At 46.8% G+C, this 144,179-nt stretch overlaps 2 protein-coding genes and 4 pseudogenes across 2 annotated transcripts; 5 read left to right on the top strand and 1 right to left on the bottom strand.

Moving 5' to 3' along the window:
- The first annotated feature begins 3,524 nt into the window (after positions 1 to 3,524).
- Positions 3,525 to 4,456, top strand: LOC125629479 (olfactory receptor 5V1-like; annotated as a pseudogene).
- Positions 4,457 to 58,268: 53,812 nt separating this feature from the next.
- LOC125622520 (olfactory receptor 6F1-like) lies at positions 58,269 to 75,807 on the top strand (annotated as a pseudogene).
- A 3,482-nt stretch (positions 75,808 to 79,289) lies between these two features.
- Positions 79,290 to 91,701, top strand: LOC125622519 (olfactory receptor 6F1-like; annotated as a pseudogene).
- A 36-nt stretch (positions 91,702 to 91,737) lies between these two features.
- Positions 91,738 to 98,188, top strand: LOC125622518 (olfactory receptor 6F1-like). The gene is made up of 2 exons (XM_048820606.2): positions 91,738 to 92,502; positions 98,099 to 98,188. Exons 1-2 carry the CDS (start codon positions 91,738 to 91,740, stop codon positions 98,186 to 98,188), a joined length of 855 nt encoding a protein of 284 aa, XP_048676563.2.
- Positions 98,189 to 114,686: 16,498 nt separating this feature from the next.
- Positions 114,687 to 115,682, top strand: LOC125622517 (olfactory receptor 10A7-like). Its single transcript, XM_048820604.1, has one exon. The coding sequence runs from the start codon at positions 114,687 to 114,689 to the stop codon at positions 115,680 to 115,682; it is 996 nt and encodes a 331-aa protein (XP_048676561.1).
- Positions 115,683 to 133,418: 17,736 nt separating this feature from the next.
- On the bottom strand, positions 133,419 to 134,363 carry LOC125622199 (olfactory receptor 10A3-like; annotated as a pseudogene).
- Positions 134,364 to 144,179: the final 9,816 nt, after the last annotated feature.

Here is a 144,179-nt window from a genome sequence, read left to right as displayed (position 1 = left end):
TCTTACCCAGTATGGCCGTTCTTATGTTCTTATGATGTAATACACAGAAAAAATGGCCACCTAGTATAACAAAAACCATCAGAGCCAGGCAAGGCAGCAGCCTGCAGATTCTTGGACAGATATCCTTGGATTTATTGGCAAAGGGCTTCTGATTCTGAGACAGACCTCTTCCTACTAGGGAAGGTTTGTCTTGTCCTGTAATTGCCTTCTTTATGTATCAGAGTTTCATGTCTGTAAAACTGGGTAATAACCTTTTCTTTCTCTGGTTATTTGGGCAGGAAATGACAAGCTTTCTTGAAAAGGAATGCAGAAAAATTAAAGGCCAAAGATTAGAAACCATAAAATATAAGCAAATTTTCTTTTATAATGAAGAGATTATCTCAGAGGGGTAGTACAGCAAAGAAAGACAGAACAAACTTATATAGAACGCTTTGGATCAGGTCCTAAATTAGATGCTTTCACTGTCCTTCTATTTGCTTCAGAAAATGTAGCCAAAACACAAACCCTTGGCTGATTATTATCACATTGTAGGCAAGTTATCTTTCTACTTACCAATTCACTCATGCTTTATAGTACTAGTCCCCACAGTTAGGACACAGGGATTGTGTCATAGAAGTTTGATAACAAGTTGAGAGAAATCATCAAGACAGGATTTACTTTTTTGGTGAGCAGACATTTATGCACACCAAGTATTTCAGTAAATATATTGGGCAGATTCCTCCGCTGGTGTAAATTGGTGCAGTTCCATTGACCTGAGAATATGAATCATTGTGTCTGTCCTGCCTTCAAGCTTCTACCACAGAATTTATTCCTGTGCATACTCAGAACAAAATGGGTGGAAAATGATAACATTCAGATTTGATTGTGCTTTGTATAGAATCATAGACCCATAGGCTTAAAAGGGACCACAAGGGTCATCTAGGCTAATCCCTGGTAAGATGCAGGATTTGGTGTGTCTAAACCATCCAAGACAGGTGGCTATGCAGCCTCCTTTTGAAAACCTCCAGTGAAGGAGCTTCCACAACCTCCTTAGCCAGCCTGTTCTATTGTTCTTACAGTTAGGAAGTTTTTCCTGATATTTAATCTACATCTGCTATGCTGTAGTTTGAGCCCATTGCCTCTTGTCCTGCCCTCTGTGGAAAAAGAGAACAGCCTTTCAAGTATTTGAAGATCGCTATCTTGCCCACCTTAATCTTTTTTCTAAACTAAACATACCCAGTTCCTTTAGCCTTTGCTCACATGGCTTGCATTCTATCCCTTTGATCATTTTCACTCGCCTCTGGATCCAGTTTATGTAGCTGTGAGTCACTACACAAGGTACAAGACAGTATAGAATCCAGAAGTAATTAGATCTTGTCTAGCACTCTCTGTTAGCAGATCCAAAAGCGCTTTACAAGAAGGCTGCTTTGTCTGAGCACACAGGGTCAAATCTTATTTCTGTCAATGGGAATTTTTATCATTGAAGTGAATGGCACAAGGATTTAGAACTTGCTCCTAAAATGTTTCTAATCTAGGGCAACTCAAAAAGCATGTTGGAAACAGCCAGTTTCCAAATTGCCACCATCAACACAAGTAATAATACTCAGGGCTGGTCAAAAATGGACAGCTGTTTTTTCAAGGAAATTTTGTAAAAAAAAAAAAAAAAAAAAAAACTAATCTGTTGAGGGTTTGCCTGTTTTCTTTGTTTTCTGTTTGTTTTTGGTTTTTTTTGTTGTTGCCTAAATGCAGGTTTCAATGCCTAGCTGTGGGCACCCAAGTTTAAAAGTTAGTCAATCATTTATAAGACATGACTACTATTTGTGCAGTGTCATCAGTATGGCTTTAGGGACTATTCAAAAGGCAAATGCTCTATCCTGAAGAGTTTACAGTCCAAGTTAGGACATGATGAGAAATGGTATTCTCTGCTGTGAATGGAAGGGAAGACAATGACTGTAATAGGATGAATGCATGGTTGCTTTTGTTAGTAAGTGTGCTGAGGATTTTCATAATCAATTTTCTAAACAGAGCGCTTTGAGAGGCATTCATACCTGGTCACAGAACAACGGGTTTTGGCCCTGGTGCTGCAATCAGATCTGTATGAATGGACTCCTGTATCTGTGAGGAACCCCATTTACCTCATTGGGACTCCGCATGGGTGCAGGGGTCTATCCATGCAGATCCTGTTCAGTGAAATGGGCTGTGAAGTGCTGTTCTATTCTGCAATTTGCTTATGTAACAATGACACTTACTCTTCAACTAATCCTGTCCTTCAGCTCACTTCATCTCCAATCTCTTAGCATCTGCTGAGGTTACCGACCAAAAATGAGACCGAGAGACAGTGATGCTAAGGGAGTTCGAGATAAATTCTTCTCCCTCTTGTAAAAAGAAAAGGAGTACTTGTGGCACCTTAGAGACTAACCAATTTATCTGAGCATAAGCTTTCGTGAGCTACAGCTCACTTCATCGGATGTGAGCTGTAGCTCACGAAAGCTTATGCTCAAATAAATTGGTTAGTCTCTAAGGTGCCACAAGTACTCCTTTTCTTTTTGCGAATACAGACTAACATGGCTGCTACTCTGAAATCTCCCTCTTGTGTGTCATCAATCAAAATCTACTAATTTGCATTGAGATTGATTTTTAGAAGTCAATAGGGTTACACAGGTTTGATTGAGGGCAAAAAGTGGGTAGAGAATGGGGTCAAATAGGTGTCAGAATTTGGCCTGATGAACCTGTATTGCTGATGGGGAAGGTGTTGGGTGCCTTAGGTTTTAGATACTTTAATAACGTGTGATTTTCAGACCAGGGTGCTGAAGTTTCTCAAGTTAACAATCCAAAAATTGAAAAAATCAAAATCACCACCTACTTTACAAATCTTGGCCTAGAACATTATGCTAGAATGAGAAAACGCTTCCTGATTTTGGAAAAAAACATCTTTGACTTGCAAACCTGTCACATATGGGACTCAATTCACCATTGCCCACTCCACTTTTCTGATGGGATAATTCTACTTAAATCATTGTAGTCATTCTGGGGTAAAGCTAGAGTAACACAAGAGTTATGAGATCTATTTATACCAATCACTGACAGACAATTGAAACAAATATTCACTATGCCACTTTTACAAATTTATCTGGACGAACACAGCACTGACTGGAAAGTATTTTTCAATTTTGCTTCTTAATACTTTAATATTTTTCAACCTGTACCCTAACACAGTGCACAGGATGGATGAGATAGGATATGTTTAGAAGAAACGGTTATGCAGGAGGTTATACATGAGAAATGTTTGAGACAAGATGGATGAGGTGTTGATCTCTGTGTAATGAAAGAAAATACCTGTGTAAAACTACATGGAATAGGACCCATTTAATTTTTATCCAACTTAGAGTGCTGAATTAGAAATGTGAATTTGTGCATCTAAGTCCAGTTGGCTTTCAAAATATCACCTGGGTATTTTCTCTCTCTCTCTCTCTCTCGGCATTTCCATAAACCTGTTATTGGTTAATTTATTTTCTTTTTCTCTTCTTACAGGTCACTAAATGTGAATGGAAAACCAAACCAGTGTGACTGAGTTCATTCTTGTGGGACTTTCGAATGACCCACAACTCCAAATTTTCCTCTTCCTGGTGTTTTTAATTATTTACCTAATCACCCTGGTGGGGAACATGATGATCATGCTGGTGATAAGGGTAGATCCTCTCCTCAACACTCCAATGTACTTCTTCCTGTCTCATTTGGCCTTTGTTGATATTTGTTATTCCTCAGCCATTGTCCCTGAGATGTTGGTAAATTTCCAGACAAAGCATACAACCATTTCCGTCAGTGGCTAAATTGCCCAGATGTTCATCATCTTCTTCTCATCTGGTACTGAAGTTTTCATACTCTCAGCGATGGCTTATGACCGATATGCTGCCATAAGTCACCCATTGCATTATGCGGAGACCATGAACAAACGAGTCAGCAGCCAATTGGTGCATGGTTCATGGACAGTGGGGCTCTTATATTCACTGGTAAATACTGTCCCAGTGTCAAAGTTGCACTTCTGTGGGCCCAGTAAAATCAGACATTTCAGGTGTGAGCTTCCTCCGCAACGACAACTATCTTGCACTGTGACCTTCACCAATAAAACAGTTCTTCTTTCTTCTGCAGTGATATTTGGTTTCAGCTCCTTACTCTGGTCTCCTATATTTACATCATCTCCACTATCTTCCAGATGCATTCCATAGAGGGACAACGTAAAGCCTTCTCTACCTGCAGCTCCCAACTCATTGTGGTGGGTTTATTGTTTCTGACAGCTCTTTCCCAGTACATGAAACCCAGCTCAGTCTCTTCCCTGGTTCTAGATGAACTCTTCTCCATTCAGTACAGCATTTTGACCCCCATGTTAAACCCAATCATCTACAGTTTGAAAAATAAAGATATGAAAACAGCTATGGCAAGAATATTAGGGAAAATTCAAGTATCTCATGTAATGTAACCAGTGATGAGCTGCCAAAATCTTAACAACCAGTTCCCTCCTCACCCCACGAAGGGGTCGTTGCCCACCCCCGCTCCCCGGGACTCCTGCCCCATCCATCCCCCCGTCCCCTGACTGCCCCCAGAACTAGGCAGGAGGGTCTCGTGGGCCACCGTAGTGGGTGCCCACCCCACCCCTAAGAGCCACAGGGGCCTGCTGGGGGGCAAAATGGGGAGTCCCGGCAGAGCTTACCTGGGGCAGCTCCCAGGAAGCATCCGGCAGGTCCCTCTGGCTCCTAGGGGTGAGGGAGCATAGCTAGGGGTGGTGTGGGGGGAGCAGGGGGAGCGGCCACTCCCCCCACTGATCACATCAAAAGTGGCACCTTAGGCACCGACTCTGTGGGTGCTCCAGCCCTGGAGCACCCATGGGGAAAATTTGGTGGGTGCAAAGCACCCACTGGCAGCTCCCTGCCCCACCCCATGCCCGGACCCAGCTCACCTCCGCTCCGCCTCCACCGCTGAATGCACCGCCCCGCTCTGCTTCGCCACGCCCCCTCCCTCGGCTTCCCACAAATCAGCTATTTGGTGGGAAGCCGGGGACGGCTGAGAAGCAGGCAGCAGCTTCCCGCTCAGGCCGAGGTTGGCGGAGGTGAGTTGCGCCACCCCCCGCCCCCCAGTTACCTGCTGCAGCATGGGTGGCCTTCCTCGCCCCCCCCCGCCCCAGCTCACCTCTGCCTCCCTGGGCCTGACTGCAAAGCCGCCACCTGCTTCTCAGCCTGCCCCGGCTTCCCGCGCCAACAGCTGATTTGCAGGAAACCTGGGGTGGGGGCGGGGAAGCAGAGCGAGGCGGCGTGTTCAGGGGAGGAGGTGGAGCGGAGGTGAGCTGCAGCTGGGGGTGGGGCAGGGAGCTGGCGGTGGTGCTCCAGGGCTGGAGCACCCACGGAGTCGGCACCTAAGGTGCCACTTTTGGCCGGTTAAATTTAGAAGACTTTTTAAAACTGGTTGTCCCTTGCGGAACAACCAGTTCTAAAAGGGCTTCTAAATTTAACAACCGGTTCTAGCGAACCGGTGCGAACTGGCTCCAGCTCACCTCTGAATGTAACCATATCAAGATTTTATCATTTTAAATAAAATTATAATATATATCAAAAGTTGCAAGGACTGGACTATCTATTCTGTTCATGCAACTGGTTGACACGGGTACACAACTGGCAATCGATTTAGTCTAAATAAAAGCACTAGTGTAAACAGCTTCTAAGGCCAAAATTTCTGTGACGTAAATAGATATAGCTCAGTTGTCTTTCAAGGAACTATCTCAGTTTACACCAGCTGAGGATCTGGCTCATGAAATTGATATCCATACTTGATTTATTTCTACTTAAATCAATATAAGCTTTGGGGTTTGAGTGGTGTTGAACTGGAAAATCATCACATGAAAAGACCCAATGCTTGGGACTTGGACTGGCTTCAGAAAGGGGCTGAGTTTAGTTTGAATGAAGGCATGTTTGGTAAACCCAAACTTTAGCCTGATTCTTAGCCTAGTTTAAGTCAACCAGATAAATCAAGTGACATGATTTTACCCTGCATCTACACAAGGAAAAAGGTCAAGGTTAGATTGGGTTTAGCAAGCATGTATTACTCCAGGGCCTTAACCACAAACACATACTTCCTAAAGGTGTTAGGTGCTGAAATAGGGGACTGGATATTACAATGAAGGAAGCAGGTGCCAGACAAATGCGTAGACTTGTCTAGGTGGAAACCATCAACCAACTGAAGGGAAGAAATGGAGCTCAAATTCTGTTCATTCTGTAAATACCATATGTTGTATCTTAGCACCTCTCCTTTGAAGGGAAGAAAGGAGCATCTTGATGAATGCTGCAGAAATCTTAAGCAGAGGCTAAGTAGCTCTGGGTCAGAATCTAGCTTCTCAGTGTATTCCAGTCTAAATCCAGAGTAACTGAATTGAAGTGAATGGAGAGTTTAGTGGAGTTAGAGTGATGTAGGGTGGGGTTTTCAAAAGTTCTTCCGTGAGTCAGGAGGAGGACTGCCATTGACAGGTGATGGGACTTGTGCTCCTAACAATGTAGATGCTTTTGAAACTTCCACTCATTCCCTGAGGTCAGCCAGTGGGAGGAAGGAGAGTCCACCTAGCAACAACCAGAGCAGCGGTTCCTCTCAAGCCTAACCATTGGAGTAAGGAATTAAGGCTCTGTAGACCAGTCCTAGCTGGGACATCCACCACTGCCCACCTGGGGTAGGAAGCACCTCCACTTCCTGAGGAGGAGGGGCTAGACACCAGGAAAGGGATTGTGGCCTGGGGATCCACCCACCATGAGGCCAGAGATTTTCAGCTCATTTCCAGTGACTGACAGAAACATTGACAGCCCTATCGCTGAGCATGGGATTGATTATGTTAGTGGGCACTGAGAGTTTTGTTTGCAAGTTTTGGTCAGGCTTACGCATAAGAGAGCAAATAAATGTCATTCGTTAACCAATGGGTAATTATGAAGTAGGTCTTAGGCTGTGGCTTAATGTAAGAGAGATGCTAAAAGTGAAAGTTGTAATAGAGGAGAGCTAATATATGGATACGTGGGCAACTGAGGATAGTATCATTATATTTAAAGGAACTAATGACTAAGCTAGGGTGACCAGACAGCAAGTGTGAAAAATCAGGACAGAGTGTGGGGGGTAATAGGAGCTTATATAAGAAAAAGACCCAAAAATCAGGACTGTCCCTATAAAATTGGGACATCTAGAATAACTATACAATTTGGTCATGGATGTCATGGAATCCATGACTTTAACAGATCTCTGTGATTTGTTCAGCTTCAGACGCAAAATAATTCCTAGAGCAGATCTTTTTAGAAAGTCATCCAATCTAGATTCAAAAATTCCATAACCCTTGGTATATTGTCCCAGTGGTTAATTACTTTCTGTATTAAGTCTTACATGTTACTTCTAGTATGAATTTGTCTAGCTTCAAGTTCCAGCCATTGGATCATGTTGCACCCTTCTCTGATAGATAGACTATCCCATTATTAAATATGTGTGCCCTGTGTAGATACACAGAGACTGTAATCAAGTCACCTCTTAATCTTTTCTTTGTTAAACTAAATAGACAGAGCTCCTTGAGTCTATCACTATACACCACATATTCCAATCCTTTAATCGCTCTCGTGACTCTTCTCTGAACCTGCTCTCATTTATCAACATCCTTCTTGAATTGTGGGCACCAGAAATGGGTACAGTATTCCAGAAGCATACCTAGATACATTTTAATTCTTTGTCTACTTAGGGCCTGATCCAATTCTTACAGTCTTTCGTCTGTGCTACAAATGGCCTATTGTGTGACTTGCTTGAAGCAACATTTATTAAGATACAGTGTGGTCTAGTAAATAGAACACAGAAGACCTAGCTTCTACTCCTGGGTTCTGCTACTGACCAGCTCTGTGGCCTAGAGACAGTGACTTTCTCTCTGTGCCAGTTTCCCCCTCAACCTTTGTCTTGGCTATTTAGATTATTAACAGCTTGGGGTAGAAAGTGTTTCTTCCTATGTGTTTGTCCAGCACAACAGGGTCCTGTTCTGAATTGGGGCAACTAGGCACTAGTGTAATACGTGTAATAATGGACTATGTCCTGTTATATATTTGTATAGTGGCCAGAACAATGGGCCCCTGATGCTGATGGGGATTTTTTGTCACTGTCACAATGCAAAGAATCATAATTGAATGAGGACAAAGATGTTGCTGCTGTTGTGTAAAATCTTGCCCCTAGATATTAATAAGGGAAGAATTGCTCAGGGCAGTACACAGCAATTTGGAAGATAATTGTAAGGATAGAATGTTCAATAGGGCCTAAGTGTTAGCCTCCTTTGAGAATCACAGGCTAAATGTCCCTTCAGGCCATTAATGGCAGCCATGTTTTCTAGCAATTATCTTCGAGACACATGCATCCAGATCCACAAAGGGAAGTAGGTGCCCAAGGATTTTAGGCACTGGTGTGATCCATATCCCCCCCCCACACACACACATACACACACTTGGCTGCCACCCAACTCTGTAGGTGCCTAAACACATGCAGCACCTACATTTTTGCTGTGAAAGTCCTCTAGGTAGTTACACTTCCGAGCATGCACACTGCTGCGTCAAGCAGACACCTGGACTCTTGTCTCATGCCTAAGCCCCAGCATGCTGCTTCCACCGGGTGGTGATAGGCATTGCCATTCCTATCTGGCCTGCAGGGCCCGATCTGATACCACACCTAACTCCACACAGAATAGCTAGGGTGGGGAGAAGGGAAGGGAAGGCAACTTCCTTCATAAACTTTATGCCAGTGGTTAGGGAACTCATCCAAGATGTTGGCTATTCCAGCTGAATTCCTCACTCTGCCCGAGGAGGAGAAGCCATTTGAATAAGCGTCCTAACCACTGGGCTCTGGAATACTCTGGTGGGGATATCTTGCAATTTCTCTGGTTGAAACAAAAGTTCCCACTTTGGATATATTATTAAATATGCGTTGAGCTAGAAGGATGCTGGGAATGATTCTATAGTCCAGTGCAGTATAGCCAACATTTATGTCATTGCCCTGCTGACCTTGAGTATATAGCTTAGGCTAGGATTTTCAGAAGAGCCTAATGGAGTTAGACTCCCAAATTCTATTGACTTTCAATCAGAATTGAGCACTTGGTGTCATTATCTATCTAACCACAGCCTAAATAATGAATGTAAATAACAAGCAGCAAAGTACAGAACTTAATTTAGGATCTTCCTCAGTTAACTTTGTAGATTAATAGATTTAAAGCCAGAAAGAAACATTATGATCATCTTTTCTGATCTCCAGCATAACACGGCCCATTTTATTTTACCCAGTCATTCCTGCCCAAGCTTAACTTCCGCGTGATAAAAGTGAGTTCTTAAACTTCTCTTTAGTAAGATAAATAGATTGGGTTCCTTTAGTCTCTCATTATAAGGCATGTTTTCCAGGCCTCTGTTCATTCTTGTAGCTCTTTTCTGAAGCTGGTGGGTACCAAAGGAGGATCTGTGTCTTACTGTAGACAAACATATATGGTATTAAGTGTTGATTAATTAGTGACACAGATTGTTAGGCGGGCTAAACTTCAGGGATCAAGTCCCAAAGGAGACAGGATATTATATCAACAATTATCCTGGTATAAGTGAGTCCTGTTTGACTAAAATAAATGAAGAATCTTATTCATCTCAATAAATATCAAGTCTTCCGGTCAGATCTACAGCCATTCCTATCCCTTCATATTAATCAGGATTTGCCTATTTAGGGTTAGACTTATTCGTCGTGCTTTTTTCGGGCTAGAAGATCTTGTTATTTGCATGTATCCAAAAGCTGAACCTCAGTTTGAAATCCTCACATGATCTGCACTTGGCAAAAGGACTTCAGGTGAGTTTAGTATTCTTTCACAACTGATTAATCTATTGTTTCATTTCTTTTCTTTTTTTTTTAAAGCCGTGATTGTTCCTGCCTTGTGTTTTCTTGTCATGCCTGTGCAAGGTGAATGCAAACTGTGTGAGAGATGCTTCCATTTGGATCCAGCAGCATCATGCACCCACTATGCACTCATCCTTTGCTGATATTGGGCACCTTAGGTTCTGAGTACCAAACTTCATACACAGCTCCCACTGGCTTCAGCTAGATGCACTGGTGCTCAGCAACCCTGAAAATCAGACTCACAGCTGGGTACCATAAATTTATGGATAATTGTAAATCTGGGGCAATGCCATTGGGTTAATAAATCCCTAATAGATCTCCTTCCATGGAATTCCACTGGAAATACATTTTGACCATTCATTTTAAATCTCTGGATTATTGTGTGGTTTCCCACACTTCCTGTACTCACTCTGCCACTTGGTTGTATATATCCTACCACAGAAGCCACCAGATCGATGGTAGTTGTGGTCATCAGAGACACCCACACTGCTTCCCCCTCATTCTAAAAGAGAGAGGGGGTGTTGGCAGGGGGTTCTCTGTGAGAACTCCAAGACTTTAGCACTTGTTCCCGACCTTGTCCAAAAGAACCCAAATTGGGTGATCTTCCGGGCATACTCCAAAAGACACTAGTTTGATGGGTGATGAAGAGATGGACAGGCAGAGAGGTTGCTGGCTGACTTCCTGTTGAAAGGATCACTTGATGCTGCTAGGATTTTACTGTAGTATTCAATGGGTGTGGGTTGCATAGATGCTTTTGAAAATCCCACTAGTGCCTAAATGTGTTGAAAAATCTGGCCCTTAGGCACTTGGATAGGTGTCTTTCTTGTTTAAATCTGAATCAATTAATTAATCAATAGCTCAGTTCAACCATAACACACCATAATCTAGCCCTCCCTGGGAAAGTATTTTATACTGCCAGGCAAAGAGCTCTGTCAGCACCCCCAACTTCAATAGGATTTGGAGTCACTTGCAGTGTCTACTAACTTGTAAGAAAGGCTGGAGGTCAAAACAGCCGGAATCTTTGCTTTCTCCTACATGAGAGGTCACCTACATTCAACCATGACACTATCTTGGCAGCCAATTGGGACTACTGATCCCCTGAAGGCTTCTGCCTGGAGTCATGCCCACAGAGAGCTGGCAAGAAGGAAGCCGAGCAGTGGAACATGAGCTAGGACAAAGATATTTAATAGTGCTATTTCCTTCCTTTGGCCTGGATCAATTGACTATCAAGGGCAAAGATCTGGTGTCATGCTTCAAGATGGGATTTAGGCACTCAGGCTCTGGTGTCATGCTTCAAGATGGGATTTTCAAAGGGTCCTAAAGGCCTTAGGCACACAACTTCATTTGAAATTCAATGGGAGTTGTGTACGTATAGCCTTTCCGCTTTTAAAAAATCTCAGCTTCATTGCCTGCTTCCCTGAACTCCTTCAGTTTTTAGACATACATTAATTTCAGCCATTGTACTCAAAGCACTTGGAGCAGTAGCCAATAGCAGAATAATAGGGATTCAAGGCTGTTTCACTGAGGATTCTGCATTCTGATCTGCCAGCAAAAATATATAAGGATTTTTTAAAATATAGGGAACAATACTGTTTTTCCTACTAGTTGTAGCTTCTCAGCTTTGGAGAAAAGCCACAAGGTGATATAAAGAGATTTTTAGGCAGTATCTTGGTGGGGATCTGCATCCTTGTTTGTTGCTAGAACCCTTAGGAAGAGCACTGGTCAAATGTGAGTTGTTGGGGTTCCTCTCCCTCCCCCCAGGAACTCAGAACCATAGAAATATAGGACCTTGACAGATCATTTAGTCCAGTCTCCTGCACTGAGGCAGCACTAAGTATTATCTAGACCATCCCTGATAGGTGTTTGTTTAACCTGTTCTTAAAAACCTCCAATGACAGAGATCCCACAGCCTCCCTTGGAAATTTGTTCCAGTGCTTAACCACACTGACAGTTACAAAGCTTTTTTTTTAAAATCTAAATCTAACCTAAATCCCCCTTGCTGAAATTTAAGCTCATTGTTTCTTGTCCTAGCCTGATTGGATAAGAAGAACTATGTATCATACTCATCTTTATAACCATCTTTTACATACTTGAAGACTGTTATCATGTCCTCACTCTATCTTCATAGAATCATAGAATAGCAGGATTGAAACGGACCTCTGGAGGTCATCTAGTCCAACCCCCTGCTCAAAGCAGGACCAATCCCCAACTAAATCATCCCAGCCAGGGCTTTGTCAAGCCTGACCTTAAAAATATCTAAGGAAGGAGATTCCACCACCTCCCTAGGTAATGCATTCCAGTGTTTCACCACCTTCCTAGTGAAAAAGTTTTTCCTAATATCCAACCTAAACCTCCCCCACTGCAACTTGACACCATTACTTCTTGTTCTTTCGTCAGCTACCACTGAGAATAGAATAGAGCCATCCTCTTTGGAACCCCCTTTCAGGTAGTTGAAAGCAGCTATCAAATCCCCCCTCATTCTTCTCTTCCGCAAACTAAACAATCCCAGTTCCCTCAGCCTCTCCTCATAAGTCCTGTGTTCCAGTCCCCTAATCATTTTTGCTGCCCCACTGCACTCTTTCCACTTTTTCCACATCCTTCTTGTAGTGTGGGGCCCAAAACTGGACACAGTACTCCAGATGAGGCCTCACCAATGTCAAATAGAGAGGAATGATCATGTCCCTCGATCTGCTGGCAATGCCCCAACTTATACATCCCAAAATGCCATTGGCCTTCTTGGCAACAAGGGCACACTGTTGACTCATATCCAGCTTCTCGTCCACTGTAACCCCTAGGTCCTCTTCTGCAGAACTGCTGCTGAGCCATTCAGTCTCTAGTCTGTAGCAGTGCATGGGATTCTTCTGTCCTAAGTGCAGGACTCTGCACTTGTCCTTGTTGAACCTCATCAGATTTCTTTTGGCCCAATCCTCCAATTTGTCTAGGTCCCTCTGTATCCTATCCGTACCCTCCAGTGTATCTACCTCTCCTCCCAGTTTAGTGTCATCTGCAAACTTGCTGAGGGTGCAATCCACACCATCCTCCAGATCATTTATGAAGATATTGAACAAAACCAGCCCCAGGACCGACCCTTGGGGCACTCCACTTGATACCGGCTGCCAACTAGACATGGAGCCATTGATCACTACCCGTTGAGCCCGACAATCTAGCCAACTTTATATCCACCTTATAGTCCATTCATCCAGCCCATACTTCTTTAACCTGCTGGCAAGAATACTGTGGGAGACCATGTCAAAAGCTTTGCTAAAGTCAAGGAACAACACGTCCACCGCTTTCCCTTCATCCACAGAGCCAGTTATCTCCTCATAGAAGGCAATTAGATTCGTCAGGCATGACTTGCCCTTGATGAATCCATGCTGACTGTTCCTGATCACTTCTCTTCTCCATAGAATCATAGAATCATAGAATATCAGGGTTGGAAGGGACCTTAGGAGGTCATCTAGTCCAACCCCCTGCTCAAAAGCAGGACCAATCCCCAACTAAATCATCCCAGCCAGGGCTTTGTCAAGCCTGACCTTAAAAACTTCTAAGGAAGGAGATTCCACCACCTCCCTAGGCAACGCATTCCAGTGTTTCACCACCCTCCTAGTGAAGAAGTTTTTCCTAATATCCAACCTAAACCTCCCCCACTGTAACTTGAGACCATTACTCCTTGTCCTATCCTCTTCCACCACTGAGAATAGTCTAGAACCATCCTCTCTGGAACCACCTCTCAGGTAGTTGAAAGCAGCTATCAAATCCCCCCTCATTCTTCTCTTCTGCAGACTAAACAATCCCAGTTCCCTCAGCCTCTCCTCATAAGTCATGTGTTCCAGACCCCTAATCATTTTTGTTGCCCTTCGCTGGACTCTCTCCAATTTATCCACATCCTTCTCGTAGTGTGGGGCCCAAAACTGGACACAGTACTCCAGATGAGGCCTCACCAATGTCGAATAGAGGGGGACGATCACGTCCCTCGATCTGCTCGCTATGCCCCTACTTATACATCCCAAAATGCCATTGGCCTTCTTGGCAACAAGGGCACACTGCTGACTCATATCCAGCTTCTCGTCCACTGTCACCCCTAGGTCCTTTTCCGCAGAACTGCTGCCTAGCCATTCGGTCCCTAGTCTGTAGCTGTGCATTGGGTTCTTCCGTCCTAAGTGCAGGACCCTGCACTTATCCTTATTGAACCTCATCAGATTTCTTTTGGCCCAATCCTCCAATTTGTCTAGGTCCCTCTGTATTCTATCCCTGCCCTCCAGCGTATCTACCACTCCTCCCAATTTAGTATCATCCGCAAATTTGCTGAGAGTGCAATCCACACCATCCTCCAGATCATTTATGAAGATATTGAACAAAACCAGCCCCAGGACCGACCCCTGGGGCACTCCGCTTGACACCGGATGCCAACTAGATATGGAGCCATTGATCACTACCCGTTGAGCCCAACAATCTAGCCAACTTTCTACCCACCTTATAGTGCTAAACAAACCCAGGCTAAACAAACCCAATTTTTCTTTTTTTCCTTGTAGGTCTCATTGTCTAAACCTTTAACGTAACAATTTAAAGACTAGATCAGACCAATAATCTATCTTCTCCTCTCTGATATAGGTCAGTAGCTGATGCTGCAGACGAAGATGTGAGAAAGTCTGAAGGGGTTAATTAGAAACAACCTGCACACTGGGGGAATCTGATGCTAGCCTCCATCAGTCAGAGGCTTATGTATCCTCTGAAGCAGAAAGGTTTCTTTACCTTCCAGGCTAGGTTCACTTATGATCTGAACTATCAAGATTTTTATATATAGTGTGACAGGGTCGGGCCAGATGGCTATAGGAGAGTAATCCTATTGGGATCTGGGAAGTAGGCGGGTGAAGCCCATCCACTGCTAAAGGATCCCCCCACAGCCTAAGAGGGAGATCCACAGGACGTGGATACCAAATAAATCCAGGGGACAACTAATGAAATAACAGGGACAGGAGTGTGGTCAAAGGGTCAAACAAAGGGAACTGGATGGGGACCCGAGCAGAGAACCCCGGACAGCACCCACTGCTCCTCAAAGGCGTCAAGGGAGTCAGTAGACACCGCCCAGAGGAACTCTGCCAGGATATGTGAACGGACCGAGGATCAGAAATAGGCCCCACAGTCACAGGAGACTCCATCGGCCAACCTCCTCACTCTGGTTTTATAAATGGCCATTTTAGCTAGGGCCAGGAGGAGGTTGACCAGGAGATCCTGTGACTTTGTGGGGCCGCAGATAGGGAGTGCGTAAATAAGTAGGTGAGGGGAAAAGTGCAATCAAAAATGTAATAAAATATTGATGAGGTACCGGAATAGGGGCTGCTGCCTGGCACACTCCAGATATACATGTGCCAGGGTTTCCCTCATGCCGCAAAAGGGGCAGGTGTCTGGGATAGAGGTGAACCGCGCCAAGAACACGCCCGTGCTCACAGCTCCATGAAGGAGCTGCCAACCGATATCCCCGGCAGGTCTCGGGACCAAGATGGAATAGAGGCTGGCCCACCGGGGCTCCTCACCCTCCAAAGGTGGCAGGATGTCCTGCCATTTTGTATCGGGGTGGGACACAAGGGTGATGGCATGAAGGGTGTGGAGCACGAGCGTGTATAGATGTTTCCTTGGCGCGGTTTGGAAACAGACCGGCTGCATCTCGTGCAGCTGGCTCACGGTGAAGGGGTGAGGGGGTCGGTTGGGTCCACAGGGCAGAGGCCCAACTAAAAGGTCTGGCGGGCCTGGGGTAGAGGGTGGGCGGGGGGGCGCCCTCGTGCAGGCCGCGGTCGAGGTAAACCAGAGCAGCGGGTGGCAAAGCAGCCTTCACCTCCTGAAGTACACGCCGGGGAGTATGAGGTCTGGAGAGCCCCATGCACTGAGCGAGCGTCAGGGAATCCAGCCAGTCTCCCCAGTCGTAGTCCAGGAGGTCTCCGACTCTTGTGACTTCTGGCGCACCGAGGGGTGACTCTGCCACCTGCACATGAAGCTGGGGGTTGTGCAGCAGGGGCTCTGCGAGGAGATCTGCCCCCTCAGTGGCCGCCACGGACCTGGTCATTGAAAACAGTTCTGGCAGCCCGGAGAGGTCTTGCAGAAGACCTCTTGGATGGAGATAAAGGAACTGCCAGTCGTAACAGAGCCCTCGGAAGCGGCGCAGGAAGGTGTGTGCCAGGATGCTCCATGCCGGACTACCTGCACCATAAAGGAGCCTCTGTAGGGCCTGGAGGTGGAAGACATGGACCTGAGTGTGCAGACATTTCAGGCCCTGCCCTCCCTCCTCCAGGGATAGATGGAGAGCCCCTGCAGGGACCCAGTGCAGTCCTGACCAAAAGAACTCCAGAATCGATGTCCAGAGGGTGGCCAGGAAACCCGGGGCCGGGACCAGGGTGTTGAGCCGGTACCAGAGCATGGACAGGACTAGTTGATTAAGCACCAGTGCTCTCCCTCGAAGGGAGAGACACTGGAGTAGTCCTGTCCATCTCCGGAGCCACTCTACCACCCTGCCCTCTAAACTGTGCCAGTTCTCCGGTGGAGAGGGATGCGTGGCAGAAAGGTAAATGCCGAGATAGAGCAGCGGGCCCGTGCTCCACTGGATGGCCTGAAGAGCGGGTGGGAGAGAGCTCGCCTGCCAGCCGTCCCCGACCAGCAGGCCAGAGCTCTTGACCCAGCTGACCCGGGCGGAGGAGACTGCCAAATAGATGGCCTGGCAAGCCTCCACCTGCGCCAAGTTGCCAGGGTCCTGGACCACGAGGAGCACGTCATCGGCGTCCGCCGACAGGACCAGCCGCAGCTCTGGCTCCCGCAGCACCAACTCTGTCAACCTCCTGCGGAGGAGACAGAGGAAGGGCTCAATCGCCAGAGCGTACAGCTGGCCCTGCTGTACTCCTCGCCTGAAGCTGACCGGTTCGGTCAGGGTCCAGTTGAATCATAGAATCATAGAATATCAGGGTTGGAAGGGACCCCAGAAGGTCATCTAGTCCAACCCCCTGCTCGAAGCAGGACCAATTCCCAGTTAAATCATCCCAGCCAGGGCTTTGTCAAGCCTGACCTTAAAAACCTCTAAGGAAGGAGATTCTACCACCTCCCTAGGTAACGCATTCCAGTGTTTCACCACCCTCTTAGTGAAAAAGTTTTTCCTAATATCCAATCTAAACCTCCCCCACTGCAACTTGAGACCATTACTCCTCGTTCTGTCATCTGATACCATTGAGAACAGTCTAGAGCCATCCTCTTTGGAACCCCCTTTCAGGTAGTTGAAAGCAGCTATCAAATCCCCCCTCATTCTTCTCTTCTGCAGGCTAAACAATCCCAGCTCCCTCAGCCTCTCCTCATAAGTCATGTGTTCCAGACCCCTAATCATTTTTGTTGCCCTTCGCTGGACTCTCTCCAATTTATCCACATCCTTCTTGTAGTGTGGGGCCCAAAACTGGACATAGTACTCCAGATGAGGCCTCACCAATGTCGAATAGTTAAGCCTGACCAGACACTCTGCGGAGGCGTACAGTGCCCGGAGAAAACCCACAAACTGGGGTCCGAAGCCAAACGCCTGCAGAGTGCTCAGGAGGTACCCGTGGTCCACCCTGTTGAACGCCTTCTCCTGATCCAAGGACAGGAGGACGAACGACAGACCATCCCTACACCCGAGTTCCAAAAGGTTTCATACCAGATATAGGTTGTCAAAGACGCTGAGGCCCGGGACGGTGTAGGTCTGGTCTGGGTGGACCATGTCCGCCATCATGGACCCTAGCCGCAGAGAGATTGCTTTTGCCACGATTTTGTAGTCTGGGCTGAGGAGCGAGACGGGACGCCAATTTCGTAAATCGCGGAGGTCCCCCTTCTTCGGCAATAAGGCGAGCATGGCTCGCCTGCATGAAAGAGGGAGAACCCCGCTCTGCAGAGACTCAGCCCAGACAGTGACTAGGTCTGGGCCGAGGACGTCCCAGAACACGCGGTAGAACTCCACGGTCAGCCCGTCCATGCCCGGAGATTTATTGGTGGGCATGCGACGGAGGGCTTCCAAGAACCTGGCCAGAGTGAGAGGCAGCTCCAGCCGGTCTCGGTCGCTCGCGCTGACTGTAGGGAGCTCCTCCCAGAGCACTCTGCAAGCGTTAGGATCAGTTGGATCCGGGGAGAAAAGGCTTGCATAGACAGCTCGGGCCCTCCCGTACATCTCTGCTGGTTCTGTGAGGGGGGTGCGTCTTCTACCAGGAGGCAGGTAACGTGTTTCTTGGCCCCCCTCCTTTTTTCCAGGGCGTAGTAGAAGCGGGAGCCGTGATCCATCTCCCGAAGGAGGCGGATGTGGGATCGAACAAAGGCACCCCGGGCCCGATGGTCCTCGAGGGCCTGGAGCTCCTCCCGCTTCTCCCGGCATGCTCCGCAGAGAGGTGGATTCTCAGGGCTGGCGGCCAGATGCCTCTCCACCTCTAAGACCTCCCGTTCCAACTGCTCTATCGCCGCATCCCTCCGTCAGCTGGTGCCCCGGGTGTAGTCACGGCAGAAGAGCCGGGCGCGCACCTTCTTCCCCAGGTCCCACCACCGCCGCACTGAGGGAAAGACATGCCTCTGCCCTCGCCAGGCCAGCCAGAACTCCCGGAAGGACGTCACGAAGCTCACGTCCTCCAACAAGCTGTTGTTAAAATGCCAATAGGCTGCCCCCGGCCTCTCCGCGCAGAGGGAGGTGGTCACGGTGGCTAAATGATGGTCAGAAAATGGGCAGGCCAGATGCTGGAGGAGTGGGCTCGTGAAAGGTGGAAACATGATAAATAAATGCTGTCTAACTGGGAGTGGCATGACCGATGGGCCTCCACCCGGACAAAGGTGAACGTTGAAATGTCACCCGGGTGGTGGTCGCACCAGACGTCAACCAGGGAGTGATGTTCCACTATCTCCCGGAGGACGTCCGCGGCAGCCGGGCACTGCTCGGTCCCCAAGCAGTCTTTCTCTTCGAGGGTGGTATTAAAATCCCCTCCCAGGACTAGGCACTCGTGAGAATCTAAGGTGCCAAGGAAGGCGGACGCCTGCTAATAGAATTGCAGCCGCTCCGGGCCCGATGTCGGGGCATAGATGTTAACGAGGTTAACCACAAGCCTCTCTATAGGGACCCAGAGTTGCAGCAGGCGACCCTGCACGTCCTCGGCGAGCCCTAGCACCTCGGGCCATAGGTTGGGGGAGAACAGGGTCACCACTCCAGCCTGCCGAATCGTGGAATGGCTAAAGTAGATTCTGTCCCCCCACTCCAGCCGCCAACTATCTTCGGTGGTCTGATCTGTATGGGTCTCCTGCAGGAAAATCACAGAGTACCCTCCCTCCCGAAGGAAGAAGAGCACCTGGGACCTGCGGAGAGCCATCCTACAGCCCCGGGTGTTCAACGTTGCAATGGTGAGAGGTGTCATGGGGAGGGCCGGGGGGGATCCTCACTGGCAGGGACGTTCGCATCCCCCAGCGGGCCGCGCGACAGTCCCTGACCCATCCCGTAGGTGAGTAATTGGTCACGGAAGACGCAGACCCACCAGTAGGCCGCGGCATCCTGCTTCCCCGTCCCTTTACCTTCCCCCATGAGGGCCCTTGTGGCCCGGAGGATTTGAAAAAAATCCCCCCATCGCTGGAGAGCAAGCTGTACATTGTTGCAGGAGCCACGGGCATCCTCTAAAAACTTCCACAGCTCTCCTCGTTGCTCATTGGGAGGGTGGGGTTACGGTTTCCCGGTTGTTCCCCGGCGGGGCCCTTGGTGCAGCCCCGTGGCCCACTAAAACAGGCAAGCAGGGTGCGGACCCCCAACGGGGTGCCTGTTGGGCTGGAGCTTCTAGGCCCGCCTCAAACCCTGGGGTGATAGGGGGCGGTGGAGGGAAAATAGCAGCTCCTAATGGGTCGGGGCAGGAGAATGCAAAGGCCACTCCCTGGGGGTCATCAGTTGGAAAAGGGAAGGAGACAACCCCGGGGGTGGCGATAACATCGCAGGAGGTAGACTGGATAGGGGTAGAGGCAGGGGCAGGGGCAGGGGCAGAGGCAAGGTTCTGGGTTTCGGGAGGCAAGCAGCTGGATGGTGGCGCCTCCCAATCAGGCTCGAGGGTTAAGGGGGTAGGGAGGGAGCTCTCAGTAATACCGGGCATGGGCTCTATGGTGGATTTAGTGGCTACAGCACCAGGAGGTGGATTATCTTCTGTTGGGCCCCCGCCCAGGAAGGAAATCGATTGCTCCGCACCAATGGGGGGTGCCCCTGGCGGCTCGTGTCCCGGCCGTGTGGCGCCGGCTGTCACCTAAGCAGGCTCAGTGGTCATCAGCGGGGTGCCATCAGCAGCTGGGTTGATGGAGGAGTCCAGGGCTCCTCGGAGGTGGGAGCAGAATCAGCAATTAGGGGGAGGGAGCATGGGGAAAAGAGGGGTGGAGTGAGGTCACCCAAATCGAGGTTTGCTGGCAAAAGGTTGTCCTCCCTCTGGGCAACCGGGGTCAGATCTAGGGCCTCGATCTCCTCGAACATGGAGGAGAGGACACTTTCTGTCTCCCCGGGGTTCTCCCTGCTGGCATCCGCCACGATGGTTGCCTCGGGGTTCACGGGGGCTTCGGGTAGTGTCAGGACAGAAGGGACTTCCTCGAGGGTCTCGGAGGGGAGGGTCTCCTGTGGAGGGGAGACACTACCTTCCAGTGCTACCACGTCTTTCCCGGCTGACACCAGTGGATGGGACGCACTTGTGGGCAAAGCGGAAGGTTCGGCATCGGTGCCCCCCTTCCCGGTCTTTTGGAGAGCCTCCGCCTCGGGTAGATGAGGCGGAGCTCGAGCCTTTCGCTTGCCTCGCTTCCCCTGGACTAGGGCCCAGCCCTCCATGGCATCATCTGGGGGCTGGTTAGCAGGGGTCATATCAGGGGTAAAGGCGATGGCTCAGGGGCTTGCGGGGGGATGGTGGGGCAGCATAAGGGAGGGAGGATGCAACCTGGGGCAGGCTCTCTCCAATGCCTGGTGGTATCTCTGCCACACCCTCCTCCATAGGCCCCACCAGATTGTCAGCAGCGACGGCGGGGCTCTCCCGCTCGTCTGGGCGTTGTAGGGGGGGTGCCCTTTGGGCCTGAGCGGGAGTAGCGGTGGTCTGAAGAGGAGGGGGGCGGGTTCGGGTATCGGGTATCGGGCATCGGGCATCGGGCATCGGGCGGCCGAGGCGTCGGCAATGACGGGGCCGATGTCCTGCCGGGTCTCGGGGATCCCAGGTGCCCCTCCTTGCCGGGCTAAGGGGCAGTCCCTCTGGACATTGTCCTTGTCATGGTGGGGAAGGGGCCCCGGCCACTGTTGATGGTGGCAGAGGCGGTGGGCGGGAGAGATGACAAGGTGGCAGGTGGGGGAGCTGCCGCCGCCCGGGCATACATCCTGGGGGGGGAGGGACACCCGCAGAGCCGGTGGAGGGGGCAGCGGGGAGGGACTCCGTGGTCGGTGGCGGGGCCGCAGCAGTGGGGGTGGCCCCTGCCACAGAGGGCCCGGTGGTTTTAGCGGGGCCCTTCCCCTTCTTCTTGCCCTGGCCTTTCCCGCCGGCTGGGGGGGGGGTCCCCTAGAGTCTGGGGAGGCGGTGGGCATAGCAGCGGCGGAGGTCACCCCGGTGCCCTCCATTGCCGATGCCCCAGCGGGGGCAGTGGCAGGTGGTTAACTGGAGTTGGGGTCAGGTAAAAAGGGACAGACTGTGGGGTGGGCAGTTCGGGGCGGGGGGCACATAAACCACTGTACACTTGTCCAGAGAGTCCTGTTTGGTTGGCTGGTGCTTCTGGCCCACACGGTGGAAACAAGGTGAGCAGCTAAGTCCAGAGGCAGATGTTAAACACCCAGCAATGACGATGGAGGGGGCAGTGATGAGGATAGTAGTTTGGGGGGGGGACACAGATGGATCGGGGAGCAGCTCCATGCCACACCCCCTGTGTCCCTACAAACACAGTCACGACACAGTCAAGGCCTCCCCCCACACGAGAGCACAGTTCGAAAGTTACTCAGTCTTGGGCCCCCCCCTCCACGGCAATTTGTAGATTCCCCGGGTGGTGTTCTTCCAGTAGATGGCTGTTTCTCTTCCTTGTCCGGGCTTTCTTTTTCGCAGCTCCAACATTCCAGGGATGCCGGAGCACGTGATAACAAATTCTCTCAGCTGGAGACAGGTCCACAAACAAACAGCAAGCGGCTGGGTCTGGGGGCTAGGTCCTTCCACTCCCCCCCTCCGGGGAGCGGGTCAGCAGGCCCCCCCTCTCTCGGGGGGTGGCTTCAGCTGGAGCGGCAGCAGCGTCCAAGGGCGGTGGGGGCTAACAGCCGGCCGGCAGCTGGCCAGCACTCTAGCAACAGCAGAGAAAGAAAAAAAAACAACAAAAAGAAAAGAAAGAGGGAGAGTGTCTGGCCCGGTCAGGGGGAAGCTGAAAGCAGGGGCAAAAAGCAAGAAAAGTCCAGACCAGAGGGCAGCAGTAGGAGAGCAGGCTAAGTAGGTCCCTTTTCCCTGGTTAAGGTAACAGGGAAGGCTTTTTTTTTATTATTAAAACAGAAAGAAAGTTTATTGGTAACGCTTACAGAATTACCAAAGGAAACAAAACAACTATGCAACAAAACAACGCAATCAGAAGGCATAACACAGCAGCTTTCAGGAGGGAGAAGTGTTCAGGCTAGCCTGGGCCCAGAGCGGGGGGGCTTCCTCGACACTCGTGGTCTTCCACCCTCCTGAGTTACCTGGTGGCCTAGAGCGGGGGGGCTTCCTCGACACTCGTGGTCTTCCACCCCCTTGAGTTACCCAGTGCCGCGCCCAGTGTCACCGATCCTCCCTCTCCTGAGAGTGCCCGGTAAGATGGGCACGGCTGCGGGGTGGGCGGTTTAGGGGGGGGGGGTAGACACCCATGTATTATAGGACCCCTCCTAGATGACAGGAATGATGGTATCCACAGCGGCAATGGCTGGGGCTGGCGTCTCTTGCTCTTCCCCTTAATCAAAGGGTCAGACGGAGGGAACCGGACTGGGTCACCGAGCAGAGAACCCCAGACAGCGCCCACCGCTCCTCGAAGGCTTCAAGGGGGTCGGTGGACGCCGCCCAGAGGAACTCCGCCCGGATACGTGAATGTACTGAGGATCGGAAAACGGCCCCACAATAGCAGGACGTTTCATGGGCCAACCTCCTCTCTCTGGTTTTATAAATGGCTGTTTTAGCCAAAGCTAGGAGGAGGTTGACCAGAAGATCCCGCGACTTTGTGGGGCCACGGATGGGAAGTGTATAGATAAAAAGGTGGGGGGAAAAATGAAGCCAGAAGCGTAATAGAATATTTGTGAGGAGCCGGAAAAGGGGCTGCAATCTGGCACACTCTAAATACACGTGCGCCAGGGTTTCCCTCACATTACAAAAAGGACAAGTGTCCAGAATGGGGGTAAACCGTGTCAAAAACACGCCCGTGCTCACAGCTCCGTGAAGGAGCCGCCAACTGATGTCCCCGACGGGCCTTGGGACCAAGGTGGAATACAGGCTGGCCCACCGAGGTTGCTCACCCTCCAAAGGTGGCAGGAGATCCCGCCACTTTGTATCGGGGCGGGACACCAGGGTGTGGGCGTGAAGGGTGTGAAGCGTAAGTGTATATAAATATTTCCGTGAAGCAATTTGAAAGCTAACCGGCTGCAGTTCGTGCAGCCGGCTTGCAGTGAAAGGGTGAGGGGTTTGTTGGGATCTACGGGGTGGGGGCCCAATGAATAGGTCCAGCGGGCCTGGGGTAAGGGATGGGCGGGGTGCGCCCTCGCACAAGGCTCGGCTAACATAAGCCCGAGCAGCGGGGGTCAAGGCGGCCTTCACCTCCTGAAGTACGCGCCAGGGGGTACGGAGGCTGGAGAGCCCCATGCACCGAGCGAGCGTCAGGGGATCCAGCCAGTCTCTCCGGTCGTAGTCCAGGAGGTCTCCGACCCTCGTGACTTCCGCCAGGACCAACCTCTGGCGCACCGAGCGGGACTCCGCCGCCTGCACACGGAGCTGGGGGTTGTGTCTCAGGGGCTCCGTGAGGAGATCTGCTCCCACGGTGGCCGCCGCGGACCTGGTTGTTAGAAACAGTTTCCAGGTCCGGAGGAGGTCCTGGTAGAAGACCGGCAGCCCGGAGAGGTCTCGCGGAAAACCCCTCGGAGAAAGATAAAAGAGCTGCCGGTCATATCGAAGCCCTTGGAAACGGCGCAGGAAGGCGTGCGCTAGTATGCTCCACGCCGAACTACGTGCACTATAAAAGAGCCTCTGCAGGGCCTGGAGGCGGAAAACGCGGACCTGAGTGTACAGACACTTCAGGCCCTGCCCTCCTTCCTTCAGGGGTAGATGAAGAACTCCAACAGGGGCCCAGTGCATTCCTGACCAGAAGAACTCTAGAATCAATCTCTGGAGGTGGGTCAGGAAACCCGGGGCCGGGGCCAGGGTGTTGAGCCGGTACCAGAGCGTGGACAGGACTAGTTGGTTAAGCACCAGTGCTCTCGCTCGGAGGGAGAGACATCGGAGTAGCCTCGTCCATCTCCGGATCCGCTTCATCACCCCGCCCTCTAAATTTTGCCAGTTCTCCGGCGGGGAAGGATGCGTGGCGGAAAGATAAACGCCGAGATAGAGTAGTGGACTCGCACTCCACCGGATGGTCTGAAGTGCGGGTGGGAGGGAGCTTACCTGCCGCCAGTCCCCCACCGCCAAGCCAGAGCTCTTGACCCAGTTGACTCGGGCGGAGGAGGCTGCCGAATAGATGGCTTGGCATGCCTCCACTCGCGCCAAGTCGCCCGGGTCCTGGACCACGAGGAGTACGTCATCGGCGTACGCTGACAGGACCAGCCGCAGCTCCGGCTCCCGCCGCACCAACCCTGTCATCCTCCTGCGGAGGAGACAGAGGAAAGGCTCGATCGCCAGAGCATACAACTGGCCCGAGAGGGGGCACCCCTGCCGCATTCCTCGCCCAAAGCTGACCGGTTCAGTCAGGGTCCAGTTGAGCCTAACCAAACACTCCGCGGAGGCATACAGCACCCGGAGAAAACTCACAAACTGAGGTCCAAATCCAAACGCCTGCAGAGTGCTCAGGAGGTACCCATGGTCTACTCTATCGAACGCCTTCTCCTGATCAAGAGACAGGAGGGCGAACGATAGACCATCTCTCCGCCCGAGTTCCAAAAGGTCGCGGACTAGAAAGAGGTTGTCGAAAATGCTGCGACCCGGGACAGTATAGGTCTGGTCTGGGTGGACCACGTCCGCCATCACGGACCCTAGCCGCAGCGAGATTGCTTTCGCTACGATTTTGTAATCCGTGCTAAGGAGTGAGACGGGACGCCAGTTTCGTAGATCACGGAGGTCCCCCTTCTTCGGCAGCAAAGCGAGCACCGCTCGCCTGCATGACAGAGGGAGGACCCCGCTCTGCAAGGACTCAGCCCAGACGGTGACTAGGTCTGGGCCGAGAATGTCCCAGAACGCGCGGTAAAACTCCACGGTCAGCCCGTCCATGCCCGGAGATTTATTGGTGGGCATGCGACGGAGAGCTTCCGAGAACTCGGCCAGGGTGAGAGGCAGCTCTAGTCGGTCTCGGTCGCCCACGCTGACCGTGGGGAGTTCCTCCCAGAGCACCTCGCAAGCGTCAGGATCGGTCGGGTCCGGGGAGAAAAGGCTTGTGTAGAAGTCACGGGCCCTCCCACACATCTCCTCCGGATCCGTGAGGGGGGTGCCGTCTTCCGCAAGAAGGCAGGTGACGTGTTTCTTGGCCCCCCTCGTTTTCTCCAGGGCATAGAAGAAGCGGGAGCCGCGGTCCATCTCCCGAAGGAGGCGGATGCGGGATCGAACGAAGGCACCTCGGGCCCGGTGGTCCTCAAGGGCCCGGAGCTCCTCCTGCTTCTCCCGGCACGCTCCGCAGAGGGACAGGTCCTTGGGATCGGCGGCCAGGCACCTCTCCATCTCTAAGACCTCCCGTTCCAACTGCTCTATCGCCGCATTTCGCCGTCGGCTGGTGCCCCGAATGTAGTCACGGCAGAAGAGCTTGGCGCGCACCTTCCCGAGATCCCACCATCGCCACACCAAGGGAAAGGCACGCCACTGCTCTCGCCAGGCCAGCCAAAACTCCCGGAAGGACATCACAAAGCTCTTGTCCTCCAACAGGCTGTTATTAAAGTGCCAATAGGCTGGCCCCAGTCTCTCTGCACGGAGGGAGACCCTTACAGTGACTAAATGATGATCGGAGAATGGGGCCGGCCGAATGGCGGAGGAGTGGGCCTGTGAAAGATGGAAACGGGATAAGTAAATACGGTCCAACCAAGAGTGGTGTGACCGATGGGCCTCCACCCGGACAAAGGTGAACGTGGAGGTGTCATCTGGGTGATGGTCACGCCAGACGTCCACTAGGGAGTGATGGTCGACTATCCCTTGGAGAATATTCGCAGCGGCCGGACTCGGTTTGGCCCCTGAGCGGTCCCGTTCCTCGAGGGTGGTGTTAAAGTCCCCTCCCAGGACCAGGCACTCGTGCGAATCCAGGGTGCCGAGAAAGTCGGACACCTGCTGATAAAATTGTGGCCGCCTGGAGCTCATTTGCGGGGCATAGATGTTAACAAGATTAACCACGAGCCCCTCCATACGGACTCGAAGGTGCAGCACGTGGCCCGGCACGGCCTCATTGACCCCTAGCACCTCAGGCCATAGGTTGGGGGAGAATAGGGTTGCCACTCCAGCCTGCCAGGTCGCAAAGTGGCTAAAGTATACCCCGTCCCCCCACTCCAGCCGCCACCTGTCCTCGGCGGCCGGGTCCATATGGGTCTCCTGCAGGAAAACTACAGAGTACCTCCCTTCCCGAAGGTAAGAGAGCACCTGGGACCTGCGGAGAGCCATCCTACAGCCCCTGGTATTCAGGGTCGCAATAATAAGAGGCGTCATGCGGAGGGCTGGGGGGGTGGGGGCCTCGTATTGGCGGGGGGGTTCAGGGCCCCCGGCGGGTTGCACAGCAACCCATGACCCATCCCGTGGGTGAGTAGATCGCGTCGGAAGCTGCGGGCTCGCTCGTAGGCCGCAGCACCGCGCTTTCCTTGCCCCCTGCCCTCCTTTATAAGGGCCCTTGTGGCCTGGAGGAGTTGATCAAAGTCCCCCCATAGCCGAAGAGCCAGCTGTGCCCTATCGCGGGCGCCACGGGTGTGCTCTAGGAACTTCCGTAGCGCATGCCGCAGCTCATGGGGGGGTGGGGTTTCAATTCCCGAGGTATTCCCTGATGGGCCTCTTAATACAGCCTCGTGGTCCGCTAAGGCAGGTAGACAGGGTGCGGACCACCGACGGGGCATCTGACAGGCTGGGGTTATTAAATTCATTTCACGCCTTGGGGTGGAGGGGGATGGCAGGGGAAAAATTGCCACTCCTAATGGGTCGCGGCTAGAAAGTGCAAAGACTGCTCCCTGGGGGGAGTCTGCAAAAGGCGGAAAGGAAATAACCCCAGGGGCGGCATTAACATTGCAGGAGGAGGGACCTTGGGCAGGGGCAGGGGCAGGGGTGGGGGCAGGGGCAGGGGTAAGGCTCTGGGGTGCAGGAGGCAAGCAGCTAAAGGAAAGTGCCTCCTGAGCAGAGTCAAGGGTTAAAGAGTAAGGGGGGGGGCTCCCAATAATGCTAGGTGCTGGCTCCATGGTGGTCTTAGCGGCCATGGCATCAGGTGGTGGACCGCCTTCTGCAGGGTGCTCACCCAGGAAGGCAAATAGGGGGAGGGAGCATGGGGAAAGGGAGGCTGGGGTAAGGCTGCCCAGCTCAAGGCCAGCCGGCAGCAGATCATCCCCTCCCTGGGTGACCGGGGTCAAATCTAGGGCCTCAATCTCCGCATACATGGGGGAGAGGCCAACTCCTGCCACCCCGGGGGCCTCTCCTCTAGGGCCCGCCTCAATGGCCGCCTCGGGGTCCGCGGGGGGTTCGGGTAGCGTCCAGGCAGAAGGGGCGTCCTCAGAAGTCTCGGAGGGGAGGGTCTCCCGTGGAGGGGGGATTCTGCCCTCCAATGCCAGTCCGTCTTCCCCTCCCGACACCAGTGGATGGATCTCACTCGCGGCCGTGGCGGGAGGCTCGATAGCAGTGCCTCCTTTCCTGGTCTTCCGGGGGGCTTCCGCGTCGGGTGGATGCAGCAGAGCTCGAGCCTTCCGCTTGCCTCGCTTCCCCTGGACTAGGGTCCAGCCCTCCATAGCATCATCTGGGGGCTGGTTAGCAGGGGTCGTGTCGGGGGGCGGAGGCGATGGTTTAGGAGTTCGGGGAGGTAGCGGTGGGGCAACATGAGGGGCGGGGCCTTCTCCTTGGGGAGGGCCCTCTCCTATACCTGATAATATCCTTGCCACACCCTCCTCCATGGGCTCTGTTGGGTTGGTACTAGCAAGGGTGAAAACCCCTTGCTCGCCCGGGCATTGTAGGGAAGGTATCTCTTGGGCCCGGACGGGTGCAGCAATGGGTCGAGTAGGAGGAGGGTTGATTTCAGGTGCTGGGCAGCCAGGGGCGTCGGCAGCTACGGGGCCGATGTCCTGCCGGGTCTCGGGGGTTTCGGGTGCCCCTCCCCCCCGGGCCAAAGGGCAGTCTCTGCGGACATGCCCCGCTGAACGGCAGAGGTAGCACCGGGCCTCTCCGGTAGAATAAAAGACCCGATAGCGGGCTCCCTCGTAGGGGACTAGAAAGGACCCCTCGAGCGCCTCTCCGTCACGCGCCCCTGCCGGTGGTAGAAGCTGCACTTGCCGGCGGAACGAAAAAATGTGACGGAGGATGGGGTCCTTGCAGCCCAACGGGAGAGGGCTGATGACAGAGACAAGTTTCCCCAGGGTGGAAAGAGCGGGTAACAGGGCAGCATTGGGTAAGAAGGGAGGTACGGAGGTAAGGACGAGGCGAACGCCCAGGTCTTCTAACGGTTCTAGGGGGACAAACACCCCCCCCACCGTCAGGCCCCTCTCCACCGCCTCCTGGGCGGCATCCTCCGAGGCTAAGAAGAAAACGACCTTCCCATACATCTTGGAGGCCGCCACAATAGCCGTGGGTCCTACCACCTTCGCCAACGCCTGCACGTATGTCTCCACGTGGGGCGAGGCGGGCACCAGGAGGCAACGGACGCCGTGCTTCCTGGTCAAGGCGGGGAAAGAGCCTCGGCCGCTGGTGATGGTGGCGGAGGCGGGGGGGGGCGAGATGACGAGGCGGCAGGCAGGGGGGAGCCCGCTGCCGCCCGGGCATACGTCCTGGGGGCCGGGGGAGGGACAATCGCAGAGCTGGTGGAGGGAAACGCTGGGAGGGGCGCCACGGTTGATGACGAGGCCGCAGCAGTGGGGGCAGCCCCTGCCATGGAGGGCTCAGTGGTTTTAGCGGTGCCCTTTCCTTTCCACCCGCCCTGGCCCTTCCGGCGAACCGGGGGGGGTTTCCTAGAATCTGGGGGGGTGGTGGGTGCAGCAGCAGCAGCAATCACCCTGGTGCCTCCTGCTACCGGTGCCCCAGCAGGGGGGGTGGCAAGTATCTTAACAATAGTGGTAGGGGGGGGACCTTGGGGGTCGGGCAGGGGTGGTGGTGGGGAAGGGACAACTAATTTTATTAAAGCAGTCTCGCCCCTCTCGTTCCCCGCCATTGTGAGCAGGGAGAGACAGGGAGACACCGGAAGGAGGAGGGGGGAGGGGAAAAAACGGAATAGCCCCTCCTTCTGCTGGCTGCGGACGGGAAGGGGAAAAATGCTGGGGGGGGGACTGGGAGGAGGGGGGGGAAACAAAATTGGGGTCCAGTAATAGGGGCAAATTGCGGGATAAGCAATCCGGGGGGGGGGGGGTGCAGACCCACACACGTTTGTCCAAAGAGTCTCAGTTGGTCGGCTGTTAGGTCCGGTCCGGAAGGCAAAGTTCAAAGCGAACAGCTGGATCCGAAGGGAGATGGCAGGTTGCCAGCAGGGACAGACGGCGGGGGGGCCGTGACAGTTGTAATAACGATGGGGGGGTAGGGGCACCGATGGATCGGGGGTGGGGGTCTCCACGCCACACCCCGTGTGCCGCCACAAACGCAAGTAATCACAGTCAAACTCCCCCCCACGAGAGTATAATTCAGAAAGTTACTCAATCTTACGGCCCTCGTCACGATGATTTATATTATTTCTTCTGTCTGCTGAAATCTTCTTCTCCGGCTGTGTTGGCTGTGTTCCAAGGCCTCCGGCATGTTAAGAATGTTGTAAGGTCCGAGCTGCTGGCAAAACGGCTGGGTCTGGGGGTTTCCACTCCCCCCTCCGGACAGCAAAATCGGCAATCTTCCCCCCCCTCCTCCGGGGGCTCAGCTGAGGCAAATAGCTGCGCCCGAAAGCAGGCGTGGGGGGGGGTGGCTGGCGAAGGACATAGACGGAAAAAAAACAAAAAAAATGAAAACAAAAAAAAAAGCGTCTGGCCCGGTCGGGGGGGGGACTAAAGCAGGTGCAAAAAGTAAGAAAAATCCAGGCCAGGGGGCTTTAGGAAAGAATAGAAAGCAGATAGCTGAGGAGCAAGCAAAAGACGTTCCGTTTCCTAACAGGGAAGGCTCCAGAACAATCAGGAACCTTCTGGAGACAATTAAGACAGACAGGCTGATTAGAACACCTGCAGCCAATCAAGAAGCTGCTAGAATCAATTAAGGCAGGCTAATCAGGGCATCTGGGTTTAAAAAGGAGGTCACTTCAGTTTGTGATGTGCGTGTGAGGAGCTGGGAGCAAGAGGCGCGAGGAGCTGAGAGTGAGAATGCGGACTGTTGGAGGACTGAGGAGTACAAGCATTATCAGACACCAGGAGGAAGGTCCTATGGTGAGGATAAAGAAGATGTTGGGAGGAGGCCATGGGGAAGTAGCCCAGAGAGTTGTAGCTGTCGCCCAGCTGTTCCAGGAGGCACTCTAGACAGCTGCATTCCACAGGGCCCTGGGCTGGAACCCGGAGTAGAGGGTGGACCCGGGTTCCCCCAAAATCCTCCCAACTCCTGATCAGACACAGGAGGAGTCAACCTGGACTGTGAATTCAGAAAAACATCCAAGCTGAGGGCTGCCGTGAAGCTCCAAGGCGAGCAAATCCGCCAATAAACGCAAGACCCACCAGAGCAGGAACTCTCACTATATATATATATACATGACAAATTTTGTTGGCTTTTATTGTCAGTTTCTTTTTCAGTCCTTACTGGCCCCTTATTCATATGGCTGTCCAGTACCTTTCTGAATCCCTCTAAACTCATTGGTATCTTGTTGCAAGTAGTTCCAGTGACTAATCTGAATTACTGATATTAATGTTAACTCTCTCTCTCTGTCCCAATGACTATTTTAGTATTTACCCACAGTGGAATAGTCAGTGGGCCAGAGAGTTAGAGAGTGAGAATAACTCTGTATCCCATGGTTAGGGTGCACATCTCTGTCCAGTGCCTCTGTTCTAATTATGTATCCAGAGGGCAACAGCTTCCACAAGAGAGACTGGAGAAGACCCACATCAGAATATTCCATAATCTGGTGGTTAGAGAATTTTTCCTAAAAAGAAGGAGACAGCTATTGGAATCCTTTCTCCCCTGTGCCCAAGAGCAGACCTGAACCTAAGTCTCCCACATCCCAGGTCAATGCTCTGACCACTGGGCTAAAAGTTATAAAACGGTTTGGCAGGTTTAGATTTTTATTGGTAAATGTCGGAAAACATCAATTTCACTACACACACACAAACTAATGAACACCTTTTTCCATCCATGGTCATCAAAATGTGCAGGGAGGCAAAGTAAGAAAAATGCAGCTTGAGAACTTATTAGAGTTTCATTTGAGGATATTTACTTTGGATATTTTGACATGATGTCGACAATTTGTGTGTTATCAGTTATAAAGCTTCAACTTTTTTGAATCTCAATATCTACTCTCATTTAGTAATTATTGTCTGACCCCCTGACCATTGCCTGACCCCATAATTACCTGTGAAAATTTAAATAAAAATGGTAAAAAATGCTTAAAAGTAAACACTGGCATTGGCAGTCAAAATTATAGAATATAAAAAGTGTATTCTGTCAAGCCTAGCTATAAGGTGAGTGGGGCATATCCCCTACCCCCAGACCTGGATTTTGAATGGGACCCAATCCAGTTAGCAGCCACTGAGCCCACCTTCCAGATCAGCTCCCACATGCAACTGAGTCAGCAGAATGCCTGACTGTCCCTGGGTCACGAATAGCTCTGAGGCTTAGGTGGGAGATGTGGATGCCAGCATGAGGCAGCAGCGCCCATGCCCAGAGGTAGGAGCACAGGTGCCTACAGAAGTTTTACTCTGAAAAACATAGGAGCCAACTGCCTTTCAGAGCCTACAAGGTTTGGCAGGAGTTTGGGTCCGAGAATGGGACCCACAAAAGCCAGTGTGCTTATTCATTTGTTGGCCTCTCTTAATTTCACCTGTTGGAGCTGGTCCACTTTGGATAAAGGCAATAAAAAGTCATTGGCTCAGAAACAGAAAAAAGAACAGTGACACATAGGAGGGCACTCAGGGATGAAAATCCCAAATCTGGCATTTAGGTGCTTAAGTACTTTTGTGGAACTGGACCAAGATGCCCAGTTGGTGGCAATTGCTCGAGCTCCACTGAGGTCAATGAGGCCAGATCCCCAGCTTCTGTAAGTAAAGTATAACTCCATTTAAGTCAATAGAGGTTTACTGATTTAAGACAGCTGAATCTCTATTCCAGTCATCCCACTAATATATCCTATCTGAGAATTTCCTCCCTCCCCCTGATTTTCTACTCATTTAAACCACTTCTAGCATCTTATACTTGCTTTGCATGGGTGTGAATGACAAGCTATAGAGTAAAAAGAAAAGGAGTACTTGTGGCACCTTAGAGACTAACCAATTTATTTGAGCATGAGCTTTCGTGAGCTACAGCTCACTTCATCGGATGCATACCGTGGAAACTGCACCAGACTTTATATACACACAGAGATCATGAAACAATACCTCCTCCCACCCCACTGTCCTGCTGGTAATAGCTTATCTAAAGTGATCATCAAGTTGGGCCATTTCCAGCACAAATCCAGGTTTTCTCACCCTCCAACCCCCCACATACAAACTCACTCTCCTGCTGGTAATAGCCCATCCAAAGTGACAACTCTCTACACAATGTGCATGATAATCAAGGTGGGCCATTTCCTGCACAAATCCAGGTTCTCTCACCCCCTCACCCTCCTCCAAAAACCACACACACAAACTCACTATCCTGCTGGTAATAGCTCATCCAAAGTGACCACTCTCCCTACAATGTGCATGATAATCAAGGTGGGCCATTTCCAGCACAAATCTAGGTTTTCTCACCCCCCCACCCCCATACACACACAAACTCATGACATCTTCATCATCTGGACCCATGGAAAAGAAGCCCTTGAGGAATTCCACCATGATTTCAACAACTTCCATCCCACCATCAACCTCAGCCTGGTCCAGTCCACACAAGAGATCCACTTCCTGGACACTACAGTGCTAATAAACAATGGTCACATAAACACCACCCTATACCGGAAACCTACTGACCGCTACTCCTACCTACATGCCTCCAGCTTTCACCCTGACCACACCACACGATCCATCGTCTACAGCCAAGCTCTGCGATACAACCGCATTTACTCCAACCCCTCAGACAGAGACAAACACCTACAAGATCTCTGTCAAGCTTTCTTACAACTACAATACCCACCTGCGGAAGTGAAGAAACAGATTGATAGAGCCAGAAGAGTTCCCAGAAGTTACCTAATACAGGACAGGCCTAACAAAGAAAATAACAGAAGACCACTAGCGGTCACCTTCAGCCCCCAACTAAAACCCCTCCAATGCATTATTAAGGATCTACAACCTATCCTAAAGGTTACTCACGAATCTTGGGAGACAGGCCAGTCCTTGCCTACAGACAGCCCCGCAACCTGAAGCAAATATTCACCAACAACCACATACCACACAACAGAACCACTAACCCAGGAACTTATCCTTGCAACAAAGCCCGTTACCAACTGTGCCCACATATCTATTCAGGGGACACCATCACAGGGCCTAATAACATCAGCCACACTATCAGAGGCTCGTTCACCTGCACATCCACCAATGTGATATATGCCATCATGTGCCAGCAATGCCCCTCTGCCATTTACATTGGTCAAACTGGACAGTCTCTACGTAAAAGAATAAATGGACACAAATCAGATGTCAAGAATTATAACATTCATAAACCAGTCAGAGAACACTTCAATCTCTCTGGTCACGAAATCACAGACATGAAGGTCGCTATCTTAAAACAAAAAAACTTCAAATCCAGACTCCAGCGAGAAACTGCTGAATTGGAATTCATTTGCAAATTGGATACTATTAATTTAGGCTTAAAGAGAGACTGGGAGTGGCTAAGTCATTATGCAAGGTAGCCTATTTCCCCTTGTTTTTTCCTACCCCCCCCCCGACGTTCTGGTTAAACTTGGATTTAAACTTGGAGAGTGGTCAGTTTGGATGAGCTATTGCCAGCAGGAGAGTGAGTTTGTGTGTGTGTGTGTGTCCCCGGGAAAAAAAAAAAGTGGGGGGGGGTGAGAGAGCCTGGATTTGTGCTGGACATGGCCCACCTTGAATATCATGCACATTGTGTAGAGAGTTGTCACTTTGGATGGATTGGTATTGTTTCATGATCTCTGTGTGTATATAAAGTCTGCTGCAGTTTCCACGGTATGCATCCGATGAAGTGAGCTGTAGCTCACGAAAGCTCATGCTCAAATAAATTGGTTAGTCTCTAAGGTGCCACAAGTACTCCTTTTCTTTTTGCGAATACAGACTAACACGGCTGTTACTCTGAAAGCTATAGAGTATCAGATTCATACTATTTAATGAACTGCAGAGAAGTTAGCTACTGAGATAGAGTCTCAGAAGAGCCTAAAGTATTTAGGCATCCATCTCCATTGAAACTGTATGGGAGCTTTGCACCTAACTCTCTCAGGCTCCTTTGAAAATCCACACCCGACCATTTAAATACTTTGAGCCAGATTTTCAGATTACTAATACCATACAAAAATAATACTTATGCCTGTTGACTCCTTCAGTATTAGTATTATACTAATAAGGGACAAGGGTTTGTTTGTTGAACTACTGAAAGAATTCTAATAAATGGATGAGGCATGATTTCCCTCGACAAAAGCCATGTTGACTGTTCCCCAATGTATCATGTTCATCTATGTGTGTGATAAGTCTGTTCTTTACTATACTGTTCTTTACTTGTATGAGAGGAAAGTGATCAGGAACAGCCAGCATGGATTCACCAAGGGAAGGTCATGCCTGACTAATCTAATCGCCTTCTATGATGAGATTACTGGTTCTGTGGATGAAGGGAAAGCAGTGGATGTATTGTTTCTTGACTTTAGCAAAGCTTTTGACACGGTCTCCCACAGTATTCTTGTCAGCAAGTTAAGGAAGTATGGGCTGGATGAATGCACTACAAGGTGGGTAGAAAGCTGGCTAGATTGTCGGGCTCAACGGGTAGTTATCAATGGCTCCATGTCTAGTTGGCAGCCGGTATCAAGTGGAGTGCCCCAAGGGTCGGTCCTGGGGCCGGTTTTGTTCAATATCTTCATAAATGATCTGGAGGATGGTGTGGATTGCACTCTCAGCAAATTTGCGGATGATACTAAACTGGGAGGAGTGGTAGATACACTGGAGGGGAGGGATAGGATACAGAAGGACCTAGACAAATTGGAGGATTGGGCCAAAAGAAATCTGATGAGGTTCAATAAGGATAAGTGCAGGGTCCTGCACTTAGGACGGAAGAACCCAATGCACAGCTACAGACTAGGGACCGAATGGCTAGGCAGCAGTTCTGCGGAAAAGGACCTAGGGGTGACAGTGGACGAGAAGCTGGATATGAGTCAGCAGTGTGCCCTTGTTGCCAAGAAGGCCAATGGCATTTTGGGATGTATAAGTAGGGGCATAGCGAGCAGATCGAGGGACGTGATCGTTCCCCTCTATTCGACATTGGTGAGGCCTCATCTGGAGTACTGTGTCCAGTTTTGGGCCCCACACTTCAAGAAGGATGTGGATAAATTGGAGAGAGTCCAGCGAAGGGCAACAAAAATGATTAGGGGTCTGGAACACATGACTTATGAGGAGAGGCTGAGGGAGCTGGGATTGTTTAGCCTGCAGAAGAGAAGAATGAGGGGGGATTTGATAGCTGCTTTCAACTACCTGAAAGGGGGTTCCAAAGAGGATGGCTCTAGACTGTTCTCAATGGTATCAGATGACAGAACGAGGAGTAATGGTCTCAAGCTGCAGTGGGGGAGGTTTAGATTGGATATTAGGAAAAACTTTTTCACTAAGAGGGTGGTGAAACACTGGAATGCGTTACCTAGGGAGGTGGTAGAATCTCCTTCCTTAGAGGTTTTTAAGGTCAGGCTTGACAAAGCCCTGGCTGGGATGATTTAACTGGGAATTGGTCCTGCTTCGAGCAGGGGGTTGGACTAGATGACCTTCTGGGGTCCCTTCCAACCCTTATATTCTATGATTCTATGATATTCTATGATTCTATAGTTTCAAACAATTTGCCTGGTGCTGAAGTTAGGCTTATCAGCCATTAATTGCCAGGTTAGCCTGTAGAGCCTTTTTTAAAAATCGGCATTACTTTAGCTACTCTCCAGTCATCTGGTCCAGAGGCTGATTTAAGCAATAGTTTACATACCACCATTAGTAGTTCTGCAATTTCATATTTGAGTTCCTTCAGAACTCTTGGGTGAAACCCATCTGGTCCTGGTGACACATTATGTTTAATTTAACAATTTGCTCCAGAGCCTCCTCAAAAGAATGCCTCAGGTCTGGGAACCTCCTTCACATCCTCTACCATAAAATCCAATACAAAGAATTCCTTTAGCTTCTCCACAATGGTCCTGTCTTCCTTGAGTGCTCCATTAATACTTCAATCATCCAGTGACACCAGTGACTGTTTGGCAGGCTTCCTGCTTCTGATGTACTGATAAAAAAATTGCTGTTAGTTTGTGTGTCTTTTTCTAGCTGCTCTTCACATTCTTTTTTGGCCTGCCTAATTATCCTTTTACACTTGACTTGCCATAAGTTATGTTCCTTTCAACTTTCCTCAGTCAGATTTGACCTCCAATTTTTAAAGAATGTCTTCTTGCCTCAAACCACCTCTTTTTCTCTGTTTTTTAGCCATGGTGGCATTTTTGTACTCTTGGTGTTATTATTTATTTGGTGTATACATTTAGTTTGAATCTCTACTACAGTGTTTTTAAAAGTTTCCACACAGCTTGCAGGCATTTCACTTTTGTGACAGTTCCTTTCAATTTCTGTTTAACTAGCTTCCTCATTTTTGTGCAGTTCCCTTTTTGGAAGTTAAATGCTTCTTTGATTGGTTTCTTTAGTATTTCCCTCCCTGCAAGGATGCTATATTTAATTATACTATGGTCATCATTACAAGAATACTGTGGGAGACAGGGTCAAAAGTTTTGCTAAAGTCGAGGAATAACACGTCCACTGCTTTCCCTTCATCCACAGAACCAGTTATCTTGTCATAGAAGGCAATTAGATTAGTCAGGCATGACTTTCCCTTGGTGAATCCATGCTGACTGTTCCTGATCACTTTCCTCTCCTCTAAGTGCTTCAGAATTGATTCCTTGAGGACATGCTCCATGATTTTTCCGGGGACTGAGGTGAGGCTGACCGGCCTGTAGTTCCCAGGATCCTCCTTCTTCCCTTTTTTAAAGATGGGCACTACATTAGCCTTTTTCCAATCTTCCGGGACTTCCCCCGATCGCCATGAGTTTTCAAAGATAATGGCCAACGGCTCTGCAATCACATCCGCCAATTCCTTTAGCACTCTCGGAATTAACACATCCGGCCCCATGGACTTGTGCACGTCCAGTTTTTCTACATGGTCCTCTTGCTGGCACCCAGTGCCGAGAGGCTAAACAACAGCTGAGGTTGGTTCGCTACCCGGTGTGCTACACCCAATAATCACAACGGCGTGGAGAAGCAGAAAAGTTTATTTGCAGCTGCAAAAAGGTACAGGGAGAATAGAATCTCAAATCCTGCACACAGAGCAGGAAGTTACACAGGCTTTTATACATCCTTTTTCCCAGCATACTTATCCAATAGCAAGCTGCCCTAAGTATCCATATAGCCAGCCAATCCAGTTCCCAGCTAGTGCCCTTGTTCTCTGTATCATTTGTTAAACCATACATAAAGCTGCTTTATTCAGCATTGTTCTTCCATATCTGCCCTGTTCGGCCTTGCTTAGTTTCAGGCAGTCTGACTCTGCAACATATTGTTGCAGATCCTCAGCATAACTGCTGTGAGTGCCTCCAGGGTGGGGGCGGGGCAGGCAAAGACACTTGGGCCTAGTACGCAGAGCTGCTGCGAGTGCCTCCAGGCGGGAGGGGGGCCAAGGACACCTGGGCCTAGTGCGAGGGGGCTTCATCGACACTCGTGGTCTTCCATCCCCTCGAGTTGCCTAGTGGCCATGCCCCAGTGTCCCCAACAGTCCCGAACCACTTCTTCCTTCACAGAGGGCTGGCCACCTCCTCCCCATGCTGTGCTGCCCAGTGCAGTAGTCTGGGAGCTGACCTTGTTCGTGAAGACAGAGGCAAAAAAAGCATTGAGTACGTTAGCTTTTTCCACATCCTCTGTCACTAGGTTGCCTCCCTCATTTAGTAAGGGGCCCACACTTTCCTTGGCTTTCTTCTTATTGCCAACATACCTGAAGAAACTCTTCTTGTTACTCTTAACATCCCTCGCTAGCTGCAACTCCAGGTGTAATTTAGCCTTCCTGGTTCCATTCCTACGTGCCCGAGCAATATTTATATACTCATCCCTGGTCATTTGTCCAATCTTCCACTTCTTGTAAGCCTCTTTTTTTACCTAGGGAGGTGGTGGAATCTCCTTCCTTATAAGTTTTTAGGGTCAGGCTTGACAAAGCCCTGGCTGGGATGATTTAGTTGGGGATTGATCCTGCTTTGAGCAGGGGGTTGGACTAGAATGACCTCCTGAGGCCCCTTCCAACCCTGAAATTCTATGATTCTATGCAACATAGAACATGGAACACAGAACACTGAACACAGACTTTGTCGCAACACTATAACCATGGTATTTTATAACTCTTCAGCTGGTACCAGCTCTCCTGATGTTCTGGTTCAGAGGCTGAAAGATAGAAACTTAGAAACAAATTAGCACAGTGCTCACACAGCAGCAGACCCTGCTTCTTTGAGTTGTCTGTGGTGTACTCATTTTCCCTCCGGGGTTTTATCTATGCCAAGGACCTACTCGTCTTTGGTGCATAAGGGTGCATAAGGGAGCATAATGTGGTGGCCAGGCTGTATCCTGAGCACACCGAATGCAATTTTTAACATCATTTTCCATACCTTTCTACTGTGCTACCTCTCTTAGTCTCCTTAATGTCCCTTCCACTCCCTCATGCATGAATTGATGTGCAACATTAACCAGTTCCTGCTTTTCTATCTTTCCTGGGGTTCTGTTTGGGGAGTCTGAACAGTTGTTATCATTAATAAGTTCATCAATTGACTGTGGATCCCCCATTACCTTCTGTGTCTGGCTTCTAGTTGCTATTGCAGCTATATCATACTGCCATGCTATACCATCTACTTTATTATTCCCAAAAGCCTCCAGAGTGTCCTGTCTGTTATGTGCCTTTACATGCCTGACCTTTAAACAGCCAGGATGTTGTATTACCCATTGGTAAATCCATTTCCATTCCTCTACATACGCAATGCCTTTTCCGTCTGGTGCCTTCCACCCATTCCTTTCCCAATCATGCATCCAGTATTGTATTCCCTTGACACAGAAATCGCTATCTGCATAGATAAACACGGGTCTGGGGTTGTTCTTATATTGCTGTAGTGCCTGATATATGGCATGGAGTTCAGCATGCTGGGTTTACCCATGATCCAAATATACCTGTAGTACTTCCTCTTCTAAGTGAATTACTGCATATTTAATTTTTCTTATACCTTTTATTACCACTGAGCTCCTGTCTGTGAACCACAAGTGTCCCTCTATCCTGATTGTATCTAGTTCCTCAAAGGGAGGTGCCTGTATCAGGGCTATTCTTTGCTCTAACGTAACCCCAGGGCAGTCATGTTTATTCCGTTTTTGAATTAAAGCATGGGTCAGCATGTCGGGTCTAGACACAGTCTCCCTGGTGACTTCTCTGTTTATCAATGTGAGGGTCCACTGAGCCATGCAAGTGTTTGAGACCTTGCCCCCAACCAGTTTCTCTGACAGAATGTTCTTTAAAGGTGTGTGGGTACTTTGTATTGTCAGGAGTTCAAAAGATTGGACTGCCCACTCCGCTGCCAAACATTCATAGAATCATAGAATATCAGGGTTGGAAGGGACCTTAGGAGGTCATCTAGTCCAACCCCCTGCTCAAAGCAGGACCAATCCCCAATTAAATCATCCCAGCCAGGGCTTTGTCAAGCCTGACCTTAAAAACCTCTAAGGAAGGAGATTCTACCACCTCCCTAGGTAACGCATTCCAGTGTTTCACCACCCTCCTAGTGAAAAAGTTTTTCCTAATATCCAACCTAAACCTCCCCCACTGCAACTTGAGACCATTACTCCTTGTCCTGTCCTCTTCTACCACTGAGAATAGTCTAGAACCATCCTCTCTGGAACCACCTCTCAGGTAGCTGAAAGCAGCTATCAAATCCCCCCTCATTCTTCTCTTCTGCAGACTAAACAATCCCAGTTCCCTCAGCTTCTCCTCATAAGTCATGTGTTCCAGACCCCTAATCATTTTTGTTGCCCTTCGCTGGACTCTTTCCAATTTATCCACATCCTTCTTGTAGTGTGGGGCCCAAAACTGGACACAGTACTCCAGATGAGGCCTCACCAATGTCGAATAGAGGGGGATGATCACGTCCCTCGATCTGCTGGCTATGCCCCTACTTATACATCCCAAAATGCCATTGGCCTTCTTGGCAACAAGGGCACACTGCTGACTCACATGGATCCTTCTCACATGGATCAAAATTTATTTCTGGTCCCTGTAATTTCCTAGATTCGTAACCTACCAGCACCATTTCAGAGTAGCAGCCGTGTTAGTCTGTATCCGCAAAAAGAAAAGGAGAACTTGTGGCACCTTAGAGACTAACCAATTTATTTGAGCATAAGCTTTCGTGAGCTACAGCTCACTTCATCGGATGCGATGTAGTAATTCTGTTAGTTGCCAGAAAGCCTCGTCCACCTTATCACCCTGATCCGGTGGTCTATGGGAGACTCCCACCAAGACATCACCATTGTTGCTCATGTTTCTAAACTTAATCCAGAGACTCTCAGGTTTTTCTGCAGTTTCATACCGGAGCTCTGACCAGTCACACTGCTCTCTTACATACAATGCAACTCCTCCACCTTTTCTGCCCTGCCTGTCCTTCCTGAACAGTTTATATCCATCCATGACAGTACTCCAGTCATGTGAGTTATCCCACCAAGTCTCTGTTATTCCAACCACATCATAATTCCTTGACTATGCCAGGACTTCCAGTTCTCCCTGCTTGTTTCCCAAGCTTCTTGCATTTGTGTATAGGCACTTGAGATAACCCGCTGATCGCCCCTCATTCTCAGTATGAGGCAGGAGCCCTCCCCTCTCACACGCTCCTGCTCGTGCTTCCTCCCGGTATCCCGCTTCCCCACCTACCTCAGGGCTTTGGTCTCCTTCCCCCGGTGAACATAGTTTAAAGCCCTCCTTACTAGGTTAGCCAGCCTGCTTGCGAAGATGCCCTTCCCTCTCATCGTTAGGTGGAGCCCGTCTCTGCCTAGCACTCCTCCTTCTTGGAACACCATCCCATGGTCAAAGAATCCAAAGCCTTCTGTCTGACACCACCTGCGTAGCCATTCGTTCACTTCCACTATTCCATGGTCTCTACCCAGGCCTTTTCCTTCTACAGGGAGGATGGACGAGAACACCACTTGCGCCTCAAACTCCTTTATCCTTCTTCCCAGAGCCACGCAATCCGCAGTGATCCGCTCAAGGTCATTCTTGGCAGTATCATTGGTGCCCATGTGGAGAAGCAGGAAGGGGTAGCGATCCAGGGGCTTGATGAGTCTCGGCAGTCTCTCCATCACATCGTGAATCCTAGCTCCTGGCAAGCAGCAGACCGGTTTTCCCGGTCGGGGCGGAAGATAGATGACTCAGTCCCCCAGAGGAGAGAGTCCCTGACCACCACCACCTGGCTCCTCCTCTTCGGAGAGGTATTTCTTTCTGAACATAGTGCTACCAAGGTATTTCTTTCTGAACATAGTGCTACCAGTAGAGATAGATTCTGTATTCATCAGTCATGCTGAGTAGATAAATTCTCAGGGGAAAGTCCTGGTCCCATTCATGGGAGTCATCAGGAAGGTTGACCTTGGCTTCAATGGGGCCTGGATGTCACCCTTAGACTTCTTCTACTATCAATGATCCTTAGTCCACATAGAATGATCAGAGCTGATTCTCCAAGGTAAAGGCCTCCAACATCTTCACTAATACAGTGGATAGGCCAAGTTCTGATACCAATGAGTATTGTTTTATGCCATAAATATAAAGGGAAGGGTAAACCCCTTTAAAATCCCTCCTGGCCAGAGGAAAAATCCTCTCCTGTAAAGGGTTAAGAAGCTAAAGGTAACCTCGCAGGCACCTGACCAAAATGACCAATGAGGAGACAAGATACTTGCAAAAGCTGGGAGGAGGGAGAGAAACAAAGGGTCTGTGTCTGTCTGTTTGCTGCTTTTGCCGGAGACAGAACAAGAATGGAGTCTTAGAACTTTTAGTAAGTAATCTAGCTAGGTATGTGTTAGATTATGATTTCTTTAAATGGCTGAGAAAAGAACTGTGCTGAATAGAATGACTATTCCTGTCTGTGTGTCTTTTTTGTAACTTAAGGTTTTACCTAGATGGATTCTCTATGTTTCAAATCTAATTACCTTGTAAGGTATCTACCATCCTGATTTTACAGAGGTGATTCCTTTACTTCTATTAAAAGTCTTCTTGTAAGAAAACTGAATGCTTTTTCATTGTTCTCAGATCCAAGGGTTTGGCTCTGTGGTCACCTATGCAGATTGGTGAGGATTTTTACCAAACCTTCCTCAGAAAGTGGGGTGCAAGGGTTGGGAGGATTTTGGGGGGAAAGACGTGTCCAAACTACGTTTCCCAGTAAACCCAGTGAAAGTTTCGTGGTGGCAGTGGAAATTCCATGGGCAAAGGGTAAAATTAATTTGTACCTTAGGGAAGTTTTAACCTAAACTGGTAAAAGTAAACTTAAGAGGTTTTCATGCAGGTCCCCACATCTGTACCCTAGAGTTCAGAGTGGGGAAGGAACCTTGACATGGTGGCAGCGTGGTGGGATTAACCTGAAATCCTTTTGAGATCAATTTGAGATTTTTTGAACCAGAAAAACAGATTTTAAAAAGGAATTTTTTTTCCTTTGGGGCTGCTGGAAAGGAGGTCCAACTGAAAGCAGCTAGTTTTTTCTCTGCTTTGGGGCCAGAGCAGAGACAAAAGGGGATTATCTTTGTGAATTGCAGGTTTTCTTTGCCTGGAGGCAGAGTAATTAACTCCTGCAGGGAAATTCACAGTCTTTGCAAACCAGAGGTTTTTTTCCCCTAAAAGTAAATAGGGGGGTGTTCTACCCATTTGCCTGGAGACAAAAGTGGCAGGGGTTTTTTGTTCTTAGGATTTTGATTTTTTTTTACAAGGAGCACAGGTTTGAAAAGGAATTTTTTTTCCTTTGGGCTGCCGGTAAGCAGGTTTCCAAGTAGTTGGAGGTTTTTTGCTTTGATTTGGGGCCAGAGCAGAGACAAAGGGAATTGTCTTTTTCTGTAGGCTGACAATCACTATCAGAGAATAGGTATCCTATTCCAGCACAGCAAAATTTTACAGCCAAGTTTTGTTTGTTTATTTCTAAACCTCGGGTGTAAAGTTAGTTAAAAACAGAGAGGTTAGGATGACAGAATCCACGGCTCAACAAAAGATGGAATTAGCCAGATTTCAGGCTGAGGACAAACAAAAGGAACATGAAAGACAGATAGAACTCATGCGGCTGGAGAAGGAGGTACAGGAGGCTGCCCACAGGAGGGAAATGGAGGCAAGGAACCATGTGGAGGAGGAGAAGGAAAAAGAGAGGAAGCATGTGGAGGAGGAGAAGGAAAAAGAGAGGAAGCATGAACTGGAGATGGAGAAGGTAAAGGCTCAGCAGAATATACCAACAAACCCTAGCAATCCTTCTCCAGGTACCACTCCCCATCCCAGAAAGTTCCCCACCCCAAGGCAGGCAATGATACTGAGGCCTTCTTAGAAAACTTCGAAAGGGCTTGCCTTGGGTACAGCATCTCTACCGACCAATACATGGTAGAGCTGAGGCCGCAGCTCAGTGGACCCTTAGCTGAGGTGGAGGCTGAAATGCCTAAAGAACACATGAACAAGTATGAACTGTTTAAATCCAAGGTGAGAGTCAGAATGGGGATAACACCCGAGCATTCTCGTCAGAGGTTCAGAGCCCTAAGGTGGAAACCAGACGTGTCATTTACCCGACATGCCTACCACATTATGAAACATTGGGATGCCTGGATATTAGGAGCAAGTGTTGAATCTCCAGTAAATTTGCCCTTCCTAATGCAAATGGAACAATTCTTAGAGGGTGTTCCTGAGGATACATCCTAGATGGGAAGCCCAAAACTGTAATCGAGGCAGGAGAGATTGGAGCCAGATGGTGGAGGTGGCAGAGAAGAAGAAAACTGGTCGCAGTTGGAGCAGAGACCAGAAGGGACAACCCCAGACCACACCCTATTACCGGGGGCTGCCCAAGGCCCCACCTACCTCCCAAAGAACCCTCCAGAGACCTTATCGTCCCACCACCCCGTTCTCCAGCAACCCACCTCACCCCAGTGACCCGTCAACTGGACGATGTTTTAAATGTAACAAGCTGGGGCATGCAAAGGCCAACTGCCCCAAGAACCCCAACAGATTAGTTCATTGCACCAGAATCACACCAGAGGTCTGCAGGCCCAGATACCTCCGAGATACACTTGGAGCGGAGGGAAACTGTGAGTGTGGGCGGGAAGAAGGTCACCGCGTGGAGGGACACTGAAGCACAAGTGTCAGCTATCCATGCTTCCTTAGTGGACCCCAATTGAATCAACCCAGAGATCCAAGTGACGATTCAACCCTTCAAGTCCAACCATTTCAATTTGCCTACAGCCAAGATGCCTGTCCAGTACCAGGGCTGGTCAGGAACGTGGACTTTTGCAGTCTATGATGATTATCCCATCCCCATGCTGTTGAGGGAAGACTTGGCCAATCATGTGAAGCGGGCCAAGAGGGTGAGAATGGTCACCCGCAGCCAGGCTAAACAAGCCGTGAGGCCTAGCTCTGTTCCGGAAACTTCTATCAGGACCCGGTCAGAGGTGATGGACCCAGATCCGAGGCCAATGTCTGCAACAGCAGTAGTGGATCCAGTCCCAGAGACCCAGACGGAACCAGTCCCAGAACCAGAACCAGCGGAACAACCAGCACCAGACCCATTGCCAGCACTGAATCCAGTACTTGCAACCTCAACACCAGAGGGCCCCACCGAACCTGAACCAGCAGCAGCCCATAACCCTACACAAGAGGCTCAGCCGGAGCATGAAACCCAACATAGTGTCCCAGTGGAGAGTGGTTCACAGTCAACAGAAACAGCCCCATCCCCTACATCGCTTCCAGAGGGACCAAGCATAGGTCCACAATCCAATGAGGAACTGACGTCTCCAGCATCAAGGGAACAGTTCCAGATCAAACAGGAAGCAGATGAAAGCCTCCAAAGAGCTTGGACGGCGGCACGGAGCAACCCACCGCCTCTCAGCTCTTCTAATTGAGCCAGGTTTGTTGTAGAAAAAGGATTTTTATACAAGGAAACTCTTTCTGGTGGACACCAGGAAGACTGGCATCCTCAGAGACAGTTGGTAATTCCAACTAAATACCAGGCCAAGTTCTTGAGCTTAGCCCACGATCATCCTAGTGGCCATGCTGGGGTGAACAGGACCAAAGACCATTTGGGGAGGTCATTCCACTGGGAGGGAATGGGCAAGGATGTTTCTACATATGTCCGGTCTTGTGAAGTATGCCAAAGAGTGGGAAAACCCCAAGACCAGGTCAAAGCCACTCTCCAGCCACTCCCCATCATTGAAGTTCCATTTCAGCGAGTAGCTGTGGATATTCTGCGTCCTTTTCCAAAAAAGACACCCAGAGGAAAGCAGTACATACTGACTTTCATGGATTTTTCTGCCCGATGGCCAGAAGCAGTAGCTCTAAGCAACACCAGGGCTAAAAGTGTGTGCCAGGCACTAGCAGACATTTTGCCGGGGTAGGTTGGCCCTCCAACATCCTCACAGATGCAGGGACTAATGTCCTGCCAGGAGAATATGGAAAACCTTTGGGAAGCTCAAGGAGTAAATCTCTTGGTTGCCACTCCTTACCACCATCAAACAAATGGCATGGTGGAGAAGTTTAATGGAACTTTGGGGGCCATGATATGTAAATTCGTAAATGAGCACTCCAATGATTGGGACCTAGTATTGCAGCAGTTGCTCTTTGCCTACAGAGCTGTACCATATCCCAGTTTAGGGTTTTCCCCATTTGAACTTGTATATGGCCGTGAGGTTAAGGGGCCATTACAGTTGGTGAAGCAGCAATGGGAGGGATTTACACCTTCTCCAGGAACTAACATTCTGGACTTTGTAACCAACCTACAAAACACCCTCCAAACCTCTTTAGCCCTTGCTAAAGAAAACTTACAGGATGCTCAAAAAGAGCAAAAAGCCTGGTATGATAAACACCCCAGAGAGCGTTCCTTCAAGTAGGGGACCAGGTCATGGTCTTAAAGGCGCTCCAGGCCCATAAAATGGAAGCCTCGTGGGAAGGGCCATTCACGGTCCAGGAGCGCCTGGGAGCTGTTAATTATCTCATAGCATTCCCCACCTCCAACCGAAAGCCTAAGGTGTACCATATTAATTCTCTAAAGCCCTTTTATTCCAGAGAATTCAAGGTTTGTCAGTTTACAGCCCAGGGAGGAGATGACGCTGAGTGGCCTGAAGGTGTCTACTACGAAGGGAAAAGTGCTGGTGGTGTGGAAGAGGTGAACCTCTCCATGACCCTTGGGCGTATGCAGTGAAAGCAGATCAAGGAGCTGTGCACTAGCTACGCGCCAGCGTTCTCAGCCACCCCAGGACTGTCTGAACGGGCATACCACTCCATTGACACAGGTAATGCTCACCCAATTAAAGTCCAACCTTACTGGGTGTCTCCTCAAGCTAAAACTGCTATAGAACAGGAGATCCAGGATATGTTACAGATGGGTGTAATCCACCCCTCTGGAAGTGCATGGGCATCTCCAGTGGTTCTAGTTCCCAAATCAGATGGGGAGATACGTTTTTGCGTGGACTACCATAAGCTAAATGCTGTAACTCGCCCAGACAACTATCCAATGCCACACACAGATGAACTATTAGAGAAACTGGGACAGGCCCAGTTCATCTCTACCTTGGACTTAACCAAGGGGTACTGGCAGGTACCGCTAGATGAATCCACCAAGGAAAGGTCAGCCTTCACCACACATCTCGGGCTGTATGAATTTAATGTCCTCCCTTTCAGGCTGCGAAATGCACCCGCCACCTTCCAAAGACTTGTAGATGGTCTCCTAGAGGGATTAGGAGAATATGCAGTCGCTTACCTTGACGATGTGGCCATATTTTCGGATTTCTGGGCAGACCACCTGGAACTTCTACAAAAAGTCCTTGAGCGCATAAGGGAGGCAGGACTAACTGTTAAGGCTAAGAAGTGTCAAATAGGCCTCAACAGAGTTACTTACCTTGGACACCAGGTGGGTCAAGGAACTATCAGCCCCCTACAGGCCAAAGTGGATGCTATCCAAAAGTGGCCTGTCCCAAAGTCAAAGCAACAGGTTCAATTCTTCTTAGGCTTGGCCGGTTATTACAGGCGATTTGTACCACAATACAGCCAAATCGCCACCCCACTGACAGACCTAACCAAAAAGAAACAGCCAAATGCCGTTCAGTGGACCGAAAAGTGTCAGAAGGCCTTTAGAGGAACAGCCGTGTTAGTCTGTATTCGCAAAAAGAAAAGGAGTACTTGTGGCACCTTAGAGACTAACCAATTTATTTGAGCATGAGCTTTCGTGAGCTACAGCTCACTTCATCAGATGACATCTGATGAAGTGAGCTGTAGCTCACGAAAGCTCATGCTCAAATAAATTGGTTAGTCTCTAAGGTGCCACAAGTACTCCTTTTCTTTTTGAGAAGGCCTTTAACAAACTCTAAAAGCGACACTCATGTCTGACCCTGTACTTAGGGCCCCAGACTTTGACAAACCGTTCCTAGTAACCACAGATGCGTCCGAGCGTGGTGTGGGAGGAGTTTTAATGCAGAAAGGACCTGATCAAGAATTCCACCCTGTAGTGTTTCTCAGCAAAAAACTGTCTGAGAGGGAAAGCAACTGCTCAGTCAGTGAAAAAGAATGTTACGCCATTGTCTACGCCCTGGAAAGCTATGCCCATATGTTTGGGGATGGCGTTTCCACCTGCAAACCGACCATGCTGCGCTACAGTGGCTTCATACCACCATGGGAAATAAAAAAAAACTTCTTCGGTGGAGTTTAGCTCTCAAGATTTTGATTTCGACATCCAACACATCTCAGGAGCTTCTAACAAAGTGGCTGATGCACTCTCCTGTGAAAGTTTCCCAGAATCAACTGGTTAAAATCGTCCTTGAGATGTGGAAAATATTGTTAGTCTTTTTGTACTTGGTAGTATATTTAGAGGTGCATGTGTCTTATTAACTCTGTTTTTCCTAGAGCTCCAGGAAGAAATCCCAGCCAGCATTTCACCCTAGCTGAGATTTGGGGGGGCGTGTCATAAATATAAAGGGAAGGCTAAACACCTTTAAAATCCCTCCTGGCCAGAGGAAAAATCCTCTCATCTGTAAAGGGTTAAGAAGCTAAAGGTAACCTCGCAGGCACCTGACCAAAATGATCAATGAGGAGACAAGATACTTGCAAAAGCTGGGAGGAGGGAGAGAAACGAAGGGTCTGTATCTGTCTGTTTGCTGCTTTTGCCGGAGACAGAACAAGAATGGAGTCTTAGAATTTAGTAAGTAATCTAGCTAGGTATGTGTTAGATTATGATTTCTTTAAATGGCTGAGAAAAGAACTGTGCTGAATAGAATGACTATTCCTGTCTGTGTGTCTTTTTTGTAACTTAAGGTTTTGCCTAGAGGGATTCTCTACGTTCTGAATCTAATTACCCTGTAAGGTATCTACCATCCTGATTTTACAGAGGTGATTCCTTTACTTCTATTAAAAGTCTTCTTGTAAGAAAACTGAATGCTTTTTCATTGTTCTCAGATCCAAGGGTTTGGGTCTGTGGTCACCTATGCAAATTGGTGAGGATTTTTACCAAACCTTCCTCAGAAAGTGGGGTGCAAGGGTTGGGAGGATTTTGGGGGGAACGACGTGTCCAAACTACATTTCCCAGTAAACCCAGTTAAAGTTTGGTGGTAGCAGTGGAAATTCCAAGGGCAAAGGGTAAAATTAATTTGTACCTTGGGGAAGTTTTAACCTAAGCTGGTAAAAGTAAGCTTAGGAGGTTTTCATGCAGGTCCCTACATCTGTACCCTAGAGTTCAGAGTGGGGACGGAACCTTGACATCTTACTTCTCCGTTAGTCCTGTGAAGTCTGTAGGATAGATGTTAAACTGATGTCAATCTGCTTCATTCCCTCAAAGCCAACAGGCCAGATTGCCAACTTGTGTAAATCCACACAACACCTTCAAAATCAATGGAGCAACCCACCAAAGCTTGATCGAGGGACATGATCGTTCCCCTGTATTCGACATTGGTGAGTACCATGTCCAGTTTTCTGCCCCACACTACAAGAAGGATGTGGAAAAACTGGAAAGAGTCCAGCGGAGGGCAACAAAAATGATTAGGGGACTGGAACACATGACTTATGAGGAGAGGCTGAGGGAACTGGGATTGTTTAGTCTATGGAAGAGAAGAATGAGGGGGGATTTGATAGCTGCTTTCAACTACCTGAAAGGGGGTTTCAAAGAGGATGGATCTAAACTGTTCTCAGTAGTAGCAGATGACAGGACAAGGAGTAATGGTCTCAAGTTGCACTGGGGGAGGTTTAAGTTGGATATTAGGAAAAACTCTTTCACTAGGAGGGTGGTGAAACACTGGAATGCGTTACCTAGGGAGGTGGTGGAATCTCCTTCCTTAGATATTTTTAAGGTCGGGCTTGACAAAGCCCTGACTGGGATGATTTAGTTGGGGATTGGCCCTGCTTTGAGCAGGGGGTTGGAGTAGATGACCTCCTGAGGTCCCTTCCAACCCTGATATTCTATGATTCTATGAAAGCTCCACTGATTTGGCTCTGTTGCATAACAGTTAAGGATTCAATGGAGCTACACTGGTGTTACTGTATGCAAAGCCTGAAGTGCAGCTGTTGAGATGTTCATGAGAGCCAAATTTGGTTTACAGAATAATCCTATGTAGGAAAGAAAACCCATACTGAGTTTCAGATCAGAGTTTTTTCAGGGGTGGCGGTGACAAAGGAGAAAATCTTTTAACTTGTATCAACCCCATTACATCCAAGCACTTAAGGACATGCTTGACTCAGTGTATAAGTCATCTCCTGGACTTCCATGGACCACTCACGTGCTTAAAGCAAAGCAGATAAATTCTTACATTGGGCCATACATGTCATCCATAGTTACAGTGTCATCATACTTATGGAAACCCACTGTGTCTGTAGTCAGTTGTTGGCTGCATGTGCTGCACCATACAGCAGACTTTGATCGAACTGCCCAAAAGAATGCAGACTCGGTTCCATAGGAAAGCACTCAGCCAGGTTTATTGTCAAGGAAGCAAGGTAATAGCACCTGGCAGATGCTGCGGGGATACTAAGACATGTGTTAGGATATAGATATTCCCCAAAGTGGGAACTATAATGACAAAACAATACAGAAGTGAGGATTTCACATCCCAGCTATTGATAAGTGAGTTCTTGCCAGACAGGATGCTATCAAACTAAGTTTCCTTTTACATTTTCTAGGCACTTCCCTTTCTCTGGAGGTGATAGGAATACAATCCTGTCCTGATAGCGCCTAACAGCCCAATAGCACCTTATTTCAATGTGACTAGTTTGGAATGTGAGGATGTGACCGTTCGCTTCCCAGCTTATGGCTGCCTCTGCTGCTTAGCCAAAGGCCTGAGCCTAAGCACAGGGCCACAAACTGTCACAGTAAGAGAAGGCCCTTACACTGGCAGACAGTGGTTTTGATTCTTTCTTTTACACCTCTATCACTAGCCAAGTGATAAGAATACACCTAAATTCTTAGAGTATAGGCCTTTACAGACAGGCCTGAATATCTATATCCTAACACTCCACCCCTTTTTTTTTCTTTTTCTTTTGGGATCCTCCTGCCCAGGTATCCCTGGAAAAGCATAGGACATATGGCGACACATTTCCTGATAGGGCCAGGCATCAAGGTGGAAGGTGTCGATATTCCATTTGTCCCACTGCCCCTTGTGTAGTATTGTGCCCTGCACCTTCTCTCATACGGGCATACCACACCTATTCCAATTAGTGTTCCAGACTTCCCATTAGAGTGGGCCTGAGAAGGTTGGGTCCGGGTTGTCTAGTACACTGCAGGGTTTGGAGGGCTTATTACATTCCTAATAGGTTATCTCCCTATGCAACGTAACACAAGTACAGTTAACAATACAAAATCCACAGCAACACCGAGTCCTGACCACTGCAGTATGGTCCAACATCCGAGACACCCCCAAAATACTGCCTCTCCTCCTTCGATGGGGTCACGATCTTGTGTCCAGTTGCTGGCAGTTGCAACAAGCTGCTCCTGCAAGTTTTGTATGCTTTTGTCCATATCACAAGTCCATTGAATGTTCACAGAGAAATGGGATATTGTCCAAACCAGCTTGACCACTTGGTATGGAATCAGGCAGTAAGCCCTGGCTTATTCACAGCAATAAGATTCACAGATCCATTTGTGCACCAAAGTCCATATAGCAGCATATAGATGGGTGTAGTTTGGTTATGGGCTGGTGTAATTGTGCCCCCAGTAAGATGTACATTCCTAGCAAAACACCTTATACACAGTACACCCAATTGTCCACCCCTTGCATAGGCCATTGATCCTGCTCCTCTATAGTCATAGGAGAGGGGCACATCCAAACATCTTCTATTGATTTACACTATTTTACACACCCCTCCATTAATTCCCAGTGAGCTCCTCCCCTTTTCATTATTTCCATAGGGCTTGTGGGGGCCACCTTAGTTGCCATTCCATTTCCAGGTACCACGGTAGCTATTACACAGGTGCTGGCCTCCTAGTTGAGAATTTGCATTCCCATACACATCTTCCCCCCCAAGGCCAGCCTTTGGAAGCCATCCCCCACCCACATCATGAGGTTTTCTGTTCATTAAAACACAACAATGCTAGCAACAAGACAAACACCACAGACAAACAACACAAAACATAGATCCATGGTATTCTGGGTTATTTTTCCCGCTGGCGCCAGCTTGCTTGTAGAGTGTCTGAAAAACAAAAGAAACAATTTCCTTCCCCATGGTGGGGACAGATTATTGCTTAATAATAATACCACTTTCTTTTACAAATGTCCTTGCTACTTGCAGGAAAAACAGAAGAATTACCTTCAGGCTGTCCTTATTTTGTTCTATAGTCAGGCTAGTGAATTACCTCATTCACTGGTCATTTATGAAATTCATGAGATGGTGTACCTCAGTTTCCCCTCTTGTACAACAGACCAAGTTTGCAATAGTTTCTCTGCTGTACCAAGCTTTAAGTTTATTCTCAGGTAATAGCTGAGACACAGCTTCAGATTTTAGCACTGTACACACACACCCCTTAAGGTTAACCTGTCCCCCTTATTTTCAGGCTTGACTTGTTTTTTTCACCTCCCTTTCCTGAAGGGCCATAATCTGAGTCTTCTAGTAGCTTGTTTGCTGACCAGATGTATTCAGTTATTTGCAGCTCCTTTGTGCCCATCAGCTAGGTAATTTGCATTTATACACAGAGGCTTACTAGCTTGCTTTTGGATCCAAAGCTGTTAGCAGCTCAGACACTGTCTTAAAAGGGAAGCATTTTACTTCCACCAGAGTTCTGATTACTTTCCACTTTCATCTCCTGCTCCAAAACACAGCGATCTGAAAAAGAAAGCACAACCTATTGTGGCTCCTTTTGGAGCCCTATTAGGATTTTAATGAAGTACCATGTTTTATTTGCATTTCTTTTACTCCTTTTCCAATATACACTGCACATGTCCTGGGAAAATGCAAATTTCTTCCATATAGTTTAACCTCCATAAAATCATATTAGCCAAATTAATTTTACACAAGGTATAACTGCCTCCCCCATGCCTACAGAGTTTTCATGCAGAACCCACCAAAGCAACAATCTAATCCCCCAGAGCCATCCCAAGGCTCAGTGTTCCCATCATTCCTCCCCTTTTCCTTTTCTTTTACCTGTGCGCACACACACAAAATTCTGTTTTGCCTAACATCCCTTGCACTGTGATTACTCTCTTTTACACAACTGTACCCCGATTACACTTCCATCTTGTACAACTAGACACAACTAGGGGCAGCCAAGTTAAGTTCCAAAAGAAACCTCTTCCATCCTTTAGTGATTTTGATTACATTACCCAATAGTCAAATAATTTTGCTCAGATTCTCTCTCTGCCTGCTGCCTGCAGCAGTCCCTTATAGACCATTTCTGTGGGAAAAGGGCCCATTTTCCCTCAGAATAGCTATAAAGGCTTCTGGGGACAGAAGCGTAGTGGTGATAGTAGCCACTCTACCTGACCCCCTTGGAAAATTTAATGACCAAGCTTCCATCCAATGTGACTGCACAGAGTTGCACATACAGTTACATTTATATAACTGGGTTTTATCATTAAACAAAAACTTCCTTCTTGACATCTCACATAAATATCCAAAGTACCCTCCATTAAAACTTCAGAAAAACAAGAGTGTGGAAAGGCAGGTTGCACTTTGAAACTTTTATTTTTTTTCCCTCTACTTCCCCAGGACCAAGTCTCAGATCCAGTCTCTAAAGGTGGTCTGTTAACTCTGCTTTTGACTATAACCCTTTTGTGCCAAATCATCTTTCACTACCCCTAACTAATTTACAACCCTTCAGCAGCCCTTGCTGAAGCAGCACCAAACTTGAAAGATTACTGGCAGCTTCCCATAATGCTGCCCTTACTTCAAACCTCTCAAGCAGACTGAAGTGCCTCTTTTCCCTGGAAGGCATTCAGTCCCCATGGGCAGGGACCTTCTTCCCCTACCCATATATCAAGGAGGGTGGGCTCCTCAGCCACCCCCCATACCTCTGGGTCCCCTAACACTTCCTCCATTTCCTTTTTAATCTTATCCCAGGTTGACCCCTGTACCTGGTATGGGCCCTGGTCCTCCCTTATCCATTTATCCAAAAAATCCTTTACCCTGGCTTGCCAGAACCCGCAACTACCATCACGAGAGTTCGCGATACCCCCTCCAAGCAGCTGCGCGGACTGTTGGGGAGGGGGACTTACAGGCTGCCACTCACCTATCCAATGCGATGCATCCGAGTCACCGGCACCAAGATGTTAGGGGGCTTATTCCTTCACCCACTTACTTCCCTGGTCCTTCTCGCATGAACAGAGAGCAACAATACCCGAAGTCCAAAGGTGCAAACAATTCAATGTTTATTGGGGTGAACTTCCAGCAAGCATGATTCCAGTTTCCTTCCTTAGTATCCTCCTTCCCAGCTCTGACACCAGAGCCTTACACCTGTGTCCCTGTTCCCATTCCTACCCTTAGCCAAACATGATTCCAACGTCCTTACTCCCATTCCCTGTTCCCATTTCCCCCTTTAGCAAAACATGATTCCAATTTTCTTACCCCCATTCCCTGTTCCCATCACACACACCCACATGTCCATGCCCACCCACACCCAGTCACTTCCTCATTGACTACAGATTATATAGTAAAACTTGAGTTCTGCTTAGCTATACCTTAACCAATCATTTTCCTGAAATTTAACTAACCAATCCTAACATATTGTAACATGATTATGTAACCAATTATATCCCACCACCTCAATTAGTTTACACCCAGCAAAATTAATTATACAGCAGACAGGAACAATCACAGAACCAGACAGAGATTATACAGACAAACAACAGCAAAGTGGGAACTATAATGACAAAACAATACAGAAGTGAGGATTTCACATCCCAGCTATTGATAAGTGAGTTCTTGCCAGACAGGATGCTATCAAACTAAGTTTCCTTTTACATTTTCTAGGCACTTCCCTTTCTCTGGAGGTGATAGGAATACAATCCTGTCCTGATAGTGCCTAACAGCCCAATAGCACCTTATTTCAATGTGACTAGATTGGAATGTGAGGATGTGACCGTTCGCTTCCTAGCTTATGGCTGCCTCTGCTGCTTAGCCAAAGGCCTGAGCCTAAGCACAGGGCCTCAGACTGTCACAGTAAGAGAAGGCCCTTACACTGGCAGACAGTGGTTTTGATTCTTTCTTTTATACCTCTATCACTAGCCAAGTGATAAGAATACACCTAAATTCTTAGAGTATAGGCCTTTACAGACAGGCCTGAATATCTATATCCTAACAACATGTATGACTGTTACAGTGGACTCAGCTCAGTGAATGGCAGGACCTTCCTTTCCCCCCTCAGCTGGACAGAGACATACCTTCTGTGACCCTCCTTTTATACACTGATAGTATTGCCCCTCTGAGGTAGGTAGTTAACCACCCTTTGCCTTTAACATGTTCGTTCAATCAAAACTTCTCTTTCCATCATGCTGTCATCTTGACCATATCTTTAGGAGGGGTCAGTGTGTCCCTGTTTTCTTTGGGGAGTGTGCGTAAACTATCCTTGATATCAGGGTGTTCTGGTACCAACCTTCTGCAATGTGTTTGTGTGAGTGTCCTGTGCTTAGCACTTCTTGGGAATGTGTGTGTTTTTGCAATACCAGCCCTGTTCTTGCTAGGTTCTATGAACTTGCAAGCAGGCATGTTTTATATCAGGGCCTGACTTCTCCTCACAGCCTCACTTTTGCTAATTTTGCTTTATATCATCAGGGACTGACTGCTACGTTAGTTCAGGCCTCAGGCCTTGTACCAGGCTTCTTATAATAGGCCTCATGTTTCTCCTAAGCAAAATGGATCTTTAGTAAAAAAAAAATGACAGGCTTTCTTTACTATTTTCTTTGAAACCTAAGTCTCCCGACTGTCCCCTGGATCATACTGTCTGTTTGACTTATTGATGTCACAGCTGATCACTCTTAAAAGGTCATCGCTAATGAGGGCTACAATAAATTGGGGTACCATTCAGAATCATTTTGAATTAGTACAGAAATTTTTTCTTTATCCCTACTTTACAAAGAGTCCATGCTTGGCTCACACATTGCTGTCAATCATGGTCACAGGTTGTAATTATGCTTCTAATAATAGATTCATAGATAGATTAATAGATTTGAAGGCCAGAAGGGACCATTGTGATCATGTAGTCTGACCTCCTGTATAGCATAGGTCAGATAACTTCCCCTAAATTTACAGCACAGCACTTTCAGAAAAAAATATAAAATCTCAAGTTAAAAATAGTCCATATGGAGAATCCCCCACAACCCTTGGTAAGTAGCTGGGAGCAGCTTACATGCCAGAGGTTGTGCGTGAACAGCCCAGGAGTGGGGGTTCTCACAGCAGAGCTGGGTAAAGCTGGCTCCCAGAGTCAAGGTGACCTAGCAGATCACCAGTCTAGATAACACCAGAGGGGAACATCACAATGTCTAATATTTTCTTTCAAACCCAAGTCCTCTGGATCATACTGGCTGTTTGGTTTATTGATTGGACTAGCAGATGTCACAGTTGATCAATGGGATCAGATAGGATATCATCTGATCCAGGGGAATTGTCAGTGTTGTGTGTTTGGGGCAAGACAGCCAGGACAGAGCAGGTTGTAACTCATTATTGTCATGCACTGGCGGAGCGGGGAAGTATTTGGGGTCAGGAATAGTAGGGGTATTGTGGGTCAGGACTGAGGTACATCAGCAGACCTGTGAAGGGAGCCAGGGCTGGAATAGCAGGGGGCTGCAGGTTGGGATTGAGGGTCACTGGCATAGCTGTGAGAGGAACAGGGCTGGGACACCAGAGGCCGTGGATCTGGATTGCAGTGCATCTGCAGAACTGTGTATGTGAATGTCCAGAGGTGAAGTAACAGGTGGCTGCAGGTTAGAATTAACAGGCATTGGCAGAGGTGAGGGTTGGGGGGAGCCCAGGGCTGGGGTAGCAGCAGGTCTGTGTTTTGGCATTGAGGTTATCAGCAGAACTGTGTGAATGAGAGAGTGAGCAAGCCTAGAAATGGAACAGCAGGGGGCTGCAGGTTAGGACTCAGGGTCATTGGCAGAGCTGTGGGGAGGGGGGAGCCCAGGACTGAGATAGAAGGGGACTGCAACTCAGGATTGAGGGGCACTGGCAGAGCTCTGTGTGTGTGTGTGCGCTCACACGTGTGTGTGATGGAGCAGGAATTTTTCATATTTTAGATTAATAGTGTGTTGCCTCAGTTTCCTGTATGTGGTGTATAGTTAACTATGTGGTGGGAAATGGTTGTTTACACTTTGCAGAGACACAGGTGTGTGGCCTGGGCCCCTATGCCCATGGAGAAGTCAATGGCCAGTCCAATTGCCCGAACATTTGGCACCTAGCAACAAGTGACATAGATGTCCCACCCTCCTTAGGAGGCCAGGCGGGTGTAATCAGTGGAGAACAAAGAATTGAGGAGGAGCCGGGGGGAGGGAGGTGTTGTTAACTGTGGGCTGATGGAGACATGGAGATGCTTCTGGACTGAGACTAAAGGAGGGCGAGAGGGGTCTGGGCTCTGGGGCTGACCATCTTTTTGTACTCCATATTAAGTAAGGACTTTCTACGCTGTGTTCCAGACATTTTACACGGCTGTCTGAGAGTCACTGCAGACTAAGGGAGGTGAGGGTTCATGGCTCCTTTTGGGTGTGCAAGTCTCCCTTAGGTGTCCAACTCAGGTGGACTCACTGCAGGGAGCTCACAGCGTGACGTAGGGGTGCTGAAGGCTCTGAGATTCAGTCCCAGGGGATGCTGAAGTCAAGTGGCTTATCCTAGTGAGCATGTGACCCTAAGGGGGCTGACACACTGAAGGAATCCTCCCACAAATTGTTACATAGCTGTTCAAGACAGACATGCCATTTCTCATGAATTTACTGTTGATAGACACGATTTCTAAGTCAAATTAAGCCTCACTCAGGATCTCATGGTAGAACTCTCAAATCTCAGGATTTTTTTCCTGCAGGTGTGATTTGCATGAAGTTTCTCATTTTGCCCAAGTACAGCAGCCCCACCGGAGAAAGCTCCATCTCCTCCCTCCAGTACAGTGCCCGGAACCAGTCCAGCAGCTTGGTGAACAGTACCAGCATCCTGCCCGCTGCTGCCATTCAGCTTGCTCTGGGTGGGTCCGCGCCACCTCCCCCAGCCCAGCCCAGCCCAGCCCAGCCCAGGGAGGAGACTCTGGACCCCGCCGCCACCACCACTGTTCCCTGCTGACCAGGAGGCTCCACTGAGCCTAGTTGGCCAGTCTGTCCTCCAGCTTCCTCCATGGGCCAGGCCTGCTTCTGACCACATCTCAGACTGGGCCTGGCCCTGGCCTTGGCCTTCCCACCCCAAGGCCTAACCCCCCCGTACCCCCCATCCAGACTGGGACTGCCTTCTACACCCCCGTCTGTGGGGCCTAACACCCCCCACCCTGGGTCTGCACTCGGCCCCCCCACATCCCAGGCCTGCCCCCTTCACCCCCTCTGTGGGGCAAAACTCCCACAACCCAAGGCCTGGCCTGACCCCTGCACCCTCAAACCAGGGCCTTGCCCCCGCCTTGCCTCCAGGGCCAGGACTACCCCTCCACACACACACACACTCAGGGGCCTAACCTCACCCCTCCAACTCAGACTGGGTTTGCCCCCCGCCACCTCAGGGTCTTCCCCTCTTCCTCCTCCCCCCCCCCCCCCCACCCTTTTCAGGTAACCAAGGTTTGCTTGCACAAGATATCACTGTATCACCTTCAATTAAGATGTCCAGTGACCTCCAGCATTTGGACTCTGACTAATTAGAATGTAGCATCATTGTTAATTGAGAATCTGTCATCGTCACCTTAAACTGAGCCGCACCTTAAACTGAGCAACATGGTGCTAACAGGGAGGAGTTTTTAAAAGTCTGCTATAAAGTGTTTTCAGGTGCAGCAATAGAGTTTTTGTAAAGAGCTCTGACCTGTCAAAAATTAAATAGGCCTCTAATGAGGTTTGTAAGTGGTCACTATATCTATACTGATCTATGTTTGAAAAAATAGCAACTCTTGATTTGTATACCAAATCTCTTGATTTTTAAGTTTTTCTCTTGATTTATGAAACAGTGGGGTTGACAACACTGTCAAGAGCACCAGACCCGTGTGTTTGTGACTGGGTGTGAATCCAGAGATGGAGCAGCATTGTGGGTAGGGGTCTGTGGATAAGACACTGAGGACACTGGCAGAACTGGGGGTCAAGGGCAGGACAGCAAAGCTTGTCACAATCCACATATGTTGGCTGATCTCTGTCACTGAGGCCTAGAATCCTGGAATTGCCTTTCACTCACTGCACCTGGACCCTGCTGCCTCTGCTAACCCAGTGGGAATCTCCCATTTGTTTCTCAGTTTCCTTGCAATCCACACATCCCATTACATCCCCTCACTAGATGGGACTCTCATGGAATGTATGAAAGAAGGGATCACCTTTCACAGGAATTGGCATAACTGGCTTGACCCCTTTCACTTTACACATCAGGGAGCTACTTGACATAGGAACGAACCCTCCCCTTCCTTTGTCTAACATTAATCAATGCCTCTGACTTTCCTTGCTAATCAGCCCTGATGGGACTGCTGCTGGGACCTGCATTTCCCAACAATGTTTCCATTCTAATGGCCCTCGATGGGACCCATTAAAACGAAAAGTAACTTTGTTTCTTCCACTGGCTCTTAGTTCCTTGAGAGGTTCTTTAAATCTCCAGGCAGTGCTCAGGTCTCAGCTGGGTTTAACATTCCTCAGAGTGCTGGTTAAGACATGTGAAATTATAACAACCTGTGTGTCCTCCTATAAATCCCTATAGAGCCACAGGCACTGCATGGCTAATTGGAGAGTTTTCTTTTTAGTAACGCTGTTGCTAGCGGGGATGATTTTAATGAGCATGCAATGAAGCAGGGTGTTTTAACTGATTATTACTTTTATCTTAGGCAAGAGTCAATGAAATTAACATGTTTCAAATGAAATTGATCAGGGTTCCTTCACACTGGGGATCTGTCACAGCAAATCTGTGATCAGACCTATAGAAAGAGCAGCAGCCTGAAGGTCAAGCACTTTACAGTCTGTGGACAAACTGTTCATTGCCTCTTCTCTGATCAGCCACCAGAGACTGAGATAGCTCTTGTCTATCCCTTTGTCGCTGCTGCCCTTAGCAGAGTGTTACAGCAAGCCACTTGTCAGCGCCAATTCCCACCTGCTTTGCCTGTGAAATTAGTTGCACTCAGAGTTAGAAGGAATATCCTTTAATTACCAAAAATCATGATGTATTTTTAAAGCTATTTTAGTGCCCATGACTGTGAAATACACCCACTTAGGAGCCCCTGCCCACTGAAGTCCACTTTCCAGAGATGGGCCCCTTAGTAATAGATAGTAAGGGAGGGGCAGGCAAATGTAAACACCATTAGGCAGGTGGACAGAAAGCTGATTAGACAGATGAACAGATGACATGGCAGATTGACAGAAGTGTAGATGGGCAATTGGAAATACAGATGGCTGGGTCAATGAGATGGATAAAAGGAAGAAAATGGAGAGACATCTCGATGGGCAGAGAGGGCAGGGTAGACAATTAGGTGGATGGACAGATGGCTATACAAATGGCCAATTAGATAATGGCCAGATGGACCATTAGGGGATGGATAGTTAGATAGATGATTAGATAGAGCAGTTGCAATACAAATTAGGATACACACACACCACTGTTCAGTGAGACAATATGCTTCAAACCTGACCGAAGGAAGTGATTTATCTAGGTCAGAACTCAGAAGTTGGTACCTACACTGTGACTGTCTTCCCTTTACCTGTCTTTCAAGCCTGCCAATTAAGAGGCCAATTGGCATCCTACCCAATGCTGTGATTTTCATATGGCTACAGATCCACTTATAACTAATGACTGCCCCAGCCTGTGAAATTCACCTCTGGATCTGAGTCTCACAAAGATAATTGAGGGTGTTCAGAGCTGAGGTTTCTGTCTCAGTCTAGGAAGCTCAGTTCAGGCCCATTGCTGCTATGAATTAGATTGGTGGCACCAAGAGAGGCCAGGACAGAGCTGTAAGATGACACACAATATCCAGTTGCTGCCAGTGATGCAAATGCTCCCACTGATCTATCAGGCAGTGGTACATTTAGCATCAGCCAGCTGCAGCAACTGCACTGGGGAGCACAGTTCTGCCTGAACATCAGTGGTACGGGGAGAAATCACACACCACAGACACACATGTGAAGGGACACACATCTAGATCCACACCCAGAGATGAACTCACACACAAACTCAGACGTGAATACACACCCATATTAAGGTGTAAGCACACACACAAAACTACTCTAACACAAACTAAATAAATCCATCACTTTCAGGTATGTCACCTTATGTCACCCGTCCTTTCACTCAGACACGTGCACTCAGTCATTTTCCCAACCATACAGTCAGGTTCATTCATGTAGCTGTCCTTATTATTTCATTCTCCATTCAAATTAATGTGCAGAACCAAAGTGGTAGTCATATCAATGAAATTGCTCCTGATTTAGGCCTTATCAAACCACTACCTCCAGCAGAGGATCTGGGCCAGCACGCTAGCTAATTCCATGCCATTTAAAAATGCACAAGCCAATGAAGCTCTGTTAGTTTAGTTCCAGTGAGGGCATGCCCCTGCGAGCCATACATCTGTGTGGCTGCCCTGAACTCAGTGGATACCTGGAATTAAAGGAATGGCGGTAAGTCAATGACTGTAATTATCATTCCTTTCCTTGCAGCAATGCGGTTTTCTGCAAGTCACTCCAGCTTTGATCCCCAGATTTATTGTGCAGTAGCATGCAAAAGTTGCCAGAGCAACAGTGTGCTGGGCATTATATGTACAATCAGTGAAGGGGAGCCCACCTGACACAAGAATTGACAGGCTGTAAAACAGGGGTCTCAAAATCCTGGCCCATGGATTATCTGTGGCCTGAGAACCTCCCCACTTTGGCCTGTGGAGGAGAGACACAGGCAGACATGCTGCCAGCAATGTCTGCTGCAGGCGCCGCCCCCAGCTCCCATTGGCTGGGGGAGAGGGACAGAGATAGCATCACTAGTCGCTGGGCAGAGTCAGCCATGGAGGCAGCATCATTTTTACCCCCACAATGAATATAAATAAGTCAAAATACCAAACAACTATCTGACACACACCTTGCTGCAGTGCTGAAGGTTTCAACTGCTCAGTCACTGAGGCCAAACATCAAACTGACAGAACTGAAGCATTGCCACATGTCTGGCAAACTCTAAGAACTCTTTGGCAGGCGAAGAATTGTATAACGTTGTATGACAGTTTTATTATTTCTAAGAAATTTGAAATAAAAAATACAATATAAACATTTTCTTTTCTGAACACCATCTTCAGTGACATTACTAGCCTGCTGGGAGGATTTGAAGACTGGCCCTGGCCCTAAGGAAAATTGAGTTTGAGACCCCCACTGTAAAACCTCCATTTGTCTTGGTGGATTTATTATTATTAAAACAGCACCACCTAGTGGCTACAGTGTGCAAGGCAGGCACACTTGTCCTGAAGGGTGTATTTAGGTGAACAAGATCAACAGACTTTCCCACTGTCACACAACAGTTCAGCATGGGACTAAAGCCCAGGTTACCTCACCAGCATCCCTAGGCCCTCTGCACTGGACCACACTCTCCCTCTTCATAATGCTGGAGCATGTCTGTAGCAGTTTGCAGACTCACTGGTGCAGCACCTCCTGCTGGTTGCCTTGGGAATTAACTCAATTCCAGCTCTCAGAGCAACCTCTGCTGGCCAGTGTCTCATCTACCTCAGTCCCCCATGTCCCTCCCAGACCCCGGTGCCCTTTACTTCAAGTGTTCTGCCCCAGCAGTACCCCCACTCTCTGGGTCTTCCCTCCCAGGGGAACCCCCAACCCTCTATACCCAGTGGCTACTGCCAATCATCATCTAGCCCCCATTCTCTGGGGCAGACTGCAATCTGTAATGTCTGCCCATCACTGGCAAGGGGGTAGGACCAGCTGCCTCTGCCTATCCCCAGGCTGCACCTCTGCAGCCCTAGTACCTGCTTAGGCCTTTACCAAGGCCTCAGCCTCAGGTGTTGCCAGGCTGGAGATCCCCCACTCCTTTTACCCTTCCCCAGCACTGCCCAGCTTCAGATACCCTTGTTCCTCCAGGCAGCAAGGTCCATCTCTCTCCAAAGCTAAAGAGAAACTGTAACCTAGCTCCTCCCTGAGCCCTTATAACAGGGCCAGGTATGGCCTGATTGGGTGCAGCCACAGCTGTGGCTGCCTCCCCAATCAGCCTTTAACCTTTTTTTCCAGGAGTGGGGTAACTGCCCCACTACAATGACCCTTTACAGAACAGCAGCACACATGATACAAGCATCACTGGTCACACAGCTGTCAGAGCGTTCAGGGCCAGGAGGCCTATTAGTCATACGTTGTCTTGGTAAAATCAGGGCCACTTGCATTCCTCCCATATTGCAGAATGTGCTGTCATTTCCTGGGCAAAGCTTTGGGGTGGGTTCTATTCTATGCAATATCAACTGGTTTATAAAAAAACAACAACAATGCTGTGGCTTCCAGAACTTGCTGCATCTCCTGGAACATCTAATAGTGTGATACCCGGGGTCAGATACCTGTAGGTTTATCTCTTTGACTAGGCCCAAACTAGTGGTATTGGAGTCTCTGTATTTCCTGTGTACACTATGTAGCTAGCATTTGTTAGGATATAGATATTCAGGCCTGTCTGTAAAGGCCTATACTCTAAGAATTTAGGTGTATTCCTATCACTTGGCTAGTTAGAGGTATAAAAGAAAGAATCAAAATCACTGTCTGCCAGTGTAAGGGCCTTCTCTTACTGTGACAGTCTGAGGCCCTGTTCTTAGGCTAAGGCCTTTGGCTAAGCGACAGAGGCAGCCATAAGCTGGGAAGTGAATGGTCACATCCTCACATTCCAAACTAGTCACATTGAAATAAGGTGCTATTGGGCTGTTAGGAATTTAATCCTGTCCTTATTGTGCCTATCACCTCCAGAGAAAGGGAAGTGCCTAGAAGCTGTAAAAGGAAATTGAGGTTGATAGTTTTCTGTCCGGTAAGAATTCACTTATCAATAGACACAGCTGGGAAACTCTTATGTCTTTACAGATGTAGTTGTGAAATCCTCACTTCTGTATTGTTTTGTCATTATAGTTCCCACTTTGCTATTGTTTATTGGCATGGTCTCTGTCTGGTTCTGTGATTGCTTCTGTCTGCTGTATAATTAATTTTGCTGGGTGTAAACTAATTAAGGTGGTGGGATATAATTGGTTAGCTAATCCATGTTAGGATTGGTTAGTTAAATTTTAGTAGAATGATTGGTTAATGTATAGCTAAGAATATTACTATATAAATTAGGGGCAAACAGGAAGTAAGTTGGGATTCAAAAATAAGGAAAAAGGAACTTGTATTTAGCTTGCTGGAAGTTCACCCCAATAAACATCGAATTGTTTGCACCTTCGGACTTCGGGTATTGTTGCTCTCTGTTCATGCGAGAAGAACCAGCGAAGTGGGAGAGTGAAGGAATAAGCTCTCTAACATCTTGGTGCCGTGACCTGGATACATCGCATTGGATAGGTGAGTGGCAGCCTGTAAGTCCCCCTCCCCAACAGTCCGCGCAGCTGCTTGGAGGGGGTATGGCGAACTCTCGTGATGGTAGTTGCGGGTTCTGGCAAGCTGGGGTAACGGATTTTTTGAACAAATGGATAAGGAAGAATCAGGGCCCATACCAGGTGCAGGGGTTCACCTGGGATGAGATTGAGAAGGAGATGGGAGAGGTTTTGGGAGACCCCAAGGGAAAGGAGTGTAGGAAAAAGGGAATGGTATTACAAGGTTTGTGTGCTGGGATGGCATACTGGGTAAAAAGGGAAGCTGATCTCCTCCAACACATTAAGGATTTGGAGGAGATTGTGGATCAGCAACGGATTTTAACAGAAAAATCTGTGTTAGCAGTAGAGGTAGCGGATTTGAAGGCACGGGATGCTGCACAGACAGAGGAGTCTTGTGAGGCAATCCGGAGAGAGAGGGACGAACTGCTGGGGAGAGTAGGAGACTAAGAGGAGGAATTGTATTATTGTAAACATGGGGGCAATGGATTTGGGGACCTCAAACCATCCGCCCCACTAATGGAACTGAAGGAGACACCTCCACCACCCTACCCTGAAAAAACACTGTACCCACCACTGCCGGTGGATGTTGTAAGCCGGCGATCCACAGTTACAGCCCCTGCGAGAGAGGCTACCCGGGAGGAACTGCAGGAGGCAGGAATAGTGGCCCCAGTTGCGGGGTGGGGGGACCATGCCCCACAAGTAGTAGAACAGGCAGACATCCGCCCCTTGTCCCTGAAGGACCGGGAGGCAGTACTGGGCCGTTTGGGAAAGGTACCCCGGAATGATTGGGATCAGTTTGTGCTGTGGCTAGTGGAGGTGGGCAGAGAGATGGAGGGTCTAACTCGTGAGGACCAGGTGATCTTATGGCGTAGTCTTTTGGGACGAGGTACCTTAGGAATCGATGTGGCAGGAGTGGCACATCCATTTCTAATTCCCGGACAGGTGGCAAAACACTTGTTTGGGGTGTACTCTCGTACTGCGGGGATGAATAAGATGAAGCGAGTCCCTGGGGAAACAGGGCGGGATACACTTAATCGCATACAGGCCTGGGCACGGTGCTGGGTGGATCCCCTGGACGGTCCATGGGTGATGCCCCAGACAGGGGCACCGGGACCTGGTAGGGGTGTGGAGCAGGGCAGGGGTGTGGAATTGCTGGAGAAATGGTTGGAGCTGAGCAATCCGCAGTTCGTGGGGCATTTAAGGTTGCAGCACCCTGAACTTGCTCCCAATCAGCTACCCCAGTTTCTGGAACAGGCAGATGTGTGGAGGCAGATGCATCAGGGGGAAGAGCCAGTCCATGCTATTACTGCGGGGGATCAATACAAGGTGGAAAGGAGTGGGTCAGCCTGGAGAGGAGGAGGTAGAGGGAGAGTTCGTGGCTTTGGGAGGGTAGTCAGGGATGAGCGGGCAGCTATAGAGCAAGAGATCCAGAGACTGCAGGCTAAACTGACTACCCACGATCTTACCAGATCAGGGGGAAAGTGGTCCCGGAGGCCAAGGGACTGGGACTGCCTGAAATGCCAGACATACAATTTTGCATGGAGACAGGAATGTGTTCGGTGCCAGGACCCCCGGTCCCCCCATGAACCAGTGGGAGGGACAGAGGTGGGTACTGCAACTTAGGGGTGCCCTGGGAGGCGTCCTGTCCATGTTCTCAGTTTAGGACGGGATGCGTCTGGTCGCCCCACGCTCCAGGGGGCAATCGAAGGGAGTCCCATGAGGGATTTTTTGATAGACACTGGAGCAGCCATCAGTTTAACCACATGGGGGCAGGGGAGACCCTCAGAAGGGACTGTGACAATTGTAGGGGCAACAGGAGGGGAGACACAGTTAACCCTGAGGAGGGGACAAATCAAAGGAATCTGGGGGGAAGGGGAGATTATGTGGGGTTGTAATGATATGCTTAATCTGTTGGGGGCAGGAGATTTACACAAACTGGGACTTGTACTGGATTTAGCCAATTGGGTGTGTTTACTGGGGCAAACACAGGACGGTCAGGGCTATACCATTCCCATGGGGATAGCCACTATGACCATTAAAGCGGCACATGCCCTCCCACCACCCCCGGCTGGGTGGGAACACATCCCTGTGTGGGCGAAGGATAACCTGGATTGTGGTAGGGGCAGCATGGAGGTACTGATGGAGGGAGGGGACCCTCCCCCACAGAAACAGTACCCTATTCCTCGGGAGGCGTTGGCAGAGGTGGGGGCAACTATTGAGGAATTGGAACAGAGGGGACTGATTCGGGCAGTTGCATCCCCTTGTAATGCTGCTGTGTGGCCCGTGAGGAAGCCAAACGGTACCTGGCGCCTCACTGTGGATTACAGGGCACTAAATGCTCTGGCCAATTCGCCAGCCTCAGTGGTGGCAGCGTACCCTGAAATGTTGGCCCGTATTGGACCCCAATTCCGAATTTTCACTGTTTTGGACATAGCTAATGGATTTTGGTCTCTGCCACTAGCTACCTCGTGTCAGTATAAAACTGCATTCACATGGGAGGGCAGACAATTCTGCTGGACAGTCCTACCCCAGGGATATAGGGACTCCCCTGCAATTTTTCACAGATACATGAGACAGGCTCTGGAGGGGGTGGATTCAGCAAGGTGCATACAATATGTAGACGACCTGTTGCTAATGTCAGGGACAGAGGAAGAAGACAGGGAACTAACTGAGCAGGTCTTGCAAGCTTTGGCAAGAGCAGGATTGAAGGTCAATGGGAAAAAGGCTCAGATGGGACAGACAAGAGTGACCTACTTAGGAGTGGAAGTGTCTCAGATGGGAAGGGAAATCGATAAGGGACGGGTGCAACTGATCCAGTCCCTGCCACTGCCTACGGATGTTAAAAGCTTGCAGTTTTCTGGGTCTAACTGGATTTTGCAGGGATTTTGTGGCCAATTATGCAGAAATAGCCCAGCCTCTATTTGACCTAACCCGAGCCTCAACTTGGGAATGGTCAGAAGAGTGTACTGAGGCAGTGAGAGTGCTAAAGGAAAACCTGGCCAGTGCTCCAGTGCTGGCCTCCCCAGATGGGGAGAAATTCTTTTATCTGTATCCTTTGGTATCGGACACTACCATTGGTTGTGCATTAACACAGGAGTATGGAGCAAAGGACCGACCTGTGGCCTTTGCCTCTCGACTTTTGAGTGCTGTGGAATTGAAGTATGGATGGTGTGAAAAGGTGCTGTTGTGCTCCTACTGGGGGGTAGGGAAATTTAAATACCTTACGGGAATGCAGAAAGTAATAATCCGATCTCATCATGACCCCCTGCGGCTGTTAAACATGCACACTATTTTACAGGGACGAGTGGGTAGCATATTGCTAAATGGTTGCTGGCTCTACAGGCAGAAAACATTAAAGCAGAGGTGTTAAAGGAACCCATAGTCTGGGTAGCTGGATTACATCTGGCTGGCACCCCACACCAATGTGAAGCCAGCCCAGGTAAAACCCAACATCAGGTGTTTCGGGCAGCTAATCCCAATCAGGTAAAGGAGGGGACACTGGTATGGTTTTTGGATGGAAGTTGTAGCTATCAAGGGGGACGGAAAACTGCAGGCTTAGCTGTTGTGGGAATCAGAGGCAATGAGACAGTCAGCACCATTGGTTTCTCACTAGAAGCAAAGTCAGCTCAGGAGGCAGAACTGGCAGCCTTGCTAACAGCTTTAAATGAAGTGGATCCCAAATTTGAGGCAGAATGTTGGGTGGTGGTAGATTCAGATTATGTATTTCGTGGTGCCACATTAATGCTGAGATGGTGGGCAGATAATCATTTCAGGGCGACAGACGGCTCCACAATCACGCATGCTACCTGGTGGAAGCGAGTGGAGGAGCTGAGTCACTGTTTTACACGGATCAATGTGGTGAAGGTAAAGGCACACAAGAAAACAGGACCCCTAAGCAAAGGGAATAATCTGGCTGATGTAGAGGCCAAGCGGGCTGCAACAGAGGCACCCCCATGGCCCTGGGAGCCAGAAGAGAGTGTGCCTGTAGCAGTGTTAACAAGAAGCGGGGTGGATACAGATCGGGGAGGGCGAATTCGAGAGTTGCAGGAATCTGACCCAGGACTGGAAGGCATCATGAAACTTGGGGACAGGCATGTGCCAAAGGTGGAACTAATGGAAGGGATTTGGTGTGTCTTAACAACTGAGGGACCGGTCATGTTGTGCCCTCAGGGAAGTCGGACGGCTTTCTTAAGCTGGGTGCATGGAAGCTTGGCAGGGGGACACCCCGGGTTTGAGGAGGCACTGGGAACTTTAAAAAGGTTGTGCTGGTGGCCAGGAATGGCAGCTGATTTAAAATCACATCTGGAACGTTGTTTGGACTGTGCCAGGCACAGCCCACCTCACAAGGTGCTAAGGGGAGAATTAATGAGACAAGCCCCAAGGGGACCATGGGAAAGGATACAGATTGATTACACAGGACCCCTACCACCAGATCACAGGAAAAACCGATTCATGTTGGTGGTAGTGGATGCTTTCAGCCGGTGGGTGGAAGCTTTCCCCACAAAGTATCAAACTGCCCGGGTAACTGCTGCAATACTGGTAAATGAGGTATTCACTCACTGGGGGGTCCCAAAGGTGATTGACTCAGACCAAGGAGCTGCTTTTCGATCAGATCTGTTAGGGGAGCTATCAGCCCTCACTGGAATCACACAGTTGTTCCATATTGCTTATCACCCCCAGGCTGCGGGGCAGGTGGAACGCATGAACCGCACCATTAAAAGTGAGCTAAGAAAGGGAGTGGAAATTGGAGGAAAAAACTGGTCACAGTTACTGCCCTTTGTCTTAATGAGAATAAGGGCCCGAGAATCAAAGGGCACAGGATTTTCTCCATATGAAGCTCTCATGGGAAGGCCTATGGAACGGTGGGAAAATCTACTTACCCCAGTACCTGGGGAAGTCACTACACACGGCCTAACACAAGAATGGATTTTAACTTTAATCGAACATGTAAAACAGGTACAGCAGGCGGTGGCCTGGCGAGACGAGCAAGGAGCAGCAAGAGTCAGAGCGTGGTATGACCTGCCTGGGGAGCGTAATCTACCCACGGTGGGAGATCTAGTGATGTACAAGATTCCAGGTCAACACCATCCATTCCCAGCTCCTAAATGGAAGGGCCCTTATCTTGTCCTTGACCAATTAGGGCCCAGTCTGCTATTACTGGGTACAGAGAATGGAGGACGGGAGTGGGTTCACTGCACGCAAATAAAAAGGTACAAACAGGGGATTGGGAAAGGGGACATGTAAATTGTTTTATGTGTGTATTACAGGTTAATTCAAAAAGGAGAAAAGGATGAAAATTCCCTGGCCCTGGATGGAACAATTACTAGTGCTAATCACAATTGTCACATTTACAAATTCTATTCAGATCCCACGATGTGAAGTGTCAAAAGGAGGAAACACATGGACGGCTACACATGCAACCTGTGGTAATAAAGCTAATGAAGATTATGAGAATCTCCCCATAGAAAGATGTACCACTAATACTCCAACAGGAATTTGGCAGTGTCGGTATATGGTTTATGGATTAGATGGGGGAATCCCAACCAGGTGGAGAATATCAAATTTATCAGGAAATATTGCATGGTACTCCCTGGGTGCTGCCATGATTAACGATAGTGAAAAACACAGTTACCCAGCTATGTGGTTTGTTACAGAGGGTCCAAAGAATATAACCCTCTGGTCCCCTGGAGCAAATGAACCCTCTTGGGAAAATAGGGCCCCACATTTAGGGTGTGATGTTACCATATGTAACCACAATGGTACTTCCATGGAAGATAATCCCCGAGGGTGTGATTGTTATGTACATATTACATTAGGCGTAAGATCCCCTTTGGGACGCTGGGTGTACGATGAGTTAACCATTTTACAGAATGTAACCCTACAGGTGATATGGATGTCAAGTTGGAAGAATCCAAATTTAAAGTGGCCACAGCCTGGAGCCAAGAATATTCCCCGACGAGCAAATGTCTGGGAGCCATTGTGGGAGCAGGTGCAGCCAGCACTTTTTAACGTGTCCTTTCACTCTATTACATGGGTGGTACGCCCCAAGGAATGGTGGGTGGACCAAATCCATCCTAACTGTAGTATGTACATAAAAGGATTGAAACAACAATTCAATGCATGGGTGAGGGGACACACCTGGAATCGTCGTCGGAAAAGGGGATTGTGGGCAGCTGGGAACACTATGCTGGGTACATGGAATCTGGAAGACGAGTGGGTAACCAAACAATTAGTAAGCCAAAATGTGAAATTTCAACAACAAATTAATGAATTAATGGCACAGCAACTATCAGCAGTTGCCACAGGGTGGAGGACAGCAGTAGAGGTAAACTTGCAGTTAACTCATTGGGCAGGGGACCTGGTGACATGGGTAGAAGATGGCTTCAGAAGACTAACATGGGGAGAAGTGTGCATAGGTATTCAAAATGCTCAGTTAATAATGTTAATGGATATTATGAGAGATGCTTGGTCAGAACAATGGCCTTCAGTATTGAATCGGGAAGCTAGCCCATATTTATCCACAATTGCAAAAACATACCCATCTACCTGGAAAATAACATCCCCGACCTGTGGGGACAGTTCTTGTGTAGTTGTTACTATGATACCATGGGAAGGAAATGCAAATAAGGTGGTTCCCTTGTACCCTATGGGAGTAAGTAGGGAAGGGGGAGCACGTTGGGAGCCACTAGGGAATAGGTGGGGGGCATGGAATGGGGTAAATTGGACTGTCATCACATTAAGCAGTTGTATATCCAGAGGAGGAATATGGATGTGCCCCTCTCCTATGACTATGGAGGAGCAGGATCAATGGCCTATTGCAAAGGGGGGGCATTTAGGGGTAATGTATATGGGGTATGGTGTATTCTGTTGGGAATGTATGCAATCCTGCAATATAACACTAGGAGGCAAAATCCTTCCAGTGTATGACAAAATTATGAACTTCTATACTCTGCCACCTGGACTATGGTGCACCAATGGATCAGTGGACTCAATCGTTGTAAACAATCGAACCAGCACCTACTACCCGATACCGTACCAAGTAGTTGAATTGGTTTGGACAGTACCAAATTTCACTGTGGATATTCAATGGACACACAATATGGACAAAAGTACACACAGATTACAAGAGCAACTTGCTGCAAGCGACAACAGTTGGACACACTTACAATACACACTACAGGATGGTGCTGACAAAATTTTAACCTTATCAAAGGAGGAGAAGCAGTGTTTTTGGTGGTGGCCAGGATGTTGGACCATACTGCAGTGGTCAGGACTCTCGGTGTTGCTGTGGAGTATCATAGCAGCTAGTGTATTGTTAACTATATGTGTGTTACATTGCATATGGAAACGATCAAGGGGGGCACAACCCCCTAGAGAACAGCCACTAATTATAACTTATAAGTAATGTAGTAAGCCCCCCCAAGTGTACTAGACAACCTGGACCCAACCTTCTCGGGCCCACTACACTGGGAAGTCTGGAACACTAATTGGAATAGGTGTGGTATGCCCGTACGAGAGAAGGTGCAGGGCACTATACTACACAAGGGGCAGTGGGACAGATGGAGCATCGACACCTTCCACCTCGATGCCTGGCCCTATCAGGAAATGTGTCGCCATATGTCCTATGCTTTTCCAGGGATACCTGGGCAGGAGGATCCCAAAAGAAAAAGAAAAAAAAGGGGTGGAGTGTTAGGATATAGATATTCAGGCCTGTCTGTAAAGGCCTATACTCTAAGAATTTAGGTGTATTCCTATCACTTGGCTAGTTAGAGGTATAAAAGAAAGAATCAAAATCACTGTCTGCCAGTGTAAGGGCCTTCTCTTACTGTGACAGTCTGAGGCCCTGTTCTTAGGCTAAGGCCTTTGGCTAAGCGACAGAGGCAGCCATAAGCTGGGAAGTGAATGGTCACATCCTCACATTCCAAACTAGTCACATTGAAATAAGGTGCTATTGGGCTGTTAGGAATTTAATCCTGTCCTTATTGTGCCTATCACCTCCAGAGAAAGGGAAGTGCCTAGAAGCTGTAAAAGGAAATTGAGGTTGATAGTTTTCTGTCCGGTAAGAATTCACTTATCAATAGACACAGCTGGGAAACTCTTATGTCTTTACAGATGTAGTTGTGAAATCCTCACTTCTGTATTGTTTTGTCATTATAGTTCCCACTTTGCTATTGTTTATTGGCATGGTCTCTGTCTGGTTCTGTGATTGCTTCTGTCTGCTGTATAATTAATTTTGCTGGGTGTAAACTAATTAAGGTGGTGGGATATAATTGGTTAGCTAATCCATGTTAGGATTGGTTAGTTAAATTTTAGTAGAATGATTGGTTAATGTATAGCTAAGAATATTACTATATAAATTAGGGGCAAACAGGAGTAAGTTGGGATTCGAAAATAAGGAAAAAGGAACTTGTATTTAGCTTGCTGGAAGTTCACCCCAATAAACATCGAATTGTTTGCACCTTCGGACTTCGGGTATTGTTGCTCTCTGTTCATGCGAGAAGAACCAGGGAAGTGGGAGAGTGAAGGAATAAGCTCTCTAACAGCATTTATAATGAAGATCAGAGAATGGAGAAGACATCCAGGTTAAGATTTTCAAAGGGGCCTGTCAGGGTTCCCTCCCCACTCTGAACTCTAGGATACAGATGTGGGGACCAACATGAAAGAACCCCTAAGCTTATTTCTACCAGCTTAGGGTAAAAACTTCCTCAAGGCACAAATCTCTATTTGTCCTTGGACTGAGGTATGCTGCCACCACCAAGTGTTTTAGACAAAGAATCAGAGAAAGGACCACTTGGAGTTCCTATTCCCACAAAATATTCCCCCAAGCCTACACCCCCTTTCCTGGGGAGGCTTGAAAAATAAACAAGGTGAGCACAAACCAGACCCTTGGGTTTGTAGGACCTAAAAACCCAACTGGATTCTTAAAAAACAGAACTTTATTATAAAGAAAAAAAAGTAAAAGAAGCATCTCTGTAAAATCAGGATGGAAGGTAATTTTACAGGATAATCAGATTCAAAAACACAGAGGATTTCCCTTTCAGCAAAACTTAAAAGTTACAAAAACTAGGGATAAACCTCCCTCTAGCACAGGGAAAATTTACAAGCTAAATCAAAAGATAAACTAACGCATTTCCTTGCTTGACTTACAATTTTTGTAATCTAGATGCTTAGTTCAAGTAGGGCTTTGGGAGATGTATTTTCCCTGTCCTGATTCCTCACTGACCCAAAGAGAACCAACAATGAGAACAAAGCAAAAACATTCCCTCACAGATATGAAAGTATCTTCTCCCCTTATTGGTCCTTTTGGTCAGGTGCCAACCAGGTTACCTGAGCTTCTTAACCCTTTACAGTTAAGGAGGGATTTTATGACACTCTTAGCTGTATATTTATGACAGGGCCTAATGGATTTAGATACCCAACTCCCATTGAAAGTCAGTGGGCATCAGGGATCTAATATTTCCAAAGGTATTTATGCACCTTAAAGCTCCTAGTGGGATTTAGAAAATTGCCTAAATAGGTTAAGTTCCTAGCACCAGATTTTTAAAGGCATTTAATTGAAGCTAAGTGCCTGAATACCTTTAAAAATATAGCCCCCAACTATTGACCTGCAATGGAAGTTAGACACCTGTCATAAATATAAAGGGAAGGGTAAACACCTTTAAAATCCCTCCTGGCTAGAGGAAAAATCCTCTCACCTGTAAAGGGTTAAGAAGCTAAAGGTAACCTCTCTAGCACCTGACCAAAATGACCAATGAGGGGCCCAAAATTGGGCCCATCTCTCTCTGTCTCTGTCTCTGTCTCTCCAAAGCCTACTAGAGGGAATGGAAAGAGTACCATTGACTTTAACTATCATCATCAGGCACTCTATAATCATGGAGCTTAGGGGATTAGAAGGCAGGAGCTCCTGGACTCTATTCCTGGCTTTTCCCTGACTCCCAGTGCATCCTTGGGCAAGAACCTTTACCCCTCTAACCTAGTTTCTTCTTATATAACAGAGGATTGCTAATGGTTAATTACTTACTACAGAGGGGCATTGGGCCCATTGCAAAGAGCACTGAAGGGAGTTCTTTCTGACCCATTGTAGAATTAAATAGCTCATGACCATCATCTCCACACCCCCCATATACTCCTTCCTCTGTAATCTCCCCTTCCTGGAGATCTGGTACACCACGGTCTATGTCCCCAAGACAATTGCAGTCTTCCTTGGGAAAAGCAGAACCACATCCTTCACTAGCTGCATCCTGCAGACGTACTTCATGTTCTCCCTGGGCTGCATAGAACAAATCCTCTTATCTGCCATGGCCTGTGACCACTATCTGGGAATTTGCTACCCATTGCGCTATTGCACCATCATGAACAGCAGCCTGTCCGCTCAGTTGGCCCTTGGTTCCTGGGTGTCTGGTTTTCTGGCTATTTCTAGCCCAGCATATTTGATAGCCAGGTTGTCCTTCTGTGGCTCTAATGTCATTAATCATTTCTCCTGCAGCATAGATTCCTTAGTCATATTCTCCTGCACAGACACCTTGGTGATTGAGAGGGCAGCTTTCCTCATCTTGATCATCATCATCCTGGGACCATGTCCCATAACCCTGGTCTCCTAAATTTACATCATTTCCACCGCACTGAGGATCCCCTTGGCCCAAGGCTGGCAAAAGACCTTTTCCACTTGCTCGGCCCACCTCACTGTTGTCCCTATCTGGTACGGCTCCACCATCTTCCTCTATGTCCAGCCTTCCAAACAGAGCTCCTTGAAACAAGTTTGTCAGCATTTTGAACCCTATTGTCACACCGCTGTTAAACCCCTTCAGTTACACTCTGAGAAATAAAGAGCTGAAGACGGCTTTATGGAAGACATTGAGTCGACGTGAATTTTTGAATGGCTGACCTGCTACTGAGCCTGACTCTCAGCCCATGCTCATGTTGCCTTTGGTATTTGCAAGGCTATTTAGGCATCTAAAGATTCAGATGGCACCTAGATACAATTAAATATATGGCTTCTAAGACCAATGGGAGTTATGCACCTAACCTGCTGGGGAATTTTTAAAATTTCCACATGGCACCTTCAGGAACTGACAAGCTTTTTGAAAATCTGGCCCTAAGAAGCTATCTCGAGTTCTCAGCCACAGCACATTGGAATCAATGAACATATTGCAGTTGAATTAAAAGGGCTTTCGATCACTGCCTATGTGGACATTAGCTTTAGCAATTCACATTTAGGCCCCCGTCCTGATGTCATTACTCATATACTGAATTTTATTTGAGTGGTCCAACTGACTTCAACGGGACTACTCACACTAAGTAAGATAAGCTCGTGCATAAAACATCAGCAGGATCAAGGCCTCAGTGACATAGGACAAATTTCTGAGTGCAGTTGCAAAGTTTAAATTTGTAGTAACCCCGGAGTTTTTATTATAGATTCATAGATACTAAGGTCAGAAGGGACCATTATGTATATGATTGGCTGGGTGATTCACATGATGTTGCTATTCCCTGATTCAATGTCTGAATTAAACAACAGAATAAATAACAACAACAGGAAATACAGAATCATGAACAAAGTTGACAGGGTTTTTTTAGTGATGAATTTCAAAATTTCAGACTTATTTCCATTTTTAAGGGTTCTAAGTTTTTAGGAGTTTTTTCCCCCTGCATTTTGGTACATGGAAAAAAAATCAGTAATGATTTTTATAAAGTTTTTCCTTGAAAACTTTGATAAAAAATGAAGTGAAAGATTTCATGAAAAAAGAAAAAAAATCACTAAGTCAACAGTTCTTTATAAAAATTGTCATTTATGAAAAAAGGTCATTTTCAAAAACAAAACAAAACAAAACTCTTTTTCAATTTTAAAAAAATTGTTCAGCTGTAATGATGAATAACAAATAACAGTCTCTTTTGTTTACACATGAATATTTGTGTTTGCTGGTGGATATGGATATGCATACAGAAATATCTGAAAATATCTGTGTGAACAAAAACTTGTTAATACTGTATGTGAAAAGTGATAATCCCCTGGTACAAATATAGTCCAATTAAATAGTCATTTGGAATTCAAATCTATGGTCACAAACATAATTTTGTATAATTTGATTGGCTGGGCTCATGAGATCATTCCGTCATAATAGATGGAGGTTTACTAGGAGGCAGCTTTAGCGTTCAAAGACACGACCCAAACCAAATTGAAGTCCATGAGACTCTTTCTATGAATTTCAATGAGCTTTGGAAAGAGATGGAGAAAGAGAGAGAATCACAGAGTTTAAGGCCAGAAGGGACCTCCAGATCATCTAGTCTGACTTGCTCTATATCACAGACCCCCAACACCACCCAGCACCCACATACTAACACCAACAACCAATATTAGACCAAGTTCTATGACCCTTGGGAGACTAACAGTGATGAGCTGCCAAAATCTTAACAACTGGTTCCCTCTTCACCCCACGAGGGGGTCGTTGCCCACCCCTGCCCCCTGGGACTCCTGCCCCATCCAACCCCCCACGTTCCTTGACGCCCCCCCAGGACCCCTGCCCCATCTACCCCCCTCCCCTGTCCCCTGACTTCCCCCAGAACTGGGCAGGAGAGTCTCATGGGCCACCATAGTGGGTGTCCACCCTGCCCCTAAGAGCCAGAGGGACCTGCCGGGGGGCGAGGTGGGGAGTCCCGGTGGTGCTTACCTGGGGCAGCTCCCAGGAAGCATCTGGCAGGTCCCTCTGGCTCCTAGGGGCGGGGGAGCGTAGCTAGGGGGGAGCAGGGGGAGCGGCCGCTCCCCCCACTGCACGTCAAAAGTGGCACCTTAGGCACTGACTCCATGGGTGCTCCGGGGCTGGAGCCCCCACGGAGGAAATTTGGTGGGTGCAGAGCACCCACCGGCAGCTCCCTGCCCCGCGCCCGGCCCCAGCTCACCTCCGCTCCGCTTCTGCCTCCTCCCCTGAATGCACCGCCCCTCTCTGCTTTTCAGCGCCCCCCGCCCCCCCGCTTCCCGCGAATCAGCTGTTCGTGCGGGAAGCCGGGGAGAGCTGAGAAACAGGCAGCAGCTTCGCCCTGAGGCCAAGGGTGGCGGAGGTGAGCTGGGGTGGGGAGCGGTTCCCCTACACACATACCCCCCAGGGTTACCTGCCGCGGTGCAGACGGCCCTCCTCGCGCCCCCCGACCCCAGCTCACCTCCGCTCCACCTCCGCCTTCATGGGCCTGGGCACCAAGCCGCCGCCGGCTTCTCAGCCCGCCCCGGCTTCCCCCGTGAACAGCTGATTCACGGGAAGCCGGGGGGAGGGGGGTGGTAAAAGCAGAGTGGGACAGAGCGTAACTCAGGGGCAGAAGTGGAGCAGAGGTGAGCTGGGGCTGGGGGCGGGGGGGGGGGAGGGAGCTGCCGGTGGGTGCTCTGTACCCACCAAATTTTCCCCTTGGGTGCTCCAGCCCTGGAGCACCCATGGAGTTGACACCTAAGGTGCCACTTTTGGCTGGTTGTTAAATTTAGAAGCCCTTTTAGAACCAGTTGTCCCTCGTGGAACAACCGGTTCTAAAAGGGCTTCTAAATTTAACAGCCGGCTCCAGCTCTCCACTGGAGACTAAGCTACTGTGTGTCACAGGCCTAGGGCAGGAGGCACCGAGGTGCACCAGTGCCCAAGGCACTTGCAATGTCAGGGAATTGATTCAGGGAGATATACCCAAATAATCCTGGAAAGTGACCCATTTGCTATGCTGCAGGGGAAGGTGGAAACCCCAGGAAGATCACTGCCAGTCTGATGTGGTGGAAAATTCCTTCCAAAGACCATTTATGAAAATCAGTTAGATGCTGAGTATGTGAGCAAGAACCAGCCAGCCAAGCACCTGAAAGAGAATTCTTGGAGGTACCTCAAAGCACCAGCACACCCAATGTCCAATGTCCAATCTCTGGCTGTGGCCATGTATGATGCTCCAGAAGAAGGAGACAAAAAAAACAAAGAAATAGAATACACTGGAGAAACATCCCTTTCTGACCTTTGCAAGTGACCAGCTAAAGTGCTGAAGCATGAGAGTTTATAAACATAAAACATAAATCAGGACGGACCCCCATGACTGCACAGCCCAGTCCACTACCTCCACAAGCAATCTCGTCAGACAATCCCACTCATAAACTAGTCAATCTCTCTCTTAGAACATATTAAGTTATTTGCCCCCACAACTCTTCTTGGGAGGCTGATCCAGAATCTCACTTCTCTGATGGTTAGAGAGAATGAGAAGAATTATCATGAGGTTAGTAAAGAAGAAATGCATGAAGGCAGGTATATGAGTTCACAAACCTGCTGCATCGGAATATAAATCATTGTTCCTGAAACCAGTCCCTGAAACTCTTACACGATCTCTACAAGCAACACACACTGTACATTGGAAGCATGACTTTGAAGTTCTTTGGAGATCGAATCCCAAGGCAATTTGTGAAGCATATAGATAGCCTTGAAGGAGGTTATTTTAGCTTGGTTAAAGGAGAATTAATATAGATCTTAATCACTGTAAAACTATATATAACACTGGTGAAAGAGAGAGAGAAAACGATTTATTAGTATATTACACAAGAACATATATAGTTGTCAGGTGAGAATATTATGGAAAACAATGACCAGGATATTGTAGGGCTAGCTCCATCATTAGGGACTGAGACATTTGTCAAATTTAAAGGAGACTGTTTTAGTTAAGCAACATTTTTGTCTGTGTTTCTAAGCTAATGTTTTTCATTTGCTTGCTGTCTAAGGTGGCAGATGAGCTCCTTGGAGGTTTTATGCCAAATCAAATGTCTTTCCACACCAAACCCACCCAAATGTGAGAATGTTTTCTAAGATATCTGGCTGCCTTCACAGTATTTACTGTTCTCACTTTGGAGTTATACCAGTGTAATTAGAATCTGAATACATCACATATTTAAGAAAAAATAAAGATGATACAATCCAAGTCCTTGCTTTTTTCACTAATAACAATTGGCACTCTAGTGTATGATTACAGATGTTAATGAAAGAGATCATTTCCAATCATTTAAAGTGTGGGCTCCAGTTCTAAAACTGAGGATACAAAATCATCCCCTTCTGTCTCATCCAATCTGCCTCCCATGCCTATTCAGAATCAGAACTGATGACTTCAAGGGGAAAAAATATTTTTTCTACTTTTCATTCCCATGAGTGCTAAAGAGTGAACCAAGCAAAAATCAAGTGGATGTATTCTGTGCCAAGTTCCAAGCAGTTAGATATCTGAAATGTCATTGGAAAGAATGAGTTGACTCTTGGGTCACAAGAGCACGATCATGGAGCAGGTCCTCAAAGAATCAATCCTGAAGCACTTGCATGAGAGGAAAGTGATCAGGAACAGCCAGCATGGATTCACCAAGGGAAGGTCATGCCTGACTAATCTAATCGCTTTTTATGATGAGATTACTGGTTCTGTGGATGAAGGGAAAGCAGTGGATGTATTGTTTCTTGACTTTAGCAAAGCTTTTGACACGGTCTCCCACAGTATTCTTGTCAGCAAGTTAAGGAAGTATGGGCTGGATGAATGCACTATAAGGTGGGTAGAAAGCTGGCTAGATTGTCGGGCTCAACGGGTACTGATCAATGGCTCTGTGTCTAGTTGGCAGCCGGTATCAAGTGGAGTGCCCCAATGGCCGGTCCTGGGGCCGGTTTTGTTCAATATCTTCATAAATGATCTGGAGGATGGTGTGAATTGCACTCTCAGCAAATTTGCGGATGATACTAAACTGGGAGGAGTGGTAGATACGCTGGAGGGGAGGGATAGGATACAGAAGGACCTAGACAAATTGGAGGATTGGGGCAAAAGAAATCTGATGAGGTTCAATAAGGATAAGTGCAGGGTCCTGCACTTAGGATGGAAGAACCCAATGCACCGCTACAGACTAGGGACCGAATGGCTAGGCAGCAGTTCTGCGGAAAAGGACCTAGGGGTGACAGTGGACGAGAAGCTGGATATGAGTCAGCAGTGTGCCCTTGTTGCCAAGAAGGCCAATGGCATTTTGGGATGTATAAGTAGGGGCATAGCCAGCAGATCGAGGGACGTGATCGTTCCCCTCTATTCGACATTGGTGAGGCCTCATCTGGAGTACTGTGTCCAGTTTTGGGCCCCACACTACAAGAAGGATGTGGATAAATTGGAGAGAGTCCAGCGAAGGGCAACAAAAATTATTAGGGGTCTGGAACACATGACTTATGAGGAGAGGCTGAGGGAGCTGGGATTGTTTAGCCTGCAGAAGAGAAGAATGAGGGGGGATTTGATAGCTGCTTTCAACTACCTGAAAGGGGGTTCCAAAGAGGATGGCTCTAGACTGTTCTCAATGGTAGCAGATGACAGAACGAGGAGTAATGGTCTCAAGTTGCAGTGGGGGAGGTTTAGATTGGATATTAGGAAAAACTTTTTCACTAAGAGGGTGGTGAAACACTGGAATGCGTTACCTAGGGAGGTGGTAGAATCTCCTTCCTTAGAGGTTTTTAAGGTCAGGCTTGACAAAGCCCTGGCTGGGATGATTTAACTGGGAATTGGTCCTGCTTCGAGCAGGGGGTTGGACTAGATGACCTTCTGGGGTCCCTTCCAACCCTGATATTCTATGATTCTATGATTCTATGAAGGCAGTGAAGCTGCCAGATAGCTGAGATAAAAGTGGTGTGGTGAACCTAACACCCTCCCTTTGGTATACTGACGTGCTTTGGGCTCCTTTTCCAGACATTAGGAAGCTGTAAGGATTGAGGAGGGACTGCACCATAGGCCTGAGTCTCAACCGCTGACTGGTTTGAAATATTTTGTCAATCTCTGCATCCCAAACCTCACTGACACAAAGCTGGGCTAATTTTCACAGCAATAGAACATGGTCTTGTTTCCTAAATGGAAAATCCATCCATGGCAGGGGACATATGTGAAACTAATGCACATTTCCTCTTTTTTTTCCCCTCCTCATCAACTTTAGTCTTTAGTATTCTGAGTAGGGCACTGAGGGTCTCTTGGGGTCCATTCTCAGTTCTGGAAGGGGACGTTGGACAGGTCATTACAGTAGAAGACCAGGAACAGGGTTGGGGTTTTCAAATGAGTTAAGGAATTTAGTTGTCCAACTCCCAGTGGAAATTAATGGGAACTGGGCACCTAATTCTACTGGGCTCCTTTCAATAATCCTAGTCAAGGACTTTTGGTTCCAATACCAGTGCTGTAGAGATTCTGTGGTCTAGTGTTTAGATGGAAGAACTGGGAGCCAGTATTGCTGGGTTTTGCTCTCAGCTTTACTACAGTTGCCTCACTGCGCAACCTTAGACAAATCAAAAGTATGCCAATGGGTGCAATAATGGAAAGGCAGTTGTAAACTTAGATCAATATCCAGCCATGCCCCCAGAGTATGTCATTGTCCTTCTTTCATTGGTTTCAGCAAGCCTGGCGTTGTGGTGGAATTTATCTTCCTAGGATGCCCTGGGAACCAGTAGTTGCAGATTTCCCTCTTTGTGCTCATCCTGATGGTCATGGGAAATGCAGCCATCATAACACTAGTGATAACCCAACATTGACTCCACATCCCTATGCCCTTCTTCCTTTGCAATCTTTCCTTCCTGGAGATATGGTATACCACATCCTCTGTCCCCAAGCCAATTGCAATCTTCCTGGGGAAAAGAAGAACCATCTCCTTTGCCAATTGCCTCTTGCAGATATACTTCTGGTTTTGCTTTGGATAAAACCAATTTTTCCTCTCCTTGGTGATGGCCTTTGACCACTATTTGGCCATTTGCTACCCATTGCATTATAGCATCATCACAAACAGCTCAGCTGGCTGTTGGCTCTTGGGTGTACAGTTTCCTGGTTATCTCTGTGCTGGAATTTCTGATCACCAGGTTGTCTTTCAGCTGCTCAGTCATCATCAACCATTTCTGTTCCAACAGAAATTCCTGGATAGTCCTCTCTTGTATGGACACGTTCATCACTGAGATGGCAGCTTTCATCATCTTGGCCATTGTCATCCTGGGCTCATTTGTGATCATAGAATCATAGAATATCAGGGTTGGAAGGGACCCCAGAAGGTCATCTAGTCCAACCCCCTGCTCGAAGCAGGACCAATTCCCAGTTAAATCATCCCAGCCAGGGCTTTGTCAAGCCTGACCTTAAAAACCTCTAAGGAAGGAGATTCTACCACCACCCTAGGTAACGCATTCCAGTGTTTCACCACCCTCATAGTGAAAAAGTTTTTCCTAATATCCAATCTAAACCTCCCCCACTGCAACTTAACTCTCCTTTCATACATCTATATCATCCTTACTATTCTGAGAACCCCCTTAGCCAAAGGCTGGAAAAAGACCTTTTCCACTTGCTCTTCCCATCTTGATTATATGGTACAGCTCCACCACTTACCCCTCCTGCACAGAATTCCTTGGAAATGACCCTGATACCCAACATCCTGAATGCTGTTGTAACACAATTGCCAAACCCTTTCATCAATGCCTTGAGGGAAAATGAGGTGAAGAAAGCCTTGGGAAATACTATCTGTGGGAGAGTAAATAATTTCCAAATGGCCTGGAGGTCATTCCACTAACATTGAACATGTTTAAAATCAGCAGGACTGCATTAATGGATCAGTACCCAGCTATATCAAAGACTGAATATTGATTTATGAACCATTGGGCTCCTCTGGGACACTGCAGATAACTAAGCCCAGGACAAAAGACATCAGAGCAGTGATCAAAGGAGCACTGTCTGTCGGGTGATCTGGCTATGGAACATACTCTCAAAAGAAATCAGGCATATCAGAATCTGTCTAAAGGAAACACTAAACAAACCTTCACTTAAAAAAGTCTGTCCACCAGAACATTACTGGTTTTTTACATTACAACACTGAAACTGCTTCTACCCCTGAATGCCCACCACAACAAAAATCAGAAACAGGCCCCAGAAAGACCCAAGTTCTGAAATGTTTAGCAGGTTAAAATCAAACATAGGGAAGAACTTAGAATCATAGAATCATAGAATATAAGGGTTGGAAGGGACCCCAGAAGGTCATCTAGTCCAACCCCCTGCTCGAAGCAGGACCAATTCCCAGTTAAATCATCCCAGCCAGGGCTTTGTCAAGCCTGACCTTAAAAACCTCTAAGGAAGGAGATTCTACCACCTCCCTAGGTAACGCATTCCAGTGTTTCACCACCCTCTTAGTGAAAAAGTTTTTCCTAATATCCAATCTAAACCTCCCCCACTGCAGCTTGAGACCATTACTCCTCGTTCTGTCATCTGATACCATTGAGAACAGTCTAGAGCCATCCTCTTTGGAACCCCCTTTCAGGTAGTTGAAAGCAGCTATCAAATCCCCCCTCATTCTTCTCTTCTGCAGGCTAAACAATCCCAGCTCCCTCAGCTTCTCCTCATAACTCATGTGTTCCAGACCCCTAATCATTTTTGTTGCCCTTCGCTGGACTCTCTCCAATTTATCCACATCCTTCTTGAAGTGTGGGGCCCAAAACTGGACACAGTACTCCAGATGAGGCCTCACCAATGTCGAATAGAGGGGAACGATCACGTCCCTCGATCTGCTCATTATGCCCCTACTTATACATCCCAAAATGCCATTGGCCTTCTTGGCAACAAGGGCACACTGCTGACTCATATCCAGCTTCTCGTCCACTGTCACCCCTAGGTCCTTTTCCGCAGAACTGCTGCCTAGCCATTCGGTCCCTAGTCTGTAGCGGTGCATGGGATTCTTCCGTCCTAAGTGCAGGACCCTGCACTTATCCTTATTGAACCTCATCAGATTTCTTTTGCCCCAATCCTCCAATTTGTCTAGGTCCTTCTGTATCCTATCCCTCCCCTCCAGCGTATCTACCACTCCTCCCAGTTTAGTATCATCCGCAAATTTGCTGAGAGTGCAATCCACACCATCCTCCAGATCATTTATGAAGATATTGAACAAAACCGGCCCCAGGACCGACCCTTGGGGCACTCCACTTGATACCGGCTGCCAACTAGACATGGAGCCATTGATCACTACCCGTTGAGCCCGACAATCTAGCCAGCTTTCTACCCACCTTGTAGTGCATTCATCCAGCCCATACTTCCTTAACTTGCTGACAAGAATACTGTGGGAGACCGTGTCAAAAGCTTTGCTAAAGTCAAGAAACAATACATCCACTGCTTTCCCTTCATCCACAGAACCAGTAATCTCATCATAGAAGGCGATTAGATTAGTCAGGCATGACCTTCCCTTGGTGAATCCATGCTGGCTGTTCCTGATCACTTTCCTCTCATGCAAGTGCTTCAGGATTGATTCTTTGAGGACCTGCTCCATGATTTTTCCAGGGACTGAAGTGAGGCTGACTGGCCTGTAGTTCCCAGGATCCTCCTTCTTCCCTTTTTTAAAGATTGGCACTACATTAGCCTTTTTCCAGTCATCCGGGACTTCCCCAGTTCGCCACGAGTTTTCAAAGATAATGGCCAATGGCTCTGCAATCACAGCCGCCAGTTCCTTCAGCAGTCTTGGATGCAACTCGTCCGGCCCCATGGACTTGTGCACGTCCAGCTTTTCTAAATAGTCCCTAACCACCTCTATCTCCACAGAGGGCTGTCCATCTCTTCCCCATTTTGTGATGCCCAGCGTAGCAGTCTGGGAGCTGACCTTGTTCGTGAAGACAGAGGCAAAAAAAGCATTGAGTACATTAGCTTTTTCCACATCCTCTGTCACTAGTTTGCCTCCCTCATTCAGTAAGGGGCCCACACATTGCTTGGCTTTCTTCTTGTTGCCAACATACCTGAAGAAACCCTTCTTGTTACTCTTAACATCTCTGGCTAGCTGCAGCTCCAGGTGCGATTTGGCCCTCCTGATAACATTCCTACATGCCCGAGCAATATTTTTATACTCTTCCCTGGCCATATGTCCAACCTTCCACTTCTTGTAAGCTTCTTTTTTATGTTTAAGATCCGCTAAGATTTCACCATTAAGCCAAGCTGGTCGCCTGCCATATTTACTATTCTTTCGACTCATTGGGATGGTTTGTCCCTGTAAGCTCAACAGGGATTCCTTGAAATACAGCCAGCTCTCCTGGACTCCTTTCCCCTTCAAGTTAGTCCCCCAGGGGATCCTGGCCATCCGTTCCCTGAGGGAGTCGAACTTCTTCACATAATGCACAGTCATCAGGTTTCAAAAAAGAACTAGATATGTTCACAGAGGATAGGTCCCTCAATGGCTATTAGCCAAGATGGTCAGGATGCAACTCCATGTTCTGGGTGTCCCTGGCCTCTGTTTACCAGAAGCTGGGAGTGGGCGACAAGGGATGATTGCCTGTTCTGTTCATTCCCTCTGGGGCATCTGGCATTGGCCACTATCTGAAGACAGAATACAGGGCTAGAGGGACCATTGGTCTGACCCAGTATGGCCATTCTTGTGTTCGTGTGTTCATAGTGCTAATTACTTTCCTCTGTTACAGGAGTGCTCTATATCTGTATATCTGGAAATGGGGAATACAGAGACAACCCATCCTTGCATATAGTTGGGGGGGGGCAGAAAAAGGGCAGTGGCTTCAGCAAATGTTACTGAGCATGCTTGCTGCATGTGAGCATGTAGAGTACAAGCCAAGCAACAGATCTGCAGGAGCACATGACCCTGCATACTCCCCCTCCACCCGATGCATCACCTCTGGGGGAAAAGATTAGGTGCCAGTGATGATATCAAGTATAGAAAACACAATTCCTTGGTTTTGTGGCACCAATAAAATTCACAGTTGAGGCTTCCTCTGTCCAGCTATTTGTCTTTGCACAGCAAGTGGAAGGGGTCATATTTGGCATTTGCCATTATTTGACAGCTGGGGAAAATGAGGCTGCGGAGGGCTTAGAGTAACAGACCAAAGCTCCCCCTGTGTAGTGAGAGTTTGGCAAAGACAGGCCTAGAATTCTTTTCTCCAGTCTGTACTTTCACCAGGAGACCAGCCTGGCACAGCAGAGTGTGTTACATATCCTAGGGAAGTCTGTGAAACTCTGTTGAGATCAAATATCCCCAGAGTGCTGGGGAGATAGGGGTGGAGTACAAAACAAACCTCCCCTTGCAGCCAGTTTGAGCTGCCGTTCATTAACAAGGTAGGTAGGGGTAAAGCCTATTGGATGTTGTTGGAAAGAGAATCCCACCAAATGTCAAAATCTACGGAATTTGCCTGAGACTTTTGGTTTTGAAGAGGCAGAGTCTCATTTTTACTAACAACACTTTGCACCACTCTGGCAGTAGAATGGGACTTAAAATTGGAGGGAATTATACTAATCACACATATTTTAAAGCTCTTTATACTGCAAAATGATCTTGATATACATATGAACCAGGTGTGCAATATTCCTCTATTTGATATGTATTTTGTTGGGGGGGGGGAGGGAGGAAGATACATCACCTTCTGATGCACCATTTTTCAGCAGCCATGCTATTGTGTGTCATCTGGGAAGAGAAAGAAGGTGAAAGAAACGAGTTTGTATTAACAAACTCTATCAGAAGACAGGGTACTTTAGATTCATTAGCCAGATGAAGCCTATCATGCCATTATAGTTTAAAGCAATTGTACTGATGAATAGGTTTGCCTTTCTTGGTAATGCAAGCTATCTGAAAAGTGCCATTTAAAAACTTTGCCTCACAGAGGAGTCAACATAGCAATAGTGAAAGAATGAGTATATTGAGTATATCTCATCACTCTTTTTTCATATAGTATAAAGTTTAGGATGAACAAAAAGAAATTGTATTTTTTGTAAATTGCATAACTAATAGAGCCAATTGGGAAGTTATGGTTTTACATCAAATTTTTTGACAGAAATGAAAATACTTTTGTTTTTTGTCAAAAGTTCTCTTTTTTTCATTTTTTTGTCAAAAATAAAATAGCAAAAAAAAGTTTTCAGCTAACCACAAGTTTTGAAATTTCAGTCAGAATGGTTCTTTTAGTCACCACAAACTTCTTGTTTTTATTGTTTTAGTGAAAGTCCCAAAATTATTTTATTTGTTCATTTGCAAAAATCTCTGTTTCATCAAAAAGACGGTGTCTATGGATAAAATTTGTTGATGGAAAATTCTCAAGTAGCTCTTATAAATTGGCCTGTGAATTTTACTGGTACAGCAAGTTTATTGAGGCAAATGAGAAAAAGATAGATAGATCTATTTCTTGTCTGTTCACGGGGAATAGAAGTGGGAATTTCAACTCTTGGGTTCTATCCTCAGCTGTCTCTGTCCTCTGAACACATCCCTGCTTCAGTTTCCCCACCTGTAAAATGGGAACAATCGGCTGACCTAGTCAACCTTTCACTCCAAAGTTCCTTAAATCAGGCTTCTACTGTGTGGTTATATTGTGTGGATTAATAGCCATTCTTTGTACATTGCTTTGTGGCCTAAAGAGCTATACAAGGGCTAAGTATTGTTATCTGTGCAAGAATAAATTCAAATTTAAATGGAAAGGATGGCCATTGCAGCTGGGGTTTTCAAAGAAGCATAAAGGAATTGGCTGTCCAGCTGCTATTGCATGGACTGCTTCCAACCTGTTTGAATATATCAGGCTGCAATAACTACCAATCATTTAGTCTTTCTTCTACAAACTGATGTCTGTTTCAGTACAGGGAGCAATGTTCTTTGTACAATGTGGCAGATGTAAACAGAGTAGTAGGGTGGGTTGTCGGTTGTTCCTTAAGCATTTGGCATCTGGCAGTGTTTGGAACATGATTCCTAACTAATTAGGCTATTGTTCTGGACCAGTCCAGGCTGTAAGGGTTTGTCTGAAGGCTGAGCCCAGGGGAGGTGAGTGGAAGAGGGAAATGTGAAAGGAAAATGGGGAAACAATTTTAGTGTATTTGTGGAAAGCTGTTTATTTGTTCTTTGCCTGTCTCTATTTGTGTGTCCTGCCTTTTAGATTGTAAGCTTTTTGGAGTAGGGGTGGTCTTCTATGTTATGATTGTGCAGTGCCCAACACAACGGAGTCACAGCCCTAGCTGGGACCTTAACATTCTACCAGAAGACACACAGTAAATAATAAACATAATTTCTAATTTCAAATGTTACTTCCTTGTTTCTGAGAATTTGGGGTGGGATTTTCTAAAGGCTTTACTCGCTGAAAAACAAGAATTCCGTTTTGCGGATGAAAAAAAGGTTTCAAGCTTTGTTTTGTTTGAACACAGAAAGAACATGAGACCTTTCAAAAGTTTTAGAAATAAAAAACAGGAGAGCAAGAGACCTCCCCTCAACATCCAGATGGTTTCAGCAGTCACCTGGGCCATGATAGAGTCATATATAAGTCCCAACTCTGGTTGATTTGTAGGATGGACTCAGACTTGGGCAAGTGCCCAAACTATCTGTAGAGTCAGTCTTTTCCATTTGTTCTCACTTTTATCAGTAATTGGATTCCAGACTAGATGAATTTTTGTGATTTATGAGCGAGCCTAAGTCCTACAGACGTTCAATGAGAATTAGGCTGCACAGGGACAGATTTGCAAAGGTATTTAAATACCTAAAGATGTGTGTCAGCATCTGGTGGGTTTTTAAAAGTTTAAAGCAGATGAATTGTGTTAGGATATAGATATGCGGGCCTGTCTGTAAAGGCCTATACTCTAAGAATGTAGGTGTATTCTTATCACTTGGCTAGTTATAGAGGTATAAAAGAAAGAATCAAAACCACTGTCTGCCGGTGTAAGGTCCTTCTCCTACTGTGACAGTCTGAGGCCCTGTTCTTAGGCTAAGGCCTTTGGCTAAGCAGCAGAGGCAGCCATAAGCTGGGAAGCAAACGGTCACCTGCTCACATTCCAAACTAGTCACACTGAAATAAGGTGCTATTGGGCTGTTAGGAATACAATCCTGTCCTACCACCTCCAGAGAAAGGGAAGTGCCTAGAAAATGTAAAAGGAAACTTAGTTTGATAGCATCCTGTCTGGCAAGAACTCACTTATCAATAGCTGGGATGTGAAATCCTCACTTCTGTATTGTTTTGTCATTATAGTTCCCACTTTGCTATTGTTTGTCTGTATAATCTCTGTCTGGTTCTGTGATTGTTTCTGTCTGCTGTATAATTAATTTTGCTGGGTGTAAACTAATTAAGGTGGTGGGATATAATTGGTTACATAATCATGTTATAATATGTTAGGATTGGTTAGTTAAATTTCAGGAAAATGATTGGTTAAGGTATAGCTAAGCAGAACTCAAGTTTTACTATATAGTCTGCAGTCAATCAGGAAGTGGGGGAGTGGGGGGCAATGGGAACAGGGAATGGGGGTGGGGAAATTGGAATCATGTTTTGCTAAGGGGGGAAATGGGAACAGGGAATGGGAGTGGGGAAATTGGAATCATGTTTTGCTAAGGGGGGAAATGGGAATGGGGGTAAGGAAATTGGAATCATGTTTGGCTAAGGGCAGGAATGGGAACAGGGACACAGGTGTAAGGCTCTGTGGTGTCAGAGCTGGGAAGGGGGACACTAAGGAAGGAAACTGGAATCATGCTTGCTGGAAGTTCACCCCAATAAACATTGAATTGTTTGCACCTTTGGACTTCGGGTATTGTTGCTCTCTGTTCATGCGAGAAGGACCAGGGAAGTAAGTGGGTGAAGGAATAAGCCCCCTAACAAGTTGACTGATTAATGTGTCAACATGCTTAAAAATAAATAAATCTTACAGGAATGTTGATGCTTCTCAGCATACTTAGCAATCACCTGAACATTGCTGGAAAATTAACAAGTATGTGTGTTGAAACAAAGCTGGTGTTATTTTGAAGTAAGGTGAATAACATATTTGGGTTTGTGCAGATGGAGAGTTAAAGTGCAGCAAGCTCGGCTGTGAATCTACAGCAGACACTGTGGCTACATCTACACCGCACACTACTTGCGGCAGCGTGCTGGGCATACGCAGTTAAGCACCACAGTGAAGAGGAGGCTGCGTCCACACTGTGGTGGGTAGGTACACACAGCAGTGAAAGGCTTTGGTAGTGAGGAAAGCCTTTACCAGGGGGACATGCCAGAATCTTTTCCTGCTGTCTCCCCTCTGCCAGAGCCTTTCCCCACTGCTGGGGTACTTCACTGTGGTGGGGAAAAGCTCTGGCAGCTCCTAGCTGCACAATACTTACTCTGCAACAGAGAAAGACGCCAGCAGTGGGGGTCAGCGTGAGAGGGCTCATGCAACTCCCCCTGTTGGAGCCTTTCCCCACCACAGCAAAATATTCCTGGCACAGGCAGGCAGTATGACACTACACTGCTAACAATAACAGTATTGATGGGAGAGGCCCTGCTTAGATGAATACAGAGCTGTGTAGGGTACCTATTGGGTACATAGCCTCAGGGTTCAGGCATGCCTTTACTCTACTTGCCTAAGCAGCCCCTCACTGTCTACACAGCTATGTATGCCTGTGGTAGGGGGGTGAGATGCGTATGTAACCTACACACCTCCAAAAGATGTGTAGAGTGTAGACATACCAGAATTCTCTGTGTGGACCATGCTTTTGCCTACTAAATGTTCCCCAGTGTTTGTTTTTTTATTTACTGTGCTTTGAAGCAGAAGTTGGTCAATGGGGACTTTTTAGTGAGCAGTATCAATGCCTACATTAACACATAGTGTACTGTTGACTCACACCCCAGCTTCCCATGCACTGACTTTCCATCTACACAAGGTCTTTGACAGTCATTACAACAGAATAAAGTGTTACAATGCTGTGTGTTCAATGCTGTGTGTTCAGCATTTTTATCTGCCTGCCGCCAATGGTCACTTTTGTCTTGGCAGATGGGCTTTGTGACTAGTACAGAAACAGAAAACCGAACCAGCGTGCAGGAGTTCATCTTCCGGGGCTTTCCCGGCACTTAGTATTTCCGAACATCCCTTGTTGTGCTGTTTTCTGTGATGTATGTCCTAACAATTGTAGGGAATGTGTCCATCATAACCTTAGTGTGGATTCACCCCCGGCTCCAAACCCCCATGTATTTCTTCCTCTGCAATCTCTCCTTCCTGGAGATCTGGTACACCACAGCATGTGTTCCCAAGGCCATTGGTGTCATGCTGGGGACAAGCCAAACCATCTCTTTCACTGTTTGCATCCTGGGCTCCACAGAATGTTTCCTCCTGGCTGTCATGGCCTATGACCCCTATCTGGCCATATGCCACCCATTGCGATACTCATCCCTTATGACCAACACCTTCTCTGCTCAACTGGCCTTCCTCTGTTGGCTGTGCGGGTTCCTGGCTATCTTTGTGTTGGCATCTCTAATATCCAGGTTGTCTTTCTGTGGCCCTAACATCATCAATTATTTCCTTTGTGATGTAGATTCCTGTATAGCGCTCTCCTGCACTGACACCAGCCTTGTTGAGCTTGCAATGTTCATGGTCTCAATCATCGTTGTCATGGTCTCATGTGCAGTAACCCAGATCTCCTACATTTACATCATCTCCACCATCTTGAGAATCCCATCAGTCCAAGGCCGGCAAAAGGCCTTTTCCACTTGCTCAGCCCATCTCACTGTTGTGACTATCTGGTACGGCTCCATCATTTTTCTGTACGTCAAGCCTTCTGCACAGAACTCATTGGATTTGAACAAAACAATCAACATCTTTAACACTATTGTAACTCCGCTATTAAACCCTTTCATTTACACTCTAAGAAACAAAGAGGCGAAGGAAGCTTTGGGAAAGGCATTGAGTGGGATACGAAGTCATTTACCAACAAGATGGATTTAGTAGAAAGTTAGTCAAATGGACAAAAACATTCTTAAACATCATTTATATAATAGAAAAGTAGGCAACAGCACTGAGACAGAAAATTTCAAAAGACCACCAATTCCTTTTGTCTTAAAATGGGTGTCAGACACCTAAATCTGACCTCAAATACTAATCCACTTTCTTTGTGGAGATGATGTCTTTATAGCTCTCCTCATTTACAATAATAACCTGCTATTTTTTTTCACAGAAGAGATAAAATTGTAGACTGTTGACCCATGACCTGGTCTTGGAGGGTTTGTAATTTTGAGTAAAATATAATATATCTGCTACGCATCCTTATAGAAATAATAATGGAAGTTTTGGAGCTGTATTGTCAAGTAGACGAACCAAAATATATGTATTAATAGTAGACTGGCTCTAGGTTTTAAGCATTAAATGTTAAGGGCTTAGAGTGAGGCCTAGTAGAAGTTGGTAGCTGGTATAAGATAACATGGATATTATGTGCTTGACTGAAGGTTATAGAATGATACGAGCTTGATCTAAGGTTATAAAGTGTAGCAATATGTATCTTGTGGTAGTTTAGCAATGCATTTGTTGAGAAACAGGTAAACCACAAAGGAACAGATAGTAGCATCTTATGGACTTTTTTCAATATGAGTTGACTGCATTGATGTATCAAAACCACTGGGAAAGGGACCGACAGAAATGTTTGTGTTAACTGTTAGAAATGTTATTATGGTCAACTGGAACACTACATGTGGACAACCGGAACCCTAAAATTAATCTCCCAGGATACCAAACATGAGACTGGATATGATCAGATATGGTCCCAGATATATGTGGATGGAATGGGAAAAGGGTTTCAAAAGTTTGTCAAACTTATCCCTAGCTGGGACACAGGGATGATGACATGAGACAATTGGGTAGGAAGCCTAGCCCGGCTCCTTCCTCTCGGGGTGATCTCCAGGTACTTTTCCTTCCATCTTTGTTTCTAATGGTCTCCAACAAATTATACGTATGCACAACGTAAGACTGTATGTATCAACAATGCAGAAAACCACTTTATTGTACTTAACTTTTTCTTATACTTATGTATACTGCTATTTCAATTATATTTGTCTGTATTTTTAATTAAAGCTCATGAAGTTTCTGTGTGTGCTTCACCAACTTCATTTTCCTAGTGATCTCTAAGTAGCCCCCTAAATAAAGAACCTATGATAATAAACAATTTTATAATTGCAACAATTCATCAGGCTACAAGTAGAAGGGATTTTTTTTTATGCTGAAGGTTCTAAATTGTTAGGCTTCAAAGTCACTTACCAGGATCTGTATGGATGTATCCATTGTTAATTACATAGTCAGCAAAGGAAACTGCTGAGGTGCTCTGACAGAGTTGGGTGGAGGTTGTTGCCTGATTATTTTTAATAGTTAATAATATTTGTATTGCTTACTAATTGATCTGATTAATGAACTGGGGGTAAGATAGTTCTTGTCCCAGAATCAGGCTACACAGAACTAAAACCAATGAGTTCAGTACCCTGTAGGGAACCTTGAGGTGTATAGCAAAGACACTCATACTGAGGGCAAAGCACAACCGTAGAGCTTTTTATTAGAATCAGGAAGAAAGCCAGAAAAGCTCCATACCACATAAACAGATAGGAATAATACATTATTGGGGATATCTGTGGCATCATTCTTTGAATATGCTTTTAGATTTGCATACTTCCACCCTTCCTTGAGGACTTAATGGTAAGAGACAAAGGACCAGCCCTGTCCCTGGCATGCCAAATGAGTCCAATGGTTCAGGTTCCTCAATGACCAAAACTGATGGTAGATAACAATAGAGTTGAAAGATCAGATGATGGAAAGTGCTTTCCATCCACATGGTGGTTTGCCCTACTATAGGGTTGAATATTCATGCTAATGCTCAGCCATCCATGCCCAGATCTAACGTCCTTACCATCATAATATTGGGGTGCACTTATCCTTATGTATATATATTAATACATATTAATGCCATTTAACTCACTATCATAGCCATCACTTCTTGCTCAAGCATATTTGCGGTTATCACTTCCATGGTCCTTTGGCTGCCGATTACCATTAGGTTTCAACTCCTGTTATTGAGCAATTCTATTCTTAGTTCCCCAAAATCTAAGGGCAACAGAGAGGCCATTTATCTATGCCCATGGTCACAGGCCTACTTCACTTGGCTATACTTATGCTAATTTCCTGAAGCTAATGTCTTACAGGATACAGGCCTGTAGGTTCCTTGCATTATAGTTGAATATAATAAAGGCTAAACTAGCCCAATGGGCTACATTATGGAGGTTGAGCACTTGAATAGTAGGGCCTACTTCAGATCAGGAGCTGTACTGGCAGAGTAGGAGTGTGGCTGGAGATCTGCACTGTGGCGGCCCCCACGCTATGCCTGGCTCAAGTAAGATCATTGCCCAATCAGGCTGTTCTAGTTCATCCAAAGTATGGTTGATTAGGCTCAGGGTTGCTGAAGTGAGTGAGTGAGTGATGATTCGCTACCTCTGACATCACAACGCTCCTGTCAAGGTTCCTTCCCCACTCTGAACTCTAGGGTACAGATGTGGCGACCTGCGTGAAAAAACCCCTAAGCTTATTTTTACCAACTTAGGTTAAAACTTTCCCAAGGTACAAACTATTTTACCTTTTGCCCTTGGACTTTATTGCTGCCACCACGAAGCGTCTAACAAATATATAACAGGGAAAAAGCCCGCTGGGAAACGTCTTTCCCCCCAAAATCCTCTCAAACCCTACACCCCCTTTCCTGGGGAAGGCTTGATAAAAGTCCTCACCAATTTGCATCGGTGAACACAGACCCAAACCCTTGGATCTTAAGAACAATGAAAAAGCAATCAGGTTCTTAAAAGAATTTTAATTGAAGAAAAAGTAAAAGAATCACCTCTGTAAAATCAGGATGGTAAATACTTTACAGGGTAATCAGATTCAAAACATAGAGAATCTCTCTAGACAAAACCTTAAGTTACAAAAAGACACAAAAACAGGAATATACATTCCATTCAGCACAGCTTATTTTATCATCCATTTAAACAAAACAGAATCTAACACATATCTAGCTAGATTACTTACTAAGTTCTAAGACTCCATTCCTTTTCCGTTCCCGGCAAAAGCATCACACAGACAGATAGAACCTTTGTTTCTCCCCCCTCCAGCTTTGAAAGTATCTTGCCTCCTCATTGGTCATTTTGGTCAGGTGGCAGCGAGGTTATCCTAGCTTCTTAACCCTTTACAGGTGAAAGGGTTTTTCCTCTGGCCAGGAGGGATTTAAAGCTGTTTACCCTTCCCTTTATATTTATGACAGCTCCCATGGCCTACAGTGCCACATGGGCATGGCCACAGGGAAATTTTAGCTGATCTGAAAATGATGAAGCAATTAAGGTTGGAGCAGCTAAATCATAGGTAGATCTAGAGGCAAAATCCTGTAAAATTGCTATAGAATCAGGGAGAGAGACTGCATTCCTGTCCCTCCCACCACCAGACAGTTAGGCCGGCGTCAGCAACAAAGTGTGCAATCCTCTAGAATTTGTGGGACTCATCCCACAACTAGATCATTGAGCTGAGCATTTATTTAGCTTGCAGGATGATTTATCCTTCCCACGTAATGAGCACCAGGTCGTGAAATATGTTTAACTACTAAAGTTACATTCGGAGAGCACCCTTATATGCAAACCAAGACCCAGAGTTGAGAGCAACCTAATTTATTAATTTTGATGGTCGCACTGTTATCCCTTATCATTCAACAGAGTTTTAATGTGATGTTTCCTATACATATTCCCATACTGGTTTGTGTTTTAATTGATCATGTTGGTAGTTTTGAGGTCTAATTCAAATCTACTTTCCTGGCTTTTGTGTAGTTGGCCATGGCCCATTGTTATTATTACATTGTAAACAAAGTTGATTATTGTGTCATTTGTTTTCCCTTATATTATGGCAAGTCATTTATTTTTTTAGAAAAAACACCCTTAACAATAAAAGACAACAAAAAGCTAAAATAAAACAAAGAGCAATATATTGTTCCAAAGAAACCCCCACCAGTACATATTAGTGAGATTCCACAAAGTTCTATTAGCCCTGAAAAATGGAAGCACTTTTAATAACAGTGATTCCACGTCTGAGAAAGGTTAGGCTGTGGTTTTCCAAAGAGCCTAGGGGAATTAGGAGCCAAAATGCCATTTGTGCTGGGAAACATGGATAGAATCTGGCTGTAAAGTTGCCAGCTGATCATTCCATCTTAATCAGAGTCTGCGTGGGTTGTCTGGAACAGGGGGATGTTGTCTCTGTTCTCTGATGACCCACAACCACAAAAGTCAATAGGAGTTAGGCTTTTAATCTGTTTAGGTGCTTTTCTAAATCTTATTGGGATATTTAAAGGTATTTGGATGTCTAATGGGATTTTTAAAAGCACTGATGTGCCTAAGACCCATTGAAATCAACGAGTTATAGGTGTCTATATGCTTTGGAAGATCCCATAAGGTGCCTACATACCATTAAAAATCTAGCCCTAGATCTCTCTGAATATTTAGGTGTCAAAACATCTTGGAAAATCTGTTCCTAAATTGGATGGGACTTAGGCACCTAAGTCACTTAGTTGACTTTGAAAATTTTACCCTGAGGCACTTTTGAGAACTTTACCCCAAGGCAAAGCACCAATTTAGAATTCAGACAAGTGTCTGCAAACATTCTTTTGCAGTATTTGACCAGCTTTCTACAGGAAGCCATCCAAATATTGAGGGTGGAGGTTTCACAGGAAGTGGTTTGCAAGTAAGATTTTGAGCTGGTGTAAATCACTTGTAGCTCCACTGAAGTCAATGGAGCTATAACAGTTTATACCAGCTGAGAATTCAGGCCAAAGGGTAGACAAGAATGCAAAATTCTTCAGGAATTTAGAGCTGCACCAAAGGCCATTGAAGCCAATGGAAAGATTTTGGCTCAGGGCTTTAGGCTGGGATTTTCCAAAGCGCATATGGGAACTAAGTTCCCAACTCCCATTGGCTTTCCACCCTTGTGTCCATTTGAAAATCATAACCATAGAACAGAAAAATACATGAAGATAGAGGTGTGAGTTGATTAACCTACAGGACCTCAAAAAGTTGATTAACCTACAAGCAAACCCTCTGAAATGTTCCTCAAGAACTAGCTCTTGTGTGAAGATTTTAATGACACCACAATCAAGAAAAATTGCAAACTTCTGTGGAGATCAAGGCCCAAAGGCATTGTGTGCACTAATGAAATAACCTTCCCTCATTTAAACACTTGCATTTTGCATGGATGTATCTGTCATAAATATAAAGGGAAGGGTAACCACCTTTCTGTAAACAGAACTATAAAATCCCTTCTGGCCAGAGGCAAAACCCTTTCACCTGTAAAGGGTTAAGAAGCTAAAATAACCTCGCTGGCACCTAACCAAAATGACCAATGAGGAGACAAGATACTTTCAAAGCTGGAGGGGGGACAAAGGGTCTGTCTGTCTGTGTGATGCTTTTGCTGGGACCAGATCAGGAATGCTTTCCAGAACTCCTGTAAAAAGTTAGTATGCAATCCAGCTGGAAATGCTTTAGATTTCCTTTTGTTAAATGGCTGGTAAAATAAGTTGTGCTGAATGCAATGTATATTCCTGTTTTTGTGTCTTTTTGTAACTTAAGGTTTTGCCTAGAGGGATTCTCTCTAAGTTTTGAATCTGATTACTCTGTAAAGTATTTACCAGCCTGATTTTACAGAGGTGATTCTTTTACTTTTTCTTTCATTAAAATTCTTCTTTTAAGAACCTGATTGCTTTTTCATTGTTCTTAAGATCCAAGGGTTTGGGTCTGTGTTCACCTATGCAAATTGGTGAGGATTTTTATCAAGCCTTCCCCAGGAAAGGGGGTGTAGGGCTTGGGGGGATATTTTGGGGGAAGACGTCTCCAAGTGGGCTCTTTCCCTGTTCTTTGTTTAACACGCTTGGTGGTGGCAGCATAGGGTTCAAGGACAAGGCAAAGTTTGTACCGTGAGGAAGTTGTTAACCTAAGCTGGTAAGAATAAGCTTAGGAGGTTTTCATGCAGGTCCCCACATCTGTACCCTAGAGTTCAGAGTGGGGAAGGAACCTTGACAGTATCTTTGAAGGAGGTCAGAATCTAATCTTAACTTTGTTGAAGTAGGAAGAGTGAGTACCCTAACCAACGGAGAAACATTATAGATAGATAGATAGATAGATAGATAGATAGATAGATAGATAGATAGATAGATAGATAGACGTAATATAATAAAATTGACACTTTTCTCCGACAGAGATATAATGGACTATGCTGACAATTATATTGCATGGGTGAATGACCTTTGAAGTGTTTTATTGACGCAACAGTATGTGAAGACTTCTGAAGGAGTTACTTTACACAGTTTCTGTCCAAGCTCATGGAAGAAGTTCTTCGTCTATTCCTTTCCAATCAAATGAGTGGCTTGTTAGCCAGGCTTTGCAAAATCACCACAAAGTGAATATTTTTTCTAAGATACCTGGCTTTCTTCCCAAGGTTTAATAGAGTTCTTCTGGATTTCCACCAACATAAAGAAATCAAAGGATGGGAAAAAATGATTTAAAAAATCCTTGCTTGTGTTATTCTCAGTGCAATCAACTGAACTGGAACTTCTCTATAAAGGTACTGACTGTAGAAGAAAGAGTGACTGAGACATAAGCTTTTGTATAGAGGCCTGATATGAGGCAGGACCTGCTCAGAGAATTTGCAAGAACTTGGGAGATATTGCAAAAATACACATTTTTAAGAAGTGCTAAGTACAGAGTACTGATGCAAACACATCCCGATATCAAATGGTACCAGAACATTCTGATATCAAGGATGGTATAAGTATAAGTAGGGGCATAGCGAGCAGATCGAGGGACGTGATCGTTCCCCTCTATTCGACATTGGTGAGGCCTCATCTGGAGTACTGTGTCCAGTTTTGGGCCCCACACTTCAAGAAGGATGTGGATAAATTGGAGAGAGTCCAGCGAAGGGCAACAAAAATGATTAGGGGTCTGGAACACATGAGTTATGAGGAGAGGCTGAGGGAGCTGGGATTGTTTAGCCTGCAGAAGAGAAGAATGAGGGGGGATTTGATAGCTGCTTTCAACTACCTGAAAGGGGGTTCCAAAGAGGATGGCTCTAGACTGTTCTCAATGGTAGCAGATGACAGAACGAGGAGTAATGGTCTCAAGTTGCAGTGGGGGAGGTTTAGATTGGATATTAGGAAAAACTTTTTCACTAAGAGGGTGGTGAAACACTGGAATGCGTTACCTAGGGAGGTGGTAGAATCTCCTTCCTTAGAGGTTTTTAAGGTTAGGCTTGACAAAGCCCTGGCTGGGATGATTTAACTGGGAATTGGTCCTGCTTCGAGCAGGGGGTTGGACTAGATGACCTTCTGGGGTCCCTTCCAACCCTGATATTCTATGATTCTATGATTCTATGGTACAAAAACATTCCTCAAGAATAACAGAAACACACTGACCCTTCCTAAAAGATAAGGTCAGGATGACAGTAAGTAACTTGTTTGTATCAGGGTATAAAGATGTATCTCAGAGGGAGTATCTTTGGCCAGCCAAGGGAGGAATGGAAAGTCCTACCACTGACTGAGCTGCATCCATTGTCACGAGCATCCATGTCTTAGCCCTGGTGTACACTACGAGTTTAGGTCGAATTTAGCAGCGTTAGGTCGATGTAACCCTGCACTCGTCCACACGACCAAGCCTGTTTTGTCAACTTAAAGGGCTCTTAAAATCGATTTCTGTACTCCTCCCTGGCGAGGGGGTTAGTGCTAAAATCGACCTTGCTGGGTCAAATTTGGGGTCGTGTGGACGCAATTTGATGGTATTGGCCTCCAGGAGCTATCCCAGAGTGTTCCATTGTGACCGCTCTGGACAGCACTCTCAACTCAGATGCACTGGCCAGGTAGACAGGAAAAGCCCTGGGAACTTTTGAATTTCATTTCCTGTTTGGCCAGCGTGACAAGCTGATAATCACAGGTGACCGTGCAGAGCTCATCAGCAGAGGTGACCATGGAGTCCCAGAATCGCAAAAGAGCTCCAGCATGGACCAAATAGGAGGTACTGGATCAGATCGCTGTATGGGGAGAAGAAGCCGTGCAGGCAGAACTCCATTCCAAAAGATGAATTGCCAGTATATTTGCCAAAATCTCCAAGGGCATGATGGACAGAGGCTACAACAGGGAAACACAGCAGTGCCACATGAATGTTAAGGAGCTGAGGCAAGCCTACCAAAAAACAAAGGAGGCAAACGGTCATTCCAGGTCAGAGCCCCATACATGCTGCTTCTATGATGAGCTGCATGCCATTCTAGGAGGTGATCCCTTCTCCCCAGAAGCCAGGAACTGTTCATTACCCTGGAGCCAATACCCTCCCAACCCTCCCAAGGCAGGCTCCTGGACCATGAAGATGGAGAAGGCACCTCTGGTGAGTGTACCTTTGTAAATATAATACAGGGTTTATAAGCAAGCATGTTTAATTATTAATTTGCCCTGAAGACTTGGGATGCATTCGCGGTCAGTATAGCTACTGGAAAAGTCTGTTAACGTGTCTGGGGATGGAGCGGAAATCCTCCCAGGGACATCACCATGAAGCTCTCCTGGAGGTACTTTAAAAGCATTTGCCGCTTGGTGAGGGGAGGTCCGTTCATGCTGAGCTGTTCGCGTTTGGCTGAGAGGGATCTTCCCTGATACTAGCCACGTGGGGGGGAAGGGGGGGAAGCACATGTTATATGTAATGTAAATCGCTTGATTCAGTGTGAAATAGTCTTCCCTTTGTTCTCTAAAATGTATCTTTTAAAATACTACTCTCCCTTTTTTTCCTCCCACAGCTGCAAATGTTTCTACGCTCCCCCTATCATCTCTGCCCCAGAGGCTAGCACAGATTAGAAGGTGAAAAAAACGCACTAGCAATGATGTTCTCAGACCTCATGCAGACCTCCCACACTGAAAGAGCTCAGCAGAATGCGAGGAGGCAAACAATGGCAGAGTCCAGGAAAGCGTTAAATGAATGCAATGAGAAGAGGGAGGAGCATGATGAGAGGAGGCAAGATGCAATGCTGAGCCTAATGGGGGAGCAAACTGACATGCTCAGGTGTCTGGTGGAGCTGCAGGAAAGGCAGCAGGAGCACAGACCGCCGCTGCAGCCACTGTATAACTGCCTGCCCTTCTTCCCAAGTTCCATATCCTCCATATCAAGAATGCAGTGTGTGGGGTGGGGGGGAGGCTACAGGCACCCAGCCACTCCACCCCAGAGGATTGCCCAAGCAACAGAAGGCTGGCATTCAGTAAGTTTTGAACTGTACTGTGGCCTTGTCCTTCCCTCCTCCCCTCATCCACCACCCCACCCAGTGCTTCCCTCCTCACCCACCCTTCCCAGGCTACCTTGCGAGTTTTCCCCCTATTTGTGTGATGAATTAATAAAGAATGCATGATTTTGAAACAATAATGACTTTACTGCCTCTGAAAGCAGTGATCGAAGGGGGGAGGTCGGCTGGCTTACAGGGAAGTAGAGTTAACCAAGGGGGTGGGTTTTCATCAAGGAGAAACAAACAGAACTGTCACACCATAGCCTGGCCAGTCATGAAACTGGTTTTCAAAGCTTCTCTGATGTGCAGGGCACCCAGCTGTGCTCTTCTGGTGTCTGGCTGTGCATAATCAGCTGCCAGGCGATTTGCCTCAACCTGCCACCCCGCCATAAACATTTCCCCCTTACTCTCACAGATATTGTGGAGCACACAGCAAGCAGCAGTAACAATGGGAATATTGGTTTCACTGAGGTCTAACCTAGTCAGTAAACTGCACCAGCATGCTTTTAAACATCCAAATGCACATTCTACCACCATTCTGCACTTGCTCAGCTTATAGTTGAACTGCTCCCTACTACTGTCCAGGGTGCCTGTGTAGAGCTTCATGAGCCATGGCATTAAGGGGTAGTCTGGGTCCCCAAGGATAACTATAGGCATTTCAACATCCCCAACGGTAATTTTCTAGTCTGGGAAGTAAGTTCCTTCCTGCAGCTGTTCAAACAGACCAGAGTTCCTGAAGATGCGAGTGTCATGCACCTTTCCTGGCCATCCCACATTCATGTCTATGAAACATCCCTTGTGATCCACCAGTGCTTGCAGCACCATTGAAAAGTACCCCTTGAGGTTTACGTACTGGCTGCCAAGGTGGTCCAGTCCCAAGATAGGGATATGCATTCCATCTATCACCCTACCACAGTTAGGGAACCCCATTGCAGCAAAGCCGTCCACTATGACCTGCACATTTCCCAGAGTCACTACTCTTGATAGCAGCATTGGCCACTTGATCACAGCAGCCCCCACAGTAGATTTACCCACTCCAAATTGATTCCTGACTGACCAGTAGCTGTCTGGCATTGCAAACTTTCAGAGGACTATCGCCACTTGCTTGTGAACTGTGAAGGCTGCTCTCATCTTGGTATTCTTGCACTTCAGGGCAGGAGAAAGCAAGTCACAAAGTTCCATGAAAGTGCCCTTACGCATGCAAAAGTTTCGCAGCCACTGGGAATCATTACAGACCTGCAACACTATGCGGTCCCACCGGTCTGTGCTTGTTTCCAGGGCCCAGAATCTGTGTCCACGGCATGAACCTGCCCCATCACCACCATGATGTCCAAATTGCCAGGGCCCATGCTTTGAGAGCAGTCTGTGCCCATGTCCCCATCACTATCATGATTGAGCTGTCGTCGCCTCCTTGCCTGCTTTTGCAGGTTCTGCATATACTTCAGGATAATGCGCAAGGTGTTTACAATGCTCACAACAGCAGCGGTGAGCTGAGCGGGCTCCATGCTTGCCGTGGTATGGCGTCTGCAGGAGAGCAGAGTTGCAGGGGAAGCGGAGGAGGACGACAGTTAGCACCGCACACATTTCCTGAGGAAGAACACATGTAGCCGGGAGCCCATGACAGACAACATGGAGAAATTCGCTATTGAGACAAGAGCAGGAGAGCAGAGTTGCAGTGGAAGTGGTGGATGACGACGGGATGCCACGAGAATAGATATTTATAAAGAACGACGAGAGGACCTGCGAGGTGGATTCATGGCACCAGGAGAGCAGGAAAGCAGAGTTGCAGCAGAAGCGGTGGTTGGATGACAACGGTTAGAAGTCCTACTGCACCGTCTGCTGAAAGCAGTATGGTGTCTGCACAGAAAAAAGGCGTGAAACGATTGTCTGCCATTGCTTTCACGGAGCGAGGGGCAACTAACGACATGTACGCAAAACCACCCACGACAATGTTTTTGCCCCATGAGGCACTGGGAGCTCAACCCAGAAAACCAATGGGCAGCAGAGACTGCAGGAACTGTGGGATAGCTACCCACAATGCAATGCTCCAAAAGTCGACACTAGCCAGGGTACTGTGGACACACTCTGCCGACTTAATGCGCTTAGTGGGACACGCACAATCGACTGTATAAAATCGCTTCCTAAAAATTGACTTCTACAAATTCGACCTAATTTTGTAGTGTAGACATACCCTTAGTATCCTCGTAAAGTCAGCCAGATGCTATTACCGTGCTTCGTCAACAATAAACTGGCCTGGTACCTTTGTACCTTAATGGATCTTGTGGTCATTGGGCAATTTGCTCAAGGTCTGCTGTGTTGGCTGTGTGCGCAGAGCTGGGACAGCACACAGGGAGAACACACACAGCCAAACATCTGACCACACTGACCATCCACTGATGTCAATAAGAATTCTGCATACAAAATAGCAACTCCAGGGTAGCAGATCTGGAAGTTTCCGACATCTCTGAAAGCAGAGTGTGACAATATGAGGCTCAATTCTCATCTAATGTAAACTGGCATTACTACTTTGATGTCAGTTTAGCTACAATGACTGATACCAGTTGCGTATCTGGCCCATTGATTCCAATAGAGTGAAGTTGACTGATGACAGCAGAGGATCTGACGAGAGCTGGTTGGAATCTTTTTTAGATAAATAGTTTATTCACACACAAAAATGAAGTTTTGAGTTGACCAAAATTATTCCTGAATTTGGCTCGAATTTGTCAAATAATTTGGGGGGGGGGGAATTAGAAAAACCTGAAACTTTTCGTTTTGACATTGTCACATGAAACATTTTCACTTTTCTATACACGGCATTTTCTTTTGAGATTTAGCTAGATTTATTGAAAAACAATTAAACAGTGTAAAAAACCCCCACCCAAGGATTAAACAGAATAAAATGAAAAGTTTCTGGCTGTATGAGACATTTTGTGTGACCTCTAATTATTTTATTTTCAGTTCGTTGTTTCAGTGGGAAAAACTGGAAAAAAAAATATGTTTTGGGTTGACCTGAAATGAATTTTTCTTTTTTGGATTCGTCATTTTGGCCACTGAACTGAAGCATCAGTTATTCTCTCGGCTCTCAAACTGACCACCAATTTGTTACCTTCTTTATTAGTTAGAGAGGAGTCTTGCTGTAGTCCAGGAATGTTGCCTACTGGTTAGAGCAGGGAAGAGCCATAATGTCTAGGTTTTTCTCTCCTCCTTGCTGCAGTTGTAAACCTGGACAAAACATTTGGTGGCAAAAAATGTCAAAGGGGTGTCAGTGAGTTCAGCAATGACAAGGCTCTTGCAAATGTCCATGTGTAACATCAAGTGGGTGTTTATGTGTAAAATAACACTGGGTAACTGTGTGTCTCACAGAAACTTTGCACACCCTTCCAGTGTCAGTTTGTGGATAGACGCTCCATTTGCAAACACAACCAGCATCTAAAGTATAGCCAAAGAAATCCTGTGATGAAATATGATGGTTGGTGGCTGGAGTCTACAATGAGCTAAGCAGTCTTTACTGACAGAGGAGCAGACTTTCATCTGGATTGTTCAGCAGCTTGTAAGACCTGCCTGATTTTTATATCTCAAAAATAACTGGAGATGCACACACAGAGCTACTTAGTATTGCTGTCTGCTTTAATGCCTGCTACTCCCCGTCTGTTTCTAAGGACTGGGAATTTCAAAGGAGCCTACTGCACTAGGACCCAGATATCTGTTGTTCTGAAATTTATAGGACCTTCAGGACTGTCTATAGTTGAAAACTGACCAGACATGTGTTACAGCTGTCACCTTGGCTCACTCCAGGGACTGAACCAAGGACCTCCATAATTTAAAACCATAAGCACCCATAGTTTGAGTGAAAGAGCCAGGGATTTCTATCTGAGGCTCATAAACTCTGCAGATTGGGCACAGGTGGGTATTCAAAAAATGCAATGGGTTTTAGGTGAAAAGATGCTTCTGAAAATCCCACAAGATGCCTAAATACCTTTAAAAATCTGGCCCAATTTGCCTAACGTCCATTGAAATAATTGGGAGCTAGGCACCCAGGCAATTCTGATAATCCCACGATGCACCCACTGCATCTGTAGTCACTCAGATTCTTTAAAATCTGGTGCTAAGTGGCTAAGGCTAAATTATCAAAGTATTTAGACATCTAAAGATGAAGATAGGTGCTGAGTGAGATTTTCAGTGCGAGTTAATTGCCTCGGGGACTGATTTGCAAACATATCTAAGTGCCTAATGTCCATTAAAATCGATGAGTTTTTGGTGCTTCCACAAATCCCACTAGTTAGACACCTTTAAAAATCTGGTCCTGAATCTGTTGCTTGGCCACTTTTGAAAATTTTCCCCTAACTGTCTTAGATCCTAACCTTTGATTAACATTGCTGATTAGAGGCAGTTGAAAAATTGTGGTGGGAAAAAAATCATAACTTTTCATGAAAAAATTTTGTTGAAATATTGAAAACCTGACCAGCTCCCCTTGTCATTCCCCTCTTCCCCATTACAAATGTCATAACAGCCTCATTGATATTAAAAATAACTGATAAAGAAAGATATCAATGATAGCACAAATTCCTCAATCATGTAATGAAAATCATACTATTGAAGTCCACAGGATTCTATATAGCTTCTTATAATACACTCCTCACTCCAATATCCAAGCACCTTCCAGGAGAGCATGAAGCCACAAGGAGACATGGCATGTGCATCATGGGAGTCTACAGGAGAGCGACACAAATGATTAAGATTTAGGAAAACCTGACCTGTGAAGAAAGGTTAACAAATGGGCATGTTTAGTCTTGAGAGAAGAAGACTAAGGGGGCAGGAACTGATAACAGTCTTCTAATATGTTAAGGGCTGTTATAAAGAGGATGGGGAACAATTGTTCTCCATGTCCACTGAAGGCAGAACAAATAGTAATGGACTTATCTGCAGCAAGGGAGATTTAGGGTAGATATTAGGATAGACTTTCTAACTCTCAGGGTAGTTAAGCTCTGGAATAGGCTTCCAGTGGAGGTTGCGGAATCCATGTCACTGGAGGTTTTGAAGACCAGGTTGGACAAATACCAGCCAGGGATGATGTAGGTTTACTTGGTCCTACCTCCAGAAAAGCGGTTGGACTTGATAACTTCTCATGGTCCCCAATATTAAGTGTGCACATACAAATTTGCATTGGCTTAAATAAATCAGATTGAATCACCTTTAATCAAAGAAGTGAAACTTTACATGGAAACCAGGCCTTATGCTGATGTAAAGCCAGTGATTTCAGACCCTTGATTTGGTGGATCAGGTCTTAAATTTTCCAGAAAAAAGAAATAGAGTGGGCGGGAAAGCCCATGTAATTATGAAACAATTTTCCATCAATAAAAATCATTTAATAAGGAACAACTATGATAATTCCCTCTCTTCTCACATAAAGGGTATATCTATGGAACAGTCAAACCTTTTGGTTCTTTTCTGTAACTTTTCAGAAAGTTCCTCTGCCCTTCCCAATCCCAATTAGAGCAATCATGTCTCCACAGGGGATCGTATTTTTGATTTAATTAATTATGCTGCTTAATCATCATTTAATGACAGTGGAATGATTGGAGCTGATTGCAGCATCCTCTACAAATCAGGTCTTTAAGGAGTAGTAAGTTACTACTGGCCCTTATGAAATGCATTAAATATTAGTGGTTTGATGAGCCTTCATCTCTCCTCAGAATCAAGGAGAAAATCTGTAAGGCTGATAAATTCTGCAGGATGAGAATGTAATTTTTTGACCTGAAAAATAGTCTGTTGAAATTTCTATACTTTAAACAAAAACCTCAAGAAAGGATGGAGCTGAGAAATACTGAGCATTTGAAAAGAAAGATTACTAAGTATCATATGTTCACGGGACATTTTACAGAGAGGTAATAATATCACTTAATTGCTTTTTTTTCCTCACTCTTTTGATTCAATGCAGTTATATTGTAGTGTTTTTTATATTCCACATATAAAAAGATAACCCCACATTTATCTATAGCTATAGGTACATATTATTATAGATGACTATATTTAACTATAGCTATGCATAGTTCTACATATCTATAGCAATCTATAATTTTTAAACAATGTATTTTCTTGTCTTCACTGTCAGGTGGAACATATTTAATTGTAGTTAATAAAAAGGCTTTTGGATACTTAAGAGAAAATACAAAGATTATTAGTATTAGTATTTTATTTTATTATTTATTATTATTTGGTATTTTCAGGATAGAGACACAGTCTGTTAATAGCTATTTTTTTGTAAATTATGCTAAATTAAAACCAGTGGAGCTACACCCGATTTACTCAAGTTATAGCAAGTGAAATCGAATGATCTTTGCAGCAGAGAGCTGAATCTGGCTCTAAATCCATTGAGTTCAAAAGCGTGACTCTGAATTTGCCCCAGGTGAGCTGAGATCAGAATTTAGCCACAAAGCCTGATTAGAATGAATTACTTTGGTTCCCCTTGAAAACATGACAGCTTCATCTTGCATTAATTGCTAAGGTTACCTAAGTATTTTAATATTCCCTCTAGTGGTTTATATGTATGATAGGGAATTTCACAGATTACAAGATTAACATTATTTAGTTATCTACAGCAATTGGCAAGAGTTGAAGGAGACTATAGAGCTGATTGCAACTCAGAATTTCCTTTTTGTGTAAAATATTCAAAGGTTGACATCTGTTTCCAGATTGGAACAAATCCAAATATTTTCTAAATGTCCAGTTACAACATCAATTCCAAAACAATTAAATTTAAAAAATGTTGTTCAGGCTTTGTTTCAAAATGAATGTTTTCTTTTGACATTTGTTTTCTTTTTCATGCTCATATTATATTTATTATCTCGTGAGATGCAGATGCGGAGTCATGCACAAAATATCAGACAATGTCATGTTCAGGTCATGTCATGATATGATATGATACAATAGTTAAAATATTCTATTACAAGTAGCTGAAAGCCCAGGTTCTTGGACAGGTGTAATTCACAAACTCACAATGACTGAAAAATGTATTAATTTAGATGGAATATATTGGCCAAAGGTGTTATCATCACCCAGACACAGCCCAACATTAAAGTGTTCAACAAGGTTTGGGGTTTGGTACACAGAGACCTCAGCCTGCTTAGGACCATGGCAAATACACCATTAAAAAAAACCTTTTTCTTAAAGATGCAGAGAAGAAGGGAAAACAGATAATGCATTTGAAATGTAGTGTATTAAGTCAGGCTTTCATTTTAACAACATCCCTCTTTCCCTTTCCCTTTAGCTGGAGAGAGTTTGTAGAAGAAAAAATCCCTTGTCTGACCATTTCTTAGATGGTATCAAAGGCCTTGTCTACACTACAGGGGAAAGTCGATCTAAGATATGCAATTTGAGTTATATGAATTGCGTAACTCAAGTCGACATAGCTTAGATCTAGTTACCGTGGGGTACACACTATGCTATGTTGATGGGAGATGCTTTCCCGTCGACTCCCCTTACTCTTCTCATTCTGTTGAAGTACAGGTGTGGACGGGGAGCAATCTGTAGTCTATTTAGTGGGTCTTCACTAGACCTGCTAAATCAACCGCCGATTCATCCCCCAGTAAGTGTAGACAAGGCCAAAGGCAGTAATAACTCTCCTTTTGGGTAAAAGAGAAGAAGCTAGTTGAGAGGAGCTGGAGGTGTTGTTGGTTGTGCTGTTGTTAAAGTCTAGTACCATTTCAGCTCTGGTGGTGTTTGGGCTTTAGCTGGAGCTGGTACGGGTGCCATTGTCATCTGGGTCCCTCTCTCTGGCCTGGTCTGATTAGAAAATACCTTAGGATTAGGACAAAAAAGACCTGAGGTCCCAGATGATGGTGATGGTGGCAGCCATGGCGGTGAAGTTCGCTCCAGTAGTCTCTGTCTGTTTTCTTTATTTTCCCCCCAAAGTCTGTTTCTTTAATTATAGCCCATCCCCTCATTAGCAGACCCTGAATCCCACTGATGATTCAACCTGGTGATATTCTAAAAAAAAAGTTCTGTTCTGAAACAGCCTTGTAACTATTTCCATTGCTTCGCAATGACTCTATCAACATTCTAGGCTTCAGAGTGAAGTTTGGGGTTATTGTTTGTGCCAATTATGTTGTTGGGTGGATGGTTCTGTTCCTTTGTGTGGTTGTTGGGTTATGCTGAAGGGTTGTATTGATTTGTGTTGGCGAATGAGGAGTGTGTACTGTGGTAAGGGGTTACAAATGTTAGAGGGTATTGCGTGTGCTGGTTGTGTTGTTGTTTGGGTCGTTGTGTTGATTTGTGTCTGGGGTGATCTGTTGGGAGAGTTCTGTGGATTTGCACAAGTGGCAGTGAGGATCTGTGCAGTCTCCCTCATGCAACCCATGAAATTGTTGCATGCAGATTAGCTGTAAAGTAAGGGTGGTAATTGGCTGAATGACTTCTAATATCACAATGGTCTAGGCTCTTGGTATGGCGTAGATACATGCCTTACTGTATTGTACACTACACCGGTGTGATTTGTATAGTCAAAATGGCTGAAAACTTAAAAATTGGATGATACCAGACAACAAAACCCAGTGATGATTCAACCTGGTGGTGTTCTGAACAAAAAGCTCTCAGCCATCCTTCTGGCTCTTTCATCACTTTTTACTGACTCCACAGACATCATAGACTTCAGAGTGAGAACTCTGGAATTGCATTTTATTTTATTTTATTAAAACAAACACATAAAGGGTACCTTCTATTTACTACAGATTGAAACAGTCTGACACTTCGACATTTTCAACAAGAAAATAAGATAAAGGCCCAGATGTTTAAAGATATTTAGATGCTTAGTGGGATTTTCAAAAGAACCTATGCTCCTAAAAGCCATTGAATTCAATGGGTCTCAGGCATTCAGATATTTTTTAAAAATCGCACTAAGTGCCTCCTTTAAAAATCTAGCCCAGCCTTTCAAAACATCAAACCGCTTCATTGCAACACAATCAGGAGACCCTTTGATCTAGACCAGTGGCAGTGGTGCAAGTAGAATTCATTTCTTACCAGTACGCTGCACCAGCTAAGGGGGGGATGTGACCTCCCCACGTGACCACCCACATGACTCCTCATGTGACCCCACCCACCCCCCACTCACATCAATATCGCACATGTCATCATGTGTCAACATTGTCTCTAGTGCCCTACATTGCTGGTGTAGGTCTTCTTCAGGTATAGTGAGGAGTTTTGGAATATCATACAACATCCCAAATATACTGCTGTGCTCCTTGAGCTGCATGAAACGTTCTTTAGCTGACTGTATTGCATAATCTAGCACCTGGTTAAAGAACTGAATTTTGTTTGGGGTCTCTTACGGGATTATCCCGTGCCTCGTAATCAAAATGTCTTCTTCTTCGGTGACTCTTGTATTCTCGAATGGGTGGGAAAATAGCTTCTGTGTGAAGCTCCTCTGCCAACTTCTGTGCACTCTTCAGAATGTTTTGAAATCCCTCATCTGACCGGTAAGACTGTAGGTATGACTTTGCTTTGTGCATTGCTCCGGATATATCAAGGTCAACACCTTGGAGTCTCTTGCTTACATCTATTTCAAACAGTATGTCATGCCACAACACTAAGCCACACAGAAATTTGAAGTTATGTATGTTTCCAGTGATTCCATTTTCCTCTGCTACTGTTCTCCCATGGACAGTTCCTGTCATAGCATTATCCTCCATAATGGCAACTATGGCATCATCTATCTTCCCAATTTGGTGTTTGATAGGCTTAACCCCCCTTCCCCCACTTGACTTTCCCATCGTGTGGCACTCAGTGGTTTCAGTGTCAGAGAGGATGTTCCCAGATGTTGCTTCAAAATTTGCCATAGATGAGTTGATGCAGAGAAAAGCACATAGATGCTTTGAATTACATTAAAAAATTTAGCAGCCTCACTAGAACCTGATGCTGCATCACTGACCACCAAGTTCAATGAATGAGAACTGCATGGGACAAAAAAAACTCAAGGGTTTAACCTTGGATCCGTGTCTACACTCCTCTGTTCTTTCCTCTCATGTTGGCACCATTATTGTAGCCCTGACCTCTTGTGTCAGCTATCGCAATTCCCGTATCTTCCAGCTTTTTAAGAAGCACATTTGTCATACCAGCTTCTGTAGTATCATCAGTGTCAATAAATTCTAGAAAATGCTCTCTGACAGTCACCATTGCAGGGGCATTTTCACTAGGTTCTGTTGTTGTTACAAAACACACCATTAAAGTCATTTGTTCCGTATGGCTGATGTCAGGTGTGCAGTCCAGAATAACAGAGTAATATCTTAATGACTTCAGATCTGCCACAATCTTCTGTTTGACTTTTGTTGCCAGTCACTGTACAATCTCATTTTGAATTGTTTTTCCAAGGTAGTGGTGTGTGTACATTTCTTGGGTGGTGACTCTTCTTAGATGCTCCGGGAGTACAGCATCAAATTCAGCCATCAGCTCCACAATTTTAAGGAAGTTTCCATTGTTTGGCACATATAGCTGATCTGAAGTGCCACGCAGTGCTAGGTTTTGGGTAGCAAGCATTCTCACAATGGCAATGAGCCTTTTCAGAACATTTTGCCAGTAAAGAGACTCTGATGCAATCAGTCTTCTCTTGATGTTGATCACCTATGGTGGCCTTTAACCTTAGTCTCATCTCAAGCTCTTTCCACCTATGGAATGCTCTCATGGCCATCATGAACTCCAAGGTTTGCTGCCTTCTCATGGCATGCCAGATTTCTAGCCAGATTTTTCCAGTCCTTTGTTCCTGTAGAACCCAATGTGGCTGGAACATTAGATTGGAAGAGTTTGCAACAAAAACGGTATGCAGCATTCTGGGTTTTTGAGTACATAAGCCACGACCTCTCCACTCTGTCACCATTGGGGATTTCACGCCAGTAATGTGTTGGATGGAAACTTCTGTTTTCATTGTCTTTGGGGAACATGAAGTTTTTCACTTGCTGTGGCCCATGCAGTACAAGGAAGTCCCTCAGGCTACTGCTCAAGTGGTTCCACAGTCCTGGATCATCTAGACTTAAGGAACTAAACTCAGCAGCAGCTGTTTCTTGGGCCTCCACCACACTCTTCTCTGATCTACACTTTTCTTCAGGAATGTGCATGGTTACATCCATTTGAGAAGGAGATATGGATGCTGCAGTAGCTGCCAGGTCACCTGCACTCTAACTGGAAGATCAGGCATCTCCTCACCACTAATATCCTCACTGGGGCCGGAAGGCTCACCGTGAACATTTTTGTGTCTGTATCTCAGGAGAACTCCATCCTGCTTAGATAGAAAAGCTTCCTTTGCTTTCTTCCTTTTTCTGAATGCTGCCCCAGAGGGGCGTTGTCTTCTTTCACTCATGACTGCTGTTCTGTGCCAGCGATAGTGGCTCTCAACACTCAGTTGAAGGGGACAAATAAGCAGGCTGGTAGCAGGGCCTGAGTGAGGGAAGATATCAGCATCTTAAGGGCCTAACTGGCTCCTACTTCTTCAGTTGACAGCCTGTTCTCCTCAAGTGGGTTCAGGGAAGCAGCAGGAAACAGGCAGCTCCCTGAGAAGCTGGAGTTAATCAGTCCAGGCTCCTGGGGGTGCTAGAGAGGTACATAAGAGGCTCCTCCTCCTCCTCTCTCTCCCTGCAGCTCCTGCTGCTTTCTGTTATTCCTTCTCACCTTTTCTCCTGCCTGCCTGTTATGTCTCTTGTGCCCTCCTTCCTCCAGCACAGCTCTCCACCATCTCTGTGCATCTAGAGCAGAGAGAATACATACGCACCAGCAACAGACACAATTTTCTACACTCTGGGTCCTAGTGGTGCCCCCTCCCCCCCAGTCTGGCACCTGAGGCAGCCGCCTCAGTTCGCCTCATGGTAAGGCCAGCCCTGTTTAGCAGTAACACAAGGCCTGTATCCTGTAAGACAGCGGCTTCAGCACTGAGCATAAGGCTTGAGGGCCTATGAACTTTGACACAGAAAAATGGCCCAACAGTCACCCTCCTTTCACACTCTATGTTCAATTCCCCAAAATTTAGGGAAGTTTGTCCATAACAACACCAGCCAATCACAGGAACATGAGCTAACACCAGCTTTTGGATATTTTAGGGTAAAGCATCCACAGATGTCTGACCGCAAGAGTTCCATGGCAATGAATTGACGTATATGATAATAAGTTGAGATCATTAATATGCTAACCTATAGGGGAAGGGCACTTCAGCATTAGTAGGGTGAGGAAATACAAATGAGGAAGAGGGGAGAAACCCTACTGAATATGCATTAAACATAGTAGCGTTGTATCCCAATCTCTGGGCAGGACGAAAGAGAGATGTGGCCCTTGGGTGGTGCTGGGATGATGGCCACTGGTGATGATGAAGAAGTAATGGTGATGAGGAAGACAATGGCTAACATTTCAGGTTGTTCTGCAAGCGATAGTGTGAGTATATGGATGTTCAGATGGACATTCTGTATTATCTCTATCTACCTGCCTGGGTTACAGTGTTTGTGACTTTGCTAAATGTATTAATAAACTGTTGTAAATATAGAAGGCTTCCTATAGTGTGCGTGTTGCAACTGTGCACATCAGGGTTCCCAAATGAACAGTAATTTTAATAATACTGGGCCTGATCTTGGGGCAAGAACCTTTCAAACCTCAGAGTGATAGCTGGGAATTCTTAAGGAATCAATGTAATTATTATACAATTCATAGATTGGGCTACAGATTAAAACTCCTCCACACCTCCCAGAATTTTCATGATTTTGTTTTGTGATTTGGGACCAATTTTAATCTAGATGGACAGAGCAGCAGACGGAAATCAGACAGCCCTTGCAGAGTTCATCTTGATGGGATTTGGGGATCTTCATGAGATGCAGATCCTTCTCTTTGTGCTATTTCTAGCTGTCTACATCATGACATTAGCTGGCAACATCCTCATATTGGCCATCATCTCATACAGCCGGAGCCTGCACACCCCGATGTACTTCTTCCTGGGAAATTTCTCCTTCCTCGAGATCTGGTACACCGCTTCTACCACCCCCAAGATGCTAAGAACTTTACTTACTGCACACGAAGCAATCTCCTTCTTTGGCTGCATTACCCAGTTTTATTTCTTCAGTTCCATGGCTATCACTGAGTGTTTTCTCCTGGCGGTGATGTCTTATGACCGGTATGTAGCCATCTGCAGCCCACTCCGTTACATGGCCATCATGAACTCCAAGGTTTGCCTGCAGATGGCAGCAGGTTCTTGGATAAGTGGGTTCCTGACTCCCATACTAACCATTGTCTTGACCTTCAGGTTGCCATTCTGTGCCTCCAATGAAATCGACCATTTCTTCTGCGACCTAGCACCGGTCATAAAGCTCTCCTGTGCTGATGCCCATGTGGCCAAGACAACCACATTCATCATGGCCTCTGTTGTGACCATGGTCCCATTTCTGCTGACTGTAGTATCCTATGCCAACATCCTGTCCACCATTCTCAGGGTCCCTTCTACCATGGGGAAACAGAAAGCCTTCTCCACCTGCTCCTCCCATCTCATCGTGGTGACCTTGTTCTATGGGACCTTGGGCATTATTTATGCGGTTCCTACGGCCAGCCAGTCTCCAGGCCTAAATAAAATGTTTTCCCTGCTGTACACGGTGATTACCCCTATGGTTAACCCCATTATATACAGTCTGAGAAACAAGGAGGTCAAAGAAGCTCTGAGGAAAATTATAAGTAAAAGGCCTAATTGGCTGTCTCCATTAGTAACTGGAGGCCAAGTGAGGGTTCATCAAGAAGACCCATAATAAACCCAATTCAGTGATCACCATTAAAATGTCAACAAGTACCATGCAGTTACCACAAGCCTGAATCTAAAGGCAGTTGATTTGCTCTCATTCCTTATGCAAATGAAAACCCCTTTGACTTCTGTGAAATTTTGTGTGATCAAAGACCTAGCCATAACTCAGCGTAGACCACAGATTTTGGCCCATAGTTATGTCTAGAGCCAGCTGGAAACTGGGGTTATTTTTCCCCCAAGGAAAATTTTGAATTTTTTTTTTTGGAAAACCCAAAAAGGTTCCTCTGAAAGACTAAAATTTTGGACAAAAACAAACAAATAAATAAATAAATAAATTTGAGGTTTTTAATTTGCTGACAAATCAATAAATAAATACAATTTATTTTATTTTATTTTTTAGGAAAGCAGACACTTTTTGCAAAACTGTTTATTTCACCAAAAAACCAATTTTCCTTTAACAAAATATTTTGGAGGAAAGATTTTAACCAGCCCTGGTTATTTCCTACCCTACATACAGGGGAAATTCTTTTAATCACACTTGAGAGTCACTCAGGGCCTAATCCAGTAAAGGAGTCAGCATTGTTTTCAATGGATTTTGGATCAGAGTTTTAATAGTACAAAAATGGGCAACTGTGATCTAGTGATTAGATAGATAGATAGATAGCAGGAACCCTTAGTATATTCAAAAGTAAATGTGCCAACTCCTGTAATAATATATATGTGCCACCAAAGTTATAAATAAATTGGCTTCAGCATGTTTGGTTGCTCATTTTGGTTTTGATTAGCATCCCCAACTCTTATTTTACTGTGCTACCTTGAACTGGCCCTGGGCCAAAGTTGCCATGAGTCAGTGGCATGAGACGGAGTGGACTCCTGGGTCAGGAATTCTCCTTGGCTGGTTACTTGTTGCCAGATGCCACTGGTCCTTACAGATCTCCAGGCCTCATGCAGTACTGAGACAGCACTGCTGGGGAAACTGAGGCAAGAACACAAAGGAAGCTCTTAAAGTGCACTTCCACAGGCACCTTCCCTTGTCCCTATTTCCATCCATCCTCTGTTCTTCCCTTCCCCAACTCCCTTCCTCCTCCCCTCTCTTACCCCTGCTCCCTGCCCCCTTACACTGCTGATTGTCCCCCTCTTCCTTCCCTTTCCTTCTGTTTGTTCCCTTTCCTTTCTCTCCCCTTCCCCCAGCTCCCTTCCTCATTGCTTCACCTCCTCCCTTTTCCTTCCTCCTTCCTCCACCCTTCCACGTTCCCCTTCTCCCTCCCCTTTCCCTTCTTTTCCCCATCCCTCCTTCCCTCTCCCCTTACCCACCCCTCTCCCTTCCATTTTCCTTTCCCCAGGCCCCCATGTAACTTCCCACCTTCCCTTCCTGCCTGAAATTCCAGGAAGAAGGCAGCATGGAAACAGGGGAAAGGGGGAGATAGAAGGAGGAAGGGGAGGTGGAAGGGTGAAAAGTGGAGATGGGGAAGGTGGGTGAAGGTGGCGGGGGAAAGGAAGTTGGGAGGGAAGGCATGGGGAACGGAGAAGGTTAAAGGGGAAAGAAGAGCATCTCTAGGCATCTCAATACCTTTGCAAATCTGTGCCTCAGTTCTTCCTCTATATCAGGGGGTTCATCACGCTGACTACCTCCCAGAGGTGTTGTGAGGATACATGTGTTAGAGATTGTGTGGATACTTAGATACTTAGTGGAGTGGGCCAGATATTGTGGGGGAAAGCTTATTGTCAGCAGAGATGCTGTTCTTCTAAGACGAGCATAGCACCAGGACAGTCTATTCCCTCTGCTGCAACGTGTCTTTGATTGAAATCATTTTCTTGGGTTTTGCTGCTGCCTTAGGCTACATGAAGACAAGCAAGTAAAATATTACATGGCAATCAAACAGGGTTAGCAGGATATCCTCAAACAGGTAGTAAGAACCCCTGAGCTTGTGCAGCTTGAATTAAACAACTAGAGGCCGTAGGTCAAAGGCTGTAGCAGACTTACAATCCATTGTGCATGGTCTAGCCACTAGAGGGGAGAGACAGCATCATTTTCTTCACCTGGGTTACACTTGGATTGGCCCTCAGGAGGCAGATGATGTGTTTGGCCCTGGAGGGGAGATGCAGCTACTGTACATCCTGCCCTTTGAAGTCAGAGGTGGTAGTGAATGGACTTGGTTTATTCTGGGGAAGCGCACTCTTTGTCCCGCTTGCTGTCATCCACTCCTCATTCTTGTGCCCGCATGTAGGCCAAGGCCCAGTGAGCTCAGTTGGATTTCCCCAAAATGCAGGTGTGCACCAAAATGAAGCAGTTCATAGAAGGGCCAAAGTTTCCAACTTTTCAGCAGCTATATCCAGCCCAATATCTGCGATTACATCCAGCAGCCACATGTAAACACATATGAAAAAATAATCAGCAATGGCATTTAACTTGTGATCATTATGTTTCAGAGTTAACATACAATGAGCTGAGCTGTATCCCTAGAGTTGGATGCATATGCAGAAATGGCAGCAGTGGAATTCAATTAATGATCATTAGGTTTCAGAGTTAACACAACATTAAGATGACTGAAGAAAGAGCACAACTCTCTTACACTATGTCTGCACTTAAACCACTGCAGTGGCACAGCTGAAGCTGCACTGCTGCAGTGCTTCGGTGTAGACACTCACTACAGTGACGTGAAAGAAAACATAAAATCATCATTGATAAAGTTTGCAGATGGCACAGAGGTTGCTTCAGTCACAAGAAAAAATACACATTTGTATACAGCTACATCTAGAACAAAGAATGCAGGCCATACTTACATGCTGGAGAACTCTATCCTGGGAAGCGGTGACTGAAGAAGATTTTGTGCAGGAGGCTGGATAATCAGCTGAATATGATCTCCTGGTGTGATAGTGTGGATCAAAAGGCTAATGGGGTCCTGGGATGCACAAACAGGGGAATCTCAAGTAGGAGCAAGGAGGTTATTTTACATCTGTATTTGTCACGGATGCAACCCACTGCTGGAAACCTGTGTCCCGTTCCGGTGACCACAATTCAAAAAGGAGGTTGATAAATTGGAGAGGGCTTAGAGAAGAGCGTGAGAATGGTTAAAGGTTTAGAAAACCTGCCTTCTAGTGATAGACTCAAACAGATTTTGCTCCTTATCTTAAGATAGAGAAGGTTAAGAGGTGACTTGATTACAGTCTGTAAGTACCTATGTGGGCAATAAATATTAGATAATGGGTTCTTCCGTCTATCAGGGAAAGATCTAACACAATCCAATGTTTGGGAGTTGAAGCTAGACAACTTCAGACTGGAAATAAGGCATCATTTTTTTTTCACAGCCAGCATAATTAACTTTTGGAACAATTTATCCAGGTTCATGGTGGATTCTCCATGGCTGACCATTTTAAAATCAAGTTTAGATGTTTTTAATAAAAGATATTCTCCAGGAATTGCTTTGTGGAAGTTCCTCTGGCCTGCACCAACCAAGAGGTCAGCCTAGATGATCACAGTGGTCCCTTCTGGCCTTGGAACCTATGCATCTGTGAAACAACTGTATATTCGGGGCAGAGCTGCTACACAGGAGTAAGACCCACAGCCAGCACCTGGAGTGGGATTTTTATAGAGGCCTGGAAGTATGTGGCACAGAACTGTGATCACTTACGGAGGGTCATTTGCTTCAGAGTGGTGGATGAGGCCCTAAATGGTTAAAAAGAAAAAATAAGGCTGGGATTTCAAAGGATCCGACAAGAAAGAGGTAGCCAACTCCCATTGGCACGCCCGCCCTTCCACGACTGGGGAGCGATGGGGACAGGAAGCATGGGGGGGATGCAGTGCTTCCTGCGGCTGCGGGAGGTTCCTGGAGGTGGGTCTGACCCTGCTCTGGGAGTGGCCCTACAAGGAAAGAGAAAGTCCTGTCCCTCCTGAGCCCAGCTGGCACTAGCAGCTGGAGCCCAGTGCACAGTAGGAGCCGCATGCCGGAGAGCCCCCAGCCCTGCACCTCCCCAGCTCCAGTCCCAGTGCTTGGGGTTTAAAGGGGCCTTGGGCTGACTGTGCGTATGTGGAAGGATGGTTGACCACAGCACGCCCTGGCCATGGCATCCTGGGCACATGCCCATGTCGCCCACCCATAAAACCTGCCCTGCTGGAAACAGATGTGCCAGCTTCATCTCTGTTCCTGGTCTGCTTTACTTTCTAGTTCAGACCCATCAGCAGGATGCATCGATGTTCAGGTTGCCAGAACCACAAGGGTAGCCGATTCCTTCAGAAATAAACTGCAGGCCAGATTTCCAGTGGTATTTAGGCACCCAAAGACAGAGATAGGCCAGATTTTTAAAAGTCTTTAGATGCTTAGTGGGATTTTCAAAACCACCAAAGCAGGCTAGAGCCTAACTCCCATTGATTTCACTTGGGCACTTCGGAAAATCTCACTAAGTGCATATTTGCTCTGTACCTAAATATCTTGAAAATGTGGCCCTGTGGACACAACACTGAGAAATAAAAATCCTGGAGCTATTTCTATTGTGGTTGCTTCAGGGAAAAAACAAACAAACAAAAAACCAAAACAAAACTAAATTTGGGACCCAGTTTGCCCTGATGGTGTCTCTTTGAAAGCCGAATGTCTGATATAGTAACAGACTACCTTAGAATCATAGAATATAATTATTAGGTCGTCTGTTACAATATCAGACATTCGGCTTTCAAAGAGACACCATCAGGGCAAACTGTGACCTAAGTGTGTGTGTGTCCTGCTCGTGGGATCAGAACTGCGCATCCTTGTGCCACAGCCACCACAAACTGATAGAAACCCCCTGTTAGTGCCAGGGGCTGGGCCAGGGTTGTTGGAAAAAGGGGCTGTGAGCTCTCTCCCTGCTGGGAAGCTCTGATGTACAGCTCATGATATGTGGAGAGCCCAAGGTGGCCAAAGCACTGATCCAATCTGATCTCTCTGAATAGACACAGAAGGCTCTTGTCAAAAGGAGTCAACAGGCTCTGGCTCTCCTGTCATAAATATAAAGGGAAGGGTAACTACCTTTCTGTATACAGTGCTATAAAATCCCTCCTGGCCAGAGGCAAAATCCTTTCACCTGTAAAAGGTTAAGAAGCTCAGGTAACCTAGCTGGCACCTGACCCAAAATGACCAATGAGGGGACAAGATACTTTCAAATCTGGAGGGGGGGAAGGCTTTTGTCTATCTGTGTGATAACTTTGCCAGGAACAGATCAAGGATACAAGCCCTCCAACTCCTGTAAAGTTAGTAAGTAATCTAGCTAGAAAATGCGTTAGATTTTCTTTGTTTTGGCTTGTGAAATTCACTGTGCTGGAGGGAATGTGTATTCCTAGTTTTGTGTCTTTTTGTAACTTAAAGTTTTGCCTAGAGGGATTCTCTCTATTTTGAATCTGAATGCCTGTGAGATTATCTTCCATTCTAATCTTACAGAGTGTATCTTTTATCTTTGTTTTGTTCTTCTAATAAAGTTCTGTTTCTTAAGAACCTGATTGGGTTTTAGGGTCCTAAGGAACCCAAAGCTGGTCTGTGCTCAACTTGTTCTCAATTCTCCCTAGGAAAGAGGGTGTAAGGGCTTGGGAATTGCTGGGGGAAGAGGAACTCCAAGTGGTCCTTTTCCCTGGTTCTTTGTTAAATCACTTGGTGGTGGCAGCATTCCTAGACCAAGAACAAATAGAGATTTGTGCCTTGAGGAAGTTTTTAACCTAAGCTGGTAGAAATAATCTATGGGGATCTTTCATGCGGGTCCCCACATCTGTACTCCAGAGTTCAGAGTGGGGAAGGAACCTTGACATGGTGGCAGAGTGGTGGGATCATTTTGAACCAGAGATCATTTTGAACCAAAAGCACAGACCTGAAGAGGTTTTTTTTTTTTAACTGAAAGCAGCTAGAGCTTTTTCTATCTCTTTGTCTGGAGGCATAGGTGTTAGCTTTTTTTACAGAAGGATTTCTCTGTAGGCTGCGAACAGCTATCAGAGGCAAAGGTATTAGGTTACAGCACAGTGAATTGGGAATTCACAAGCAAGGGTTTTTTTTCTAACTTTTGGGTCAAGCTAGTTAAACACAGAGAGGCTAGGATGACAGAAAGCAATGTCCAACAGAAACTGGAATTAGCTAGACTGGAAGCAGAAGAGAAAGAAAAGGAACACCAGAGACTGGTCAAAATAAAACAACTCGCTATAGAGGCAACGAAAGAGGCAGAAAAAGCCAAGGCAGAGACAGAGGAGGCTGCCCAAGAGGCTGCCCACAGGAGAGATATGGCGCCTGCAAAAGAGGCAGAGAAAGCCTAGGAGGCTGCCCACAGGAGAGCTATGGAGGCAAAAGAAAAAGAAATGGAGGAGAGGGAAAAAGAGAGGAAGCATACACTGGAGATAGAGAAGGCAAGGGCTCACCAGAATATACCAAATATCCCTAGCAATCCTTCCCCAACAATCCACAAATGGGAGCGACTATGCCCACAGTATGATGTATCCAGTGATATTGCTGAATATTTTCTCACCTTTGAGAGACTGTGCACACTCCATCAAATTCCTGACAATCACAAGATGACCACATTGGTAGCAAAATTGACTGGAAGAGCTCTGGACATATTGAATAATATGCCTATTGGTGAGGCTTCTGACTATGGTAAATTCAAGGATTTTGTTTTAAAATAATTTCAAGTTACACCTGAAACTTACAGAATAAAATTTTGAACCCTTACGAGAGGGCCTGGACTAAGTAATGTGGCTTATGTAAACCAGATGACAGATCTGTTTGATAAAAGGCTCAAAGGATGGGATGTAACTAGCTTTGGAGGAATGTGGGATTTGATGATACAGGAGCAATTCCTGAATATGTCCGAGGATGATATAAAACAGTGTTTATGGGATAAGAAAATAGACTCAGCAGAAAGTCTTGCTTCTTATGCTCATCAATATGAGCAGTTCCAGACCACCAGAGAGGCGGGGCAAACCGGAACAAAACAGGTGGAGGGAGGAGAGAGGAACAACCCTGGTCGCAATTTGAGCGGATACCAGAAGGATACCCTCAGACCACACCCTACTACCGGGGGCAACCCAAGACCCCAACTGAACCCCAAGGAAAATCCCAGACACTTTATCGTCCCACCACACTGTTCTCCGGCAACCCACCTCGCCCCAGTGACCAGTCAGCTGGGCGATGTTTTAAATGTAACAAGCTGGGGCATGTAAAGGCCAACTGCCCCAAGAACCCCAACAGATTACAGTTCATTGCACTGGAGTCACACCAAAGGTCCTCAGGCCCAGATGCCTCCCAGATACCGTCAGAGCAGATGGAAACTGTGACTGTGGGTGGGAAGAAGGTTACAGCATGGAGGGACACCAGAGCACAAGTGTCAGCTATCCACGCTTCCTTAGTGGACCCCAATTTAATTGATCCAGAGGTCCAAGTAACAATTCAACCCTTCAAGTCAAACTCTTTTGACTTGCCTACAGCCAAGTTGCCTGTCCAGTACAAGGGCTGGTCAGGAACATGGACTTTTGCACTCTATGATGATTATCCCATCCCCATGCTGTTGGGGGAAGACCTGGTCAATCATGGGAAGCTAGCTAAGAGGGTGGGAATGGTCAACTGCAGCCAGGTGAAGCAAACTGTCACACCTAGCTCTGTTCCAGAGACTTCCACCAGGACCCAGTCAGAGGTGATGGAACTAGACCCCATGCCAACGTCTGCAACAGCAGTAGTGGATCCAGTCCCAGAGACCCAGACAGAGCCAGTCCCAGAACCAGAACCATTGCCAGCACTGAATCCAGTGCTTGCAACCCCAACACCAGAGGGCCCAGCAAACCTGCATTGGCAGTAGCAGATAACCCTACACAAGAGGCTCAGCCAGAGCCTGAACCCCAACATAGTGCACCAGCAGAGAGTGGTTCACAGTCAACGGAAACAGCCCATCACCTGCATCGCTTCCAGAGGGACCAAGCCCAGGTCCACAATCCAATTAAGAACTGATGTCTCCAACATCAAGGGAACAGTTCCAGACCGAACAGGAAGCAGATGAAAGCCTCCAGAGAGCTTGGACCATGGCACGGAGTAACCCACTGCCTCTCAGCTCTTCTAATCAATCCAGGTTTGTTGTAGAAAGAGGACTTTTATACAAGGAAACTCTTTCTGGTGGACACCAGGAAGACTGGCATCCTCAGAGACAGTTGGTAGTTCCAACTAAGTATCGGGCCAAGCTCTTGAGCTTAGCCCATGATCATCCTAGTGGCCATGCCGGGGTGAACAGAACCAAAGACCATTTGGGAAAGTTGTTCCACTGGGAGGGAATGGGCAAGGATGTTTCTACCTATGTCCAGTCTTGTGAGGTGTGCCAAAGAGTGGGAAAACCCCAAGACCAGGTCAAAGCCCCTCTCCAGCCACTCCCCATCATTGAGGTTCCATTTCAGCAAGTAGCTGTGGATATTCTGGGTCCTTTTCCGAAAAAGACATCCACAGGAAAGCAGTACATACTGACTTTCATGGATGTTGCCACTCGATGGCCGGAAGCAGTAGCTCTAAGCAACATCAGGGCTAAAAGTGTGTGCCAGGCACTAACAGACATTTTTGCCAAGGTAGGTTGGCCCTCCGACATCCTTACAGACGCAGGAACTAATGGAAAGCCTTTGGGAGGCTCATGGGGTGAATCACTTGGTTGCCACTCCTTACCACCATCAAACAAATGGCCTGCTGGAGAAGTTTAATGGAACTTTGGGGGCCATGATATGTAAATTCGTAAATGAATACTCCAATGATTGGGACCTAGTGTTGCAGCAGTTGCTCTTTGCCTACAGAGCTGTACCACATCCCAGTTTAGGGTTTTCACCATTTGAACTTGTATATGGCCATGAGGTTAAGGGGCCATTACAGTTGGTGAAGCAGCAATGGGAGGGGTTTACACCTTCTCCAGGAACTAACATTCTGGACTTTGTAACCAAACTACAAAACACCCTCCTAACCTCTTTAGCCCTTGCTAAAGAAAATCTACAAGACGCTCAAAAAGAGCAAAAAGCCTGGTATGATAAACATGCCAGAGAGCGTTTCTTCCAAGTAGGAGACCAGGTCATGGTCTTGAAGGTGCTGAGGCCCATAAAATGGAAGCATTGTGGGAAGGGCCATTCATGGTCCAAGAGCGCCTGGGAGCTGTTAATTATCTCAAAGCATTCCCCACCTCAGACTGAAAGCCTAAGGAGTACCACATTAATTCTCTAAAGCCCCTTTTTTCCAGAGAATTAAAGATTTGTCAGTTTACAGCCCACAGAGGAGATGACGCTGAGTGGCCTGAAGGTGTCTACTACGAAGGGGAAAGTGCTGGTGGTGTGGAAGAGGTGAACTTCTCCATGACCCTTGGGCATATGCAGCAACAGCAGATCAAGGAGCTGTGCACTAGCTGCGCGTCGATGTTCTCAGCCACCCCAGGACTGACTGAAGGTGCATACCACTCCATTGACACAGGTAATGCTCACCCATTTAGAGCCCAACCTTACCGGGTGTCTCCTCAAGCTAAAACTGCTGTAGAACGGGAGATCCAGGATATGCTGCAGATGGGTATAATCCACCCCTCTGGCAGTGCATGGGCATCTCCAGTGGTTCTAGTTCCCAAATCAGATGGGGAGATACATTTTTGCATGGACTACCGTAAGATAAATGCTGTAACTTGCCCAGACAACTATCCAATGCCACGCACAGATGAACTATTAGAGAAACTGGGATGGGCCCAGTTCATCTCTACCTTGGACTTAACCAAGGGATACTGGCAGGTACCACTAGATGAATCAGCCCAGGAAAGGTCAGCCTTCATCACACATGTTGGGCTGTATGAATTTAATGTGCTCCTTTTCGGGCTGCGAAATGCACCCGCCACCTTCCAAAAAGTTGTAAATGGTCTCCTGGAGGGATTGGGAGAATATGCAGTCGCCTACCTTGACGATGTGGCCATATTTTCAGATTCCTGAGCAGAACACCTGGAACAGGCCAGTGAGCCTCACTTCAGTCCCTGGAAAAATCATGGAGCAGGTCCTCAAAGAATCAATCCTTAAGCACTTGCATGAGAGGAAAGTGATCAGGAACAGCCAGCATGGATTCACCAAGGGAAGGTCATGCCTGACTAATCTAATCGCCTTCTATGATGAGATTACTGGTTCTGTGGATGAAGGGAAAGCAGTGGATGTATTGTTTCTTGACTTTAGCAAAGCTTTTGACACGGTCTCCCACAGTATTCTTGTCAGCAAGTTAAGGAAGTATGGGCTGGATGAATGCACTACAAGGTGGGTAGAAAGCTGGCTAGATTGTCGGGCTCAACGGGTAGTGATCAATGGCTCCATGTCTAGTTGGCAGCCGGTATCAAGTGGTGTGCCCCAAGGGTCGGTCCTGGGGCCGGTTTTGTTCAATATCTTCATAAATGATCTGGAGGATGGTGTGGATTGCACTCTCAGCAAATTTGCGGATGATACTAAACTGGGAGGAGTGGTAGATACGCTGGAGGGGAGGGATAGGATACAGAGGGACCTAGACAAATTGGAGGATTGGGCCAAAAGAAATCTGATGAGGTTCAATAAGGATAAGTGCAGGGTCCTGCACTTAGGACGGAAGAACCCAATGAACCGCTACAGACTAGGGACCGAATGGCTAGGCAGCAGTTCTGCGGAAAAGGACCTAGGGGTGACAGTGGACGAGAAGCTGGATATGAGTCAGCAGTGTGCCCTTGTTGCCAAGAAGGCCAATGGCATTTTGGGATGTATAAGTAGGGGCATAGCGAGCAGATCGAGGGACGTGATCGTTCCCCTCTATTCGACATTGGTGAGGCCTCATCTGGAGTACTGTGTCCAGTTTTGGGCCCCACACTTCAAGAAGGATGTGGATAAATTGGAGAGAGTCCAGCGAAGGGCAACAAAAATGATTAGGGGTCTGGAACATATGAGTTATGAGGAGAGGCTGAGGGAGCTGGGATTGTTTAGCCTGCAGAAGAGAAGAATGAGGGGGGATTTGATAGCTGTTTTCAACTACCTGAAAGGGGGTTCCAAAGAGGATGGCTCTAGACTGTTCTCAATGGTATCAGATGACAGAACGAGGAGTAATGGTCTCAAGCTGCAGTGGGGGAGGTTTAGATTGGATATTAGGAAAAACTTTTTCACTATGAGGGTGGTGAAACACTGGAATGCGTTACCTAGGGAGGTGGTAGAATCTCCTTCCTTAGAGGTTTTTAAGGTCAGGCTTGACAAAGCCCTGGCTGGGATGATTTAACTGGGAATTGGTCCTGCTTCGAGCAGGGGGTTGGACTAGATGACCTTCTGGGGTCCCTTCCAACCCTTATATTCTATGATTCTATGATTCTATGAACATCTACAAAAAGCCTTCAAGCGCAAAAGGGAGGCAGAAATGACAGTTAAGGCTAAGTGTCAAGTAGGCCTAAACAGAGTGACTTACCTTGAATACCAGGTGGGTCAAGGAACTATCAACCCCCTACAGGCCAAAGTGGATGCTATCCAAAAGTGGCCTGTCCCAAAGTCAAAAAAACAGGTCCAATCCTTCTTAGGCTTGGTCAGATATTACAGCGATTTGTACCACAATACAGCCAAATTGCCGCCCCACTAACAGACCTAACCAAAAAACCCCAGCCAAATGCAGTTCAGTGGACTGAAGAGTGTCAGAAGGCCTTTAACCAGCTTAAAGAGACACTCATGTCTGACCCTGTGCTAAAGGCCCCAGACCTTGACAATCCGTTCCTAGTAACCACAAATGCGTCTGAGCGTGGTGTGGGAGCAGTTTTAATGCAGGAAGGACCGGATCAAGAATTCCATGCTGTCGTGTTTCTCAGGAAAAAACTGTCTGAGAGGGAAAGCCACTGGTCAATCAGCAAAAAGGGATGTTACGTCATCATGTACGCTCTGGAAAAGCTACGCCCATACGTTTGGAGACAGCATTTCCACCTGCAAACTGATCATTCTGCGCTGAAGTGGCTTCATACCGTCAAGGACAATAACAAAAAACTTCTTCAGTGGAGTTTAGCTCTCCAAGATTTTGATTCTGAAATACAACACATTTCAGGAACTTCTAACAAGGCGGCTGATGCACTCTCCAGTGAAAGTTTCCCAGAATCAACTGGTTAAAATCTTCCTTGAAATTTGGAAATTGTTAGTTTTTATATAATCAGTAGTATCTCTAGAGATGCATGTGTCTTATTAACTATGTTTTCTCCTATAGCTCCAGGAAGAAATCACAGCCAGTGTGGAACCGGCTGTCCGACACTATCTGTGATTTGCGAGCCATGTCATAAATATAAAGGGAAGGGTAACTGCCTTTCTGTATACAGTGTTATAAAATCCCTCCTGGCCAGAGGCAAAGTCCTTTTACCTGTAAAGGGTTAAGAAGCTCAGGTAACCTAGCTGGCACCTGACCCAAAATGACCAATGAGGGAACAAAATACTTTCAAATCTGGAGGGGGGGAAAAGGCTTTTGTCTGTCTGTGTAATACCTTTGCCAGGAACAGATCAAGGATGCAAGCCCTCCAGCTCCTGTAAAGTTAGTAAGTAATCTAGCTGGAAAATACATTAGGTTTTCTTTGTTTTGGCTTGTGAAATTCGCTGTGCTGGAGGAAATGTGTATTCTTGTTTTTGTGTCTTTTTGTAACTTAAGGTTTTGCCTAGAGTGATTCTCTATGTTTTGAATCTGACTGCCTGTAAGATTATCTTCCATTCTGATCTTACAGAGTTGTTCTCTTATCTTTTTTTGTTCTTCTAATAAAGTTCTGTTTTTTTAAGAATCTGATTGGGGTTTTTGGGTCTCAAAAATCCAAGGCTGGTTTGTGCTCATCTTGTTTATTCTCAAGCCTCCCCAGGAAAGAGGGTGTAAGGGCTTCGGGGGATATTTTGGGGAAATAGGAACTCCAAGTGGTCCTTTCCCTGTTCTTTGTCTAAATCACTTGGTGGTGGCAGCATACTGTTCAAGGACAAGGTGGAATTTGTGCCTTCGGAAAGTTTTTAACCTAAGCTGGTAAAAATAAGCTTAGGGGGTCTTTCATGCTGGTCCCCACATCAGTACCCTAGAGTTCAGAGTGGCGAGGGAACTCTGACACAGGGTCAGAAGGCTATACCGAGAAAGAGAGAGAGCTGGGTTCTCACCACTCCATGAAGCTTGAATCGATTGCGGGTCCCAGAAGGTGTTGGTGGCTGAGGGTCCGGAGTGCTGGAGACAGGCAGAGCCCCCAGCATGATCAGTCAGGAGAAGATGAAGTCCCAATGAAACTGATGCAGATTTTGGATCCAGGCATATGAACACTCATGGGTAGGTGTTTTTGTAGAGAAACAACAATGGTTCAAGGGTGTGGAAGTAGAGAAAAGGATAAAGGGAATTTGAACACAGATATCTTGACTTCTAGGAATAAAGTAAGAGTCAGGCTAACACTAGCTCTAATAATGCAAGTTTTCAAGGCAGGGCCTGGGCAAGTGGAAAGTGAGTGGAACAAAAAAAACCTGTAAGAGATACTGTTTTTCTACCTTGTGTTAGATAATAATGGAATACAGACTGTAGCAGGAACTGCTGAGAAAAGTAAGATATCAGAAGGAATATGTATAAACAAGATGCGGTTGTTGATCATTATTGTCTGTAACAAAAGGTATAAATGCTTGCCCTAATTGTTTATCTAACGAAGACCTGCCTAGGGAGGGGAATCCCTGCCCGTATGTACTCTCCCATACAATTGCAGTTGCTCATAATAAAGGTGCCTCTGGCTTGTTGCTTCAAACTCAGTAAGGACATTGTTTTCTTCCACAAGGGAGAACACTAGATTTGTTTATCTGTAAACAAGGGAATATACCAAAGTTGTTTTGTTCAGGCTAGACCATGGCAGTTGATCATTCGGGGCTTTGGGTGGTGTTCCTTGGAGGGAGCTCACAATGCAATTAGGAAGCTTCACTATTTTGGATACCAATAAAGGATTTATTATTAGAATTGGTCTGATAACTACTGAACTAGGTGTGGGCAGGAGTGGGTTCATTAACCTCTGGAGCAGAGATCCCACATCATGCAGTGCTTCCCTGGTTTTCTGGTCCCAGAGTTCCATGTGTTTCTTGCCTTGGAATCTCTGTTCTCCATTCTGCAAGCTAATGGAGATGCTACCTTGTCCCACCTTCAATGCAAATGAGGCTGGGAGAGTTTCCTTAATCCTGTCATCCTTATCCCAGGGGTTTAGGTGTGCCTCCCACTGCCTTTTCATTGCTTGTTTTAAGTCTTTCTTCTGATGCAGATTTGGTTCTGCGGGGTGGGGGAGGGTGTTTCCTGAGTCAGAAAGGCTGGGTACTGCACCCCTGGTTCCCCAAGAACACAGAGCTGCTAGGTAACACTTAACAGAGAAATCTTCAGTGATCTTAAACACAAAAAGGAATCTTACAAGAAGTGGAAACTTGGACAGATGATTAGGGACAAATATAAAAATATTGCTTAAGCATTCAGGGGTGTAATCAGGAAGTCCAAAGCACAATTGGAGTTGCAGCTAACAAGGGATGTAAAGGGTAACAAGAAGGGTTTCTACAGGTAGGATAGCAACAAGAAGAAGGTCAGGGAAAGTGTGTGCCCCTTACTGCAACCTAGTGACAGATGATGTGAAAAAGCTGAAATACTCAATGCTTTTTTTGTCTCAGTCTTCACAGATAAGGTAAGTTCCTAGACTGCTGCACTGGGCAGCTCAGTATGGGGAGGAGGTGAGCAGCCCTCAGCCGCGAAAGCACAGGTTAAGGACTATTTAACAAAGCTGGACATGCACAAGTCCAAGGGGCTGGATGCAATGTATCCGAGGGTGTTGACGGAGTTGGCTGATGTGATTGCAGAACCATTGGCCATTATCTTTGAAAACTTGTGGTGATCTGGCCACGTCCTGGATGATGGAAAAAAGCTAATGTAGTGCCCATCGTTTAAAAAGGGAAGAAGGAGAATCTGGGGAACTACAGACCAGTCAGCCTCACCTCTGTCCCCAGAAAAATCATGGAGCAGGTCCTCAAGGAATCCATTTTGAAGCACTTGGAGGAGAGGAAGGTGATCAGGTACAGTCAACATGGATTCACCAAGGGCAAGTCACGCCTGACCAACCTGATTGCCTTCTATGATGAGATAACTGACTCTGTGGATATGGGGAAAGTAATGGACATGATATATAGCAAAGCTTTTGTTACAGTCTCCCACAGTATTATTGCCAGCAAGTTAAAAAAGTATGGATTGGATGAATGGACTATAAGGTGAATAGAAAGCTGGCTAGATTGTCGGGCTCGACGGGTAATGATCAACAGCTTGATGTCTAGTTGGCAGCCAGTATCAAGTGGAATGCCCCAAGGGTCATTCCTGGGGCCGGTTTTATTCAACATCTTCATTAATGATCTGGATGATGGGATGGATTGCACCCTCAGCAATTGATCGGGGATGGGTGGGGGGAGAGGTAGATACGCTGGAGGGTAGGGATAGGGTCCACAGTGACCTAGACAAATTGGAGGATTGGGCCAAAAGAAATCCAATGAGGTTCAACAAGCACAAGTGCAGAGTCCTTAGAACAGAAGAATCCCATGCACCGCTACAGTCTGGGGACCGACTGGCTAAGCAGCAGTTCTGCAGAAAAGGACCTGGGGATTACAGTGGATGAGAAGTTGGATATGAGTCAGGAGTGTGCTGTTGTTGCCCAGAAGGCTAACGGCATATTGGGCTGCATTAGTAGGAGGATTGCCAGCAGATGGAGGGAAGGGATTATTCCCCTCTATTCAGCTCTGGTGAGGCCACATCTGAAGTATGCATCCAGTTTTGGGCCCCCGCTACTAAAAGGATGTGGACAAATTAGAGATAATCTAGTAGAGGGAAATCAGGGGGCTGGAGCACATGATTTACGAGGAGAGACTGATGGAACTGCGCTTATTTAGTCTATAGAAGAGAAGAGTAAGGGGGGATTTGATAGCAGCCTTCAACTTCCTGAAGGGGGGCTCCGACGAGGGTGGAGCTTGGCTGTTCTCAGTGGTGACAGATGACAGAACAAGGAGCAATGGTCTCAAATTGCAGTGGGAGAGGTCTAGGTTGGATATTAGAAAACACTATTTCACTAGGAGGGTGGTGAAGCACGTGAATGGGTTACCTAGGGAGGTGGTTGAATCTCCATCCTTAGAGGTTTTTTAAGGCCCATCTTGACAAAGCCCTGGCTGGGATGATTTAATTGGGGTTAGTCCTGTTTTGAGCAGAGGGGTTGAAAAAATATGGTGGGTGCTCATCGCCCATCCCTGATCAACTTTCCCCTTTCTCCCCAGTGATCATCTGTTTAGCGGCATGCAGGAGGTACTGGGACAAAGCGGGGAGGAGCGAGGGCAGGGTGTACTCAGGGGAGGGCGCGGAACAGGGTGGGATGAGGCAGGGCATGGCAGATCGGGGCAGGAAGAGGCGGGGAAGGCATGGGGCCTTTGGGGAAGGGGAGGAGTGGGGGCAGGGCCTGGGGCAGAGCAGGGGATAGCACCCCTGACACAATAGAAAGTTGCAGCTGTGATAGTCTGTATTCGCAAAAAGAAAAGGAGGACTTGTGGCACCTTAGAGACTAACACATTTATTTGAGCATAAGGTTTCATGAGCTACAGCTCACTTCACGAAAGCTTATGCTCAAATAAATTTGTTGGTCATAGAATCATAGAAGTCATAGAATATCAGGGTTGGAAGGGACCTCAGGAGGTCATCTAGTCCAACCCCCTGCTCGAAGCAGGGCCAATCCCCAGTTTTTGCCCCAGATCCCTAAATGGCCCCCTCAAGGATTGAACTCACAACCCTGGGTTTAGCAGGCCAATGCTCAAACCACTGAGCTACCCCTCTCTAAGGTGCCATAAGTACTCCTTTTCTTAATAGAAAGTTGGTGCCTCTGTCTGACACAGCAAGACCAGACATGCTGGGGCTGTGAACTCTCAAGCCTAGGGATGCTAAGGCTCAGCCCTAGCAAGCCCCAAACACAAATTAAGCTCTGGATACTGGGCTAGGTGGACCATTGATCTGACCCAGTATGGCTGTTTTTATGTTCAGTGTAGACACTACCTATGAGAACTGGAGGGGTTCTTCTGTCAATACAGGTAATCCACCTCCCCAAGAGGTAGTAGTAGGTGGATGAAAGAATTCTTCTGGCCAACTAGCACTGACTACACTGGGGATTAGAACAGTTTCACTATGCTGCTTAGCGGTGTGGATTTTTCACTCCCCTGAGCAATAAAGCTGGGTCAAGCTAACTTTTTAGTGTAGAACAGGCCCAAATGTGTACTAAAAGAGCTTTAGATAAACTGCATTAAACCCATGTGTGGACACTCTCATTCAAAATTAATATAGCCTTAATTCAGGTTAGTTTAATTCCACTTCCAAAGTAAGGCCACTGTAATTCCAAATGAAAGTGTCCACAGACGGGTTTAATGTAGTTTAGCTAATCCACTTTTAATCCACACCTTTAGTTAATTTGGATTAATTTTCTTGAGTATCCCCATGTGAACAAGTCCCCAGGGTGTCAACATTGGCATCAGTACATTTATTCCTAAGTAACTGTAAGAAAGAAAGAAAGAAAGAAAGAAAGAAAGAAAGAAAGAAAGAAAGATGTTCAGCTGCCTGGCTTTAGTTTTCAGACAGGTGCTCATATATCAGAATCATAGACATGAGAGGAGAGACACCATGCTGTAATGTGAAAACCCAGCCAGAAGAAATTGTTTGGTAATTTTTAATTTATTTTCATAAAAAGTCCTAATTTGAACTGGACAGTTCCAAAGCTTTTAAATCTTTCATGAAAATCTTTTCCTCCCCCACAGTCTCTTCAGAGCAGCCTTCACCTCCTGGTTCCTTAGGCTGTAGATCATAGGGTTTAACCTGGGGGTGACGACGGTATAAAATAGGGCCACCACTCTGTCCATGTCCGCTACATGGCTGGACTTGGGCTGCAGGTACGTAGCACAGGTTGAGCCATAGAACAAGATGACTACAGTGAGGTGGGAGGAGCAGGTGGAGAAAGCTTTGTGCCGTCCTTCGGATGAAGTTGTCTTCAGGATGGTGTAGAGGATGCAGGCATAGGACACCAGCACCATTAGGAAGGGGATGACAGTGATCATTAGGCTGATCAGTACAATGAAGACCTCGCTCCTGGAGGTGTCCCCACAGGCCAGCTTCAGCACAGGGTGGATGTCGCAGAATAAGTGGTTGATCTTGTTGGGCCCACAGTAGGGCAAGGAGAAGATGCAAATCACTTTGCCCATGGGCATCAGGATTCCACAGAGCCAGCAGACAGCAGCCATCTTGGCACGGGCTCTGGGATTCATAATGGTGGGGTAGTGCAGAGGGGAGCAGATGGCCCTGTATGCCATGGCGGCCAGCAAGTAGCACTCTGCTGTCCCAAGAGAAAGGACGAAATGCACCTGGATGGTTCACCCAGTGAAGGAGATGGTCCTCTCCTCAGAGACAAAGTTGACCAGCATCTTGGGGATGGTGACAGAGATGTAGCAGCTCTCCAAGAAGGACAGGTTCCAGAGGAAGAAATACATAGGGGTGTGGAGGGCCAAGTCCAGCATTGTGATGAAGTTGATGATGCTGTTGCCCATCAGGGAGATGGTGTAGATAATGGAGAAACCTACGCAAAGTAATGCTCGTGTCACTGGATCCTGGGAGAAGCCAAGATAAATGAGTTGGGTCACCGTGCTGTGATTCCTCTGTGCAGTTTCACTGGTATAGCTCATCTGCAGAAGGAAGAGGAAAAAATATTTTGTATGTGGGCATTATGGGCCAGCTCATAGGGACACAGGAATGGAAGGGACCTCCTGGGTCATTCAGTCCAGTCCAATCCAGTCCAGTTCTGGCTACTACAGGTAGCCCTGTCATATCATCCCATTCATAAACTGACCCAGCTCCAGTTTCTAACTGGATAGGTTGTCTGCCCCCCAACTCCTCTGATGGGGAAGCTGCTCCTGTCTATGTGTCTAGTGATCAATGGCTCCATGTCTAGTTGGCAGCTGGTGTCAAGTGGAGTGCCCCAGGGGTCAGTCCTGGGGCCGGTTTTGTTCAATATCTTCATAAATGATCTGGAGGATGGTGTGGATTGCACTCTCAGCAAATTTGCGGATGATACTAAACTGGGAGGAGTGGGAGATATGCTGGAGGGCAGGGATAGGATACAGAGGGACCTAGACAAATTGGAGGATTGGGCCAAAAGAAATCTGATGCAGTTCAATAAGGATAAGTGCAGGGTCCTGCACTTAGGACAGAAGAACCCAATGCACAGCTACAGACTAGGGACTGAATGGCTAGGCAGCAGTTCTGCGGAAAAGGACCTAGGGGTGACAGTGGACGAGAAGCTGGATATGAGTCAGCAGTGTGCCCTAGTTGCCAAGAAGGCCAATGGCATTTTGGGATGTATAAGTAGGGGTATAGCGAGCAGATCGAGGGACGTGATCGTCCCCCTCTATTCGACATTGGTGAGGCCTCATCTGGAGTATTGTGTCCAGTTTTGGGCCCCACACTACAAGAAGGATGTGGATAAATTGGAGAGAGTCCAGCGAAGGGCAACAAAAATGATTAGGGGTCTGGAACACATGACTTATGAGGAGAAGCTGAGGGAACTGGGATTGTTTAGTCTGCAGAAGAGAAGAATGAGGGGGGATTTGATAGCTGCTTTCAGCTACCTGAGAGGTGGTTCCAGAGAGGATGGTTCTAGACTATTCTCAGTGGTAGAAGAGGACAGGACAAGGAGTAATGGTCTCAAGTTACAATGGGGGAGGTTTAGGTTGGATATTAGGAAAAACTTTTTCACTAGGAGGGTGGTGAAACACTGGAATGCGTTACCTAGGGAGGTGGTAGAATCTTCTTCCTTAGAAGTGTTTAAGGTCAGGCTTGACAAAGCCCTGGCTGGGATGATTTAATTGGGGATTGGTCCTGCTTTGAGCAGGGAGTTGGACTAGATGACCTCCTGAGGTCCCTTCCAACCCTGATATTCCATGATTCTATGTGTTCTTGTGGCGACTTTGTTCTTTAGCTTCAATAGCTCATCTCTCTCCCTGGAGTTTACCTCTTTGATGTATTTATAGAGGGCAACCAGATCCTTCTCAGCCTGCATTTTTCTAGGCTAAAAACGACAAGCTCTGATAGTGTTTTTGGTTTCATCAGCTGGTATGAGTTGGTGAAGCCACATTGACTTTAATTAAGCTTGGCCAATTTACATCAACATCCATCCATCCATCCATCCATCCCAATACACACTCATTCATCTATCTACCTATCCCCATACACACTCCTGTATCTGTCAAGCTGTCTATTTTAAAAATAAAATACTAACAGAGCCCTGTGACTCAGACTTCACCTGTGTAAATCTGGAAGAAGACATTTGACTTCAACATGGTTACTCAATAATTGCCTTTGAATAACTAAGACCTGAATCTGAGCCTTCATGTCTGAATTCTGTTTGTTTTGAATGGTATTCTCCTCTCAGTTCCATGGGGGAAGAGAAAAATCCTACCCAAGTGGAACAGATCCCTTGCATATAAAAGAAATTCAAACAACTTTGCAGCAAGTCAGGGTGCCTGTGTATGCCATGGATGTGGTAGAGTCGGTGTATTTCACCTGAATTCTGAGCCTCCCGGGACACAATCCCTTAGGTTCTCTGGGTTTAATTAGGAAGCCTTTGAAGGTAAATTCTAACATACCCCTGGTTTTAAAATGAAACCTAATAGCTATGCCGTCCTGACCCGGAGCAGCTGAAGAAAGAGCCCACATCTCCGAGTAGCCTGAGTGGGCATGTCGGTCAGCCAGCACTGCTGCAGATCAGGCCAGATTCAACTATAAACTCAGGTGTTTGTCTCCATTGTCCCTTTTGGAATTGCCACTTGACGACCCGTCTGTATCTTGGCTGGGTGTTTGCTTATGTAACTCTCTGCTTTCCCTGATGTGCTCTCCTTCTTGTTCTGTCACACACACGGATACAGCAATCAGACGTGAGACTGCACCTTTTCCTCCTGTAGAGTGGCACACGCGTGTGCACACACACACATTGAGCAGTCCTCATTCCCTCCAGCAGGGGCAACACACACACAAACACTGAGCTGTCCTCATACCCTCCAACAGGGGGAAACACACACACATACACATCTCTAGCATAGCACAGCACACACACACACACACACACACACACACACACATACACATGGTCTGAATAGACCAGACAGACAATAATATGTGGGAGAAAGGAAGACACATTATCCCCATTCTACAAATGGGAACTAAGGTGCTAAGGGCTGGATTGTTAAAGGTATTTATATACCTAGTGGGATTTTCCAAAAGTGCTTAGGTGCCCCCAACCCTTTGGGATTTAGGTGCCTAAATTATATGACATTTTTTAAAAAATTGCACTAGATACTAACCTTCATCTTTTAGTGCCTAAATACCTTTGTAAATAGACTTCAAGTGACTTAGACTGAAGTTTGTAACAGTGTTAACAGTTGAAGCAAAGTTCTTGGCATCTGTTGGGAGATGAATCAGATTCCCATAATCCTTTGTGGATGAACCAAAGTGCTTATAATGCTCTGTATCCATAATCCTTTGTACTCAGGTGGAATCTTAGTATATTGTTGAACGATGGATTGTGTGTGTCCGCTTGCTTTGGTCTGCTGAACCTTAGAATATGTGTCCCGATGTAGAGGAGACCAAGAATGGGAATGCTTGTTATTGCATATCTCTTCTTTGATTGATGAAATAATGGCTTGTCTTTAGCTTAACAATTGTGTAAACGGAGATGCCATGAAATGAACTTCACTAGTAGAAAGATTATGAGAATGGAATTTATTTTGTCTCTTTTTTGTAAACACGTGGTATAGGCTTGGTCCTGCTTTGAGCAGGGTGTTGGACTAGATGACCTCCTGAGGTCTCTTCCAACCCTAATCTTCTATGATTCTATATAAGAGGGTGAATTTCTGCAAGATAGATGGAACAAAAATGAAGCAGCAGAACTTCCCCCTGGATTCGTGGTATATTAACCTTTACCTTTCTATGTTGTGCTGTTTTGTCTTTGACTAATAAAAATGAACTGAACCTGGGGTATCTGATGTCTCATAAATAACCTAAATCTAACCCTAACAACAGTCAGGAACTGAACACAGTGTGACAGACTATGGAGCCCCTATATCCATCCCCTTTACAAGACCATGGTAAATTTTGTACAAAGTATGCCTGGTGAGATATCATTTGAAAACTCATAATCTGCTGACCATTAGTGTCCTCATAACCGCAAACAGGGGACTTTGAGAAGGGGTTTGTAAGAGGGAGTTGTAATATAATTGCTATGGTTTGGAAAGGCCACATCGCCAGTGCCACCATTGCTCCTGTCTCCTCCACCAGCACCTTCACCAGACAGACAACCTGACCATGGATGCCTCTATGCAGAGCCTGGTGTGGATTTGCAGAGATTGTGGCCTGCATTTCCCACTCTCAGAAAGCAAGGCTGGGGGGTCCATGCTGGTGAAAGGTGCCTGTTGGTGTAATCTCTCAGGAAGCAGGTGGGAGAGCTAGAGGTGAAGATGGCTAGGCTGAGGAGCATCCGTGCCCATGAGGAATTCATTGAGACGATTCATATGGATATGTCCAAGGCTGAGGAAGCTATGCCACTAGACAAAACTTCTGTAACTCCACCGGGGGATGTAGGATTCATACAAGGTTTATGTGCTTGGCAACATTCAGGGCCCACCCGGAGTGTTGTGCTGGACCTGTGCACACACAGCGCCTCTCAAGGGCATCAACCTTGGAATCTCACCCAAATGACATGAACCATGGGAAGCCTCCCAGGACTGGGCTCAAGGCCCGAGAGCAAGGAATGCGGTAGATAGAAATTGGTAAATAAGAATGTTAAACAAAGCCAGTGTATTCCTTTTATCTGTTGGAGAATGTAATGCACGGCGGGAGAGAAAGAATAAAGGGGGAAGGTGGTAAGCTGACAGGCAGAAGCCTGTTAGCAGACCAGCTGCTTGCTTGCTAAAAGCTGTGTTCTGTCTTGTCATTGAACCGCCACAGGGGGAGGAGGATATGGCTCTGTCACTGGCTGCTGGTTACTTCTGGCAGCAGGCAGTAGTCCACCCCTTCTCCCAACCCACCCATCTTAGTGATGAGGAACCGTTATGCTGCCCTGGCAATGAACGATGAAGAATCACACCCAAAGGTGGAGGAGAAGCCATTTATTCCCTATGCTGGGAGGATTGCAGCCACCACTCCCAGGAGAAACGTAGGGTAGTAGTGGTTTGTGACTCTCTTCTGAGGGATCAGTCACCCTGACATGACATCCCAGAAGGTATACTCCCCGCCAGGGGCCTGTATCCAAGATGTTGTCAAGGATCATCTGGCCCTCTGACAACTACCCCATGCTTCTCATCCATGTGGGCACTAATGACACTACAAGGTCTGACTATAAGCAGGTCTGAAGAGACTACAGGGCTCTGAGAGTAAGGGTGAAGGAGTTGGGCTCACAGGTTGTGTTCTCGTCAATCCTTCCAGGCAAGCGACCAGGCAGAGACAGATGCATCCTAAAGGTCAATGCCTGGCTGCGAGGATGATGTCACCAGGAGGGCTTTGGCTGGCAGCCCATCAGGTAGGCAGTTAGGGAGGGAATAGCCTAGGAAGCTTACCAAACTGGGGAGTGGGGCAGCTGGGAGATCTGGACAGACTGAGGATGGGCAGCCCAAGGTGCTAGCCACCCAACAGCTGGCAACTTGGGGATTTCAGGGAACTTGAGGAACTGGGGAGCTCATAGAGCCAGAGATTCAGGGAGCTGGGGAGTTGGGGATCTTGCACAGCACAGGGGCTGGCTAACAGGAGATCCCAGGGACACAAACAGCTCAGCAGCCCACCAAGCAGGGAGCTGGAAGCTGGATGAGCTGAGCAGCCTACTTGCCCATCCATCAACCAACCAACTCTCGAAGACAGCTGGATGAGCTGAGCAGCCTACTTGCCCATCCATCAACCAACCAGATGGTTGGCTCGTTTCCATCAAAGGTTTTGACAAGTTTGACACATTCCCACAAAACATTTAGATTCCAATGAATTAACTTTTTCCAGTGGAAAACTGCCTAAGGCTATAGAGGCAGAAAGAGAAAGAGGCTGGTGGCTCCTACTGAAGGGGAATTAGATCTAATCTCTATGCATGGGTTGTGTCTGTGCAGAAAGACAGTGAGTAGGACATGGTTGAGGCCTCAAATTGTACAACTAGCAGCACAACTGCTATACAAGAATTCACAAATTTTTAAGGACAGAAGGAGCCATTATGACCATGTAGTCTGGCATTCTGTATTGCATAGGCCAGAGAATTTTCTAAAGACTAAGGATGCCTATTTTGAGTTCAGTGGAGTTACTCCTCATTTACACTGGAGTGAGTAAAAAGATTACTAGCCACATTGACTTACTCCAGTTTATGTGGACTTAAAGGAGAGGAGAATCAGGTGCTCTGACTTGAGTGGAGTTACTACTGATTTGCAGTGAGGTGAGTGGGAAGGACCCATCCCCAGCGGTTCAGTGAGCAGGAGTCTGTTGGATTATTTTCCATCCCGTCAGTTACTTTTTAGGGGGTCTTGAAGGAAACTCCCTCTCTTTAAAGTTACACTCACCAAATCCTACTCCCTATGTGAGGGCCCTATGGTGTGAGTCCAGGAGATGGGTATCAGACAAAGAGTCAGAGGAAGGTACTAGAAAAAATTATTAACACTAGTTTACGTGAAAGGAGAATCCATTGTCCTCAGTGCAGCTTCTCCTGATTAACACAGCAGTGAGCGTATGTATGTAGAATGAGCCCCGTTGACCTAAATAACACTTACTCCTAATTTACATGGAGATGAGTATTCACTGAGATGCCTGATTTACAGAAAGGTGGGCGAGAGGAGAGTTAAAACCTTTAACTTTATTTTAACATGGTAAGTGAAAGCTAGTGCTGGAATGGAGCATCAGAAGAACAACACTGAAGACTGGTGCTTTTTCAAACAATACTTTGTAACCAAAATGTTCAGCTTCCAACTCCACCAAAGAGCTAAAGCCTGTGGGAAGACCCACTACAAGAGTTCTTGTATCTATAAGATAGATTGGGTCTTCTCAGTAATTCAGGGAGGGAATTGCAATGTGTTGCCCCCCCACACACTTCAGGGTGCCACCTGATGTACTGTGGGTACCACTGAGCCCGCCCATTCCACCAGCCTGGTGGTGGATCAGGTGGGCTCCAAGGGGCTGGTGGAATCAGCCTGGTTCCACCAGTCACCAGCTCCTTGGAGCTCAGACCAAGCATAGTATCTGTTTTTATCAGTTTCATGACTGAATCACAGACCTACACACTTTTTCCCTAAAAATTAGGTTCTGCACCATGGACCCCAGAACCCAGAAGGAAGACCACTATGCTCCAGGACAGACAGAGAAGACGATCACTCCTCTGCTGGCTTCGCAGAAATCCTCTGCCACTACTGCTACTCCTGCATCTTCCACCTCTCTGAAAACTCAGTGGAAACCCATCTTGAAGACCACCCTCAGCGCCTCTAGGAAGAGGTAACCATTTTCATGTTCTCTCCACAGGTACTAATGCGGAGAGTGGACCAGATGATACGTCTGAGGGAAGGGAGCAGAAGGAGACTCCGCCGATTGGAAGGCATGGGATGCAGTGTCCTAGGGTTGGGTGTTCCACGACCACCGCTCCCAAGAGAAGGAGGCGGGTGGTGGTGGTCGGAGACTCTCTCCTCAGAGGGACTGAGTCATCTATCTGCCACCCCGACCGGGAAAACTGAGAAGTCTGCTGCTTGCCAGGAGCTAGGATTCACGATGTGATGGAGAGACTGCCGAGACTCATCAAGCCCTCAGATCGCTACCACTTCCTGCTTCTTCACGTAGGCACCAATGATACTGCCAAGAATGACCTTGAGTGGATCACTGCAGACTACGTGGTTCTGGGAAGAAGGATAAAGGAGTTTGAGGCGCAAGTGGTGTTCTCGTCCATCCTCCCCGTGGAAGGAAAAGGCCTGGGTAGAGACCATCGAATCGTGGAAGTCAACGAATGGCTACGCAGGTGGTGTCAGAGAGGCGGCTTTGGATTCTTTGACCATGGGATGGTGTTCCAAGAAGGAGGAGAGCTAGGCAGAGACGGGCTCCACCTAACGAAGAGAGGGAAGGGCATCTTCGCAAGCAGGCTAGCTAACCTAGTGAGGAGGGCTTTAAACTAGGTTCACCGGGGGAAGGAGACCAAAGCCCTGAGGTAAGTGGGGAAGTGGGATACCGGGAGGAGGAGGCACGAGCAGGAGCGCGTGAGAGGGGAGGGCTCCTGCCTCATACTGAGAAAGAGGGGTGATCAGCAAGTTACCTCAAGTGCCTGTACACAAATGCACGAAGCCTGGGAAACAAGCAGGGAGAACTGGAGGTCCTGGCACAGTCAAGGAATTATGATGTGATTGGAATAACAGAGACTTGGTGGGATAACTCACATGACTGGAGTACTGTCATGGATGGATATAAGCTGTTCAGGAAGGACAGGAAGGGCAGAAAAGGTGGGGGAGTTGCACTGTATGTAAGGGAGCAGTATGACTGCTTAGAGCTCAAGTATGAAACTGCAGAAAAACCTGAGAGTCTCTGGATTAAGTTTAGAAGTCTGAGCAACAAGGGTGATGTCATGGTGGGAGTCTACTATAGACCACCAGTCCAGGGGGATGAGGTGGACGAGGCTTTCTTCCGCCAACTCGCAGAAGTTACTAGATCGCAGGCCCTGGTTCTCATGGGCGACTTCAATCATCCTGATATCTGCTGGGAGAGCAATACAGCGGTGCACAGGCAATCCAGGAAGTTTTTGGAAAAATGTAGGGGACAATTTCCTGGTGCAAGTGCTGGAGGAACCAACTAGGAGCGGAGCTCTTCTTGACCTGCTGCTCACAAACCGGGAAGAATTAGTAGGGGAAGCAAAAGTGGATGGGAACCTGGGAGGCAGTGACCATGAAATGGTCAAGTTCAGGATCCTAACAAAAGGAAGAAAGGAGAGCAGTAGAATACAGACCCTGGACTTCAAAAAAGCAGACTTTGACTCCCTCAGGGAACTGATGGGCAGGATCCCCTGGGAGAATAACATGAGGAGGAAAGGAGTCCAGGAGAGCTGGCTGTATTTTAAAGAATCCTTATTGAGGTTACAGGGACAAACCATCCCGATGTGTAGAAAGAATAGTAAATATGGCAGGCGACCAGCTTGGCTTGCTGCTCTTATATACAAAAAAGAAGCTTACAAGAAGTGGAAGATTGGACAAATGACCAGGGATGAGTATAAAAATATTGCTTGGGCTTGCAGGAGTGAAATCAGGAAGGCAAAATCACACCTGGAGTTGCAGCTAGCGAGAGATGTTAAGAGTAACAAGAAGGGTTTCTTCAGGTATGTTAGCAACAAGAAGAAAGTCAAGGAAAGTATGGGCCCCTTACTGAATGAGGAAGGCAACCTAGTGACAGAGGATGTGGAAAAAGCTAATGTACTCAATGCTTTTTTTGCCTCTGTCTTCATGAACAAGGTCAGCTCCCAGACTGCTGCACTGGGCAGCACAGCATGGGGAGGAGGTGACCAGCCCCCTGTGAAGAAAGAAGTGGTTTGGGACTATTTAGAAAAGCAAAAAGCAAAAGTCCATGGGGCTGGATGCGTTACATCCGAGAGTGCGAAAGGAGCTGGCGGATGTGATTGCAGAACCATTAGCCATTATCTTTGAAAACTCATGGCGATCGGGGGAGGTCCCAGATGACTGGAAAAAGGCTAATGTAGTGCCCATCTTTAAAAAAGGGAAGAAGGAGGATCCTGGGAACTACAGGCCAGTCAGCCTCACCTCAGTCCCTGGAAAAATCATGGAGCAGGTCCTCAAGGAATCAATTCTGAAGCACTTAGAGGAGAGGAAAGTGATCAGGAACAGTCAGCATGGATTCACCAAGGGCAAGTCATGCCTGATTAATCTAATTGCCTTCTATGATGAGATAACTAGCTCTGTGGATGAAGGGAAAGCAGTGGACGTGTTGTTCCTTGACTTTAGCAAAGCTTTTCACACGGTCTCCCACAGTATTTTTGCCAGCAAGTTAAAGAAGTATGGGCTGGATGGACTATAAGGTGGATAGAAAGCTGGCTAGATTGTCGGGCTCAACGGGTAGTGATCAATGGCTGCATGTCTAGTTGGCAGCCGGTATCAAGTGGAGTGTCCCAGGGGTCGGTCCTGGGGCCGGTTTTGTTCAATATCTTCATAAATGATCTGGAGGATGATGTGGATTGCACCCTCAGCAAGTTTGCAGATGACACTAAACTGGGAGGAGTGGTAGATACGCTGGAGGGTAGGGATAGGATACAGAGGGACCTAGACAAATTGGAGGATTGGGCAAAAGAAATCTGATGAGGTTCAACAAGGACAAGTTCAGAGTCCTGCACTTAGTACGGAAGAATCCCAAGCACCACTACAGACTAGGGACCGAATGTCTTGGCAGCAGTTCTGCAGAAAAGGACCTAGGGGTGACAGTGGATGAGAAGCTGGATATGAGTCAAC

Source organism: Caretta caretta, chromosome 13, assembly GCF_965140235.1.
Source record: "Caretta caretta isolate rCarCar2 chromosome 13, rCarCar1.hap1, whole genome shotgun sequence".
Lineage (NCBI taxonomy): Eukaryota > Metazoa > Chordata > Testudines > Cheloniidae > Caretta > Caretta caretta.
The sequence above is the reverse complement of the archived record's forward strand: the minus strand, read 5'-3'. Positions and strand labels throughout refer to the sequence as shown.

Bases quoted from the DNA above. Each gene is read 5' to 3' on its own strand.
- LOC125622518 (XM_048820606.2), top strand. From the start codon at position 91,738: ATGTATGTCCTAACAATTGTAGGGAATGTGTCCATCATAACCTTAGTG. The intron at 92,503-98,098 runs GCGAAGGAAGCT...TGCTGGGACCAG, and splicing joins ACACTCTAAGAAACAAAGAG to ATCAGGAATGCTTTCCAGAA.
- LOC125622517 (XM_048820604.1), top strand. From the start codon at position 114,687: ATGGACAGAGCAGCAGACGGAAATCAGACAGCCCTTGCAGAGTTCATC.